Source organism: Arvicola amphibius, chromosome 6 (genome assembly GCF_903992535.2).
Source record: "Arvicola amphibius chromosome 6, mArvAmp1.2, whole genome shotgun sequence".
NCBI lineage: Eukaryota > Metazoa > Chordata > Mammalia > Rodentia > Cricetidae > Arvicola > Arvicola amphibius.
In genome coordinates this window covers 32179895-32305778 of record NC_052052.2, presented here as the reverse complement: position 1 = coordinate 32305778, position 125884 = coordinate 32179895, and the positions used below count along the sequence as shown (strand labels likewise).

General features: G+C 47.7%; 5 protein-coding genes and 1 long non-coding RNA gene across 13 annotated transcripts; 4 read left to right on the top strand and 2 right to left on the bottom strand.

Moving 5' to 3' along the window:
* The first annotated feature begins 25014 nt into the window (after positions 1-25014).
* LOC119817825 lies at positions 25015-26212 on the top strand. Its single transcript, XR_005285949.1, has 3 exons — positions 25015-25154; positions 25320-25482; positions 25929-26212. It is a non-coding gene; the product is annotated as an uncharacterized LOC119817825 (long non-coding RNA).
* A 19794-nt stretch (positions 26213-46006) lies between these two features.
* Positions 46007-48648, top strand: Hyi (hydroxypyruvate isomerase (putative)). Its single transcript, XM_038335577.2, has 8 exons — positions 46007-46259; positions 46331-46442; positions 47534-47648; positions 47778-47856; positions 47943-47992; positions 48085-48154; positions 48250-48384; positions 48492-48648. The coding sequence occupies exons 1-8, from the start codon at positions 46061-46063 to the stop codon at positions 48563-48565; spliced, it is 834 nt and encodes a 277-aa protein (XP_038191505.1). The 5' UTR covers positions 46007-46060; the 3' UTR covers positions 48566-48648.
* Szt2 (SZT2 subunit of KICSTOR complex) lies at positions 48644-95419 on the bottom strand. 4 transcript variants are annotated; one of them, XM_038335572.2, is made up of 72 exons: positions 95330-95419; positions 91773-91898; positions 90990-91163; positions 90550-90720; positions 85845-85976; positions 84883-85024; positions 84467-84573; positions 80631-80841; positions 80276-80446; positions 79652-79886; positions 79347-79476; positions 78467-78609; positions 78138-78290; positions 77888-78002; positions 77432-77649; positions 77130-77345; positions 76746-76824; positions 76491-76585; positions 76085-76253; positions 75837-75951; positions 75630-75743; positions 75290-75460; positions 75032-75126; positions 74687-74810; positions 74418-74582; positions 74127-74331; positions 73762-73877; positions 73397-73643; positions 72451-72592; positions 72242-72334; positions 72019-72097; positions 71620-71913; positions 71301-71442; positions 71083-71190; positions 70934-70997; positions 70575-70760; positions 70104-70271; positions 69940-70027; positions 69750-69821; positions 69374-69575; positions 68233-68332; positions 67067-67196; positions 63886-64038; positions 63690-63792; positions 63495-63600; positions 63295-63406; positions 62241-62359; positions 61980-62144; positions 61705-61789; positions 61390-61554; positions 61120-61287; positions 60656-60789; positions 60090-60256; positions 59475-59572; positions 59260-59392; positions 58943-59073; positions 58757-58857; positions 58506-58682; positions 58065-58332; positions 57886-57965; positions 57677-57802; positions 57374-57573; positions 55371-55461; positions 54711-54791; positions 54557-54631; positions 52211-52424; positions 51706-51859; positions 51432-51554; positions 50897-51302; positions 50658-50774; positions 49527-49595; positions 48644-49379 (listed from the first exon to the last, which is right to left on the bottom strand). In XM_038335572.2, exons 1-72 carry the CDS (start codon positions 95354-95356, stop codon positions 49236-49238), a joined length of 10299 nt encoding a protein of 3432 aa, XP_038191500.1. In that variant the 5' UTR covers positions 95357-95419; the 3' UTR covers positions 48644-49235. The 4 variants fall into 4 exon arrangements, with proteins under 4 accessions (XP_038191500.1, XP_038191501.1, XP_038191502.1 ...); XM_038335573.2 differs by having other exon boundaries at positions 84467-84555; XM_038335574.2 differs by lacking the exon at positions 95330-95419 and adding an exon at positions 94993-95141.
* A 79-nt stretch (positions 95420-95498) lies between these two features.
* Positions 95499-103231, top strand: Med8 (mediator complex subunit 8). 2 transcript variants are annotated; one of them, XM_038333052.1, is made up of 8 exons: positions 95499-95553; positions 97289-97407; positions 98082-98226; positions 98802-98942; positions 99123-99204; positions 99685-99933; positions 100861-100921; positions 103141-103231. In XM_038333052.1, the coding sequence occupies exons 1-8, from the start codon at positions 95548-95550 to the stop codon at positions 103214-103216; spliced, it is 879 nt and encodes a 292-aa protein (XP_038188980.1). In that variant the 5' UTR covers positions 95499-95547; the 3' UTR covers positions 103217-103231. The 2 variants fall into 2 exon arrangements, with proteins under 2 accessions (XP_038188980.1, XP_038188981.1); XM_038333053.1 differs by lacking the exon at positions 103141-103231 and having other exon boundaries at positions 100861-101929.
* Elovl1 (ELOVL fatty acid elongase 1) lies at positions 99866-118852 on the top strand. 2 transcript variants are annotated; one of them, XM_038333051.2, is made up of 9 exons: positions 99866-99933; positions 100861-100921; positions 116703-116762; positions 116940-117130; positions 117292-117372; positions 117513-117569; positions 117647-117752; positions 117837-117973; positions 118126-118852. In XM_038333051.2, exons 3-9 carry the CDS (start codon positions 116717-116719, stop codon positions 118363-118365), a joined length of 858 nt encoding a protein of 285 aa, XP_038188979.1. In that variant the 5' UTR covers positions 99866-99933; positions 100861-100921; positions 116703-116716; the 3' UTR covers positions 118366-118852. The 2 variants fall into 2 exon arrangements, with proteins under 2 accessions (XP_038188979.1, XP_038188978.1); XM_038333050.2 differs by lacking the exons at positions 99866-99933; positions 100861-100921 and adding an exon at positions 113846-114538.
* A 729-nt stretch (positions 118853-119581) lies between these two features.
* Cdc20 (cell division cycle 20) lies at positions 119582-123227 on the bottom strand. 3 transcript variants are annotated; one of them, XM_038334517.1, is made up of 11 exons: positions 123166-123227; positions 122863-123051; positions 122612-122760; positions 122427-122523; positions 122192-122320; positions 121894-122090; positions 121681-121775; positions 121331-121559; positions 121042-121167; positions 120069-120186; positions 119582-119763 (listed from the first exon to the last, which is right to left on the bottom strand). In XM_038334517.1, the coding sequence occupies exons 2-11, from the start codon at positions 123041-123043 to the stop codon at positions 119585-119587; spliced, it is 1500 nt and encodes a 499-aa protein (XP_038190445.1). In that variant the 5' UTR covers positions 123044-123051; positions 123166-123227; the 3' UTR covers positions 119582-119584. The 3 variants fall into 3 exon arrangements, with proteins under 3 accessions (XP_038190445.1, XP_038190446.1, XP_041911274.1); XM_038334518.1 differs by having other exon boundaries at positions 123180-123207; XM_042055340.1 differs by having other exon boundaries at positions 122863-123207.
* Positions 123228-125884: the final 2657 nt, after the last annotated feature.

Sequence of the window (125884 nt, the reverse complement as noted above, 5' to 3'; positions counted from 1 at the left end):
GACTCCTGGTCCAGATGGAGAGCTGCTGTCGGGAAACACACCGCGGCTTCCAGTGAGCAGAGTGCCGGGAGGGAAGGAAAAGTGTGGATTTCGGGGAAAACTGCGTCTTCTCTCAGGTACTGTGTTTGGGGAACAACAGCGGACTCAAGTTCCACTAAGAAAGCAACAGGCTGGGGGCTGGAGAGATGGCTCAGAGGTACAGAATGCTTCCTGCTCTTTCAGAGGACCCAGCTGGTTCTCAGCACCACAGGATGGCTCACAACGGCCTATAACTCCGGCTCTGGGGGACCCGAAGTCCTGCTAGAGTATCAGGCATGCATGTGGTGCATATACATATATGTAGGCAAAACACTCATACACATAAAGGTAAATAAGTCTCTATGCAGTATTTTGGCGGTCAGCTAATCCTTGGCAAAGACTAGCATTTCTAGGTTCTAGTTAATTGAGGGAATTTCTGACCGAACGTTAGCTGACCATTGAAATAACTGAAGAGCGACATCATGACAATGAATATAGATTTTTCACAATTAGTTCAGGGAACCCACTAAATAACTGACTGATAAGCAGTAGTAACTCCGACAGCAGCAGGAGGGAAGGAATCTAATTCCTAGGTTACCACAACCACATTATAATATAAAAAAGCCCATTTTTCACCCAAAAATTATGAGAGAAGCAGGGAAATAAGAAAGTATTTATCAACATAAAGGAATAAATAGAAATTGTCTCCGAGGAAGCCCAGATGATGGGTTTCCCAGGCAAAGACCTTAAATTGTCGATTTAAAGTATTATCCAAAGGAAGCCACGTCTGAAAACTGAAGGAAAGTGTGAAATGTTGCATTGCCTTCGGTAGAACATCAATAAAGGAGCAGACAGGTTTGTAAAGCCCCACTAAATTCTCAAGCTGAAAAACGCAACAATCAGAATAAAAATTCACTAGAGGACTGAAATGAGAAACTTGGCAGAAGAAGTACCTTGTGATACTGAAGACAGTTTCAAACTCAAACAGAAAAACGATTAGATGGAGAATCAGTCAGGAAATAGATTAGACAACACTCTAAACAAACTTGACCTCACAGATGTCTATAGAGCACTCCACCCAGCACAACCCATTTTTTTTAACGAGTGTACATGGAGTCAGGCTAGACCTCAGGCTAGACCATATGACAGCCCATAAAACACATCTTATTAAATTTGCAGTGACTGAGCTCCTGCCGTGGATGTTCTCTGACCACAGTGAGACGGAGCCAGAAATCATTAACAGAAGGGAAGTGGGTATTCACACACACGGAGCATGAAGGACACACTCAGAGCTAACCAAGGGACCACAGAAGAAATCAAGGGTGAAGCTGTAAATTGCTTTATGGGAAATGAAAAACAACTGTAACAACAACAACAAATCCGGACAATTTAGGGATTAGAAAGAAAACAGTCTTGCCCAGAGGTGGTTCCGTGGCTAAGAGCCCTGGCTGCTCTGCAGAGGACCCATACATAGAATAAAAACAAATAAACTTTAAAAAAAAAAAACAGGCATTTTGTATCAAGGAAGGAAAACAATCTCCATGTAGCTTTTCCCCTTTTTCTCTTCTTTTAATTTTTTTTTTTTGTTTGTCTGTTTTTGCTTTTCAAGACAGAGTTTCTCTGTGTAACCGCTCTGGCTGTCCTGGAACTTGCTCTGTAGACTAGGCTGGTCTCGAACTCATGAAGATCCCCCTGCCTCTGCCTTCCGAGTTCTGGGATTAAAGGTGTGTTCCAACACCACCCGGCTTAATTTTCTTTTTTATTGATATTTATTTTATATGGATTAGTGTTTTCCCTACATGTATGTCTGTGTGAGGGTGTCAGATTCCCTGGAACCGGAGTTACAGACAGCTCTGAGCTTCCATGTGGTTGCTGGGAGTTGAACCCAGGTCCTCTGTAAAAAACGGATAGTGATTTTAACTGCTGAACCATCTCTCCAGCCCCCTTTAAATTTTTTTAAAGAGTTATTTATTTGTATACAGTGTTCTGTCTGCATGTATCCCTGCCAGCCAGAAGAGGGCACCAGATCTCACTATAGATGGTTGTGAGCCACGATGTGATTGCCGGGAATTGAACTCAGGATCTCTGGAGGAGCAGACAGTGCTCTTAACCTCTGAGCTGCCATCTCTCTAGCCCTTAAACAATTTTTTGGGGGGGACAAGATTTCACTATGTATACCTGGCTGGTCTAGTGCTCCCTATGTAGACTGCGTATGCCTAGAGATCTGCTTGCCTCTGCCTCTTGAGTGCAAAATGTATCATTTAAAAGCCTACATTAAATAAGAAAGATAAAAAATTAATATCCTAAACTTCCACCTATAAAAAAATTGTAAAAAAAAGATAAAATTAAGCCAAAGCTAGAGAAAAAGAAAACCATAAAAATTAAAGCAGAAACATAATATAGAACAGAAAAACAATACACATGCTCTAAATACATACATACATACACACACACACACACACACACACACACACACACACACACACAACTTAGGGGCTAGAGAGGTGGCTCCACAGTTAAGAGCACTGAATGGTTTTGAAGAGGACTTTTCTAGTCCCAGCACTCATGTGGCAGCTCACAACTCTCTGTAATTCTAATTCTAGGAGACCTGATGCCCTCTTCTGACCCTCTTGAGCATCAGGCATACATATGGTATATAGGCATATATGTAGGTAAAACACTCATATACATAAAATAATCTAAATCCCCAATAAATAGATACAAAATTAAAGATAAAAAGATCAATAAAATTGAGCCCCCTCCCAAAGAAGAACAATTCAGATTACTAAAATTGTGTATGAAAGTGTAACGAACAAAAACGAAAAGATTATAATGGAATTCTATAAACAGTTGCATCTCCACAAATGTGGTATAGCCCCTGTTCCAGATCTGTAGTGCAGTGGTCAAGTGTGCTCCTTCACAGAGGGGGATAGGAAGGGAGGAAGAAGGAAAGCTCAGACCCAGGCAGCTTGACTAGTAAGTTCTGTCAGATACTGTTTCTTTTTTGAAATTTTGCCTCTTTTATGTTATGTGTATGAGTGCTTGCCTGAATGTACATCTGTGTGCCAGATGTGTCCTGTGCCTACTGAGGCCATTAGGTCGCTGGAACTGGAGTTACAGACGGTTGTGAACTGCCAGGTGGATGCTGGGAGCTCAGCCTGAGTTCTCTGTAAAGGCAGGAAGTGCTCTTAACTGCTGAGCCATCTCTCCAGGCCCTGAACCAACTCTTTCTACTAGCAATGAATTCTGAAAATTAAATTTCCAAAACAATTCTAGGGGTTGGAGAGATGGTTCAGTGGTTAAAAGCACTTGAGGACCTTGGTTTGACTCCCAGCACCCAAAAGGTGGCTCACAACCATTTGTAACTGCAGATCCAGGGAATCCAATATCCTCTTCTGGCCTCTGTGGGCACTAGGCATACATGTAGCGCATGTATACACAAGAAGGCGAAAAACTTACACACACATAAATATATCAAATATAAATATAATATAAACACATCTTTAAAGAAGCAAAACTTTCTATTTGCAGTAGCACCAGAGTGAATAAAATTCATACAATTTTTTTTGTTTGTTTTTCAAGACAGGGTTTCTCTGTAGCTTTGGAGCCTGTCCTTGAACTCGCTCTGTAGACCAGGCTGGCCTTGAACTCAGAGATCCACCTGCCTCTGCCTCCCAAATGTTGGGATTAAAGGAACACATCACCACCACCTGGAAAATTCATGTAAATCTAATAAAAGACATGCAAGACTTCCATATTGACAAAATATTGCTGAAAAACATTCAAATCTATGGGCAGATATCCAACTTTTATAATTGAAAATACCCAAGGTCCCCATGCTCCCAATTTACTCAGGAGATCTTGTCTTTTTCTACTTTCTACTTCCCATGTAGATTAGATCTATGTAAGTCTCTCTTAATGTCCTCATTGTTGTCTAAGTTCTCTGGGACTGTGGTTTGTAGGCGGGTTTTCTTTGCTTTATGTTTAAAGACCACCTATGAGTGAGTTCATGTGATAATTGTCTTTCTGTGTCTGGGTTACCTCAGTTAAAATAATGTTTTCTAGCTCCATCCATTTTCCTGCAAAATTCAAGCTGTCGTTATTTTTTTCTGCTGTGTAGTATTCCATTGTGTAAATGTACCACATTTTCCTTATCCATTCTTCAGTTGAGGGGCATTTAGGTTGTTTCCGGGTTCTGGCTATGACAAACAAAGCTGCCATGAACATAGTTGATGATTCAGGTGAGCATTGTTTAATTTCCATGTGTTTGTGGGTTTTCTGAAATTAGTATTGGTGTTGACTTCTAGTTTTAAACCATAGTGGTCTGATAAGGTACATTGGGTTATTCCAATTTTTTTGTATTTCTTGAGGTTTGTTTTGTTACCTCAAAACAAACTTTTTTTTTTTTCAAAAGTTTTTGAAAAGGTTCCATGAGGTGCTGAGTAGAAGGTATATTCTTTTCTGTTTGGATGGAATATTCTATAGATCTCTGTTAAGTACATTTGAGTCATATCATCTGTTAGTTCTCTTACTTCTCTGTGAAAATTTTGTTTGATTGACCTGTGCAATAGTGAGAATGGAGTGTTGGAGTCTCCCACTATTAATGTGTGAGGTTTAATGCATGATTTAAGCTTTAGAAGTGTTTCTTTTACATATGAAGGTGCCCTTGTATTTGGGGCATAGATGTTCAGTATTGAGATTTCCTCTTGATGGATTTTTCCTGTGACTAATATGAAATGACCTTCTTTGTCTCTTTTGATTGATTTTAGCTTGAAGTCTATTTTGTTAGATATTAGGATAGCCACACCCACTTGTTTCTTAGGTCCATTTGATTGGTATATTTTTTCCTAACCATTTACTCTGAGACAATATCTGTTTTTAAGGTTGAGATGTGTTTCTTGTATGCAAAAGAAGGATGGATTCTGTTTTCATATCCAATCTGTTAGCCTGTGTCTTTTTATAGGTGAGTTGAGTCCATTTACATTAAGGGATATTAATGACCAATGATTGCTATCTCCTGTTAATTTAGTTTTCATTGTTGGTGATGCTAATTTGTTCGTTTTTTCCCTTCTTTGGGATTTGCTGCTCTGAGATCATCAATTGTCTGTGTTTTTGTTGGTGTAGCCAACTTCCTTGGGTTGGAGTTTTCCTTCTAGTATTTTGTGTAGGGCTGGGTTTGTGGCTAGATTTGTCATGGAATATCTTGTTTTGTCCTTCTATGGTATTCGACAATTTTGCTGGGTATAGTAGTCTGGGCTGGCATCCGTGGTCTCTTAATGTCTGCATAACACTTGACCATGACCTTCTGGCTTTCATTGTCTCAAATGAGAAGTCAGGTGTAATTCTGATAGGTCTACCTTTACCTTTATATGTTACTTGGTCTTTTTCCTTTGCAGCTTTTAATATTCTTTCTTTACTCTGTATGTTTAGTGTTTTGATTATTATGTGGCGAGAGGACTTTTTATTTTGGTCCAGTCTATTTGGTATTCTGTAAGCTTCTTGTATCTTCATAGGTGTATCTTTCTTTAAGTTGGGAAAGTTTTATTTTATGATTTTGTTAAATATATTTTTTGTGCTTTTGAGTTGAACTTCTTCTATACCTATTATTCTTAGATTTGGCCTTTTCATGGTGTCCCATATTTCTCATATTTTGGGTTAAGCTTTTGTTAGATTTAATGTTTTCTTTAACTGATGAGTCTATTTCCTCTATTGATTTTTTTGAGACAAGATTTCTCTATAGCTTTGGTGCCTTTCCTGGGACTAGCTCTTGTAGACCAGGCTGGCCTCGAACTCACAGAGATCTGCCTGCCTCTGCCTCTCGTGTGCTGGGATTAAAGGTGTGCACTACTACCGCCTGGCCAAACAAACTTTCTTTTCTTTCTTTTTTTTAGATTTTTTATATGGTTTATTTTTTTATATTTAAAAATTTCCATCTTCTCCCCTCCTCCTCCCCCTTCCCTCCCCTCCCCTCCACCCATACCCCCCCTCCCTCTCCAAGCCAAGGAGCCATCAGGGTTCCCTACTCTATGTTAAGACCAAGGTCCTCCCAACTCCCCCCAGGTCCAGGAAGGTGATCAACCAAGCTGAGAAGGCTCCCACAGAGCCCGTCCATGCAGAAGAATCAAAGCCCAGCGCCATTGTCCTTGGCTTCTCAGTCAGCCTCCACTGTCGGCCACATTCAGAGAGTCCAGTTTGGTCTCATGTTCCATCAGTCCCAATCCAACTGGAGTTGGTGATCTCCCGTTAGTTCTGTCCCACTATCTCCATGGGTGAATGCACCCCTCACGGTCCTGACTTTCTTTCTCATGTTCTCCCTCCTTCTGCTCCTCATCAGGACCTTGGGAGCTCAGTCCAGTGCTCCAGTGTGGGGCTCAGTCATTTTCTTCATCTATCGCCAGGTGGAGGTTCTATGGTGATATGCAAGAAATTCATCAGTATGGCTATAGGAACTGGCCTTTTCAGGCTCCCTCTTTTTAATTTTTTTATTAAGTATACAGTGTTCTGCCAGAAGAGGACACCATATCCCATTATAGATGGTTATGAACTACCATGTGGTTGCTGGGAATTGGGCTCAGGACCTCTGGAAGAGCAGCCTGTGTTCTTAACCTCTGAGCCATCTCTCCAGCCTGTTTCCTCTATTGTATCTTCAGCGCTGGCGATTCTCTCTTCCATCTCCTGTATTCTGCTGTTCATGCTTGCGTTTGTGGTTCCTGATCACTTTCTCATGATTTCTGTTTCTATAATTCCCTCAGTTTGTGTTTTCTTTATTGTCTCTATTTCAGTTTTCAAGTCCTGAATAATTTCTTTCATATGTTTGATTTCTTTTTCTTGGTTTTCTTTAAGTGATTTGCTGATGTTTTCCAATTTTTTGTTTGTCTTTTCCTCTATTTCTTTAAGGGAATTTCTCATTTCCTCTTTAAGAGTTTCAAACATTCTCTTGAAGTTATTTTCTAGGTCATTTTTCTTCTGTTTCATCAATATTTAGTTGTTCAGGTCATGCTGTTGTAGGGCCTTTCCGTTTTACTGGTATTGTGTTGCTCTATGCAGTGTTGTGTGTGTTCTTACCTTTTCTATTTATCTTTTCCTCTAATAGGTGTGGTGGGGACTATCTGAGATTCTGTTGAATAATCTTCTAGGTGCCAGTGAATCCAAAGCTCAGATGGTTGTTCCTCGTGGTACAGTCAGTGTCACAGTTCTAGCTACCCTGTTGGTTATTCCTGTTTCTGGAGATAGCTCAGCGCTTCTGTGCTTTGCTCTGTTCCCTTAGAGTTTGCTGTCTCGGGCCTACTTTGGCCTAGATTGCCAGTTTTGCCCTGTTTCTGTAAATCCTGGTCTGGAACCCCTGCTGCAGAAGTCCCTGGCTTGGAGTTGGACCTGGAAAGGTTTCTGGCTCTGATCTACTGCCTCGGAGGTCACCTGGAATTGCAGAGAACCTGCTTACTCCCTCAGAGGTCCCAGACTTAAGCAAGGACCCGCAGAGGTTCCAGGTTCCTGCCTATTCCCTTTGATGTTCCAGAACAATGCCTGGACCCACAGAGTTCCTGGCTTAGGCCTATTCCCTCTGAGGACCCAGACTCATGCCTGGCCCTGTGGAGATCTCTGGGTCCTGCCTATTCTCTCGGAGGTCCCAGGTTCACTCGCCCAGACTGGCAGAGGTCCTGGCTCAGGCCTATTTCCTGGGAGGTCCTGTTTCCAGGACTGGATTTGCTCCTGGCTTCTGCTCCCTTTCAAAATTCTGAACATCTCTTCTGCAGAAATTGACACAATTATCCTAAAATTTATATGGAAATGCAACGGATCCCAGTAACCAATTGTATTGAAGAAGAACCAAGTTGGAGGGTTCCCACTTTCTGATTTCAGAATACTCAACAAATAAAAACTCTCTGTGGGCTTCCTGGCCACCCTGAAGTGGGCTGCTTTGCCACACGCATGTACACGTGTCCTCAGCATCCTGGTAGTCAGTCTTGCTTCAGGTCCAAAGCAATGGAGCCAGCAACTATGAAGAGAAGCATCAGAGACTAACAACTTCCCTCCTCGTCATCCACTCCTCTTCCCTCCCTTCCCCCAGCTTCTTCCCTTTCCCCACCTCCTCTCTCTTTCTCTTTCCCTTTTCCTCCTTCCCTTTCTCCCTCTTTTCCTCCCTCCCTTCCTTCTTTCTTCTTTGTTCCTCTGGCAATTAAACCCAGGGTCTCATACCTGCTGACCGAGTGCTCTACCACTGAGCTAGTACTCCAGCCCTTTCATTGATTTTCAGGATTGTTTTGCTACAAAGGTCTCTAAGAGGCCATATGCCGGGGCCTCTGGGAGTACTGCTCCATTATTTCACCCTGTTGATGGCTGTGTGTGTGTGTGTGTGTGTGTGTGTGTGTGTGTGTGTGTGCTACTTTTCCGGTTACTTTCAGAAGTGTATCACCAGCAGACAGGCAAACAGAGTCAATGGTCCGCTCCTCTTGCTTTGCTGTAGAAAGTTGAGTCCCTTAAGTCTGGAGTGGCCCAAGAGGAGCTTTTCCAGGAATGTTTCACACTTGACTACAACTTGGCCTCGTCTCTGTTGTGACGACCAGGAAGGACACGACATAAACAGGCACATTTGGGGGTCAGGATTCAGCCTTCTTGACTCACACCTTAGAAAGCTGGTGTCTGCTAGCAGAGGCCATGGAGGCAGTGTGTGGCCAGATGCCCTGGTCAAACCTCAGGATGAGCTTTTCTAACTATCTCTACAAGGGAGTCCTTATTGGTGCTGGGTCCTGGCTGCCTTCCCTGTGTGGTATAACGTTGTTGTGAGCTCAAACTATAGGACATTCAAGCTATTGCATTATTGAGGATTTCTAGAGATTTGGAAATAGTGAGGTACGTCCCTTGCCATAAAAGTCACTGAGTTGGGGCAAGCTGGATCACTCAGTCAGTGAAGGTATCCTGAAGTCCATTGACCTAAGTTCAGATGCCTGGAACTCGCAATGAAAGAATTCCTAAAAGCTGTCCTCTGATCTCCATGTGCATGCCACACGCTTGCCTGCCAGAACTACACCTCCCCAATACACACACACTGCACATAAATAATAAATAAAAAAAAATAAATACAAAGGGGCTCATTGTAGGTGTCTAGACCCAGCCTCTCCTTGGCCACATCTACAGCTCTGTGGTCTGGAAACAGTGCTTGGGTCACCTTGTTCCCACGATTGGACCTGCAAGACGGAAGCTCCTTTCGCGGTATATATCGAACACAGTTTATCTTTGCTCTGCTTCTTGAGCAGCTTGTCAGTCCCCATACCTTCCGGGAGAACCTTTCCAAGAATTCCAGTAGCCTTTAGGCTAAGAAGCAAGTGAGAGGTCTTGGGGTAAAACCAATCTGGGGCCAAGTAGGGCTCTTGGGCCGAGAACTACTGGAAATGTTACCTCTGATCTGTAAATGTGGCACGAGCATTTCCGTGCCCTGTTTCTCGGCCCAAGGGTTTTGTTGTGGTTAATACTGTGGCCTGTCTATTTTATGCTTCATCTTCCTGGAAACAGTGAAATGTTTAGCTGTCACACATTCCTGGCTCGCGCTTTGCCTTGGGCCAGCCATGTCACTTTGAGCAACACAGTGGAACTGTGGGACATTAGGTCAGAGAGAGCTGATTTGGTGAGGAAAAGAGAGACTGAACAACAGAAGAGCCAGGACAGCCCTTTTCAAGGACGTCTGTGTTCCTCTCTGCGGAGTCTGCCTTTCCGGTGTGTAGATTCCCCCTGGGCAAGTATTGTTATGGAACTATGTCGTTAGCATAGACAGACATATTTGTGTCCTATGATGGTGTCAGAATTGATTAGTCACGTCACAAACTAGGTTAAAAAAAAAAAAAAGAAGAAAACAAAATATACCAGAAAGCTATAGTAATTGGCACAGTATGGTACCAAGATAGTCATTTAGACTAAGTGATAGAATAAAATGGAGGGTCTCTGGTCAATTGATTTTCAGCAAAGACGTTAAGCCTGTTTTGTAAGGGGAAAGAAGAATTTTTTTGATGAACAACGATAAGTAATTCCTGCAAAGAAATGAGCTGAGACCTCCCTCCCATTGCACACCTTGAACAAAAATCAATTCAAAATGGACCATAGATTTTAATGTAAGAATTAAAACTATAGAATATTTAGAAGAGAATATGGAACTAAATCTTTATGACTTTGGATTAAACTAGAGCTTCTTAGGTATACCATCTAAAGCAAAAGCAACCAAGAAATTCTAAGATTTGGGATGGGGAGATTGCTCCTTGGGTAAAGCAAAGACGAAAGCCTGAGTTGGATCCCCAGAACCTATGTAGAAGGCAGATGGGTAGCATAGGACCTGTAATCCCAGCGCTGGTGGGTTTCAGGGTAACAGCAAAGACAGGCAGACCCCAGAGGCTTGCTGGCCAGCAGTCTAGCTGAGATGATAAGCCCAAGATTAGTGAGAGACCTTACCTCAAACTATGATAGAGGGGCTAGAGAGATGGCTCTGTGGTTAGAACACTGGTTGCTATTCCAGACGACCCAGGTTTGATTCCCAGGACTCAAATGGCGGCTCACAAATGTTTGTAAGTCCAGTCCCAGGGGTCTGATGGCCTGTGCTGGGCCCCTTGCTCATTTCATGGATGTGGTGCCCTAACATACATGCAAGCAAAACACCCATACACATAACATAAAAACCAAGGAAATAAAAAGTGGGGTCAACAGAAGGTTTTAACTTTAACATAGCAAAATTACATATAACAAAACAGTTATTAAGTAAGAATTATAGTTACACTATTTAGTCCATTTACATTTGGCAAATTAAAGAAAATACTCTATCATCTATCCTATCCTTGTGAGTCTAAAGTTTTATATCTAGTCTGTCTTTTATAATTATAAAACTGTCTTTCTTCAAATTCATAAAAATTCCACAAGGATATAATATTACCTCAGTAAACAGGAAGTACATTGTAAGCAACTTTTAAAATTCTAGAATTGACAGAGACATCTTGCTACTTGGACAGTCACCAAAGTTCTTTTGTAACATTGGAGCATCCATCTTCAGCCTACAGACCCATAGTATCCAGCAGACTTTTCCATGAAGCAGGAAATTTCAAAGACAGTTATGCCTATATTGGCAGTTTGTTGGTCATTTTCTTGTATATCCTTCAGAATGTCTGGCAGACCCTTTCATGAATCAGAAACCCTAAAAAAATCTATCTCACCTTCTTTTTTTTTTTTTTTGGTTTTTTGAGACAGGGTTTCCCTGTAGTTTCTAGAGCCTGTCCTGGAACTAGCTCTTGTAGACCAGGCTGGCCTCGAACTCAGAGATCCGCCTGCCTCTGCCTCCTGAGTGCTGGGATTAAAGGCGTGCGCCACCACCGCCCGGCCTATCTCACCTTCTTTAGGCAACTTCAGCAGTCATTTTTCTGTGGGTCCTACATGTCCAGTTCATACAGCATAACATCAAGCATTCCAAGCAAGAGCAGTTTCTTGCTCAAATGGCTAACAAACTCCATAAGGAGCCTCTTTGATGCCCATCATCTTCTTGAAGTAGATTGGTACTTCCAGGAGTACATGTGTCTCATTGTCATGAGAAGTCTTAAGTTCTTAAATTTTAAATGCCATATTCTGTTAGTCTTTGAAAGTTTGAAGAATACCTATCTAACTGAAATATATCTCTATATATCTAGAAAACCTAACTAACATGATTACAAGCTTGGCTATTATAGATTATTATCTATCAACCTGTATTTCTTAATTATACATGACATTTTTAAATGAGCTGCACAAACACAATACCTTAATCAAGAGCAGAAATATACATATTACTAAATTGACCTTAAATTTGTATCAACAAACCAAGATTCATACCAATGCAAAGTATTAATCTTTATAGCATATCCCCTTTAAAATGTAAATAAACATTTATAAACAATATTTGGGAATTTGGGCATAGTTCTCTCCAAACTGCTTCTTCCTTTTTGTTGGGTGAGGTATTTTCTTTTGGGGGGTTCACAGAGACCTTTCAAGGGGTCCAGCAAACCACATTAGTCTGGAAGACATTCACAGGTTTTCATCTTCCGTGGAAACAAAAGCAGAACCTCTTTTCCAAAGCAACATATTCTTAGACCCAAATTTTGAAGTCAAAATATCTTTACATTGGTTTAACTTAGAAGTCCCCAGAATCAAATGTCTCTGCAGTCAAAACTTCAAAGAAAACAATAGACATAATCCAGATTCTCTGTGTATATTCCATCTTTACATGGTTTATTTTCTCTACTCCTTTAATCTATGACTGTCTATACTCTGTTTCTTTAAAGGCTTTACTTTTTTAAAAAAAGATTTACTTCTTTTTATAACTCACTATACTTTCTTTCTTCTCTCTTTCAAGCCTATATACATTTTTCAAACACACTGTGACCTGTTCAGATGTTTATTTCTGTCTGAATCTGTCTTTATTGCATATCTGTAATTATTTTCTGACCAGGAGTGCTTTAAAATCATAAGCAATGTGGTTGTGGCAGCCCCGGATGCTGGCTCCACCTCTCTCAGACTTTCAATATGGTGGAGGTACCTTACCACCAGCTCTGGGATGGTTGGGTGGGAATCGAGCTCACCACCTCAATTCTGGTAAGCAGTTGGCCCATGGAGTTGTTTCTGTAAATGTCCCTGGTCTGGATCTGCTGCTGTGGTGGTTCCTGGCTTGGGGTTGGTTCTGCAAAGGTCTCTGGCTCTGATCTTCTCCCTCAGAGGTCCCAGACTCAGGTGTGCCCAGAGACCTGGCTCAGGCCTACTCCCTCGGAGGTCCCAGACTCTGCAACTTCTTTATTAATCAATGGTATTCACAGCATACATAGGGGAATCCCACATCAGAAGCAGAGATGGAGGTGGGTGGAAGGAAGAAAAAACGGGTAACAGTTCATTGATTACATGTGTGCTAGAATCAAGTGGTGACAACCATATAGCTGGAACCACATAGGAAAAGAGAAACAGAATGGGACAGAAGACATCTGAATCCTATTATAGAAGCTCTGCCTGAAAAACGTTCCAAATTTGATTTTAATTTTATAACAACCCCAGACCCATTTACCTCAGAAAATTTCACGATAGAGCAATATAAGGATAATTATGTCTGTGTATATGAAACTGGATGATGGTGTTCCATGCCTTTAATCCCAGAACTCAGAAGGCAGGGACAGGCAGATCTTTGTTCGTTTGAGGCTAGCCTGGTCTATATAGTGAATTCCAGTATAGTCAGAGCTACATACATGGTAAGACCCTATCTCAAAAACAAGCAAGCAAACAAATAAAAAGCTGTTGAACTTCCCACGTAAAGAAACATCTTAAAGGCAGTGAGAGAAGAAGGCACACTGTATGTATTTGGATAAGGTAAGAATTTTAGTCAGCTTATCACCAGAAACAATAGGATCCAGGGGATAATGCAATGACAGTTCAAAAAGCCCTGAAAAAGAAGCTGGGATCTGAACTCCTGTCCTCACACTTGTATGGCAGGCACTTTGCCATGGTACCATCTGCTCAGCCCCAGTGCCTGCTTCTGTATGGCACTGAGGCAAGTAGGAATGGTCAGTCCCAGCACGTGGCTTCGATATGATGGACGAGTCCTATATCCCTGAGCTATACCTTGTGTAGGCGGAGGCTGCTCGTTCGTTTCCTGGCTGTCCAGACCTGAAACGATCACACAGACACCATTAATTGTAACACTGCTTGGCCAATAGCTTAAGCATATTCTAGCTAGCTCTTACATCTTAAATTAACCCATTTTTATTATTTTATATTTTACCATGAGGCTCGTGTTTTACTGGTAAGGTTCCCAGGCATCTATCTCCTTTGTGGCTACATGGCATCTCTTTGACTCTGCATACTCTCTCCCAGCATTCAGTTTAGTTTTCCCCACCTAGCTCTATTCTGCCCTGCCACAGGCCAAAGCAGCTTTATTATTAACTGATGATAATAAAACATATTCACAGCATACAGAGGGGAATCCCACATCAACCTTGAACCTCAGATTAAGAAAAGAAAAAGAAAAAAGAAAAGAAAGAAATTGGAGAGATGACTCAGTGGCTAAAAGTGGTGATTGTTCTTCCAGAGGACCCAGGTTTGATTCCAGCACCCACATCACAGCTCACAAGTATTGTAACTCCAATATACAGTTGACTTTGTTCTTAAATTGTTTCTATGCTCTGGGCCAGTATGACTTTAGGTTTTAAGAATCCAAAGTTATTGGAGGCTGGGGCGATGTAAAGTCATTGCCGTACATGTCTACATGTCTGACAGCCTAAGCTGGGATCCCCATAAATATCTGGAAGTGGTGGTGCATGCCTATAACCCTAGATCTGGGGACGCTGAGAAAGAAGGGTCCCTGGAGATCATTGGCTGCAGGTCCCATTGAATCAGTGAGCGCCAAGTTCAATGGAAGACTCTGCCTCAAAAAATAAGACAGTGATAGGGAAGACAACTGATCCTGACCACTCTACCCCCCCACCACCACACTCATGGATCCAAAGTTGTGGATTCTTTCTTCTCCTAAAGTTATAAAATGTTTAATGCAAAATGCTGTTTCCTTTGTTTGCCCTCTGTTTAGATCTAGAGACACTTTGTTCCCTTCTGCCTCTGATCAAACACGATTGCTAGAAAAGGAACTTTGCTATACAGATTTTGAGTGTTTGTTAATTTAGTTATAAAGCAATACAAAAAAAGTGAAGAACCAAGAACTACCAAACTGGCCAAGAGTATTATTTTAGAAATATTTCATTTCCAAGCAGATTTTATTATTCTTTTAGATATCCAGCCAAAAAAAAGCGTAGAGGGATGCACTGACTGGTTTTGTGTGCCATCTTAATACAAGCTAGAGTCACCAGAGAGGAAGGAGCCTCAGCTGAGGAAATGCCTCCATGAGACCCAGCTATAAAGCATTTTCTCAATCAGTGATCAATGGGGAGGGCCCAACCAGTTGTGGGTAGTACCATCCCTGGGCAGGTGGGCCTGGGTTCTCTAAGAAAGCAAGCTGAGGAAGACATGTGAAGCAAGCCAGTGAGCAGCATCCTTCATGGCCTTTGCATCATTCTGCCTCCAGGATCCTGCCCTGTTTGAGTTCCTGTCCCGACTTCCTTTAGTGGTGAACAGCAATGTAGAAGTGTAAGCCAAATAAATCCTTTTCCTCTCCAACTTGCCTTTTGGCCCCAGTGTTTCATTGCAGCATTAGAAACCCAAACCATGACAGGAACAATATTTTAAAAACTGATTTAAAGTATCACTTCTGAGGAAAAGAAAGGAATAAAAACAGTAGCAGGTCTCTGAGATCTCTGCCTCACACATTAAAGACAAATTCCAGGGCCTGGGGAGAGGTGTCTGTGGTTAAGAGCCCATGCTGCTCTTACTAGAATGATGTGGGATGTCCTTTTGTATATGCATTGCTTTTACTGGTTAATGAATAAAGCTTCTTTGGCCCATGGCAGGGCAGAATATAGCCAGGCTGGAAGAGATAAATATAGAGAGTAGGCAGAGTCAAGGAGATGCCATGTAGCTGCCAAAGGAGAAAGATGCTGGTAGGCTATAGCCTTGTGGTGATACATATTTTGATGAGAAATGGGTTAATTTAGGATGTAAGAGCTGGTTAGAAATATGCCTGAGACATTGGTCAAACAGTTTTTTGTTTGTTTGTTTGTTTGTTTTTTGTTTTTTTGGTTTTTCTAGACAGGGTTTCTCTGCAGCTTTTTTTAGAGCCTGTCCTGGAACTAGCTCTTGTAGACCAGGCTGGCCTCGAACTCACAGAGATCCGCCTGCCTCTGCCTCCCGAGTGCTGGGATTAAAGGCATGCGCCACCACCGCCCCGGTCAAGCAGTTTTGTAATTAATAATTTCTGTGTGATTATTTGGGTCTGGGCATCCAGGGAATGAACAAGTAATCTCTACTTACAAAATGGCGCCTGAATGTTTGGCAATGTACATCCACATAAATCCTAAGAAAGTTTAAAAAGAGGACTCCTAGACACACAAAACAGGAGCCAAGCACAGCTTCTTGGTATCTACATTTTTTTTCCAGATAGGCTCTGTTTGCTGGAGGTGAGCAGAGGCATGGCTCCTTTAAGAAAAGGCTTCCTGACTCAGTATTAGTAGCAAAAACTCCATGACTTCTTAAAGATAGAGCTTCCTGGTTCTTGCTAGAAGCATGAATCTCTGGCTCTTTCTGGAGGTCCTGCACTTAAGTGGAGTCTGTGAGCAGACTGCTACTAGTTGCTTAATGGCAATATAGACCTGCTGCATCCCTGGAACTAGGGCAGTGAATATGGCTCAAAGAGCTAGCAGTAAATGTACCTCCACCATATTGAAAGGCAGAGAGAGAGAGAGAGAGAGAGAGAGAGAGAGAGAGAGAGAGAGAGAGAGAGCGCGCGCCTAGGACTGCTGTGACCACACTGCTTACCATTTTAAAATGTTCCTTGTCAGAAAAGGATTTCTGGGACAGATTCAGACATAAAAGACCTCTAAATGAGACACAGTATGTTTTTTTTAAAAAGTACGTAGGCTTTGGAGAGAAAGGAAAAAGAGTATAGACAGTTATAAAAAGAAGTAAATGGTTTTAAAAAATAAAACAAAGTCATTTAAAGAGACAGTAAAAGTAATATAAAAGAGTACAGTCATAGATTAAAGGAGTAGAGAAAAATAAGCCACATAAAGATGGATATACACAGAGAGTCTGGATTATGTCTAGTATTGTGTTTTCTTTGAAGTTTTTGACTGCAGAGAGAGATTCGATTCTGGGGACTGCTAAGTTAAACCAATATAAAGGTATTTTAATTTCAAAATTTGGGTCTAAGAATATGTTGCTTTGGATAAGAAGTTTTGCTTTTGTTTCCACAGAAGGTGAGAACCTATGGATTCCTTCCAGGCTAATATGGTTTGATAGAGCAAGACTCCCTGAAAGATCTCCATGAACCCTAAAAATATTAGCCCAACAAACAGCAGGAATCAGTTTGGAGAAAACTATGCCCAAATTCCCAAAATGATGGTTTATAAATGTTTTGTTTAAAGGGGGTTGATTGTAAGTGATTAATGGTCACAGTCAATTTAAAAAAAATAAGAGGGATATTATATAGAGATGAATACTTTGCATTGATATAGATCTTGGTTTATTGATACAAATTTAAGGTCAGTTTGTTACACTGTGTTTATGTATTTCTGCTCTTGTTTAAGGTATTACGTTTGTGCAGCTCATTTATATAATTAAAATTACAGATTAATAGATAGTCATCTATAATAGTCAAACTGTAGTCGTTAGTTGGGTTTTCTAGATGTACAGAGATATATTTCAGATGGATAGGTATTCTTCAGATCTTTCTGAGACTAACAGAATATGGCATTTAAAAATGTTTTAAGAACTTAGACTTTTCTCAACAGTGAGACTCATCTGTTCCTGGCAGCACCAATCTATTTCAAGAGGAAGATGGGCATTGAAGAGTCTCCTTATGGAGTTTGCTAGCCATTTGGGCAAGAAACTTCTCTTGCCTGGACTGCTTTATGGTTTGCTGTTTGAACTGGATATGCAGGACTCAAGAAAAGTGACTGCTGAACTTTCCAAAAGATGTGATGGTCCTTTAGGGTTCCTGTTTCACAGAAGAAACTGCCAGACATTCTGCAGGACACAGAAGAAAGCAATTGATAAACTTTACCATTACAAGGCAGAATATTCTTTCAAATTTCCTGTTTCATGGAAAAGTCTGCCAGATACTATGGACCTGTAGGCTGAAGATGGATGCCCCAACATTATAGAAGAACTTTGGGTGACTGTCAAGGCAGTATGATGTCTCTACCAATTCTAGAGTTTTAGAAGTTGCTTACAATGCACTTCCTGTTTACTTATGTAATAGTATATCCTTCTGGGGTCTTTGAAGAATTTAAGACAGATAGTTACAGTATAGTTTTCCACAGTTATGATAAAAGATAAATTAGATATGAAACTTTAGACTCAAAGAAATATTGTAAGTGTAATTCTTGCTCAATACCTGTTTTTTATATGTAATTTTACTATGTTAAAGTTAAAACCTTTCTATTTATTTAGACAGAAGGGGGAGATGATGTGGGATGTCCTTTTGTATATGTGTTGCTTTTATTGGTTAATGAATAAAGCTGCTTTGGACTATGGCAGGGCAGAATATAACCAGGCTGGAAGAAATATATATAGGAAGTAGGCAGAGCCAAGGAGATGCCATGTAGCTGCCGAAGGAGAAAGATGCCTATCAGTAGGCTACAACCTTGTGGTGATGCATAGATTGATAGAAATGGTTAATTTAAACTGTAACAGCTAGCTAGAAATACACCTGAGCTGCTGGTCAAACAATGTTGTAATTTATATAGTTTCTGAGTGATTATTCAGGTCTGGATGGCTGGGAAACGAACAAGTGGTCTCTGTCTACACTAAGGATCTGAATTCAGTTCCCAGTGTGCATGTTGGGTAACTTACAACAGCCTGTAGCTCCAGTTCCAGGGAACTCTCACCCTTTGGGGTTTCTCAGGTACCTGCACTCATGTGCACATACCTCCCCACAAATACTAATAATCTTAATAAATAGTAAATGTTGTGGTTTGAATGAAAATGGCCCCCATAGGCTCATAGTGAGTGGCACTATTCGGAGGTACGGCCTTGTTGGAGAGGTCTGGTCTTACTGGAGGAAGTATGTCACTGGGGGCAGGTTTTGATATTTCAGACGCTCCTTCTTCAACACCATGTCTGCCTGTGTACCACCTACTTCCTGTCATGATGACAATGAACTAAACCTCTGAACTGTAATCAGCCCCAAATTAAATGTTTTCTTTTGTAAAACTGCCATGGCCATTGTGTTTCTCACAGCAATAGAAACCCCAACTAAGACAGCAAGTAAATCAAACCAAATTCCAGGCCAGGTGGTAGTGGCACCGGCCTTTAATCCCAGCACTTGGGAGGCAGAGGCAGGTGGATCTCAATGAGTTTGAGGCCAGCATGGGCTACCAAGCAAGTTCCATGACAGTCAGGACTGTTACATAGAGAAACCCTGTCTCAAAAAAACAAAACAAAACAAAACAACAAATTCCGGGCTAGCAACATGTCTCAGTGGGTAAAAATGCTTTCCTGATGACCTGAGTTCTTAATCTGTGTAAAGAAGACGGATGTGGTGGCACACAACTGTAATCCCAGCACTCCTGTGGATGAGATGCGGGAGGAGGCAGCAGAATAGAAAGTTTGCTAGTCTGCTACCCTTAAGTACATAGAGTGGCAGAAACAACAAGAAAGCCTCGAAAAAAAACAAAAACAAACAACAAACAACAAAAAACCCTACAACAGGTCTGGAGAGATGGTTCAGTAGTTTAGAGTTCTTGTTGCTCTTGCAGAACACTGGGATTTGATTCCCAGCACCAACATGGTGACTCACAACCATCTGTAGCTCCAGTCCCAAGAGATCCAATGTCCTCTTCTGGCCTCCTCTGGCACCAGGCGCATAGGCAAAACACTTACACATGTAAAATTTAAAAATCTAAAATAAAACGAAACAAAGCCTCCCTCAAAAACAAAACAAACAAGAAAACAATATCAAAACAACAGAAAACAGGGTAGAAGCAGAAACCTCCTGAAAGTTGTCTTTTGCTCGCTCAACATGCACCAAGTGACTTGAATGCACCCATTCTGACAGACATGCCTGCACACGCGCACGCGCGCGCATGCACACACACACACACACACACACACACACTCATAAAGAAAATCCCAAGTAGGTTAAAGCAATAGCAACAACACATGAATACAGTTAGCTCTCCCAAACTGCATGTATGGATTCAAATAACCCTGGAACTGTCAATACTTGGGAAGGAAATATGCCTGCCCCAACCTCTCTTCTCATCTTTGCTCTCCAAACAGTATTCTATAACAACTATTCATGCAGCACTTACATTGTAATAGGCATTATAAGTAATTTGTAGATGAATTAAAGTGTGATGTGTAGGTTATATGCAAATATGATGCCATTTATATAAGGGGTTTGAGCATCGGTGGATTTTGGCATCCTTAGGTGGTCTCGGAGCCAATCCCTCTCGAAGGCTGACTGTAGTCTATTTCCAGCCATAGCTGTCTGTAGAACCCTCTCCCAGTATAGAGTACTTAAAATGCTGGATGAAATGCAAAAAGCATCTTTCTTTTTAAAGGCATGGCAATGTTGTCAGGAAAGGAAGGGAAATTATCAGAAACAAGGAGAGAGTTCTATACCAGGAAAATTCCAGCTGGAGCAAGTGCTGCCGAGTGACACCTGCCAGTCCCTGTGGCCAAGCAAAATGCAAAGAGCCGAGTTGAAATCTGAGTCCTGACGGGGTGGGGAGGTTGGGTTGGAACCCGTTTGAAGAAGTTGGTTGAGGATAAACTGGAGAAGTGAGGGGCTAGAGAAGTCCCAGCAGTAGGAAAGGCAGTGAGGCTCCTGCCTCCCAGCCACAGGCCTGCACTCGCTTGCAAATGATGTCTTAGTACTGTGCTTTTGTAACGTCTTAAGCCTAAAATTTCACTTGATTCTGAGTTTGTAGTGCCCCCAATTGCCAGCAGAATAAAACAGATTTTCCACAGAAGAACACGTTTATCATAGACCTCAGTTCGCACTGATAAACTTCCAAAGAATATGAGTTCATACACATTTAAAAAACATCTGTTTATTTTAAAGCCGTCAACATAGGCAACGACATTTGAAAACAACTTTGATTCGATTATGCTTCTGAACTGAACATCCTTTTTGCTGCTTTTGCACACATAGGCAGTGTACTATGATCCACCCTCTTCACCGCCCCGACTCGTACTGACCCCGTTCTTCCTAAGCAATCCCTTTTCCACACGCGTATCTTTCCTTTTTGGACCCATTACGTTTAATTAGAGTAGCTTATCTGAGCATGGTTAGGGGTTAGTTACTGGAGTATGGCCAGCTTAGCAATGGCTACAGCACCAAAGAAAATGGCCTCCCTTACCCTGAAAACCATCAACAGCTAAACTCCTCAGGGAGGGGTAGGGCCCCAAAACACCTCCTCCTCCCACCCCGATCTGTGAAGGAATGTTTGAGAGCCCAGTTTTGTTCAGGTCTTGTACAGGTGGGTAACCATAGTTACAGGATGCACATTTAAACATTTTTAATGTATTTATGTATTAAATATTTTTGTAAATTCTCTTTCCGTGATTAGGAATACTGGCTGCTTGTCTAAAGGCAGAGGACTGGGGCTCAGTTTGCAGAACCCAGACCAGCCAATGACAATGGCCTATGTCTCCAGCCCCAGGGGTTCCCATGCTTGCCCTCTTCTGAATCTGGGGGCACCTGCCCACATGTGGTACACACACCACACCAACACCAACACCCACCCACCCACTCCCCCACCACAAAATAAATAAATAAATATTTTTTTCATATAAATAAAAATAGAATCTTAGAAAAGAAAGAAAGAAAAGTGTCTTCCTAATGACTGAAGCAGGGAAGGGACAGGTGACTGTCACATGGAAGTGTCGAGGCTCACAACCAAGTCCTCAACAGAAAACTGTGGATGGCAGGGACAACTGAAAGCTGCCAGTCTCGAATCTAAATCCAGTGTGACCATGTTTCAGAAACTAAAGTAAAACAGAGGCATCTCCCAACAAACAAAAGCTGAGCCAGCTTGTCATCGGGAGCTCTCCCACAAAACTATTCCGGGAAGTTTCAATCTGGGCATGGCGGCACATGTCTGTCCTCCCTTGCTTCTCAGGGACTTAAGACAGGAGGATAACTTGAGCTCAGGAATTCAAGGCCTGTTTAGGCAACATACTGAAAATTAGAGAGAGGAGAAGGAAGGGGTTGGGGGGGGTGGGGGAGACAGAGAGAGGTACAGTGGCAGAGAAGGAGATAGAAAGACACACAGAGAGACCAAGGAGAGGGAGAGAGGGAGAGAGGGGGAGGAAAGAAGGGAGGCTTAAGGTAAAATAAAAAGAATTCTAGACTGAAGCATTCTGGTACAGGAGGAAGCATAAAGGACTAGGCAGGATGAGGAGAAATGCACACAGATATACAGATAGCTACTCTTACACTTATCATATAGACATTTATGCACTTATTAAGCACATGTGTGTGTTTATTAAACAGCCAGCTGTGACTGAGGATGTCACTCGGTTGACAGAGTACTTACCTGGTGTGTATAAGGCCATGAGTCTTATTCCCAGCAGGTCCTAAGATGGTTGTCATGGTGCATGACAATCCCAGGACGCAGGAGGTAGAGGCAAGGGAATCAGAAGTTCAAGGTCATCTTTGATACAAGTAAGTTCAAGGTCAGTTTGGGATACTTAAGACCCTGTCTTGAAAACTCAAAGCCACAAGGACCAGCTGGGTGTAGTGATGCCCACCTGTAACCCAGCACTCAGGAGGCAAAGGCAGGAGGATTGCAAGTTTGGAACTCCTCAATAGGAAGCTCCAGGCCAGCCAGGGCTACATCATGAGAATAATCTCAGAAAAATCTAATTCAGGGCTGGCAAAGGCACTCGGTTGATAAAGTGCTGCTGGGCATGCCTGGCAACCTGAGTTCAGTCCTTGGAACCCACTAAAGGAAGGAGAGAGCTGGTTTCAGAGTTGTCTCTTGACCTCCACATGCATACTTTCACCCACTATAGTAATAGTAATACACAAAAACAAAAAACAACAACAAATAAACCAATACAGAGTGCTTTGTGGAATTTAGAATAGAATAGACAGACATCAAACAGATGACAAGACGTACACAGAGAGCAGAAGAGAGAAATGGAAGTAAACGATTGCCAAGCCCTTTTATTGTCTGACACATAATGCAAAGGCTAATCTAAGGCAGTGAGTCCAGCAGTCATATATTTTTAGAAAATTTTTTTAAATTACAGAATAGCTTTGGAATTGCAGAGAAGCTGAGGGGACAGTATGGAGAGGCCCACAGGTCCCACATTGACTCTTCCTCCATCAATATATTGCATTTTACTGCATTTCTGTCATGGTTAGTGAGTCAACTTTGACACTTTTTATTTTGAGACAGGTTCTCACTATATAGTTCTGGCAAGTCTGGAACTTTCTATGCAGGACCAGGCTGACCTTGAACTCACAGAGATTCACCTGGCTCTGCCTTCTGAGTGCTGGGATTAAAGGTGTGCGTCACCATGACAAAAGCTTCAACATTAGCCTGGTCTACAAGAGCTAGTTCCAGGACAGGCTCTAGAAACTACAGGGAAACCCTGTCTCAAAAAACCAAAAAGCTTCAACATTGACATTTTGAAAAGATATTATTATTATTATTATTATATGTTTTTTGTTTGGTTTGATTTTTGAGGCAGGGTTTCTTTGTGTAACAGTCCTAGCTGTCCTGGAACTCACTCTGTAGACCAGGCTGGTCTCGAACTCACAGAAACCCACTTGCCTCTGTCTCCTGAGTTCTGGGATTGAAGGTGTGAGCCACCACCCACCCAGCTTAATTTTATTTATTTGTACACGTGTGAGTATGTGTACATGATTGTACACGTGTGAGTATGTGTGCATGATTGTACACGTGTGAGTATGTGTGCATGATTGCCTTGGAGGTCAGAACCATCAGATCCCCTGGCGCTGGAGCTACAGGTTGTTAAGAATCAGCTGACATAGATATTAGGAATTGAACCTGGGTCTTCTGCAAGATCAGAGCAGTGTTCCTAACCATCGAGCCATCTCTTTAGCCCCCTGTCTTTTACTTGTTTGTTTATGTGACAGGGCATTATGTTTCTCAGTCTGGTCATGTCGCTAAGAATGACTTTGAATTCCTGATCTTCCCGTCTCCTCCTCCCTAGTGTTGGGGTTGCAGGCACTAATATACTGTCAACTAAAGATGGCATTTTATATTTCTTTAATTCTTACATAACATCTTTTCCCATTGAGGACCTGATCTAAGATACTCTAGTACATTTGTTTGTGTCTCCTTGGGCTTCTCTTGGCTATGGCAGCTTTTTAAGCCTTCCTCATTTTTACATCCTTAGTAGCCCTAAGGAGCTCTGGTGGCTTGTCTTATAGGCTGTCCCTCAGTTCAGATTTGTCTGATATTTTTGTCAAGACTAGATTGGAATTATATGGATTTTTTTCCCTGCATGCACCAGAGCTGGATGATCTGTGTCTGAGAGGAAGAGCAGTGTTAAAGTCCAATTTCATCACGGAGCATCAAGGGGAACATTACCATACCGCCTGTCTCTGTTGACGCTCACCTTGGTCTGGGGTAGCACTGCTAGGTTGCTTCACTATGAAATTATTCCTTTTCCACTTTCCCTTATGGCATTCCTTTGAAAGAGTCACGATGGCCAGGCCATAGTTAAATGAGCAAGAATTATATTGTGGCTCCTTGGGGGCATAGCATCTACATCCATCATTCAGAGCTGGTGAGCAAGAGCGATGCCTCCTTTCCCACGCGACGGTTATACCTTGGTTTATAACCGTGCATCCCAGGCTGGCCAGGCTTTTACCACAGTGTCCCAAGGACTGAGATGATAGGCATGGAGAACTATGATCCGCCTGCCTCTGCCACCCGAGTGCTGGCATTAAAGGCATGTGCCACTATGCCTGGGTTCATCTTAAGGCATTTCTTTTCTGTGATGTACTCCAGAACCATAGTAGGCACCGTCACACCCAGCGTGGCTCTTCTTGTTTGTCTGCTGTGCTTTTGATTTTTGCAGACAGGGACCCTTGCTTTCTTTGAGAATTGCATTAGATGTGGACACTAACATTAATGGGTCATTTCTTCTAGACTTTTAGTTGACAGAATAAGAAAAAAGTGGTATGTAAGCCTATCCAAACACATATGAATTCATGTCAGGTATATATGCATCCACATATATTTCTATATATAATCATCTATGTCTATAGAAACCACTGAATAAGGAGAGAATGTCAAAATAACGGGTGTGATGGTGAATTTTGATTGGCAACTGGATTTGATTTAGAAATACCTAAGAGATTAAAGCACCCCTCTGGGTGTATCTGTGAGGGCAGACCTCGAGGACGTTTGCCAGGTTGGGCAGCAGCTGAGGGGGAATGATCAGTCCTGACTGTGGTCAGTACTGTTCAATAGCCTTGAGGACCAGGGCAGGACAAAGGTAAAAGACCCAGAAGCCCCCAGCACGGGCATGCTTCTCTGCTTCCTGCCCACCACCAGGTAAGCTGCTTGGCTTCATCACATTCTCCTTTCCATGATGTTCGGTCTCCTCCCGGGCCCGTAGTGTTGCCAACTGAGCAGCTACTGAAGCGCGCGAGCTCGTGAGATGAAGTAAACTTGCTCTTGTAAGCCATCTTCCCCCTCTGCTTTATTTTGTCACCACAGGAAATGGTGTGATCCGCACAACACGGGGAAGAAGGGAATAATGGGAAACAACTCGTCCCAATGAAGACAGGGCTAGTAGAACAGAAACCTAGCCAAACCAGGCAAGACGGATAGAAAACAAAGAGCAAGGCAGCGGCAGACCGAAACGGAAAGGGGATAAACGGTAAGTGTGTCAGGAAAAACTAGGACAGTCACCACTCCATTGCTCCCCTCTACCTTCTCCATTCTGTTCTCCCCTCTATGTTTTCCTGCTCTCTGCCTAGGGGTGCTGACCTGCGTGGGCTGGGCCAAAGCATTCCATTCCTGGCCTGGGGCTCCTCTCTTGGCTCAGCAGGTACAGATTCACACAGAGCCCACGTGGGCTGCCTGTGTCCTCTGACCAAAAGCACTGCTTCGCTCTCATTGGTTGGCTCTACAGATATTTCCATGTGGATTTTGAAAACTGTTCACTCGCTCAGCCCTTCAGGCCTAGGAGTATTAATAATGCTGTGGTTATTAGCTCTGTGATCCCTTGTGGGTCCCCTGGACCTAAACGGGCCCTTCATAAAACCTTCCGTTGTATTCATTTCTACGTTGTATCTTTTTTTTTCTTTTCCTGTTTGAACTCAGCCTGATGTAGTAATTGTGGAATCTTCACGATGGGATCCTGGCTGGTGTATGTAAGGAAGGCAGTCAGACCTACTGCTGGGGAACAATTAGGAAACGGGTCCTCTGCTTGTCCAGCATGTGTTAGCGCATCGTCGCACCTCGGCTCAGCTGCGGTGGGGGCACGAGACAAAATGCAGCCGAGGGAGGGGGCCCTCAGTCTGGTGAGCAGCATTAATCTGCTCTGGCAACCAGTGTGGGTACAGAACTGTAGAACCGAAAGACTTCTGCTTACCACCTATGAAGTTTACACAGGTAAAGTTGCTATGGAAAGGGGAAAAAAAAAGTGAAGACCAGAATGCTTTGTAGCAGCTTTAAGGGATGCCTTGATTTCTGGTGATTGCGGGATAGATACGAATGCCTGCAAACCAAGGGTCGGGGCTGATTATTGGGGTTGTAGATTTGCAGCATCTTGTAAATAAACAGTCCCACAAAGTCCCTTACATCTAGACACAGTCCTGGGTGGGAAGAGGGAAACTGAGATATGGGGAAGGAACGCAGGATGCACCCCACAAAAGATGTGGAAAGGTGATGGGGCTGAGGACGTTGAGCATCTTTGGATGGAACCAGCTCTCCTCTGGATAGAAGCCTCAGTTGGTTAATCGCCTGCACTCAAGCCTGAGGTCCTGAGTTCGACTCTCTGCCACCCATGCTAACTCAGTGTGTGTGTCACCCCAGGGCTTTGGGGACAGGCAGATCCCAGCCGCTTATTGGCCAGCTGATTGTCTGAACAGACACGCTTCAGGTTCAGTGAGGGACTTTGTTCCAAAATTAAGATGGAGAGGGTCAGCGAGCTGACTCAGCCGGTAAAGATGCTTTCATCACCTGAGTCTGATCTCTGGACCCCAAGGCGTGGAAGAAGAGATTCCCGTAAGCTTTCTTCCAGCCGTCATACACATACCAAGGCATGCACCCCCTCTACACTAAATAAGTAGGTAAATAAAAAATATGATAATGATAGTAAGAAATAATGTCAAGAGTGAGTGAGGAAGACACCCAATGTTGCCCTCTGTCCTTCACATGCATGTTCACACACCTGAATATGTGCCTGCACACAGGTGCACACACTCATGCATGTACATACATCACACGCACACACACACACACACACACACACACACGCGCGCGCACACACACACACACGTTACAAAGCTCCCCCAGGTGCATCACTAAGCACCTAGTGTAAAATGTATGTATGATGCTTGGCAGCTGGCTCTCCAGGTGTGGTCCCTGGACCATCAGCAGCAGCAGAGTCTCAGGCTCCCATCAGTTCTACGGCATCTGAAACTGATGGATTGCTGCCCAGAAATCTACATTTTAAAAAACCTTACAGGTGATTGGGTTCATACCAAAATTTGAGAACCACAGACCTGTCCGCTTCTGTTTTCTCGAGTCTTTAGACACCACATCTTTCCTGCCAAACTAAGCACAGTGGCCCCTGATCAGAAAGACTGACAGCATTAGAACTGTCTAGAAAATGCTGAATCTTGGGTCCAGCCCAGACTTGCTGTACAAATCCGCATTTAAAAATCTCCCCAGGCTATCCAAGCATGTACTGCAGTTAAAAAAAGCCCTGCCCTATAGCAGTGCCCTGCTAGCTTTAGCACGTTAGAGTTGGCACCCGTTGGAGACACTGTGCTGGCTAAATCTACTACTCTCTGTAAGCACAGCCCACAGGAAGGTGTGGGTGATCCCTTCCCAAAAGCAGCTGTTGAGTAGCCCATGAAGGTACTGTTTCAAATACAGATGGGAAAATCATAAGACTCAGTGCTGATCACCAGCTTGGGCCCTGTTACCAGCTACAGAATGGGGACGGTGTTATTTTGCTGCTTGCCTCCCGTATTCGTTTCCAATGCTGTCTAACAAATAATCATCCATTTAGCACCTTCAAGCAACAGGCACCTGTTATCTTATCCTTCTGCAGACCAGAACACCATAATATGGCGTGTATGTCTGGATTCTCTGCTCAGGGTCTTAGCAGACTGAATAATCAATCAATCAGTCAGTCAACCAGCCAACCAACCAACTGATCAAGCAAGCAAGCAAGCAAGCAAGCAAGCAAGCAAGCAAGCAAGCAAGCAAGCAAGCAAGCAAGCAAGCAAGCAACGAATCAAGGTTTTGGATGAGCTGCATTCCCTGCCAGTGCTCAGAGTCTTCTTCCAAGCTCAAATGCTGTAGCAGAATTCAATTCCCTGCGGCTAGGAGGCAGAGTTCCTCAAGTCTTTGCTGGTCATCAGACAGTTCTTTGACTCCGCCCACATTCTTATCTATGTGGCTCCTCCGTTTTCACAGCCACCAATGGAGATTGGTCGCATATATCCCTCTCCCCATCCCTCTTACCTGGAAGATTATGGTTGCTTTGGAGGATTTACATGCTTACCTTGGCCCTAGCCGGGTTCATCTTCATCTGATTGATTTGCGACTTTTCTTATTTGGGCAAAAGTCCCTTCCCTGAGGCTGCTTGGTTAATGCTTGTCTGAGAAACTGGGAGAAGATGCAGCCATTCTGGGGAAGAGATTTGGGGAAGCTCTCTCAGAGTCCTATGGGCCGCATCTCTCCTTGCTTCCTCATTTGAAGAACGAGTGTTTCTATGGAAGGTTTCAGGGGTGATTCTTGTAGGAGCCAGCCATGATAAGCTAGGAACAGACCATCCAAAGGAAGTTCTTCCACCCATTATCACCTGCCAGTGTAGGACTCAGCCATCAATAAGTTTAATGGAGGCCTGGGTCTCAGTAGTTTACCCTGAAGCAATACCTGGTTGCAGGAAGATCCACAAACTGAGATCACCTGAGCACCACCCAAGAACAAAGCATCCAAAGGAAATGCCTAACATTCCAACCGCTGTAGATAGGATCACCTGCCAGCACACACTCACCAGGACACCCCTAGACAAATGTCAGCCAATCAGGAGTCCTGAACCCTAGAAATCCCTCACCCCCACCTCCACAACTATAAAAACCCAACTCTGAGCTCAGGGCTCTCTGATTATGCCAATAGAGAGACTGAGTTTGTAAACTTGTATAAAATAAAGGCTCTTTGCTTTTACATTCGGGACTCAGTCTCCTTGTTGGTTTTTGGGTGACTTCACAGATCTGGGCATAACAGTTCTGTCAGACTGAGGGCAGAGCTCTGTCAGATACATTCTGTCTAGGCGTCCAGACCTCCCCCAGCCCTCTCTGCCCAAAGAGACGGTTCTGAATTGGAGATGTTTCAACGACTTTTCTTTCTTAAAAAAGTTTTTAAAAATTCTGTGTGTATGTGTGTTTCTCTGTGTGTATATGAACACGTGTGAATGCAGGTGCCCACAGAATCTAAGAAGGAGGCCTGATCCCCTGGAGCTGCAGTTGTAGGTGATTGTGAGGGACCCACTGTTATAATCTGCTGGCCTGGTCTGTCACCTGGGTACCCTGTCTCTTTAAGAGACAAGCCCCACCCACTCCCAAACACCTGCACGCGACCCCCCCTTTGGCTGAGGCAAGCCGACCCCCCCCTTCTACCTCTTTTCTCCCCTTCCTCCCTTCCCCCTTTCCTAACCCCTCCATAACCCACTAAATAAGCTTTATACCCCAGCTCTCTCTGCTTGGCATATCTGTCTGTCTCCCACAGGGCCTCAGGCCACCCACCAGGGAACCCACAGAGGCCTTGGGTCACCAGCCCCACTCCTTGTGGGGCCAGCCTCGGTCACCAGCGTTATGAATGATAACACTCACCATGAGTGCTAAAAACTCAGGTCCTAGACAAAACCAGAGAGTGCTCTCCTGACCCCCATCGAGGGGTTTCCTTAACCCTTGTTCTATTGGGTTTATCTAACTGGGAGCCAACAGGAATTAGGATGACGGAGAAAGTGGGGTAACCCAAAGATTCATGCTTGAAGAATCTGAGGCTTGGTGGTCTTGATTTATTTGGGCTGACAGTTTCTCATTCTTAAACACGCTCCTCCTTGGCCCCTCTTGTGCAGCAGCAACAGAATTTCCCCTTCACTGGCAGGAACCATCCTTCTCTTTCCTTTCCCAGGATTCCTCTCGGTAGGCTTGCCTCCAGCCACCGGTGTCCTTAGCCTGAGGGTCTCTTGTCCTCTCAGCTATTGATCTCCAGGACTTTGTCTCTTGGATTTTAACACTGCCTTTGGCACATTCTGGGGCGGGGGAGGGGGGGCAGCTTCCTACAGTGGCTCACGCTTTGCAAACTCCTCTGCCTCCTGCTCACACCTTCACAAATAGCCCCCATTATGAAACCTCGAGAATGATCCTAATTTGAATATGCCATCTGTTTTCTGTTTGGGCTCTGACTGCTACAAGAACCTATTAGGAGACAGACACAGGGCCACGGCAGACGGAGGTACAAATATTACTTATATTACCATTAAAACTGATATGGGACAATATGGCTTAGGTCTGGTGGTAAGCGTGTTTGCTAACATTCACTCCGAGGTCATCCCTGAGAGGCCTTTGTCCCTGTGGCACCTGCAGTGTGGAGAAATGACATATGTTCACATTTCTCACTGAGGGAAAGGCCCAACTGAGTGGAACAACTCAGCTCTTTGAAAAGGTATGTGAAAAGATGTATTTTATGTGGTCTGTCTGTCTTTCTGTCTGTCTGTCTGTTGGTATGTATGTACATTCCATTTGTGTCTTGTGCCCATGGAGGTCAGAAGAGGACATTGGATCAGGATAGTTATAAGCCACCATGTGGGTGCCGGGGATGAACCTGGCTCTTCTGCTAGAACAATCAAGTACTCTTAACCCCCAAGCCACAGCTCCAGCCTTTGCAACTCTATGCTAAAGTAACTGGCAGCCAGTTCGGTCAGTCTCAGCCCAGAACAAGATGGGGGGGGAGGGGGGAGGAGGTCAATGGACCAAAGACATTCTAGAAGGACTCTGTGCTGAATAGTTTTATGCCAACTTGACACAAGCTAGAGTCACTGGGAAGGAAGGACCCTCATTTAAGAAAATGCCTCTATAAGATCAGACTGTAGGCAACATATAGGGCATTTTCCTAATTAGTGATTGATGGGGAGGACCCAGTCCACTGTGGGTGGGGCCATCCCTGTGCTGGTGGTCTTGGGTTCTATAAGAAAGCAGGCTGAGCAAGCCATGATGAGCAAGCCAGTAAGCAGCACCCCTCCACCGCCTCTGCATCAGCTCCTGCCTCCTTCAGTGAGGGACGGTGATGTGGAAGTGTAAGCCAAAATAAACCCTTTCCTCCCCAAGTTGCTTGTGGTCATGGTGTACAGCACCAGCGTCTTGAACAGTAAACGACTTTTTTTTTTTTTTTTTTGGTTTTTTTTAGACAGGGTTTCTCTGCAGCTTTAGAGCCTGTCCTGGAACTAGCTCTTGTAGACCAGGCTGGTCTCGAACTCACAGAGATCCGCCTGCCTCTGCCTCCCGAGTGCTGGGATTAAAGGCGTGCGCCACCACCGCCTGGCTAGTAAACGACATTTTAAAAAGTGTCAGGAGCCTACCACGGTGGTGTTCAACTGTAGTTCCAGCAGGTGGGAAACTGAACTAGGAGGTCACTTGAGCCTAAGAGTTCAAGACCAGCTTGGGTAACATAACAAGACTCTGCATCAGGAAACAAAGGGGGGTGCGTTAGAGAAAGCGAAAACAAGCAAAGACTCGTAAATATTCAGATTCTTCATCGTTTAGAGCCGCACTAAGAATCCCACTAAAGAGGAGACAAAAACTACAAAGGAATAGTTCCCACAAAAGGAATCCAGGTTTTTGTTTTGAAAGGCTGGAAGTCAAACCCGGGGTCTTACACGTGCCAGGCAAACACTCTCCACCCCAGCCATGAAAATAAAATGTGGAGTGGTGCAGTTAGTTATCCGACTCCAGCAATAACCAAAGACCTGACTTAAAAGGAAGTGTCTGGGGGTGGGAGGAGCTGGCTCAGTCAGTAAAGTGAGCTTGAATCCCCAGCATCCATATAAAGTCAGAGTGTCTATAGTCCCGGGCTTGGGGGATGGACACCCCTGGGGCCTGCTAGTCAGTTAGTCCAGCAGAATCTATGAGATACAGGTTTATTGAGAGACTGTCTCAGAATGTAAGATAGAGAGCTGGAGAGGTGGCTCAGTGGCTAAGAGCACTGGCTGTTCTTCCAGGGGATCAGGTTTGACGACTCATGTGATGCTGCTCACAGCCATCTGTGGGCTAGTTACAGGGGCATGGCAGCTCACAACCGGCTGTTGTCTAGTTACAGGGGTGTGGCAGCCCACAACCGGCTGTAGTCTGGTTACAGGGAATCTAGTCAGGCATGCAAGTGGTGCACAGTCATACCAGCAGGCAAAACATCCATACACATAAAATTAAAATAATTTAATAGAAGACTAACAAGCCAGGCATGTTGGCGCAAGCCCCTTTAATCCCGGCACTCAGGAGGCAGAGGCAGAAGATCTCTGAGTTCAAGGCAAGGCTGGTCTACTGAGGGAATTCCAGCACAGTCTGGGCTACACAGAGAAACCCTGTCTCAAAAACACTCAGCAAACACAAAACTAAACTGACTTCAAAACATTATACCTGTATCCTTTTTAAAACACACATGCATGGGAGGTACTGCTGAGTTTAGAGTTTGCAAGATGACATACAATTAGTTAGCATTCCATTAGGCTGCCAAGAGCCTTTGTTTGTTATTAAGTATGCATATGCAAGAGAGGGAAAGAAGGGTTCCTGGATGCGATCCAGCCACCCAGTAACAGGTTAGAAAGAAAGGGTAAAAAGGACCAGTTACAGGAACCCCCTTTGAAAGGAGAACACGTGTAACGTGGAATAGCAAATACTGTAATATTCTTCCGAGAATATGATAATTGCTTATGCAAGTGCAAATTTTGTAAAGTGATTCAGTTCTGTTTTGTATAATGATGCTATTATTCAATGTATGGTGCATGCGAGATTATTCTGTTTAAATGTGCTGACATTTTAGCTACAGAGTCCCGAATGTAGCTGTAGCATGGATATTCCTGTATAAGTGCTTGGGGACAATAGGAGGCTAGGCAAGAAAAAAATGTTACCCAAGATTTTCACTCCTTTTCGACGCTGTTACAAGCTGTCATGTATCTGTGTGATATGGACTATTACTGGGAAAATTGAGTATAGTCAGAAAGTTAAATTCCGAAGAGTTAGAAATGTGAGGCTCAATGGTTCAAAAAAAAAAAAAATAATAATAGCAGAGCAACCCTTGAATGGGGACATTCTTAAACGGAGGCAGCTCTAACGGAATACACGGCCGGCTGTGGAAATCTGCAGCAGGATGGATTGGCTCTGACTTCAGCATATTGTATAAAATGATAGGAAACTAACAGCTCAGAAGAAGAAAGTTGAAGAGGAAGGAGAATGTTCTTGCACGGGGCACGACAATAGAGTGCTTAATGAGGAGAGTGGACTACAAACACAGGCACAGTCTGTGACTTTGAAAGACAAAGATCTCCTGTGAGACACTCACTCTTGGGTCGCCCAGCCTTCCGCGGCTAGTTATGGGAGTTACACAGATTCGTGCAAAGACGTAGCTGTGACACTCCAGTATACCAAGGTTGAAGCTTTACATTGTCTAGCTTATTTTTTATTGCTGTCATAAGACACCATGACCAGGCAGCATAGAGAAGAAAGCGTTCATTTGGGGCTTACAGTTTCAGAGGGTGAGTCTATAACCGCCATGGTGAGGAGCGCGGCAGCAGGCAGCAGGCGGCAGGCGGCAGGCGGCAGGCACTGGAACAGTAGTTGAGAGCTCACAGCTTGACCCACAAGGAGAGAGTGGAGAGAAGGATACTGGGAATGATCGAATCTTTTGAAGCCTCAAAGCCAGTCCCCAGCGATACACCTCCAACAAGGCTTCACTTCCCCATCCGTTCCAAACTCTTTCACCAACTGGGGACCAAGTATTCAGATATGTGACCCTTTGAGGGCCATTCTCATTCAAACCATGACAATGTTGCTTTTTACCAAAAGACTCAAATATTTATTGAAGTGTGCACAGGGCTGGAGGCTGGGAGGGGAAACATCAAGTGAGCTCTGGGAAATGATTTTTTTTTTTTTTTTTTTTTTTTTTTGGTAAGAGTTAATAGAAAACAATATAGGTAGCCTGGTTGACTCCCTAGCAGAGGCTTTGAATGACAGACGGTACTTCTCTCTGCTTTGCTTTGCCTCTGCTCTCTGACATTAGTGTTAGTCTCCTGGGCTGACTGTCTCCACAAGTGTGGTTTTTCTAAGAAAGAAAAAGGAGGGAGCAGATTTTGGATGGGCAACCTACATCTATAACAGATACTACACTGGTCCAGCCTGGGTCAGGAGACTACTCACGGGGCAACTATTCAAGTCTTCAGCTGTAAAGAAGATGAAAGTGACAGACAGCAGTCCCCCAGAAAAAGGGACTAGTCCCAGAACAAGTTCCTCCATTAGTTAGCAATTGCTGCTAACAAGTTATTTCCAAACTCAGAGCCAAAGATGTTCTCAGGGTCAGGAAACCAGGTGTGGTTTAGTGGCTGTCTCCCACCAGTGTCTCTTACAGGGTTCTACTCCAGCTGTCAGCCCCTGGGGAGGAACTGCTTCTCTGCTCATCTGTATGGCTCTTGGTCAGCGTTAGACCCTGGCCAGCTTTGGGCCAGTGTATCACTTTGGACTGTACCTAGAATTTGCGTTTTATGTCTCCCAAAGGCCCATGCGGCACACACTCAGTACCAGGTTGGCTGTTAGAAGGCAGGGGAGTCTTTCAGAGGTGGGGCCTTGTGAGAGGTCTTCAGACATTGGGGAGTTTAGGACCCCAACTCCTCCTCTCTCTCTTCTGTTTGCTGGCTGTGCAGTTCCATTCTGTCATGAGCGCTCACCACAAGCCCTAACTATCAGGCACAGTCAATCATGGACCAAAGCCTCTGAAACGGTGAGCCAAAATAAGTCGTGTGTGTGTGTGTGTGTGTGTGTGTGTGTGTGTGTGTGTGTGTTATTTTTTGAGACAGGGTCTCACTGTGTAGTTCTGATTGGCCTGGAAGTCTCTGTGTAGACCAGGCTAGCTTCAACCCCACAGAGATCCGCCTGCCTCCACCTCCCCAGTGCTGAGATTAAAGGTGTGCGCTACCACAGTGACATCCTTTTTCTCTGTAAATTGATTAGCTCAGGCAAGGAAAGCTAACACAGACTGATGAACTAAATTAGCATAGCTTTGTGGCTTTGACAACAGGTATTTATTTCTTACAGTTCCTCAGTCTGGCAAGTCAGAGACTCTCTTTGCCTTGCAGACGGCTGCCTCACTTGGTGCAAAGAGAAAACCACTCTGGTCTCTCGGCACCTCTTCTTATAAGGACACTGACCCAGTCACAGAATCGGAATCTTGCTTTCACAATCTTATCTACATCTAATTATCTCCCAAGGGCCCCAGTTCTCAATACTGTCGCGTAGGAAGCACGAGCTTGTAATAGTTAATGTTAGTTATCAGCTTCATCATACTGAGAGATACAGAGGTCAGTAGGAAAACACGCACCTGGCGTGTCTTCCAGAGAATTTCCAGAGATGATTAGGTCATGAGGTTTAATCCAAAAATGGATTCTAAACTCGAGTATAAACTGTGAGAGGTGGGACCTCACTAAAGGAAGCAGGCTGTTGGGCTGTGGGTTTGAATGATACATGAAGCCTGACTCCTTCACGTATTTGTTTTGAGACAGGGTTTCTCTGTGGTTCTGGCTGTCCTGGAACTCACTTTGTAGACCAGGCTGGCCTCGAATCCAGAGATCCATCTGTCTCTGTCTCCCAAGTGCTGGGATTAAGGGTGTGCGTTGCACACACACCTTTCCCTTCCTCTTCTGCCTTCTGTGAGGTGAGCAGTCTTTGTTCTGCGCTGTGCTCCGGCTGGTAGGCTGTGCTGTGCTCCTGCTGGTAGGCTAGCCTACCTTGTCGTCTCTAGTCCAAAGCCCAAAGCCCAAAGCAACGAGTTCGGTTAATTTTGCATTGAAACTTTTGAAGCCATAAGACTAAATAAATTTTATCCCCTTTCTATTGTTTTTCTCAGAGGTTTGTCACAATGATAAAATGTCTGCCTGACACAGAACTTCAATATGTGAAGGGGTAAGAGTGACACATTGTGTTACACTAACCACAGACCTCAGAGTTTCTACCACGCAGGTTTTTCTGCAGGGCACTTCACAACAGGGTATATTCCCAAGAGTAGGTGAGCACGATACCCAAGAAAGAAGCCAGATTTTTTTTTATAAGTCATTCTCTGAGGTGTCTTTCACTGTCTAATTTTTTGCAAGTGAGTCACATATTCAAGGGAAAAGGGGTATCCAGACATCTGGACACCAGCAGGCATAGATCACCAGGGCCATGCTGTAGGATGCTTACTACAGCATCCGAGCAGATAGTACCCATGAAAGGCCACCATACTGAGCAGTGACAATCTCAAAAATCACAATCACAGCCCAAACCACAAATGATGCAAGGAAGCCGAGATTGTAGCAAAACCTTGAGATTCTGATGATTCCACAATGAAAATGTTAACACAGAACGTGCTAGCAGGTGGTAGGCACGCATGCAGAAGGTTTGAAAGTTCTGTTTTTATTAAACATGAACCTGATACACAAAATGAGTGCCTATAAAACATATGTAAATGATAAAGAAGCATGATATAATTAGCACACATGGTCCCAGTCTTAGGGAAGGAATGATAAGGACTGCCCCGGTCTCCAATAGCTTCTGTTTCCCTTCCCTCCCAGCACAATCATGCTGCTTTTGTACCTCAGAAATGTTTGTATCTCTTCATGTGATACAGTTTCCCCTTGCCTTGTATAAATGGAAGTAGGGCTGGTGAGACAGCTTAGTGGGGAAGGTGCTGCTGCACTAACCCGGTGACCAAAGTTCAACCCCACCATAGAAGAAGGGACTCAAGTTTGGTTCCCACCACTCATGTCCTGTTCCAGGGAATCAGACAATACAGGCACCCACACTTACATGTACACACCTACACTTACAGGCACACACTCACATGCACATATCCACACTCACACACCCACACTCACATGCACATACCCACACTCACATGCACACCCTCACACTTACATGCACACACCCATCTCACACACCTACATTCACATGAACACACTCACACCTACATGCACACACACCCACACTCACATGCACACCCACACACCCACACACATATACACATCCATACTCATGCACACCCCCCACATGCACACATCCACACTCATGCACACTCCCCCACATGCACACATCCACACTTACATGCACACACCCACACTCACATGCACACACCCACACTCACATGCACACACCCACACTCATATCATGCACACACCCACACACTGACACAGACACATAAATCAAATGTTTAAAGAATAAAACTGGAAGTGTACTGTGCATATTTCTCTTAAAAATTAAGTTTCTGAGTTCCCCCTCCCCTGGAGACAGGGTTTCTCTGTAGCTTTGGAGCCTGTCCTGGAACTTGCTTTGTGGACCAGTCTGGCCTCGAACTCACAGAGATCCGCCTGTCTCTGCCTCCTGAGTGTTGGGATTAAAGGCATGCGCCACCACCACCCCCCGACTTGTTTCTGAGACTTTTATACCATCACGTTGATGTTTTCAGTTTGAGTCAGCTTCAGCTTCAGCTCCACCAAACTTCACGTTGCTCCAGTACAAGAGCAAACTCAGTATTTCATCAGAACCGCCAGTTTTGTCTTTCCCTCTCTGTGCAACCCTGTGGGACCGTGCTACAAATCCTCTGCATGTGTCTCCATGGACGTTTGGCTCGTTTCATCCTTTTGCTGTGTAAACTGTGCTGCTATGAACATCACGGGGCTCGCTCCTGCCACACTGGGGCAAACGCTTCTTCGGAGAACACACCTGGAAGAGGGACTGTTGGAGCAAGGGCGTCTCGGCCGTAAGAGTCCGCGCCAAATTGTTTTCCAAAGTAGTTAGAATGATTCACATTCCCACCAACAGCTCGGAAGCGCTCCGGCTGTCTGCCTTTCATTCTCATTCTCGCCAGTCTGGACGGTAGTGAGTGGAACTTCACTGTGGGTTTGATCTGCATGGTACACAGGCTTGTGACTGTCTCAAGTCCACACCGGTGGGCTCTATCATTTGACCAGATGAGACCCTGAACTCTGAACTCTACTCTCAAGTGTTAGTTGTCAATCATTAATATTTACTGGTTGCTGATACTGCAATAACACCACTCCCATGCAGCTTCTCTGGGTAAAAGTTAAACACAGTTGTGACTTGAACTAATAATTTAGTCCGATCCCCATGTCGCAGAGTGCTAAAAACTATAGATGGTCGAGTTATGAGTGAAGAAAATAATTTATAGGCTGGGGTACAGTTTCAGTGAAACAGCATGTGCTCCATGTACTGTCGGCTGGGTTCAATCCCTAGCACAGAATAAAAGGGAAGATGCTTTTCACAGTCATGGTGCTCCTTATGTATTTATTTCCGTGAAAGCCATAAGGGAACTGGGAGGAAAAGGGAGTTATGTCCACCTAACTCAGTCTCTCGGCCACCATAAAGTAATATGAAAGCGGCTGCGGATCACTGTGGGTCCGAGAATTTTGTCCCTGATTTGGAACTTGGGATGGAGTGGTGTTATTAGGATTCAAATAGAATTACCTTGGTACAGGTGAGAAGGGATCTACAGTGAAGCGTTCATAAAGGAATTTCTTTCCTTCGATGTCACTCTGGATTGTAAACCCGCTGATTGACTGAAAAGCTAAACTTAGTTAAGAGGCCACATCCTTATCGGACTCTAGCCAAGAAACACATTCCAGAACAAGCCAAAGGTCCAAGAGAAAATTCAGTGGCAAATGGGCAAAGTCAGGTGAGCTGGTGGATCTGTCCTTGAGACAGAGCTGTAGGAGTGGAACCTCCAAGCACGTGGCTCAAGGGTGGGATGAGATTGGACCGGTGTCTGTGTGGGCTGGACTTGCGATGAGGCTGAGCAGAACAGTGGGAGCTAGCTGGGTGCACTTGGAACTCTCAGAAAGGAGGCTAAGATGAGTTCTACTAATGGGGGTGTGTGGTATAAATTTAGGTTTTAAAACTCCTTCCTTTCTCTCAGACAAGGTTTTGCTATGTTGTTCAGGTTGGCTTTGAACTTACAGTGTCCCCTGTGCCAGTCTCACACAGCTATCAAGATTTTGGGTGGGGGACTGGAGAGATGGTTCAGGGGTTAAGAGCACTGCCTGCTCTTCCAGAGGTCCTGAGTTTAATTCCCAGCAACCACATGGTGGCTCACAACCATCTGTAATGAGATCTGGCGCCCTCTTCTGGCCGACAGGGACATATGCAGGCAGAACACTGTATACATAATAAACATGAAGGTGTAAGTCACAAAACAATCCCACACCAGTTTGGAATTATGATTAATAAAAGAGTTATTTATTTAAAGGGAAAACTTAGACAACAGCCCTCTGTACGACCAGGAACAGAGTGTAGTAGCCTGAAGCAGAGCTGGAAGAGAGATAGAGAAAGAGAGGGAGGGAGGGAGGGAGGGAGGGAGGGAGGGAGGGAGGGAGGGAGGGAGGAAGAGAGAGAGAGAGAGAGAGAGAGAGAGAGAGAGAGAGAGAGAGAGAGAGAGAGAGAGCAGAGCTACGGCTGCTTTTTAAAGCAGCAGAAACCATGCCCAAGTGGGCTGGTATCTTAAAAGCTATTGGCTGAAGGAGCAGAAGGAGCTCCCGCAGCACCTCCCCCTTTTGTTTAAGTAAGAGACTTCCAAACCGGATACAAAACAATATACATGAGGAACAGATATCAAGTAAAAGATTAGAATTACAATCAGCATAAACAATACTAAGCAAGGAACATATGCTAAATGTTTTAATAAACATTCTATTCTAAGGAATCTAAGTCTTGTATTGGAAATGGCTTGGCTAGATAATAAGAGGACAGTAACTACGACTATCTAATCTTCAACCCTATTGAAGGCCTGAGAAGGGAGATAATATTACTTGAGCAGGCAGGAAGTACAAACAAGTAGCTTCCAAAGCTAGCAATATGTGACAGAGACAACTGGCTACCTAGGCAATCACCCAAAGTCTCATTTGCAACATTGAAGCAACCAACTTTGGCTAAGGCCCAGAATAACTGACAGACCATTTTCAAAGGCGAGAAAATTTTTCAAAACTGTCTTACCCTGTCTTGGCAAGATTTGACAGTCCTGTTTATCCATTTTAAGATACTATATCTTGTCAGTGGTTGAGGCATGGGCATTTCTTTGCCCAAAGGCCAGTTTTTGCCAAGAAGAAAACAGGCTCCAAGTGAAGTGTCTTCAGTGCTCAACATTCTCTCAGGAATAGATCAGTGCTGCCAGGAGCAATCATGTCTCATGTCAACAAAACCCTAAGTTATTTAAATGCCATGTTCCACAGATCCTTGAAGTGGTTGAAGATTACCTATTTAGACAGAATACAATCTCTATGGATCTAAAGAACCTAATTGATCTGACTGTATGTACAACAAATATGAACAACTATCGACCTGTAATATTTAATACCTGTATAACTTAAAGACTAAAACTTCAGGTCAGAATATTAAATAACCTGTAAATAAATGTGCAAAAAATGAGGACAATGACCTCAAAATGTAAACAATATATAAGTATCTTGATCAGAGGTAGGAGTAATATATAATGTAATATGAAAATATATCCTAGTTGGGTGGTGGTGGCATACGCCTTTAATCCCAGCACTCAGGAGGCAGAGGCAGGAGGATCTCTGTGAGTTCAAGGTCAGCCTGGGCTACAAGAGCTAGTTTCAGGACAGGCTCCAAAGCTACAGAGAAATCCTGTCTCAAAAAAAAAAGAAAATATATCCTAAAAGTTGTATCAATATACAAAATGTCTTAAACAGAGATAATAACATACCTATACACACAATCTGACAAAATAACTTTGTATAGGTGTACAAATAAACAAAAGTAACAAATAAAATTTGAACTTGTATCAATATACAAAAACTATACCAATGTAAATTATCCATAAATAATAGCTCACAAGTATTCACTCTGTTACCCACTATTACTATTCCCCCCCTTTTTTAAACAAACATAGTTTCACCCCAACCCTCTATCTAATACAAATAATAATCAATAACCTCTAAACAGTGTTCCCAACCCTATGGACAAACTTTTGGGGGATGGGGGCGTCATCTTCTAGAATCATTTCCCGCTGTCATGGGGCAATATTCTCTTGATGGGATCCTGCAAAATTAAAGTGATGGTTAAGTTTCAAACTTACTGTCTAGTATAGTTGCAAACAATTTCCGAGCAGTTGATAGGTTTTTTTTTTTTTTCAAAGTTCTTATTTGGAGTTCTGGCCAGAATGTCATGAGAAGGTGCACCATTTCAGCAGCTGTTGCTCAAATAAAGAAGCGGTCTTATAGTAGCGCTGTCTGCATCACGACGTCATCTCAACAAGGAAGAGTGGTTGCTGTGGGGCTCCACCTTCTTCCTGGAAACTTCAAAGATTACTGCAGGAAAAGGATCTTTTTTACTATAGGAAAATCTATTGTTCATCTTGAAAAACTTAAACATCATTCATATATACAAACATTCAATGAAGAATGCGATACAGACAAAAAAGGCATGGAGAACGTAAAAATTTTTCCTAAAGTCTTTCTTCTGTCCCATACCAGATGGCTCCCAATATAAGACAGAAACTCTGATTGTTCCTTTTAACAACACGCTTGGATTTAGAGAAGTACAGAGCCATTGTCCAACTCCAAAACCAGCTGAATATATTAATGTGTGTGTGTGTGTGTGTGTGTGTGTGTGTGTGTGTGAAAATGTAAGTGCAACCCATACCTGGATTCATAAACCATATTCTGTTTTCTAGATGCTCCTTAGTGGATAGTTATTTTTTTCTTCTGTCAGCATGCAAACATCCAGGGTCTCTTGAATTTTTGATGATGTGTATTTTCCTGCAAAGATAAGAGCAGAACCCTGCCCTAACCCTTATGATCTTTACTTACCACCTGTATGATTGTCACTGTTGTGGATGTGGTATCATTTCTCTTTTTCAAGAGGTTTCTCCTTTTTTTTTTAAAGCGAATCTTTATTAATTTTGATGGTATCCATAATTTTTCTTCTCTTGTGGAAACAAGAACAAAACCCCTTCCCCAACAGAGTACATCTCCTTGTTTCCATTGTGAGGCCAACATATTCTTGAAATATACTGTTTGATTCAACTCAGAAGTTTTTTTCCATTATCTGCTGCTGTAGTCCCTTTCTCATTAGCATTAAGAAAATTCAAGGTTAATAAAGCATTATGCAACATATTCTGGGGGTATTTTCCATCCCTTTCTGTTTGTTCAGCATATCCTTTATGGTACGATTTGATCTTTCTATAGCTGCCTGACCTGTAGGATTATTTGGTATACCTGAAATGTGCTTTATATTATAATATGCAAAAAAGCATTTCATTTTCTTAGATACATATGCTGGACCATTGTCTGTCTTTATTTGCACAGGTATACCCATGATGGCCATAACTTCTAATAAATGTGTGATTACTGAATCAGCCTTTTCTGAGTTCAAGGCAGTTGCCCATTGAAAACCTGAATATGTGTCTATGGTGAGGTGTACATATTTTAATTTACCAAATTCTGTAAAGTGGAACACATCCATCTGCCAGATTTCATTCCTTTGAGTACCCTTTGGGTTACTTCCTGCAGCAATGGTGTTTGATTATAGAAAGAGCAAGTAGGGCATCTCTTTATAATCTCCTTAGCTTGTTGCCATGTAATAGAAAACTTTCTTTAAACCTTTGCTATTGATGTGATGTTTTTTATGAAATTCTGAGGCCTGCAACATGTTTCCAATCAATAATTGATGGATTTCTGCATTACCTTGTGCTAGAGGACCTGGCAGACCCTTTTGGGATTAGATGTGTCTTATGTATATAGGACAAAGCCTATTCCTGATTATGTCTTGTACCTAGATAAACAATGAAGTCAATTCTGTATCATCTGGAATAAATTCAGCAGTTTCAATTTGTAAGATAACTCTTTCTGCCTATTGTGAACCAGTCACTATATTAAGAGGTTCTTTAAAATCCCTTAGTACCATAAGAATAGCATATAATTCTGCCTTCTGGACAGAACTATAAGGGCTTTGTTCCACCTTACTCAATTCTTCTGATTTGTAACCTGCCTTCTCTGATTTATTTGCATCAGTATAAAAAGTATGGGCTCTAGTTATTGGTGCATCACGTACAATTCGAGGAAGAATCCAAGAAGTTCTCTTTATAAGGATAAGTCTATCACTTTTGGGATAGTTGCTATTAATTTCTCCCAAAAAATTAGCACAAGCTCTTTGCCATGGTTCATTGTCTTCCCATAACTTTTTTATTTCATCAGTGGTAAAAGGCACTGTAATTTCTGTTGGGTCTATACCTGCTAGTTGACGAAGTCTCAGTTTACCTTTTATAATTAATTCAGAGACTTTTTCCACATAAGTTTTTAATTTTTAACTTGGTTAATGTGGTATAAAGATCCATTCTAAAATAATATCTTCCCTCTGCATTAAAATTCCTGTAGGAGAAATTCTGGAAGGCAATATGACTAGGATACAACTAAGATTTGGGTTCACCCTATCCACATGTGCCTCCTGTAATTTTTCCTCAACCATTGTCAGTTCCTTTTCTGCTTCTACTGTTAATTCTCTGGGACTATTCAAACCTTTATCACCATCTAAGGTTTTATTTAAATAAACTATTAGATCAGTTGTTAGCCCAACAGTTGGTCATAGACTGGAAATGTCTCCTAACAATCTTTGAAAGTCATTAAGAGTCTGAAACCAGTCTCTCCTAATTTGTGCCTTTTGTGTTCTAATTCTTTGTAAACCCATTCTGTAACCTAGGTAATTAACAGAATCTCCTCTTTGAATCTTTTCAGGAGCAACTTGTAATCCCCATTTAGGCAAGATTTTCTTTACTTCTTCAAACATCCTTTCTAAAGTATCTGTATTTGAATCAGATAACAAAATTTAATCCATGTAATGGTAAATTATAGACTTAGGAAATTGCTTACGAATTATTTCCAATGGCTGACTTACAAAATATTGGCACAGTGTGGGACTACTGAGCATCCCCTGTGGGAGGATAGTCCATTGATATCTCCGAGTAGGCTGAGAATTACTATAAGTAGGCACTGTGAAGGCAAATTTTTCTCTATCCTTCTCTTGTAAAGGTATAGTGAAAAAAAATCTTTCAAATCAATAACTATAAGAGGCCATCCTTTTGGTAATAAAGAAGGCAAAGGAATTCCAGATTGTAGCGGACCCATAGGTTGAATTACCTTGTTGACAGCTCTTAGATCTGTCACCATTCTCCATTTACCAGATTTCTTTTTTTTTTTAACAACAAACACAGGAGAATTCCAAGGGCTGGTTGATTCTTCAATATGGTGAGCATCTAGTTGCTCTTGTACCAGCTGTTCCAAAGCCTGCAATTTATCTTCAGCTAGAGGCCACTGTTTAACCCATATTGGTTTCTCAGTTAACCATTTTAAAGGGAGGGCTGTTGGTACCACTAAAGGTTTGCTAGTTACTGTATGTTCTTGTACAGCTAAATGGTTGGTGACGTTTTTCCATAATACAAAAACAAAACAAGAATTTAAGGGTCGTTGCAGAAGATGTGCAGTTCCATGGGACCCAAGTCTAGTTCCCAGCACCTACTTAGCAGCTAATTCCAGGAGATCCGATGCCCTCTTCTGGCTTCTGTTGGTACTGCATGAATGTACTGCACAGACATATAAGTAGGCAAAACAACCATGCACATAAAATAAAATTTAAAAAAGATTGCAGGGCAGTGGTTGCACATGCCTTCAATCCCAGCACTCGGGAGGCAGAGACAGGTGGATCTCTGTGAGTTTGAGGCCAGCCTGGTTTACAGAGCGAGTTCCAGAACAGGCTCCAAAGCTACAGAGAAACCGTCTTGAAAAAAACAAAATAAACAAACAAAAGCCTGTTTCCACTTATGAACTATATAATTCTATGTGGCAAGTAAGTCGGGTTTCTGTGGATGAAAGGAAATTTGTTCAAATTGTTTCAAGAAACACAGGAGGCTTTGCAGGTACAGTAGCATCCCAGCCAGGGAAAGCGCCCAGCTGTGGAGCAGCCACACCGGGACAGCAGGTTTTCCCGATGCTTTTACGTAAGGACTCGGTTTTGTTCTTCTGAGCTCTACCTTTGTTCCACTTAAAAAAAAAAAAAATTTAAGGTTTTATTTTAAGTTTCCACATACCCAGTCATCTGGCAAACCCAAATCCAGATAAGGGAATCTTGATTGGCCCAGGTTGGCTGCCCTTGGATATCCTCCCGTGACCCAATCAGCGGAGGCGGAGACTGCCTCACTCCCAGTTGCTTACCACCCTTACCCTGGTATAGCTGTTTCTCTTATGGACAGACACCTAGGACTGGCAAGCTCTGTGGTGGACATCGTTATAAAGGGAATCTTAAAAATAAGATGAGGACCCAGAGGCACTTTAGCGCTCCTACAGTGCACACACACACACACACACACACACACACACACGCACCATCCACAACGACATGAAGATAATTATGGGTTGTCTAAGTGTGCAGTGCAACAACAAGCAGCGATTGGCACAACTTTGAAGAGTATGGAAAAACACGGGAATGTTAATAGACTGTCGTTTGGAAAAAGATAGGCTATAAAACTATATACAACATGATCCGAATTTTCTCAGAAAAAGAAATTGCTCACTGAGTGTTTAGTCTATAAGGGAAAACCAAAGGGTTGGCGGTGTGAGGACTGCTGGTATAAAGATCCGAGTGTGGTGGAGGTAGGCCTGTAATCCCATAGAAGGAGGCTGAGGCAGGAGGATGACGGTGGGAGACCTGGGCCAGCATATGTGACATAGTGAGACTCTGACTCAAATAAAGCTATTTGCTCACAACTTTCGAGCGTTATTTAGCGAAAAGCTACATTCTTTTCTTCAACCAGGCGATTTGTTCAGACGTCCACCTCCCTTTGTTTGAACTGGACTGGGACTTTGGCTTCCAGTGCGGTCGCCGCTAGGGCGGCCTGGCTCCGCCCTTCGCCGGTTACCCCAGCTTCCTGACCCGAGGCCGCCGCCTTCCGCCCTCATGGCTCCGCTGCGCTTCTCGGCCAACGTTTCATGGCTGTTCCCGGAGTTCCCCGGGCTCCCCGAGCGGCTGCAGGCCGCGGGCCGTGCGGGCTTCGAGGCGGCCGAGGTGGCCTGGCCGTACGCCGAGCCGCCCCAGGCGCTGGCGAGTGCTGCACGGGCCGCGGGGCTAAGGCTGGTGCTCATCAACACGCCGCGGGGTGCGCACGGGGGCGGGGAGTGGCCGGGCTGCAAGGAGCAAAGCCCGTACTAACGCTGGTTCTCTCTGCAGGAGACCAAGACAAGGGGGAGATGGGGCTGGGGGCCGTCCCCGGGAGACAGGCGGCCTTCCGAGAGGGGCTGGAGCAGGCTGTGCTGTATGCCAAGGCTCTGGGCTGCCCCAGGTACCCTGCCCTGCTCTCCCTTAACCTCGGGGCCTGGTCGGGAGAAGCCCCGCGTCTGTGGGCTAGGGCCTTTGCAGACTGCTTTTTGTATTTCACGTGTGTCACCCTATATACCAGGCTTTCGGGCTCACCTCACACCAGGACCCCATGCTGGGTGCTGGGGTCTGATGAGGGAGCTTAACAAGGATGAGAAAGCTGGAGTCTGGGGGTGAGGATAGGGGGCAGCGTGGTTTGCAGATAGCGATGCAGGTAATGAAACTAGCAGGCCCACACATCCGCTTTATAGGGAGAGGTCCACTCTACCGGCAAGGAGGCTGTCCCTGCCAGAGGACAGTTGTGCCCAGTTCAGTTAATGAGACTGGAGGTGGTGAACACTAAGTTCCAAGGGCCTGAACGCCTGCAGGGCCTGTGAGAATTTGGATGTTGTTGAGATGAGGAGCCCCAAATGTCAAACCCCAGAGGTCAAGAGGTGCTGGGAAGCAAATGGTGGCAAGAGGCTCATTATCAGTCAACAGTAGGGACAGAAAGCATTTGGGAGGAGGCTACGATGTGAAGCAGGGTTAAGCAACAAGGACTGTCTAAAAGGGGCAAGAGTTAAAATCCTCTTTAAAAGGTAAGCCTCCGGGCTGAAGAGATGGCTCAGCAGTTAAGAGCACTTGTTCTCTTGCAGAGGACCTGGGCTGGGTTGCCAGTACCCACATGGCAGCTCACAATCAAGTGGCGGTGTAGCCAACACCTTCTGATCCCCAAGAGCACCAGGCACACACATGGTACACACAGATACATGCAAGCAAGACACTCGTACACAGATAACTTTTAAAAATGTGGAAAAAAAAAAAGTGAGAAGTGAGCCTTAGGCATGTTATGAGCTGCGCAGAACAATGAAAGACGAGGTTAAGACTCCAGGAGGGAACTAGAGATTGGCAGAGGCCCCATGGCCTGACTGGAAGAGGACGTGGGCTGACACGCAGCTGTGGAGGCTGTGGATGTCTGAAGACCTGGGTGATGGGGGAGGCTGGTACACTCGGAGAGCACCCAGAAGATACACAGGGACTTGAGGGCATGAGCCCTCCCCACAACCTTCTCTACAGGATCCACCTGATGGCTGGCCGAGTCCCCCCCGGGGCTGACCGCGCGGCAGTCAAGGCGGAGATGGAGACAGTGTTTCTGGAGAACCTGAGGCATGCGGCCGGGGTTTTGGCTCAGGTGAGAGAGTAAGGGGGTACACGGTAGGGACTGGGCACAGTGGGGGAGGTACAAAGCTGAGCAAGAGCACAGGTCAGAGGAACAGACGAGGTTACCAGTGATCCTTGACAGTCTCCAACATGGTTCTAGGAGAACCTCGTGGGACTGCTGGAGCCCATCAACACCCGAATTACGGACCCCCAGTACTTCCTGGATACACCCCAGCAGGGTAGGACTCTAGTCCTGTGCCACCCCCTATTCTTTAATTCACACGTTCCAAAGCCTCATGGCTTTCTTCCTGGCTTTCCCCCACAGCGGCAGCCATCTTGCAGAAGGTTGGGAGACCCAATCTTCAGTTGCAAATGGTGAGTGGAAGACATGTGCTTCCCCAGGCCCCATCTTCCAGTCTGGGGAGAGCTGTGGCAGACGCCTGAGGGTTTGACATCCTCTTCCCCAGGACGTGTTCCACTGGCAGATCATGGATGGGAATCTGACAGGAAATATCAGGAAGTTCCTGCCCATTGTTGGTGAGGGCTCCCCCTACCAAGCTCCCTCCTGGCCTGATGCTGTTTCTTATGATTGCTTCCTTTCTCATCCCTTGTCCCTCGTCATCTGTTCCCAGGGCATGTGCAGGTGGCACAGGTCCCAGACCGAGGGGAGCCAGGCAGCTCAGGAGAGCTGGACTTTTCTTACCTGTTCCAGCTGCTAGAAGATGAAGGTTACCAAGGATTTGTGGGCTGCGAGTATCGGCCTCAAGGTGAGGCTCCTGGTAGCTTGGGGAAGGGGTCATTGGAGGGATGGATGTTGGACGGGGGCTGTCCTTTCCTTATGGGTCGAGATGGCATTACCTCTCTTTCATTGCAGGAGACACGGTGGAGGGTCTGAGCTGGCTACGCTCATACTGGGACAGACGGGGCCACCCACGGAGCGGCCAGTAGGATTTGACAGGCACCTGCATGCTGCCCTGGGGCAGCAGGTGAGGGTCCTGAGGCTCCTCTGAATTAAAGACGCACTGGTCATTTTCATGTGTATATTATAGGGGCGGGAGACACACAGTGTCGAATGCTTCAATGTCTCTGGGTTAATTCCCTCCTACTGAGAAGGGACACATAGCTCAAGCTCAAATCCTCCAGTCGGTGCCAGGGTTGCTGTGTATACACAGAGCTTCTCGGCCCTCCTTATCTACAGACAAGGAACCAAAGGTCCAGTGGGGGTGGGAGGTAAACTCTGGTCACAGGTGCCTGAGAGGCAGGGCCAAGATTAGAGCCAGTGTCTTATCGCAAGAGTAATGTTCAACAGTGATGGCCAAGTGAGAGCAAAGACCAGAGGGCCAAGGATGCAGGTTGCACACAGTGACAAACTCTGAGTAAGGAGCTCTAAGAGGTGAGTGCTTGCCAGTTCACGTGAAGCTCCCTGGGGCCCCACCAGCTGGGCAGGAAGGAGGGTGGTCCCTGTTGCCAGACTATAGCAGCAGTGCCCCAGACACAGTCACATTCCTTGCTGTCACTGTGTCTGAGGACTCAGGGTTCATAAATGCTGGTCTGTCGTGCCTCAAATGGCACACTTATAGATCCACAGTTCAACCAATGAAGTCAGTAGTCCACTTTCTCAGAGGAGGCGGGTCCAGAGGGTGAAACAGGCTGTGTTGATGACAGATTCCAAGTGGTGATAGGTAGAGACCAGCTGGGCTGGGGGGCTCTCACTGTCCTGGGGCTGCACCGGGAAGGGTTCTCGGAAAACCACCGTCAGAGACTGTGGGTAACAAGACAGAGGCACAGTGGTGAGAGGCGCGTGGGGAGGACAGAGAGCTAGCTGCAGAAGGCGGGAGCCTACTCTTAGAGGGCTGACTCGAGTACTTGGGGTACAGCTTCCGTGACGTCCCTTGCCCTTTGTTCTTACCGTCTTTCCCAAGTGTGAATCCAGAAACACTAACACAAAACAGTCGGTGAACTTCTGATTCAGCACAACCTGAAGCAACACACAGAAAAGAAGAGGGGGCGAGGCTTGTCTCTCCAGTGGGTGTGAACCCTCTGCAGGGCTTCTTGCAGAGGCAGGAGGGTGAGGTTCCTTTTGTCACAGGCCTGAGCCTATCTGTGAGCCTGGGTCACTCAGGATGGTATTGCCACACTGGGCCTCAACCCTGCCTGTCAGAGCCCTGTCAGGATCTTCTAGAGGACATGGCAGGGAAGCCATCAGGGAAGGGCAGTTCTAGACACCCGGCACAACCCTCCAGCAGTTCCAGGTCTCCTGCTGCGTCTTGACGTCGGCTGTTCCTAGCGCTCAGCTCTAGGTGATTTTTCTTTGGGGCTTCTGTACCACCTACTAATGTGGCTGTGGCCTCTCTCTCTCTCTCTCTCTCTCTCTCTCTCTTCCCCCCCCCTCCGCCCTCTCTCCCCGTGTCCACACACCTCCTGGATGACAGATTCAACTTGCCCCAAGAACTCACCACCCTCCCTCTGTCCCACTCCAGCTTCAGCGCTCCCATCATTGGTGCCCCAGACGCCCTTCTGCCTGCCCCACTGCAGCCCTGGCTTCTCTGGATGACCTGTGGTATAGCAGAGCCAAATCTTGCTCCAGGCCCGCCCTCCTCCTCTCATTCGCGGTCTTCCTGACCACAGCCGCCATCTTCTCATCTCTTGGTTCCCATGCACACACTCGTCACTGTCACTTTCTCACTTCCTGTGCTTCACAGCTGTGCCTTCACACCAGCGTGCACACACCTTCTGGGATACTGCTGAGACGCATATCCCGAGATAGTGGTGGAGGGTGAGCACCTGTGTTTCAGTGGGCCGAGTGCCACACTTGGTGTCTGGGACCTCAAGCCAAGGCATGTCACTTGCCAGTGATTATGCACTCAGGCTCACTACCCACTGCTCAGAGGTTTTAAAGGTTATCAGTGTGGTCCAACTCCAGCAAGACAACAACACAAGGCAGAGCTTGTTTGCTAAGCCTGGGCTCCCTGAATGATCTGTAATGTCAGACGAGGTTTTCTGCAGCTTTTCTCTATAGAGTGAGGACAACAGGACTCACCAGGTACTGGGTTCCCATGTCCGGGCTCTGAAAATGGCGGCAGCTTTGGGGGAATCGACTCAGGAGAACCTTGATGAGGCTCTGGTACCAGGAGACCGTCATGGACAGGAAGCAGTCCTAGGGAGGGGTCACAGCCCTGAGCCTACCACTCCAGAGTCACCCAAGATTCCTTCCCTCCCACCGAGTCACCTATGGGATGCTGAAAGTGACGCTGGCCCTTGTGGAGACAGGTCTCTTACCAGCTGGGGGTCAATGTCCGCAATGGACTTGGCGTGGACTGCCTCCAGGAGCTCCTCCAGCTCTGCCAGGGCCAGGCGCCCCCCTAGTCTTAGCCGGTCAGGCCCTGCTGGCTCCAGCAAGAATAGGCGCTTCCAGAGGGTATCCCGCCGGCAATGCCCACCAGCCAACCTAACCAGCTGAGCCAGACGTGCCCGGGCCATACCCACTTCTGTGGCCAGTGGCGGGAACAGAGGAGCTGGCCCTGGGGTCAGCATAATCCCTGATGCCTCCCCAGGGCTACCAACCAAGCTCCCAGGAGCCTCTGGCTCAGGGGGAAGCCTGGATGGTTTCCGGAATCTGCGCATGTCAGCAGTGAGTCTTGGGAAGAGTTCTCGTTGGCTGGTGAGCACCACGAAGAACTGAAGCCTAGGGAAGGGAAGGGAAGGGAAGGGAAGGGAAGGGGCAGGAGAGTGGGAAAGCGTCACAGCCACAGACTTCTGGATAGGAGCAGACGGCAATCTGAGAAATGGGTACATTTGAAATAAGAGATCTGACCTCAGAACATGTCGCTCAGCTTCTCCTTGTTCCTCAAAGGGTGCAGCAGAGTGACAGACAAGCAGAGACACATCAAAGTCATCCTGATGGCGAAGTCCCTCAGAGTCCAGATAGGAGCCAGAGCTTCGTAGTTGGGGTGGGGAGATGTCAATTCCGAGGCTCTAATGAAACCAGTCCCAACCCTTGTACTCAAGAAAACATATCTTCCTACTCCAACTGTGGCCCCAACCTCAGCCCTACCAGATATGTGCTGAAAGCTGCCTCCTAGCTTTACCTGTGCCATGCTGACACCAGGGCATATTCGTTATGTTCTGGGCCACCGGGTCGGGCCATTCGCAGCGGCTTCATGTGGTAAGAGCTGGCATGGTCGGCCACATAGTTGTACAGCTGGTGGGCAGCAATGAGTGGGGTGGGGAGCTCCAATGTCCCTATGGGGCAAGTTACAGGAAAAAGAGACACTAAGTCTGGAATAAGCAAGCTGGGCAGGTGGGGGAGGAGGCCAGAGGATGGGAATACTAAGGTTTTGCTTCCTTGGGGAGCTCCCAAGGTCCTGTGGAATGTTGTTGAGATGGAATAAAATGCCCAGAAGAGAGGGCAGGGTAACTCCGGACACAGGGCCTTCATTCTGGAGTGAAACCAGCTGTGAAAAACTTAAAAAAGACAAGGCCGAAAGAATGGACATGGTACAAAGTAAATGAGCAATTCATGGTCTTACCAGGCCAGGCCTGACCATGTGGTTGCCCAATTTTAGCCTCACTGGCTTGCCCTTGGGCACTGACCTTGGTAAATGTGATTGCGGCCGAAGTGGGGCCCATCAGGGTGGTGGGCCAGGAAATGCTGCAGGAAGGTGGTGAGGTGGTAGCCATGGCGCAGCACCAGGTGGGCACCGAGCACATGCTGGTGCACGAGGCGCAGGTGGAAGTCATAGCTGAAGGAGTGCACGTGCATCAGATCACGGACCTTGTCACACTCCTCTGTGAAGAGCATGGACAGCTGGGAGCGACAGGAGGAGGAGCTGGGGTTAGGGTGTGGGAGCATACGCTGTCCAATCCATTCTTCCCTCCTGGGCAGACAGGAAGTCTGGCAGCGCTTCCTGTTGCTATGGACCCAGAACTCCCTCCGCCAGAACAGCTTCTACGGGGAACCTTCCCCTTAACACTCTGTGTTGTTCCTCCCTGGTTATATGGATCCGGGGCCACTCAGGTAACTAATTCAAGTCTGACACAGATTCAGCAATGCAGCAAAGGCTGACTGATGGTCTCCATGTATTTGCCAGTGACCATTCTAAATGTAGGGAAACAGACACAGACCCTTGCCTTCGAGAAGCTTACAGTTAGCTGGATGGGGACAATAGACAATATGTGGAATAAATAATTACAAAGCACTAGAAGATACAGAACATCAGGTGGAAATCAAGGAAAGCCAGATGTTCATCTATCAGAAAATCTTCACCTGCCTTTCCCAAGGACAGTATGCTCTCTCCTCTGCACTCCGTACCTACGAGCCCTTGGCCTGGAACGCTCATCTGCCTGACACCCGACACTACTGTTCACTAAAAAGTTTCCCCTGGGATACGCAGGGCCAGGCCAGGGTAGGCCTCCTCTGCCTCTGAGACTACCTGGCTGAATGAACTGATGGTAGACGGAAGAGAGAGAGGGAACGAGGCAGAGATAAGGCAAAGCCCTTTCTTCATGGACTGCTCCACCAACGGCATTAACAACAGGGTGTGTGCTGCTGGAATGGCAGACTTCATCTGGACACCCGTGGGAGCATTAGTTGATAGAAAAGCAAACAAACACTAGAAGGGGGCAGACTAGCTGTGTGGCCCTGGCAAACCAGTCTCTAGGTGTCAGCTTCCTGACCTACCTTGGAGATAAAGCACAGATCTCAGTCAGGGGCCGTGTGATGAGCCGAAATAGGTAAGGCTGAAATCAGTGTACGGAAACCTAGATTTCAACCAAGTCTGCCATTGATGAGTTGTGTATCCCAGAACAAAAGTACTTAATTTCTGTGACCTTCAGGCTCAGCACCTGCCTAGGATAAACTATTTCTTTTTTCTCATACATGGAGATAGTATTTAACAAACAATGGCATCCTAAAGCAATTTAGACACTTGCACAAGATCAGCTCTTCCCTCCTCATGGCCTGTGAATCCTAGCAGTTGGGAGGTGGAGAGAGGAGGCTAAGGAATACAGAGTCATCTTTGGCTACATAGTGAGCCCAGGACAGCTTGGGCTATACAAGACCCTTCTCAAAAAACCCAAACTCAGAAGCCTGAGCAGGGGTTAGAGATTAGAGAGAGCCTAGGCATCTCTGGAAATAGGGAACAGGCAGCCAGAGGCAATAGGAGGAAGACCTCCAACCCTCAGAAAAGTGTGAGTTGAGGGCCCACTAACCAAAGCTTCCATTTGAGCACTCTGGTCCAGGAAGGTTCCTGCACTGTGCTTTTCTAGGTTGTATTACCCTGTGACCTACTGTGACTACGTATCTATGCTCAATGTTCAAAGCAAAAGCAACCATCTGGGGTTTGGTGTGCATCATCCAGGCATGGGGTTCCCACAATAGAGAGGAGGCAGTCTTGACTGCACTGGGTCCCACTAGATCCTACTCTTAAAGGTACATGTGAACTTATGACAAGGTATGGGCCCTGTCATGACATTTTTGGCAACCTAAACAGTCAAACCAAGCAAGCCAGGGCTTCAGGTTGCTGACCTTGCTTGCTCCTGGACTAATTGCACACTCCTGACTGCTTCCCTCCAGGGTATCAAGGGCCTGCCTTGAGGCAGACTGATAGGACATAACAATGATCAAGTGCCAGTGTTGGTGACTACACTGGCAATGTCAACTGTCCCCAGTTTGCAGCAGACCAGGTCTTGCATGGCACTGACCTGATGTGTCACATTACATACATGTGCTGGCACAGGGCAGGACCATCTCTGTAGCCTTTGTGCTACAGTTGAATGAATGTAGCTTTGCATTTCCCAGGGTCAGACAGGAGAATGGTGCGGTCAGCACTACGTCCACTACAAGGGTCATGAAACCATAGGGCCCACCATACAATGGTGTGGCAATGAGTGTACCTGAGTTCTGTGTCCACTCCATATTACTCTGTCCCCATCACATACCTGAGAGTTGACAGCCTGTCCCATTGGAATTCGGGAACATTCCAGAGCAAACTGTTTGACACAGAAGTAACAGCCCTGAAGAGAGGGTGAGATGAGATGAGGGGGGGTATGAGAGGAAGGAGGAGCTCTCCCACTCAGTGCTCCCCATTCTCACCTGGAATGTCAGCTCCATGAGGATGATGCCCCCAGGCAGTGCCCGCTGCAGGTGGTAGGTAGTGGCTGGGGTGCCAGTGCTCTGAAGAAAGAAAAAGGGGACATGTGCTGAGGACTTACCAGCCTCGAGCCAACACAGCGGAGTCCTAGTCTAGGATCAGCCAATCAGTATAGGTTTAGTACTGGTAGTCTAGGATCAGCCAATCAGTACAGGCTTTAGTACTAGTAGTCTAGGATCAGCCAATCAGTACGGGCTTTAGTACTAGTAGTCTAGGAATCAGCCAATCAGTACAGGCTTTAGTACTGGTAGTCTAGGAATCAGCCAATCAGTATAGGTTTTAGTACTGGTAGTCTAGGAATCAGCCAATCAGTACAGGCTTTAGTACTGGTAGTCTAGGAATCAGCCAATCAGTACAGGTTTTAGTACTGGTAGTCTAGGAATCAGCCAATCAGTAGAGGCTTTAGTACTGATAGTCTAGGAATCAACCAATCAGTATAGGTTTTAGTGCTGGTAGTCTAGGAATCAGCCAGTCAGTACAGGCTTTAGTACTGGTAGTCTAGGATCAGCCAATCGGTAAGCTAATCAGTCATCAACTTTGGGTATGGATGGGAACATAACTTAGGCCATTGCTGACTTTACCATCATGTGACAATGAGTTACCTTAGGGCTCCCCTCAGTCTTGGCTTTAGGAAAGGAGAAGGAGCCGCGGCCCTCTGTTCCAAGGACAGCCATAGCCCGTAGCCGGCTGGTGCTGCAGAGAAGGAGGAGAGACAGGCTGAGTGAGGCAGGCCAGGGACTGAAAGTTCTGGCGCCAGGCCATCTCACATGGACCTGTGGAAGGAGTCAGGCTTGAGGAAGGATGACTTGCTCTGAGTGCCTCAGTAAGTATGGCTGGGGCTAGAGTCCACGTCCAGACTGCAGGGCAGCTGCTGCTGTCTGGCAAGTAAGCTACGGTCAGGGTGGGTGCAGGGCTGGGAGGAGACCAGGCATCTTTCTTCATTACCTGGGAGAGAGCTCTGCGGAGGGGAGAAGATGAGGCATGTCTGAAACCTTACTAGGAGAAACTGGATGGGTCCTCTAAGAGGGACAGGGCAGTTTTCTTTTAATTGGGGAATGGCAGCCCCACTGTTCTTGATCTTTTTTTAAAAAATTCATATGTTTTGTGTATGTGTGTGAGTACATGAAGAGGGCAACAGAGTCCCTAGAACTGGAGTTGTTGTAAGTTGTCTAATGTGGTACTGAGAACTGAACCTGGGCCTTGTGGAAGGCAGCAAAAACTCCTTACTACTGAGCCATCTCTCCAGTTCCTTCTCGTTCTTAACTCAGAGCCAAGGAGAATGAGAAGCAGGGAAGGACTCTGAAAAGTCTGAAGGAGATGGTGGGTCCCATCTGTGGCTTCAAGGAGCAGGAATGCCAACCCGTGTTGGTAGGTGGTAATGGAGTGCCAATGCTTGAAGAAAGGGAAGCGGGGGACAAGGTAGGGGCTTACCAGCCTTGAACCAGTGTGTGGAGGATTCCCTCAGGGTCAGTAACCTCAGTACCCAACTCAGAACACTGGCAATTCAGTCACTATCTACCATCTGCAGTGGGTGCTGCTCGGGGCATCTTTGCCATGGAAGTGCCTTTCTGGTAGAAATGTTCCGCTTAATCCTCAAGGAAGTACTATTAGACTGAGCCATCACTAAAAATGCTTGACTTTAAACATGTTCTAGAAACATTTTTTAAAAAATCAGTGTCAAGGCCAGGAGGTGGTAGTACACGCCTTTAATCCCAGCACTTTGGGGGCAGAGACTGGTGGATCTCTGTGAGTTTGAGGTCAGCCAGGATGGGCTCAAAAAAAAAAGCATAATTTTTTTTCCTCATTGGCCACCTGAGAACAAGACAGGTTACCTACAGATGTACTGAAGTCACTCATGTAAGTTCTATCAGGATCTTCACTCTTGCTGCGTCTGCTCAAACTGCATGGTCTGATCTGAAAATACCAGCTGAATTTGAGCTGTCAGTGTTTCTGTCAGCACTCAAGGACACCGGGGTTCATTAAGTTGGACTAAGTGCCCTTGAATAGATTATCAAGGTCTACACCATGAAAAGAGGTCATGCTAGTCTTTGTGTACACACACACACACACAATTAAAACCAAAAGTACAGGCTCTGAATCTGGCAAAAGACAAGAAAGGTTGTTACAGAATTGCTAGGCTTAGGGTTGATGCTATGTAGTGAATGAGAGACACTGGCTTCTTCCAGGACTCAGGCTGTTAGTACTAACCAGAGCTGAGCATGACTAAGAACAGGCCATAGTCAGGGGTACAAGTAGGACCAGTGCAGAGTGCCTTGGTGAAAATGGACCAAGGTGAAGAGGTGAACACGAAGACCAAGACAGGAATCAGTAAGACTCAGATTCAAAAGCTTAGGCGTGAATGTGAGAACTGCATGTATGGATATATGTAGACATGTAAAAGAATGAGGTATGGGTGGGCAAGCTTGGTGAGAACATGCAGTCTGTGCATGTATTTGTGAGTTTTACAAACTGCATGAGGTTTATAGGACATGCAGTAGCACATGAAACGTGTCTAAGGTCGTCATACATGTGTACCAGTGTGGTGAGCTAAGGTAAACATGTACTATGTCAAGGCAGGAGCCATATGAAGAAGGACCAGATTCACCTGCGGGTAGGTGATGGGGGCCGAAGCGGGACCAGCACAAAGCCGATGCTCTGTAGATACTGCACATATTGCTGCAGGAAGGCCAAGCTCAGCTCCTTCAGCCATGGCTCCTCTCGGGCTACTGGGGGAGGCACATCCAAGGATTCGCAGCTTGTGGGACCCTCTCGACTCCCAGATCCTGACTCAGGGCGATGTCGCCGCTGCAGGAATGGAAATTAAGGCTCTTATCTACTGACCACACTGTAGGGATGAGGTGCAGGTCACTGCTGGGCATGGGTCTCTGAGGAGAAAGCTAGGGCTCACCTGCCCCTCTGCAGGCGCAGAAGTGTCTGGGGGTCCATGCAGCCAGGCAGCTGGGTCAAAGAGCAGAGCTGTCGCACAGTAATGCACCAAGCGGGATGACTGCTTCAGGGTCTCCAGCTCCCCAGCCTGGGACACAGGGCAGTAGCAGTGGGACAGTGGCCAAGGAAGGGTCAGAGGTGTTGATGGAGAACGCAGAGGGGGCTACTCACACTAATGGGCATGCTGGCTGGCGCAGATCGCTGTTGCCATGTTACAAACAGGTTCTCCATCTTCATCTGGCGCTCCAGCTCTGAGGGTGGGAGGCATCAGTAGAAGCCCTGGCAGCCGACCTCTTCTCCCTTCCCGTCTCCACAGGATCCTTCCCCACAGCCTGGTCCACATTCCTCACCTTTTCGCTCTGTCATCTTGATTTCTAAGAACTGCTGCCCATGGTAGGTGACAGGGTCTGGAGGTCTGGGCACAGGACCAACCGTGGAGCTAGGGCGAGCAGCTGCGATGTCCCTCAGGGCTTCATCAAAGGGAAATGTATCCAGGGGAAGGGGACCTCCACCACGAGAAGACCCACTGAGCCGGCCCTGTTCGCGACTCAGTGGAGGGCTTGCGTTGCGGATGAGGGTCTCCACGTCCATGGTCGGCAGCAAGAATGGGTTTGGCTCCTGAGAGGGACGGAGGATCACATCCGGCTCAAGCCCTTTTGACCTTGAACCCTTCCTCCCACAACAGGGTTTCCTCTGGTACCACCTCCGTCCCCAGTCTGTCTCCCTTTCCCTGCTTCTTTTAACTGCTACTCAGCGGCCAGAACCAGCCGTGGGAGCTAGGCAGTAGGTACCTTTCCATCTCGCACAGGAAAATCCAACTGGCCACAGTGATGGAAGAGCCCGAGCTTCTGGCTGAGCAGACAGAAGATGAGATGGGCTCGTGCGTTCTGCCACTGCACGAGGCGGATCAGAGCTCGACCTAATGCCGCACCCAGGTCTGGAGCCCAGTTGTAAGTCAGCAGCTGTAGCTAGAGATAGGGGCCAGGATTAGTGAGGTTACAGAACTCCTCTTCCCTACCCCAGCCCTTGACCACACACTTACCTTCTTGTCTATGACCTCTAGCAGTAAAAGCCTTTGCCGGGGAGCACCTCGCCCTGGGCTTCCATCTCCTCCTGACTCGAAGCGCTGCACAGCTTTGGCAGCTACAGGGAGGGGAGGGGACGATGGGGGCTGAGGGCTGAGCCCTCCTCCTACCCTCCCCCTGCAGGGCCTCACTCCCACCCTCACCCTGCTGGGTTGGTCTCCTCCACTGTGCGAAGTTCCTTCCCAGAAGAAGCAGGTGCCGCTCCACTGCTGGGCGGGGGGCTGGGCCCAGCTGCCCTGGGGAACAAGGGCTGAAGGTATCCGGCTCGGAACCTCTGTTAAGAGGAAGGAATGGGTAAGAGGGAAACTATTCCTGGCCCCATTCTCTGGTCCAGCCTGTACTTCCTGAGGCCTTGTGCCCACCTCTCCTAGCCCAGTGCCTAATGGTTTGGCTCACTCCAGTTGCCAGCCTTTGGGGCTCTGGGGAAGGCCATTTCAATCCTACCAGGTCTCAAACTCACAAATGCTGCTCAAAGACACGGACACTGGTGTCTCCAGCCATTGAGATGGCTAGAGTGGTGAACTCTGACAGGATGGATGGGAGGAGGAACCGGGGCACCATGTGTGTGGAGCTCCTGGACACCGAGGCACACCCTGGAAGACAGACGTCACTGCTGGGCTGCGGGATGGAAAGCAGGCCAAGGACTGAGGAATGGGAGAGGGACCAGGGTCTCACCAATCTGAACCATAAATCCCATCCAACGCTGAATGACGCGAGCAAACACAGGGTGCAGAGTCCCCACCTCGCCCTCCTCTAGCTGTGTTGTCCGGCGTCTAAAGGCAGAGTAGGGGTTAGAATGCTACACTCATGGGGCACATGGGTACCAGTACCATTCAGGGACTTCACACCTGGACACACCCTGACACCACACCATACCACACACACACACACACACACACACACACACACACACCACACTGTACCATACACACCACACACATACCACACACCACATCACACCACACACACACCACACTGTACCATACACACCACACACATACCACACACCACATCACACCACACACACACCACACTGTACCACACACACCACACTGTACCACACACACTACAACAAACACCATACCACACTATACCACACACTCACCATACACCACACATACCATACCAACCACACCACACTATACCACACACTCACCATACACCACACATACCATACCAACCACACCACACACACCACACACCACAACATACCACACAATACCATACCACACCACACCACACCACACCACACCACACCACACACCACACCACACCACACCACACACATACCTTTGTCTCTGGGCTCCGGAATCTGGGCCTGGTGCCCGCTCAGATCCACCTGGGGTTCGAACGTTCTCCGTCTTATGACGTCTCCGACCCCGAGTATCTTCTGGCCGATCCAGGACAATATCATCAGTTGTTTTGGGGGAGCCCAAATCTCCACCTTCTGTTTTACTCTAGCAACAATGCAGGGAGAGAGGACCAGCCATTAGGAAGAAGAAAGGGGAGATGCGGGCACTGTGGAGCGGAAATGAGCCTAGAGGGGTTAGAGGACTGACGCTCAGTCCTGGGGTCAACAGTTAACTAAGGTCTGGGAGGGTTACTTAACTTTCCTGACTCATCTTCCTTGTGGGTAAAAGTGCTATTGCTTGGAGGGCTCCCATTTGAAACATAAAGGCAGTTGGTAAGCTGGGACTCTCCAGCAAGGGGAAACTCATACGTTTTGCAAACTCCTATCCAAAGGACAGAGCAGTTTTATCTCAAAAGACAAGTAAGTGACAGGGTTGTGGGGGAGATGGTTGGAGCAGCCAGGAGGCAGGCAGTTAGAAGCCAGCTTCACCATTTCCTTCCATTACCAGCATATCCCAGAAGCTTCGGCGGCCGGCTCTGCTGGGTGGAGTCACAGGCTCCCCGGACACAGCGGTAGAGGGAAAGGTGCTGGCACGGCAGGCAGGGCTCTTAGTTTCCAATGGCCCGCTCCTGAGACTTCCTGTGGGCACCAAACACTGCAGGCTCCCATCACTGACTCTCTTTATAGAAAAGCTCACCTCCAGCCTGGTAAAACTGACGGTGGGTAGCTGCACATGCTTGAGAGACGAGCTCCTGAGGGTATATTCCCCCTCAGGTGTGTGCTGGGGGCAGAGCAGCTGAGTGTATACACTTCTGCCACTGCCTCACCTTGAGAATGCACAGACAAGGTGATGGGCTTCTGTTTCTTTCTCTGAACCTCATGTCTGCACCCTTGTCCACCGCATGGTTCTGCTCTGATTTCTGACTTTCTCTGGATTCAGCATAGGAGTTGGGCTCTTGATCTGCATACCTGGAGGTATGTCTTCTGTACACAGTGAAGCTGGCAGCAGTCTCAGCTCCATGATGGCGTCAGCAAGGGCCTGGCGAGCTGCAGCCCGGAGCTTCTCCTCCAGCTGCACGATGCTAATGTTCCCCTTTTCCCACACATCCAGTCGAAGCCGTGGGGATCCATCCTGAGCTGGAGGGGGAAAGCTGGAGGTCACTTGTGGTGGATTCCACCCTGGCCCCACTCCTGCCTCACAGCACTGAGGGAACACTCCACCTCAGCAGGCTGTCTTACCTGAAGAACCGTCTAACATGTTTGGGCAGCGTATGACCTGAGTCAGATGCTCAAATTCTTCCTCTCGTAGGGGGTCTGGAGGCCCCGGAGAGGAGGGGGGCCACAATGCTAGTGAGATGGGGGCTCCTCCTTCCTCCACAAAGGCTAGAGTGATGCAGGCAACTCCTGTAGAGAAATCCGTAGGCAGGCTCAGATCTGGCGCAGGCACACAGCCCCTCCCAGGCCCCTCCTCAGCAGCAAGGCTCCTTGGCCTGAAGGTGTAAAAACCCTTGCTCACACCTGCCTGTAGTCAGAGGCCTAAGCCCAGCAATTTACCTTTGCCACCAGTGCCCTGTCCACCAGGTTTGTTATACAAGTAGATGTCCAAGTCGGGGAGGCCGCCCTGTGGTGGGAGTGGATGCTGGGGAGAGAACAGCCATGAGCGCTAAGTGGGGAAGAGGATACAGGCATGCACGGGAGCTCAGGGAGACATAGGCAGGCGGATGTACACAGGCCATGGGCAAAACCAGAGATGGAAGTATCTGTAGAAAAGTTACAGTCTGGTGTGCAGGGAACAGAGTACCGAAAGTGGACGGGTAGGGCAATCTCACCTGGAAGTGGTTCCGGCTATTGCTGTCTGTGTACTTGGGTGAGTGCAGGAAAGTGAGTAAGTTCTGACGGAGGTACCAGGCCAGGGCAGGAAGCCAGGGTCTGCAGGATGGGGGCAGGGCCAGATGCAGCACCTCTGAGGGGAGGCTCCCAGGAGGTTGGATGAACTGCGAAGAGACAGAGCTGAAGGCATGGATTCTTAACTACTCATCCCCGGCACACCCGTGGCTGGATCTACAAAGGATGTCAGAGAAGCAGCTGACCTCTACATCAGCTGGGGTCAGCTTGCAGTTCCGAACCAGCATGACTGTGATGACATCCAGTGTGGCCTCATCCAGACGCCGACGCAGAACCCTCACCAATTCATCTGTGATTTCAGGACCTTGACAGAGCCATGTTAGAAAGGTCGGGAGATATTGTTAGAGGATTCAGCCATCCTGAGTCCAGGCCTTAAGCCCCTGACCACAACAATGGGACTGGATATAACCATACATGGCAGCAAACAGAACCAGCAAAATTCTCGTTTTGTCAGCCTGCCCAACATGATTCTGGACACATACATTTTACCTAAGATCCTCAAAGTCCTTACCCAAAGAATGGTAATTTTAATACCATCAATCCCAGAGCTGCGTAAAACTACCCAAAGAGAAGTGTCCTAGCTAACTAGCTCTAACTGCCAACTCGACACAGCCTAGAGTCATTTGAGAATGAAGTCTCAGTTGGGGGACTGCCCAGGTCAGACTGGTTTGTGGGCATATCTGTGGGAGACTGTCGTGGTTAGTAATTACTGTAGGAGGACCCAGGACACTATGGGCAACACCATCCTCTGGACAGGGAGTCATGGAGGAAAAAAACAGATTGCTAGTTAAGCATGAGCCGGTAAATGAGCCGGCACCAGTGCTCTCCGTGGATTCAGCGTTAAGTTACTGTTGGGCTTCTGCTCTGATTTCCGCTGATGATGTGACCTGTAAGCTGACAAGAGCTCCTGAGTTGCTTTAGTTAGTGTTTTTTCACAGCAACAGAGTGAAACTAGGACAGTACGGAGGTTTTAGCCTGTGATCTGGTCCACATTACCTGTAGCCCCAACTGATCCCAATCCCATCATCTTCACCCAGTCCATCTCTGGTCTCATGCCAGTGGACCCAGCAGCTATCCTGCGACCGTCTGGCTCGTCCTCCTACACTATACCTCAGTTTGGGCTGTGTTGTCTCACCCGGCTCCTACTTGAGCCAAGCCCAGAGCATAGCAAGCACTGGAGAATAGAGCCCAGGGCAGACTAGATGGCAGCAAGAGAGAGATACTTCTCAGAATCCTTACCTGCCTGCCCTACGCCATGCACCAGCAGCTGGATATGCCTGTCTACTTGGCCCACAGGGCGAACAGCATCAGGACTGCGGCTGGAAGCCATGTCCAGGGGAGAACGAGGACCCTACAGGGACAACAACGGTCAGGGTCTGGCTCCAAAAAGCAAAGTGTGAGGGGTGCATGGGGGCAATAGATGGTGGAAAGACACATACCAAGGAATCCTCAGAGGAGATGGGTTCTTGGCTTCGGGACAAAGCTAGGGATGGGGGCAGAGAATCCCCTTCCCATGGTCGGTCACTGCAAGATGTCTCCAGAAGCCTAGAAGAGAAAGGCAAGGTGTCTGGGTATGTCTCCTCCTACGCCATCCCTGACTCAAGCTGTAACCTATGTTCTCAGGGTTCACGTACCGAAGATAGTACACGGCCTTTGTTGCTCGTTCTTGATAAACAAACATATTTTTCCGGTTCACTACAGAGAAGGCATTGAGCACAGAGCGCAGGGCCTGAATAGCTGGAATAATAACATGGGGTGAAGAAACTTCTTTCTCTAGATCTCCTACACTTCCCCCCCCCCCCCGCCCGCCCTCTCATGCCAATCACATACCCCGAGAAACCCCCATGCTGGGTCCCATCTTGAGGCGTGAATGGACTCGGATCACAGTTCCCCATACAACGTCACAGGAGAAATGGCCTGGGACAAATTGCATTGTGGCTGCTAGGTATCCTCGGGGAGCACAGCTCTCATCGGCAGCGTAATCTGCAGAGACGGGCAGTATGGGTGACAAACAGGATGCCCAGGCCTCAGCCTCCTTACCCTGGACTTCTTCCTCCTGATCCTTCACCCCTGACATTCTCCTAAGGAAAGGTGAACGTGGGGAGCAAGGAAGAGCCAGGCACACGCACATTCTGAGAAGGCCAGACTATGGTGCCGAGGCTTCTGGGACTGTCTTCAGGAGACTGGAAGGCGTTAAGGAGGGACATCAAGAAAGGCAATCCTAAAGGCGACGACAAATGATTCTGGCTTATGATAACACATGACAGTAGCCCCTGGCGTCACCAAAAGCTGCAGCAGTACCTCACTGAGAAACAAGCACGGGTGCTGTGCACATTAGCTGCAGAGTGGGGGTAGTCCTCCTGTGCTTTGAAGGAAAGACCCCAAAGGCACAGCTCAGTGCCCTGTTTGATCTTGTCATGTTTCCAGGTGAACGAGGAGCTTTCTTAAGGGTGAAGGAGCAGTTCGATTTCCCAGAAACACCACTGTCTGAGGACAGCAACATGCAGGCTATGCAGAAACTGGACATTCTGGCCTGCGGGCTTCAGAGAGTATGTGGACATTAAAACAAGGAAGATCTGTGCCTCGGTTCTGACTGGCCTTCCATCCAGGCTGCTGTGAGTCCTGGTGTGGCACTGCTTAGTTGTCTAGGCTCAGTCTCATGTGCAGAAAACTACCAGAAAAACCACAGCAGTCTGCTAATTATGGGATTTCTACGTCTATACAGGAAACATTCAGGATATGCTGAGAGAAATCCTTCTCTAACAATGGTAAAAAACGGTTGAGAATATTAAAGATGAGGCCTCTCAAACCAGAAGGAAAAATTGCAGAGGACATGATAGGGCTTCTCTTCTGTGGGCTGGCATGTGTGCTTATGGGGTGCAAGAAAAGGGAGCCCAACTGCTGAGGCTTTAATTACTATCCCCATTAGATTAGTGTGTTTCCTTCCCATGACCAGAAACCCCAGGAATCCTAAAGAAGCCCTATGTCTGCCTGTCAGGAGGGACAGCCAATCAGAAGACCAACTTTTTAAAAAGTGTCTCAGACTCCCCTCTCTGTCCCCTCCCTGCAGAACTGGCCGCCAACTTCTCACCCCATCACACTCCTCACCTGTCTATTCCCCTACTGGGTTAATATTGTGGAATATTAGTTTAAGATGTGTTACATTTGTTTATGTTGTGGAAAATTTGCTTAATGATGCAAAGATGTGTTGCATTCTTTTATGTTACATTTGTTTTACTCTGTGAAGCTGTGTTACTTGCCTGCCTAAAACACCTGATTGGTCTAATAAAGAGCTGAATGGCCAATAGCTAAGCCGGAGAAAGAAATAACCAGGGCTGGTGGGCAGAGAATAAATAGGAGAAATCTAGGGAAGGGGGAGTGTGAGAAAAGGAGGAGGATGCCAGAGGCCAGCCTCCTGGTCCCCCAGCCAGCCGCAGAGTAAGAAGGAAAGAAAGACATACAGACTAAAGAAAGGTTAAAAAGCCCAGAGGCAAAATATAGTTAAAGAGAAACAAGATGATTTAAGTTAGAAAAGCAGGCTAGAAACAAGTCAAGCTTAGGTCGGGCATTTATAAGTAAGAATAAGTCTCCATGTATTTACTTGGGAGCTGGGTGGTGGGCCCCCAGAGAGTAAGAGTAAAAAAAAAAAAAAAAACAAACAGCTACACGTTCAGATGAATATTTTGGGTATTAAGGCAAGAACAGGCAAAGGCGTGCCATTATGAAGCTGGGTCACAGTCTGGAGCTAACCATCTCTCTTATCTAATAGTCTTCAACATTCTTCAAGTACGGCTTTCTCCCTACTGAACCCAAGCAAGCTCAATTCTGTACCTCATTTGAAGGTCTTCCCTTGCCCCTACCTTCCTTCAGTCATATATCCATTTTCTCTGTCGACCTACTTGAAAGAGCAGTTGCTCTCTGCTCCAGCTATCCACCTTCACTCAGCCCTTTCATCTGCTTCTATCCCATCTCTCACTGAACTGCTTTCTTTAAAGTCAGTGACAACCTAGCAGCAATCAAATGCAGGGATCCCATCTTTTTAGCCTTGCTCCTCACATGAGGCACGGGTAAATGGACAGGCAGTGACACTGCTTTGTGAGGGAGGCTCCTGGCTGTGTCTGCACCAAACTGGGCAGGGGTGCCCGCATCACACCACCACTGGGCAGGGGTGCCCGCATCATACATCACTGGGCAGGGGTGCCCGCATCATACATCACTGGGCAGGGGTGCCCGCATCACACCACCACTGGGCAGGGGTGCCCGCATCACACCACCACTGGGCAGGGGTGCCCGCATCACACCACCACTGGGCAGGGGTGCCCGCATCATACATCACTGGGCAGGGGTGCCCGCATCAAACATCACTGGGCAGGGGTGCCCGCATCAAACATCACTGGGCAGGGGTGCCCACATCACACCATCACTGGGCAGGGATGCCTGCATCACACATCACTGGGCAGGGGTGCCCGCATCAAACATCACTGGGCAGGGGTGCCCACATCACACCACCACTGGGCAGGGGTGCCCGCATCATACATCACTGGGCAGGGGTGCCCGCATCATACATCACTGGGCAGGGGTGCCCGCATCACACCACCACTGGGCAGGGGTGCCCGCATCACACCACCACTGGGCAGGGGTGCCCGCATCATACATCACTGGGCAGGGGTGCCCGCATCACACCATCACGGGGCAGGGGTGCCCGCATCACACCACCACTGGGCAGGGGTGCCCGCATCACACCATCACTGGGCAGGGGTGCCCGCATCATACATCACTGGGCAGGGGTGCCCGCATCACACCATCACGGGGCAGGGGTGCCCGCATCATACATCACTGGGCAGGGGTGCCCGCATCATACCATCACTGGACAGGGGTGCCCGCATCACACCATCACTGGGCAGGGGTGCCCGCATCATACCATCACTGGGCAGGGGTGCCCGCATCATACCATCACTGGGCAGGGGTGCCCGCATCATACCATCACTGGGCAGGGGTGCCCGCATCATACCATCACTGGGCAGGGGTGCCCGCTGACGGGAATGGAAAGGCGTCTCGCTGCGCCAGAGATCTTCTTCACTCTCGGCCACCAGGAGGGAGTTACAAACGTGACTGTCATGAAGGTCCTGAAGGAGCAGTCGCTAGGAGAAGGAGCAAGGTGTCAGAAAACTGAAATACGTCCTACTAAGTGGGCGAGGAAAGGCCACAGAGAATGACCACTATTGCTGAGGTCCAAGGTCAAAAGGAACACCAGGAGCCCAGCCTGGACTACCTATAACACACTGTATCAAAAACAAAAGTCCATGGACGTACTGAGGACTAGGAGGCCGCCAAGGACAGTCTGCTTTAGTACTGAGTCAGCCTTGTGTGCCGCCACCTGGACAACAGCCTATGTTGGTAACTATGGAAAGGTTACTTCTAGGCATTGAGAAGTGAAAGCCAAGAACAGGTTTCTCATCAAGGAGACACAGAGCCCATCGTTTCAGACACTGTTCAGTCTACATGGAGAAAAAGGTGATATGGGGGTTTGGACTGGAGAGGAGCAGACATAGAGAACAACGGTCCATGGGGGTGGGGGCACAGGTAGCTTGGGGAGTCAGAAACACAATTTTGAATTTCTAAAAGTGAACAAATAATTAAAGAACCTCTCAATAAAGGGTTCCAGTAATGAGGGTGCCACCAATGAGGGTACCAGTAATGGACGGTACCAGTAGAGAATCTGGTCACCATCTTTCAGTTCTCAATTAAAACTGCTTTATCCAGGAAGTTTTCCCAGATATTCCAGGGTCAGAGCCCTGTCACGTGCTCTCCCAGCAGCCTCTGCTTTTCTCCACAGAATAATTCTCCACAGCTGACACTGAAATCATCCATGTATTTTAGTTGTTCAATGTCTACATGGCCTCTTCTACACAAGCACTATAGAGTCAGGGTCCCTGTGTCTGGTTCTCAGTGATTTCTTGATGCTAGCACAGCGGAAGGACAGGAAACATCTCAGGAGTCACCGGCACGAAAAGAGAACCTTCCAGCTTGTAGGGAATGAGGGAGTAACAGTTTTCTAGAACTTGGGGTACAAAGAAAAGGTCTCTGTCATTGTTAAGTCTGACACAGACCACCAGGTTCTAAAAGTTTGGTTCCTAGAAACTCCTCCCTCTTCTGCCCTGTCCCTGGCTGACTTACCTGGTTGACCTCTCTGCAGATCTCCCCAACACGCCTCACCAGGAGCTGCTGCAGGTGGCGACACTCAGTGCCAGGCCCGCCATCCTCCCGAATCAGACTCCTAGGCAGGGAGGATGGATATGACAGAGAACTGCAGTGGGAGGGAGGTTTAGGTGTCCCAAGTGGGAGGGAAGGTCATGGTGCTGGGCCAAAGGAAACCATAATAAAGGAGGTAAAAATGGACAAAGGAAGCAAGCTTCACTGGAAAGGGAAAACACGGACATCTCCAGCAGTTTTGAGACCTAAGCTCTATGCTTGCCTTGCCAACTCCTAATGGAGCTACACTGAGGCTCCCAGCATCCAGCACGCCCCTTATTTATTCTTAAAGCTTGGTTAAAATGTGGCCTTCTCTTATGCCACCTCTAAGAATAGATATTTAGACAGATGACTGTATTTAAGTGAGTCCTGGCTGTCACTTCCTGTGACCTGGGCAAGTATTTAATTCTCTGTACTGAGTTTCCTCACCCACACTGTTAGGGCAATACTACTGTAGATTATGTAGTTGTTATGTAGATCCCTGCACAGGCTAGATTGGCACTTACATGTTACATACACTTGTTAACTATCAGCCATCACTCTTATTTTTTTAAGTATCAACCTCTGAAACTTTTGTGAACTGTAGATGCTCTGAAGACTCAGGTAGATGACACAATCCCCATCAGCTTTTCAACCCCACTGAGACAGTCAGGAGTGTCGGGCATGGTGGCACACACCTCTGTTCCCAGCATTCAGGAGACAGAGGCAGGTGGGACTCTATGAATTTGAAGCCAGCATGGTCTATAAAAGTTCCAGGCCAGTTCTATCTCAAAAACAAATGAATAAATAAATAATATAAATTTAAGTGATGTGCTTTTCCTAGAAGATGTGGGAAAGATCAGCAGTGGGTCTCAGAAGATCCTACCAAAGCTCTCAGGCTCCCCCCGCCCCCAACACAGGCGTTCACTGTAGCCCTGGTGACCTGAAACAGACAATGAAGATCAAGTTGACCTCTTCTAACTCTGTCTTTCAAGTGCTGGGGTTAAAGGCGTGTGCCGCCACCGCCTGGCGTGAATAGGCACAAGAAGCTGAAATCATCAGGGTGCAGGCCACAGCTTCTACATACCGTGCATGCGCATACACTTCCACACGATCCTGCAGTATCCTGACGATGAGCCAGAAGTCAGGCAGGGAGGGCCCAGGAAGGCCTGAGAATGAAGGCTGTGGAGGTACTGGTCCAGGTGGAGTCCGAAGTGTGAAGGGGGCTTTCTCACCAAGGGTCTCACTGGGACCCTCACTGTCTGAGCCACTGCTGCCACCATCGTAACCTGTGTCAAATGTGCTCACATTCATCCCATCCTTAGCTGAGCCTGAGTCTTCTGATTCTCAAGAGCATCAGGCTTGACAGTCTCTTTTAAGTAAGTCCCCTGATACTTTCTCCTGTGTGGTCCTAAGCCCACACACCATCAACCTGGGGTGCTCCAGCCCCACTCTGACCTTACCTAGGTGGTCGGAGTCCACACTGCCTTGACTGGACATAAGGCTTAGTCCCCGGGTAGGCCCAGGCTGACTGCCTGTACAGAGAAAGAGAAATGCCTGGTGTGTCTCTGGATCCTGTGGCGGATCTGCCAGTAGAAATGGAAGCTAGGAGAGACAGCTATGGCCCCCAGACTATGCTGCCTATCTTCTTACCTCCCTGTGACAAGCGAGGCAGGCTGATGAGAGGGGTGCCTTCAGAATCCTCCAGGGAGCCAGGGACTTGGGGGCTGGCTATCAAGACCTGAAGAGTAGACATCAGAACTGAGATTTAGCTCCATGCCAACTGCCACACCTCTTGGTCCTCAAGTCAGACTTACCTCCCCTTCAGCATCTTCAGCCTTGTCTTCATGGCTGTGCCAAGCCCAGGCCGCTGAAGGGGGCTCCCCATGGAGTTCACCTGGTTGTTGGCCAGCTGCCACAAAGAAGAAGCCACTGTCAGGATCCTCAAGGAGAACGTGGCCAGGGAGGTGAAGGCGTCGGAACTCCTAGGGAAGGAGCCAAGATCATAGTTTAGGCAGGATTTCTCATTTGACGCTTTGACTACCACATCATCACTGCTGAGGTAAGAAAAGGTTAGGTGACTTGGCCAAGCTCAGCAGGCCCAATAACAAGGTGGAAAGTTAGGTCTACTGTCCATGAAACTGGGCTATCAGGCAAGTGGGGGAGGAGTAGATGATATGGCAAAGAATCAAATTCTGGGGATTCAAATAGAGATGGGGTCTTTCTTTCTGGGATTCAAGGAGGGACGGGCCCCCAGGAAAGCAGTAAGTGTTCTGAGAGCAGCTTACCTCCTTGAACTGTGTGAGGGAGCGTTCTGGCCCAAACACAAAACTCAGAGGGGGAGCTTGGCGAAGACAGGTAGAGCGTCCTGAAGAGCTATGGATGTGGGCAGCTGCTCGGTGTAGGACAGCGCTCTGGGGCATGCCCCCTCTTCGGAGTGCCCCTACCATCTCATCTTCTAACAACCAGCGGATCTATAGTCAGAATGCAGGTGCAAGTCCTTATTGGGACATCCTCAACCCCAAACCAAAAAGATACCGGAAGATAGACTGCCTTACAGATCAAGAGAGCTCTGCCTCAGCCCTAGGATAACGTTAGGTACGGCGCTGGAAGGCTACTGCTTACACTGAAGGGAGAAGGCTCTCACCTCATTCATTGTGTTCTCAATAGCCAGTCTGTGGGGTGTGGCCAGATTGGACAGTCCTGGGTGCCTAAGTGAAAGAAAGGTTTATAAACTAGTTTCCCAAGAATGAAACTGAGGGGGAGTAAGATACTGAGAGGGAGATAAGGATGTACCTCTCTTCTTCTGGGGGTGGTAGTGGGGGCCCTAGGCCATCATCTGACCTTAAAGATGATGGCTGCCCCGGGGACCGTGGGAATGAAGTGCTGCTCTCAGATGTCGACCTAAGCAGGGTGGGAGCAGAATCAAAGATCAGGAGCTACTATCCTCCTAGGGTTTCCCAAGGTCTCCTTATTCCCCGAAGCCCCAGAGCCTGCCAAGCTTGCCGCCGTACCGGTGGTGCTGAGGGTCTGTGGCTGGGGGGAGTTCCACTTCCAGGGGCAAGGTCAACACAAAGACATCCAGAGTGATACTGAGGTCCCTCAAGGGGACTCGGCCTCCAACTGGGGGTCCCTCTAGACTGGAGAGTACCTGGCCTGTGAGCGAAGTAAAATCAGGGGTTCCTGTGTGTTCTGGACAAAGTATGGCTTCCCGAGTTCCAAGTGACACTAAGTCATTCTCCCAGGCTCTCCCCTGCCCTCTCAAGGGCAGGCAGGCAGGCAAACCAGCCATATGGGGACCTTAGGCCTTCCTCCTGGCTCCTCAAAACTCACCCAGGCAAGTGGGCAGGCTGGAGACAGGCACTGAGCTGTGCTGTCCACGCAACCGCACAGAGCATGTGAGATGTAGAAAGAGGGGTGGCAGGTCATGCATGAGGCTGTCAGGCCCAGTGGGTGAGTCACCCCCTAAGATACTGAAGGAGTCTTCATCGGGGTTCACAGTGTCTGCATCTGACAGAGACGCGGAGTCTAGCCCAGCAGGCCCCGGGTCTGGTTCCCGGCTCTCACGGTATTCCACCTCCAGCTCTGGATCACTTTCAGTGACCACACAGCAGGCAGACATGTCCCCTAGCAGCACAAGACATGTGGTCAACAGCAGAGAAAGCAGTGGGACCACTCAAGCCTGGCGTGAAACAGCCATTCTACTTTGACCCGCTTGTTCACATCACACACCTTCCTCTCCCACGAGCTCAGCCTCTGAAAACTCCAGGTCACTGACTTTTCTGTCTACAGTGTCTCGAGGTCCCTCATCCTTGCGAGAGGAAAAGGCAGGTAATCAAAGCAAGACATCCAGGTGTCAGAGGACCAAGATTCAAAAGGACTCAGATGGGCTGGGGCGTTCCTCTGGGGCTCTGGGTTGGGGCGCGAAGAAGGAAAAGAAGAGAGGGACTCTCACCTCTCGCCGACTGGATGGAGGGCAATAGAAGAAGTAGTGGGGACTGGAGGGTACTGTGCGGAAGTGGAGGCGACTGATCTCCAGGAACTTCTCCTGTTGTGGGTTTAGAAGGAGGCTATGAGGTCCGCTACCCTTAAAGGACACTAGTCCATCCTCAACCCAGGGAAGACGCTGAGGGTTACAGAAGCAGGACTCTACCAAGTTCCCACCTGGATGAGGCCATGAAGGGCATCATGTGCCTCTCCTCTAAGCTGGCAGACATCTGTCAGAGAAATCTCCGGACCAGGGTCTAGATTCCCAAGGACCCGGGTGCTCTGGAACTCGGGCTCACTGAGATCCTCAGTCTCTATACTGGGTCGGAAGAAGCAGATCACTGTCAAGAACCACCAAGTGCTAGAACAGCAAACATCTGTCTCTCTCTAGAGCGTGCTAGAACAATGGCTTGGGAGGTGATGAGGGGACTCAACCCTCTCTCTCCCTCTGGGCTCTAACTTCTACCTTTCTTAGAGACAGGGTGCCCCCTTCTGACTCCCATCACTGAATGGAGGGTGGTATCGTTCAGTATAAGCGGAGACCAGGAGAAGCAAAGCTTTTTGGAAGAGAGTGTTCACTTAGAAGGGGTCATGGAAATGGGGAGTTGGTGGCTCCAGAGCCCTGGGGTGGAGTCCTTGATACCCTCAGTATTCTAGATGCTCTTTTCTCAACAGCAACACACTGTAGAAGCTAACAGCATCAACCATCCTGCCTTGTCCTTCCCTCTAGCCTCCCTTCGGCAAGGAGCTGTGGAGCTGTGGAGGCCCACTGTAGGGACTTGGGAATCAACACGTACTTTTGTGCTGAGCTGATACATTCCTGTTAGTTGGGGGAATCTTGACGATTATGGAAGACATCAGAAAAATTTCTGTTTTCACTTCTGGGAATGGGTTAGCTAACTCAGCTAATCAGAACACCATAAGCTAGAAGAGATGGGGCATGCCTGAGAGGGAGACTGCTGCCAAAGCCAAGTGGGACAAAGCAGATGCTCTGAAAATGAAGCCAGTGACCAGGCACCTGCTTCTCAGGTGTACTTCTCTGGACTGGAAGGTCTTGCTTGTAGGGACTTGGTCAATGTGTCTCCTACAACCCTGCTTAACAACCTTCAAGAACAATCCTAACCTGGACTCAGAAACTAGGATAGCTCGTTCCCGGGGCTCTGGTCCTTCTTCGATGCTACTGCTGAAGGGTCCTGGACTGAGAGGACCAGGGCTTGGGGGTGCATGAGGCAAACCCCAAGTATGGCCACACAGTGCCAGCAGGAAAGAGGTGATGTCTACTTCCTGTAGTAACTCCTCGCAGGCATCTACAGCTGTCAGCAAATCTTGGCAGGCCACTTTCTGTGATTGTTGTAAGCTTCGGAACAGCCCTAGCAGAAATAGAATGGACCGCAGCGGTCAGCTGTCATTGTCCTTCCAGTCCCAACCCTGCAACCCTTTTCTTCCACCCTCAGGTACACTCCTTCCCTGCATGATATTCCTGCTCACCGCGGACATAGCACCGCTGTGCGTGCTCCTGCAGCAAGGCGCAGTGGGTGGCTGCTTCTTTATATCTGGGCTCCATCCAGGCTGAGGATGAGGAGGGGTGGTCCAGGTACTGAGTCCTAGGAATGGGAGGGAAAACAGAGCCTGGCAGATTCCCCTAAATGATGCCTTGGCCTCATCAGCCATTCAAACTCCAGAGGAATGTAGAGAGCCTTAGCAAATGTATTCGTGATTAGGGGTGTCTGATGATCTGTTGGGGGATACAGCTAAGAAGCTGAGTTCCTGAATGACCAACAGTCTGTCTACACCTGAGTGTGTACCCAGGCCTTGGCTGGAGGAGGCCAAGAATCAAAATGGAGTACACTCACCGGAATATGAGATCTCGTGGTGCTTGAGGAGGCTGCAAGCCAACCATTTGCTCCCTCAGTGCTTCCAGAGAACAGCTATAGATGTAGACAGGACACCGGGTCCGGGGCCCATCTGCACCCTCTGTCTGAGGAGCCTGGCGCCCACTGTAAGCCGGTAAGTCTTGGCAGGAGGCCGGGCTTGGCTCTCCTGGGTCCTGGGAACTATCTGTGAGGAGAGGCATCCATGATCTTCAGACCCGCTCTGGGCTTCCCAACCCCATCTACCTCAACAACTCCAAGCGGCAGCCTTACCACTAGCAAGTGTTACACTGAGGATGGGAACTTGGGACTTTGTAGCCTTAGCCCCAGTCCCGCCCAGGTCTTTCAGGCTGGGAACTGCATTCCAATCCCCAAACTTAGGTTTTGTTTCTTCTTGAAAGGAACCCTCCAGGCCATAGGCTGCCAGATGTTGGACATCTGAAGAGGAAAAGAGCGGCAGCTATCAGTGCTCTCTGGTGGGCTGGGGAGGAGCTCAAGGGTTTGTATCAGTGGGATTGGTGAGGAAGGTCAGCCATCAGTACCTGTGAAGGTAGCTGGGAGAAAAGTCAGAAACACGTGCTGAGGGCTCAGAAGCCTTGCATAGCAGTGCCACTGAGGGGTCTGGGCAGACGGGGAAGGCCTGAGAACTCCAGGAATGCCTACACTCTGTAAGAGACAAACAGAAAACAAGAGCAGTTTACAAGGGAACATTCTAAGTCCCATTCCCTTCTTCCACCCTGACCCGGTTCCTCATAGGTATAGCATGAAAGGTCCAGAGAGAAGGGGATGCCAGAACTCTGTCGAGGCAAAGGGAACCTGAGCAAAGGTGTGTGGTGATGGAGGGATGTAAGCATGGTAAGCGCTCAGGGAAAAGCAGTAGTGCTGACCGGGGTAGGAAGGGCGGAGTCTCCAGTGGCCTGGCGGCTGTTGCCTGCTGGATCCTTTGGGACCGTGTGGCCCCCCACTAGAGGACCTTCTGAACCTATAATGGGGTAGAGATGGTGGAAAAGGGCAGGACCAGCACAGAGGCAGGGCTCTGAGGTGAAAGGGTGGGGAAGGAGGCTAGAACTCAAAGACGGAAACCACCCTGGGGTAGAGAAGGGCAGGGCTGAAGAGTGGCATTAGGAAAGAAGTGGAGAGCTCACCTGAATCACGGCAGCTCCGCCGCAGGATCTCATTCAAGAAGGCGGCCTGGTCGGCGGGAGTCAGTGGGATCTCTCGGTCACTTAGCTCCTGCCCCAGGCAGCTGTGCAGCAGGCACAGCACCATGTCGTTGGTGGGACAGGGCCCCTCGGTGAGAGGCACACCCTCTGGCTCTGCCCGACACACACTCTGCTCAGCAATGCTGCCAATGTCCCCGGCTCCACCCTGACCAGCAAAGCCCTTCCTTCAGCCTCAGCCACCCTGTCACTCACTCACTGTGCTGGCTGCCCCGCTTTCTACCTTCTGAGGGGCCCAGTTCTGCTGGCTCCCAAGTGTACCCACCTCTGGAGAGCAGTAGGAGAAACATCTGCAGCTGCTGGCACTGCGGCAACAACCCTAGCAGGTCAAACTGGAAAGGGATCTCATGGACACAGGAGTCTCTTCCTTGGTCCAGTCCTACTGGGAGAGAATAGGGCACAGTGAGACCCAGGGGACCTATCTGAGGCTGCCTTCTCCCATCTTACTACCCTGCAAACCCTCTCCACTGACCATCTGAGACCCGTGGCTCTGGGGGCACAGGACCCCACTCCTTGCTCTGGCATAGCTGTATCAGGTATTCAAAGGTCAGCAGGGAACCTATGCAGGCAGCATCCCGTGGGTGGAGCTAGGAGAGAAACACCAGATGATAATGTCATTCTATCCAATTTCCCACCTCTGGTCCCAAGAAGTGCATAGCTACAGTCTCCAAGCACAGTATAATCCGGTAGGAGGTAGAGGACAGTCCTGGGGTCACTCACAGCTTGAGGGATCTCAGAGTAGGTCAAATCTTGCAGGTGTTTCCAGCTTTCAGGGCCTGGTCCAATTCGTCCATACTGAGGCTCCACCCACACCTCGGTGACCAGATTGAGCTCTGAATCCCCCTCTAGGGCCTCCACCTCCACATCATTGTCATCATCTGTTGAGAAGCTAGAAGAGGAGGAGGTTTAAGCCTGGAAGAAGTCCAGTGGCAGCTGGGGGCAGGGGGATGAGGCCAGCCACATGGCCTACGCAGACAAGCATGTACCCAGCATGGATCATCTAAAACCAGCAGCTCTCTGCTCTGGTTTGGGATAGAGGTCATATTAGAGTATGGTAGCCAGACATCCAGGTGACCTGGGGGAGGGGACTCTGCAGAGGTGGTTCAGAGGTCAGAGCCTCACCTACCTGTCTTTAGTGGAGGTAGAGTGTGGGGGGAAGAGGATGTACTGGACAACACATGTGTGCTTCTCTTCAGCTGCAGCCTGCCCCAGTGGTTCATTCTGTGGATAAACGGAAGATCCTGTGCGAAACCCAGGCAGCGGAGTGGCCTAGGTCCCTTAATCTGGTGAGGCGGTTTCTAGCAGTCACCACCCAACTGAAGGCAAGTGTCCCAAGGTTCTGATGGTCTTTGGGGTTAGTTTCAGGAGGGATGGCTCACACCTGAACTGGAAGCTCCAAAACCATGTTGATGATTCCTTCTCCGCTACAGGCAAAGTGGAATCCTTCAGAAAGCCGGACCCTGAAGCCCCAAAAAGACAGGACAGAGCAGAAAGATGAGGAAAGAGGAATTCAGTTCAGTGCTCCAACTTCCCACCTCCCAGGAGCTGTCATGTGACCTAGTCCGCTGGAGGCCTGCAGAGATTAGCAGTTCCTTAGAGTGTACAGGACCAGAGGCCAAAATTAGCCGAGCTGGGGAGTACAGAGCGGGAAGGCAACAGCAGGAACTCTGGATCGATAGCGGTGCTTGGAGATGGGAAGTGTCCGGCTTAGGCCTACACTTATTTCTCTCCTTGCCCTAGCTGCCCTGCTGGCTTGCAGACGTACTCGGTGAGAACAGAGAGGAGCTGGGCGATAGCGCTGAGCGGCAGGGTTGGGGCCAGGCCTGATGGGACACTCCACAGCCAGCGATGATGGTAGAGGTAGCGCGACAGCGACGCGAGGCTGGATGAGGCTGAGCGGCCTGACACCAGGGGTAATGGTCCTGGTGGCTCCAGTGTCAGCAAGAAGGGTGCTCTGTAGTCCAGGGGTAGCTTCTCATACCTGAGAAACAGGGCGGCTCTCCAGTGGATTTCTGCTCACAGTCTTCTCTCGTGCCCCGAGGCTTCTTCCCTGTCCTCTATACTGACCTGATAAGGAGCTTGTCTAGTGGTTTATGAAGGACTACAAGGCACGGCCGATCAGACAGGGCCTGCTGTGGCCCCAGTGTGGGGGGTGACTTGGAGGGAGAGTTGCCACCACCAATGCCCCCTAGTCCTTTTCGCTTCACCTTGGGTGTTGGCTCCTTACTTTGCACCCGGTGAGGGAAACGAAGGCGCAGGATCTCTTCCTGCAGGCCTGACACAATCTGTGGGGAAATGTGATCAGACTCCCTGATTCCCAAGCCCTTCAGGTCTGGGAGAAGGGAGCCACAGTCAGAGAGAGAACCTGCCCTGTCATGGTCCTCAAGCCTCAATGGGTCTGGGGACACCTCTCCTTACTGAGCTAGGACTAAGCCAGGAGGACTGAGGAAACAGGTCATCCACCAACAGCCAGAAAGAACTCCTTAGTCAGATGTCAATCAGGGCACTCAGAGGCTAGCTTACCTTATGCCGGGCCTGGGCTGGTGTGCCAATTGGAAACCCCAGACGAAGAACCATGCATGGGGTCTTGGAAATGATGCGGACCATGTAGAAGGAGGAAGGGGGCTGGTCTGGGCCACTGGGGAGAAATGGGACTAAGTGAGAAGTTCTGAGCTACAGTAAATGGTCTTCAGGAGTATGGATGAGCTCTGAGGTTGGAGGGAGAGACTGGGAAGAGGTGTGGAGAAGGGTAAGGAAATACCACTTTGCCCACCTGGAGAGCAGCTTGACGTAGGAATAGCCCTCAACCAGCACAAAGCTGCTCCAGTCTCGCAGCAGAGAGGTCAGTGAGGAGTGTGAGATTCTGCACTGGATAGTGCTATAGCGGCCATTGCTGCCCGGGGTGTGCAAGTGCTTAGGGAGTGGTCTAGGGACAGGGTGGGAGAGTGAGGTCAGATCTGCTAGCCCCAATCTCTTCTAGACCCTGAGGTCATGGAAGCTGATGAGCAGGAAGGCTTGGCCACAGTTGGCACTCTTCCCGTCAGCCCTCTTCCCCAGTGTGTTCCTCTATCAGAGCCAAGACCCAGGCCTGAGAGTACCCACGTGTCATGCTCCAGGATTAGCACCAGGCGATGCATGTGCAGCCATCTCTGACAGGAATTAGCATCCATGGAAAGCACTGGCTTCCAGTAGGCGGCAAACTGGGCATGGGATGAGTCGGAGCCACTATGCTGAAGGGAAAGCACCTGGAAACAGAAAGATCAGCCCTTGGGAAACAGTTGTAGAGAAGCAGAATACAACCTCGGAGTAGCAAAGAGTTATGCTAAACTCAGTTCAGGGGGGTCAGAATTGGGTTGTGGTTAAGGCACTCAGGCCAGTCTGGGACAAAGGCAAAAACTGGTTTTCAGCGTGAAGGCTATGTCAGGATGACTGACCAGGGAACGGACTGGACAGCCCTGCTGATCCAGCAGGAGGACGGAACCTGCCTATCTTATATTGCTGACTTCAGAGGAAACTGCTCAGAGTTGGCAAGGCCTAGTGACGAGGCCACTGCACACTCCCATGGTCTCTGTGCTCACTGTACCAGGCTACCAGCTGCAGGCCGAGTAAGAGAGTCCAGAACTGAAGTTATGGTCTTCAAGAAGTACTCAGTTCACATGGCTGGTGGTGGTTGAAAACAGGTAATGAGTAGGTAAGGGAGGCCCAAGGTGGCTGCATGGAGATGCGCAAGGGCAATGGTAGCCTGCTAGGACACCATCACCTAAACATCCTGCAGAATGGCCATCTGCTAGGATGCCTGTCTGTTCAGGCCCTCTTTTTCTAGTACAGTTTTCCTAGGGCATTAGGATGCAGGAAGAGGAGAGATGCTTTCAAAGCTAAAACTGGTTTGGGTGCCTCAGACTTGAGAGAGAAGGAACAGTGGTGGTTCTGACCTCGAGTCTAAACCGCATGAATGGGGCTACGGAGTTTCAGGACCTCTTACCGGGGTGGTGGAGCCAGGAGGAATGTAGAAGAGGGGCACTCCACTCTTGGTGCTGTCGGGAAGTGTGAAGTGTTCCGGCACTGAGGAGAAGGACTGAAGGTGGGCCAGCATCTGGTCTGTCTGGTTAATGCTGCAGAACAAGGACCAAGCCTGAGCTACAGCACACTGCTGGGGGCAGATGAAGGGAACCTCGGGGCTTCAAAGAACTCTGGACATGAACCTGGTACACTGAGTCTCTCCCCCCAGCTGCCAGATGTGTCCTTCTACAAGTGGGGTACTCTTCATGAAGAGGTGGTCTTATTTACCTCTGCAGTGTGTTCCAGAACCGGCGGATAACATGAGTACGATACAGTGAGCGAATAGGTTGTCTCAGTGCACAGGACACATCATGTAAAATGTCATAGCCGCCTTCCATTGTCACTTCTACCCGTGTAACTCGAGGGCCCTCAGGCTCTAGGGGCCAGGGTGCCACAGCCACATACTCAATGCGCATATTGTGTTTCCACAGCAGCACAAGCTTCACCTCCAGCTGGGAGCCTCCTGCAGGGGGCAGGAGGGCAAGCGGGGGTTAGAAGAAGCAGGACTTCAGGCCTGAGTCCTACTCAAAGCCTCACATACCTAATGGAACTCAAGCCTGGCCAGAGTTCCAAACACAGTTCCATACATTTCCAGACCATAGCCTGCCATCCAATGTAGACACCACACCCCCTCGGCTCTTTACCTTGGGCAGGAGATGGAACTGGGAACTACGTGCAAAGAGAACTCAGCCCTGAAAGCACCTCAAAGCCCACTTGTCTTAAATGACAAGCAGAGTCTCTCATGGGTTCACTTAGATGAGTGGTAGTGGGTATCTCCTTTATCTGGCAGGTCCACACACATATAAGTTACCAGAAACCTGTGAACCTGTAGAAGGGTCTAGTGACCCTTACCTTTGGCTAGCGTGACCTCTCGGACACTGTAGCCCTCTCGTAGGCGTACAGACACAGTGCTGACCAAGTCAGCTGGCACCTCTTTCTCAGTGTGCTTCTTTCTGCGCAAGGCCAGGGCAGGGTTGCTGCTTGCGGAGACCAGGTGCTCATTAAACAAGCGGTGCTGAGAACCTGGAGGACCCATGAGGATGGAGAAGGGAAAAATGGTGATCTGTCAGCTGATGGATGGGCAGGGAGGGGCTACACTGAAATCCCTATGAGAGAAAGTACCAGAGAAGCCAACCCCAGCTGGACTAGCAGTCCTCCCAGAGCCAAGGCCACACCATTCTATAGCCACCCTCCCCCACCCACTTACCACAGTAGTACTCAGGGTTCAGGGCTTCCCCACTGCGCAAAAAGGAGTAGAGCAGAAATGCCCGGTGGTAGACAGTCAGACCCAGGTTGCCTGGCTCAGGTTCAGGACAAGTGGACAGGTAGGAGCCAAATGTCGCCATTGCAATGAACTTCATCAATTCCACATTGGGCACATGGCCAAAGCTACAATCGTAAGAGTAAACTCCTCCCACCTGGAGAGAGTAAGCAAGTGGAGACCCTGTTCCACCAGAGGACCGGGAAAGGGAAAGCAGGAGAGGGAAACTCCTGCTTCTGTTTCCCAGACGCTGAGGGGCAGTGGGCCACAGTGCTCCCAGGACAGACCAGCACCCTGCACCCGTCCTCCTATCGAAAGCCCATGCCAGCTGGCTATACCATCCTATGCCCTCCTTCTTCCAGGCCAAATGCTCCTCTCCTTCTCTATAGATTTTGGCAACCGCTCCACTGGCTTCCTGTCAATACACTTCTTGCAAAGTGCTTCTTAAACTTTAAGGTTGCATACAAAACCCTTTGGGATGTTGTTAAAGCACATGTCTGGTGTGGGGCCTGAGAGCCTGCACTGAAAATAAGATTTGGTAATACCAGCACCATGGCTGGAGATCAAACCACTTCTAATCCATAGGCCAAACCCACCTACTTTTTGTCAATGAGGGCTTGTGAGCAGCCACACCTACTCATCTTGCACTTTGTCTGTGGCTGCTTTCACGCCGCTACAGCAAAGCCAAGCAGCTACGAAACAGAAGGCCCACAAAGCTTAAATACTCACTGCCTGACCTCTGCAGAAAATGTCTGCAGACCTGCTCTACATGACTCATTTAATTTCCTGGCCATTCAGTTCCTAACCTTCATCTCTATTCCACACACCTGCAGCTGTCTCCACACTGGCCCTTGGCTTCACTTGGAAAGAATTCATCTTTGCAATTCCAAATTGCCACATCCCACGGTACAATACCCCTTTAGCTTCTTTCCACCCTCTTCCTGCTGTGCTTTGACCTCATTGAGATTGTCTGCCAGGTCTTTGGCCTCTGTTATCTCTGAGTCTATCCGGACCATCCTGAGCCACATTACCCAACCCAGCCTTGACCCTACGATCAAGCCACTCTGAAATCATCACTGCCAAGTATCTGCCCCCTTATTTTCTTCTTACCCCCAAACCCCAACCAGTGTCTCCACTGATACCTTAGTGAAGAAGCTGTGTAGGCTGCTCTATGTCAAACACAATACCCCACCCAACTACATGGTCAGGACTGTCCTCCAATCATTCCCATCTTCCCTCCTCAAGGATCTATTGTCTACTTCTGAGAGGAAGCAGACACCCTTGACAGAATTGATCTGCATTTTAACTTCTAAGTCAGTCTCAGAGAGAGAGAGAGAGAGAGAGAGAGAGAGAGAGAGAGAGAGAGAGACTTGTTCATAAAGAATTGTTCCATCTGTTTCTAGAGATGTTTTCCTGTCAGTTTAGAGATTTTACACTACCAGATCCTTTTTCTGTTTTCCCCCCTAATTTTTAAACCACTCTCAGAAAGCATGATCCCTTAGAACTATGAACAAGCAAACAAAAAAGGAAATTAAAATACACAGAGATTCTCTCTCCCAGTCCAAATGGCTACTGTTAAGAAAACCTCAAATGCCAGTACGGATGCCGAGAGAAGGGGACCCTTACATACTGCTGGCAGGAATGTAAATTGTTTCAGCCACTATGGAAATCAGCATGAAGGGTCTTCAAAAAACTAAAAGTATAACTCCCATATGGCCCAGCCTGACAACTCCAGGATGTGCCCCAAGAACTCTAAATAGGTCAGCACACCGCAGAGATACCTGCGTATCTATGGTTACTGCAGCCATAGTCACAATAGCCAAGTTAAATGATCAGCCTAGGTGTCCAATGAAAGAGGAATAAAAAAATGTGATCTATATACACAATGGAATTTTTTAATTTATTTAATGTGCATTTTAATGTGCATTGGTGTTTTGCCTGTATGTATGCCTATGTGAGGGTATCAGATCCCCTGGAACTGGAGTTATAGACAATTGTGAGCTGCCATGTGGGTGCTGGGAATTGAACCTGGGTCCTCTTAACCACTCAGCCATCTCTCCAGTCCCCACAATGGAGCTTTACTTAGTGATAAAGAACTACATCATGCTGCTTGTGGGAGGAACACGGATCACTAGAAGGCAATCACATTAAGTGACTCAGAAAGCATATATTTCATTTCTGTCATTTGTAGATCCTAGATTTTTTTTTTTTTTTTTTTTTTTTTTTTTTCCTTTTTTCTTTTTTTGGTTTTTCAAGACAGGGTTTCTCTGCAGCTTTTTTGGAGCCTGTCCTGGAACTAGCTCTTGTAGACCAGGCTGGCCTCGAACTCACAGAGTAGATCCTAGATTTTATGCAGATAAAATGATTTGCCTATGACAGCATCAAGGAGAGATGACACTGAGGGAACAAAGGATGAGCAAGAGGTGGGAGAAAGTAAGGGTACAGGAGTAAGTACGGCCACAGCAGATGAAATACCTACTTGTATGACAATGTCTACAAAACCTATTACTATGCAATGAATATGTCAGTTAGAACCATGCTGAGTGTCCACCTTAAAAAGCAAAGTAAACCAAACAGAAAACAAAACAAAACAAAATGCCCTTTATTTCTTTTTGGCTACTAGTCTCTCCTGTTCCTCACTTCAGGCAAATTTCTCACGTCAACATTTATCTTCACCTGTTCCTCTTCTGTCCACTGCAATCCACACTTCCTGTATCACCTCTTCACTGAAATGGCTCGAAAACTTTCCGTGTGACTTCCTGATCAACAAGTCCGAGGGGCACTTTTCATTCCTTGCTCTACTTGATCTTTCTGCTGTTTCTCACTAAGTGAACCACCCCTTCCTTCCAAACCTCCGACTTCTGACATCACACTGCCTCTCGTTCCTTGCTGGTGTTCCCTGGAGCTCTCCTGAGACCTCTCAAGCCCTGCTGTTTCCTCAGCATCAGGATCTGTGTATCCAGCTGCCACGAAGAGCCGCCCTTTATTACCCACATATGCGCACCCTATGCACTTTAAGTGCATCATCTCGCCCATCAGGTAGGCACTCTTACAATCTCCTTTGACAGATGAATCCCACCTAGAGAGAAAGCCATGTACCCAATGTCACAGAGCTAATAAACAATGCCACGGTTCAACCTGGCAGGCTTAATTCTAAAGGCAATGCACCTCACTGCTATGCGGTGAACTACACGGACATCTGACACACGCACAGGTTTGAGTCTGCCATCTTGTCTTTATCATTAGTAAACTGTCCTTGTAAAACACAAGCCCAACTTTCCCTCCACATACCTTCATCACTCAGTGGATTATACTCAAACCTTCTTTACAAAGCAGAATATGTTATTCATGCCCTGGTTACATCTATCCTCAGGCGCCTTGCTTCCCATCGCTCTTGCTCCCTGCCCTGCGAGATCATCCATCCAAATGAGTGGTAGTGTCCTGAATAAGCCTCCCCTTCCTACTTTGGTTAAGCTAGTCTGAGCTGGGTTTTCTGACCCGTGTAACTAAAGCAGATGGGATTAGAACAGACTTGGATTTCAAAGTTTCTATTTATTCCCCCCACAACATTAAGAAAAGGGGACAAATCCTGAGGAAAGCCACCAATAATGAGAGTCCTCTTCCCCCACTGTCACCTACCCTGCTCTAGACCTGGTACCTTCTCCCCAGGAAACCATGTCATCATCTTCACTTGGGAAACCTCGCCTGTAAAACAGCAACCGGCCATTCCTGACTTTGTGAGATATCCCACTTCCCACTCCTCCTTCCTAGAAAACCCTCACCTGCACGAAGGAACAAGCCACAGTGCCGCTGCGGAGCTGGTTCAGTAGTGTCTCACACACGGCAACATCAGGGACACTGGTGACCCCATCTGTGATCACGATGATACCTGAGACAGGTAGTAGACAGCCCTGGAGACCTCAGTATCTGCCCACCAGCAGTTTACCCACTCCCAGCACCTTTCTTCTTCCCCTTTCCTCCTGCCCTCCCGCAGGTGCTCCTACACCACAGGTTTCCTAGATGGTGTCCTTCCCATCAGGTCTCTGTTAGTGCTGAGAGTCCTGGGAGTATGCTCGGAGTTGGCAAACAAGGAAACAAAGCCTGGGGTTCATTAGTTCTGGGAAACCTCAGTCGTTGCCAACAACCTTTACCCTTTCTGAACCCATCTCCCACTTACACCAATAGGTCTTTTACTGACCTGCACTGGAGTTTGAGGGCAGTAGCTGCAGCGCCAAGATGCCCTGACGAATCATACTGACCAGCCCAAGATCAGCTGTCACCATGGAGACGCCTACCTTCCGGCCCAAGGACTCCCCTGATTCTGGGGACTGGTCTTCTGCCTGGCCCAAAATTATAGGAAAAGGAGGAATGGGATCGATAGCACTGCTGCCCCACCTACAGCAGAATCAGAGTTCCCTCCATCTCTCTTGTTTGGTACACGAGACTGAACCTAGGACTTCACATGTGTCAGGCACAGGTCTACCATTGAGTTTACACCCAGCCCTCAAACTGGGACTCAGAACCCAATACTACCCAGGTCAGACAGGTGCAATCCTAAGTACCCCAAGTTCTATTCTCTGCTCTGCTGTGTGCCCATGCCCAGCATATGTGAAGATGTTGAACCACAGACAGGAAGAGAGCAAAGTGCCAGATCAAGAGTCAGACTCTACTGAGGCAGTCTCTCCACCTTCCACCAAGAAAGGCTCCTTTCCATATTTCCCCATCAATGGTCCCAAGTATTCACAGCCAGGCAAATACACAGCAGTCGTCAAACACTATTTGCACAGCCACTTCTAAGGTCTCCAAAGTAACGAGGCAGAACACACTAGCAAGTCAAACAGATTTATCCTGATTGTGCAAAATGCTAAATAGAGATCAAAGCTGCCCATGGTCACTTCCAGATCCAGGACAGGAGAAGAAGAAAAAAGAAAAAAAAGGTAAAACAAACAAACATCTTTTCTCCCAGCAAGAGTCCGTGAGCTGCCTGTGTCTAGCAGGGAGCCTGTCCTGCCTGTTCACTAGCGCTCCAGCAGTGGCTCACTCTGCCCTTTGCTTAGCCCTTGTCTGTGCTCTCCCTTCTCTAGTGGGCCATGGTTCCTCTTTACCCTCTGTTCTTAGGGATTCTCTGAAGGGCTTCTGCCCGCTTTCTTTCCCACTTACCTGGCTCTGGGGCTCATACTGCTGTTGCAGCATAGTGGCCACCTTATCCTCAAAGAGGCAGAGCTGCTCATACACCTGCTGCAGGAATGCCTCCCGTTGCGAAGGGTCTAAAAGGCAACCCTGCACCAGAACCTGAGAAGCACAAGGGACAAGCTGAGATGGGGTGGGCAGAGCGCTGGACATCACACATCTATTCTTCTGCACATCTCCCTTTGGGGAGTTCTGACTTCTCACCCACAGGCACCCGGAGCCTAACTTCACATCGAGTTCCACTTCCTCAGTCTACTCCAGCACCCTCAACCCAGAAACACTGCAATCTTGCTCAGGAGCTCGGGTCACTATCCACCTTAATCTAGGGTCACAATGTCGCTAAGTCTCCAGGCCTATATTCTGGGCTTCTCATCCCCTACACCTTCAAGGCAATCCTAGGATCTTCTAGTACCTTCCAAGTTAGGCTACGATGTTGTCTGTAAACTTCTACTTCCCTGCCTGGCAAAGTCTTTCTTATTCTAATTTATGTCCTTTCATTCCTCTCTTCTTAAATACATTTCACATTCAAGACTCTTTCTCTGATTAAAGTTCAAAATCCATATTCCCCCTCAATAAAAATCCTTTCCTTCCTTTTACCTGGAGTAGATAATTCCCACTCTTCTTCAAGGAGAAAGTTAAGTCAGCCACTAGGAACTCATCGCTGACCCAGAGGATGCACTACTCCCCAAGCCACTGACATCACCTTTGAAGACTGCTAGAGGTGAACACCTGCCCAAGCTTGCTCTTTCTTCCTCAAGGCTCTGAAGAGAGGGTTCCTCTTCCTCCTCTTTTTCCCAAAGCCAATCCCCCCACTTTTAAATTTATGTATTTATTATTTATATACCAATCCCAGTTCCCTCTCTCTCCCTTCACCCCACTGCACCTCCCATCTGCTCCTCAGGGAGGTTAAGGCCTTCCCTGGGAACTCAACAAAGACTGTCCCGTCCCCTTGTTGAGGCAGGACCAAGGTTCCCCCCATGCCGCCCGGTGCTTAGGCTGAGCTAGGTATCACTACATAAAGAATGGGCTCTACAAAGTCAGGTCATGCACTAAAGTTAGATCCTGGTCCCACTGCCAGTGCATCCTTATACTGTCCAAGCCGCACCATTCCCAAAGCTTGAACCTTTTATGTCTCACTCATTCTCTGCGGGCTCTTCTAGTTCAACCATGAGTAAGTGTCTCCTGAGATGGACCTGCAGATGGTCCCTATGGTGGCCCTCAGGATCATCCTTCTCGGCCCTCCTGCCAAATAATGACTCCTGCTTCTTTGTCCCCTGTTGTTGACTGGGTAAGGGACTCGGGACCCATCCAGGTCTGTAGGATGGTGGGCAGAAAGAAATGCCAGGAACCGGAACCACAAAAATAGGAGAATGTGCTCCTACCAATTAGGACAGTAGGAGACTGAAATACATCTGGATAGAATAATAAGTTTTCACAGCTGGAAGAAGCAGAATACACCTATAATCCCAACAGGAAGACAAGGCAAGTTGATCACGAGTTTGAAGACAGCCTGGGCTACATGTTGAGCACTGGACCACTTTGGACTGAGATCTTGCTCAAAAGATACCCCCACAAAAAATAAAGTCACTAAAAATCCTATTTTTTGCATGGAATAATGTTCTATTTATAAAACCATAGGACATGAGCCATCTATTTTGGAAGGTACACCATGGTTTATCCTCCTCTTTTGGATGAAGAGATGCGGTGAGGGAGGATTAACACACTTAGACTACGAAGTCCATAAAACATTAACAACAGCACCTTTTGAGTATTACATTATGGACAGGGTTTGGTATTTCTCTTAAGGCAGCTTTAAAATCTCCTTCAGGGGACATATTAGTAACATGATTTAACTTCTTCTTCTTCTTCTTTTTTTTTTTTTTTTTTTTTTAGACAGGGTTTCTCTGTGTAACAGCCCTAGCTGTCCTGGAACTACTAGCTCTTGTAGACCAGGCTGGCCTTGAACTCACAGAGCTCTGCCTACCTCTGCCTCCTGAGTGTTGGGATTAATGGCATGTGCCACCACATCCTGGCCTTTAACTTCTTTTTAAAAGCTTCTTCTTTTTTTTTTTTTTTTTTTTTTAAAAAAAATGTATTTAACCTTTTGGGGGGGCTGGAGGGCTGCAGAAGCTGGTTCTCTCCTAGCCTGTTGGTCTTGGGATCAAAGTAAGGTTTTCAGGCATGGTGGCAAGCATCATTTAACCGAAGACCCCTCACTGACCCTTAATGTTTGGTTTGTTTGTTTGTTTCTTTTGGAATAGCAGGATACTATTTGTAGCAACTACAGAGAGAAACAACCTCTCTTTGCCTACATTGCTGTCTTTGTTCAGGCCTCACCCTCTCTCCCATATTTCAATTGTCTTCACAGCCTGTTCTCCCCTCTTTAAGGCTCTCCCCCAATCTACCTTCTATACTGGCCACACACAAGTGACTTTTCCCTTTGTAGAAATCAAAACTTTTGTGGTTCCCTTCTCCCTATGGCTAACTATCTTAACTACGGGTCTCTCTGACTGAAAAGCCCATTTCCCCGTCTTGAATCATTCATTAACCTTTATTTTTCCCTCACGCCTCAGTTCATGCTCCATGACTCGTGGTGCAGGCTTACAGTCCCAGCCATTGGAAGACTGAGGCAGAAGGATCAAACATAACGTCAAAGGTATACGGTGACTTCAAACCATGGATAATCTGGTCAGACGCTATCTCCAAATACAAAGTATAAAAAGAAAGCTGGAGACAACTCCAGGGCAGGGCATTAGTTAGGCATGCATGGGGCCCTAGGTTCAATCCTTAGTACCATCCATATATCCATACATCCATACATGAGCCAGGGATGATGGCACATGTCTGTAATCTTAGTATCTGAAAAGCTGAGACAGAAAATAAGAGTGCCAGGCCAGTCAGGTCTATTTAACAAGATCCTGTCTCAAAAAGAGACTCAGTTTAAACACAGCTTTGTCTAAAAGACTGGGTTTTAGTGGATGCTCCCTATTGGCATTCTCACCGTACCTATGTTAAAACCTATCAGTGCTTTTACCATACTCAGCTGAAACTATCTCCTGTAATCTCCGTCTCCCTCCTAAACTCTTAACCACGCCATCAGGACAGAGAGAATATCTGGTTAATCTGTGCCCCCAGGACTTAGCCTGGACATGGCGTAGCTCAGGCTCTAGTCAGCATTTCCCAAGAGGAATAGCATTTGAATGATTACCTAACAGCTATGCTATTCTTGACTTGGCTATGGGTGTCTGCAAAGCCAGGCCTCTGTTTGGAGACACAACATACAACCACCAGTTAATGCCTGTGTTAGGAGACACCTAAAACTCGGGCAAAGGGCTAGCAGTCCTGCCTTGAGACCTGGCAAGTACCAACTGTCCTGCTAATGCTTCAGACCTTTAACTCTCAAAGAAAATCTGACTGCTGAGCGTGACACTATAGCCATAAGGGGCAGTCTCAGTGCGCTGAGGGTGGCTAAGAGTAGATGAGGGAAAACTGGGCCAGTGTTTATCTAAGTCAAAAAGAGTATTTCAGTAATAGGCTTGGACATTTTCCAAAAGGAGTGCTTTGTGATAGGCTGCACTGCTGGCAGAGAAACCTTTACATTACTTATGCAGTCAGCATTACACCTGACAGTGCACTGGGCCCTCAGAAAATAACCCTTCTCTGCTCTTAAATTACGTTCCTGGGGGCTGTAATAGCTCAGAAGTCACAAAAGGTAGCTGGGTAGTGGTGGCGCACGCCTTTAATCCCAGCACTCGGGAGGCAGAGGCAGGCGGATCTCTCTGAGTACGAGGACAGCCTGGTCTACAAGAGCTAGATCCAGGACAGGCTCTAAAGCTACAGAGAAACCCTGTCTCAAAAAATCAAAAAAAAAAAAAAAAAAAAAAAAAAAAGTCAGAAAAGGATCCTAAAAGACTGTATCCTGGGCTGCTGACAGGAGTCAGAACAGCAGCCACTTCACAGAACTAAAGGAGTTGCTGAGGGGAGGGGGGAACTGGGGTCTTTACCAGGTGTGGGGCGGGGAGAGCAAATAATACAGTCAAGGGCCAGGCAGCAAAGACATTTACAGGATGGGTAGAGAAGCATGTGTCTAACCAATGCCAACTCACCAGAGGAAACTCTTCTAAGACCTGAGCAACAAATCAAGGGGAGAGACTTGCAGGAGTAAATACGATGTAGGCTCAAGAAGCCAGCAGAGGCCAGGGCTGTGGCTCGATGGTAGAGTACCTTCGAGCACGTGTGAAGCCCTGGGTGTTTCACACCTGTAATCTCAGCCTTTGAGAAGTAGTAGGATCAGAAGTTCAAGGTCATCTTTGGCTACACAGAAAACTCAAGGTCAGCCTGAGTGCCTGGGACTCTGCCAAGGGGGAGTGGAGTGGGAGGAGACAGACAGCGAGATGGCAGGTAGATGCTTGCTACCAAGTCTGAAGACCTGAATTCCATCCCTGGAACCCATATGGTAGAAGGAGAGAGCTGATTCCCACACACTGTCTTCTGACTTCCACCAACAAGGTGTAGTCACACAGACACACTAAATGTAATGAGAGGAAGAGAGAGGAGGAGACAGAAAAACTGAGGACCTGGTGCCTGGGTACAAACAGCGGAGACAGGATAAGGGATTTGTCTCAACAGGCTATCAGAAATTCAGTCTGTAAGTACGAGCTGGGAGAAAAGATACCTGGTGAGACTGCAGGCCAATAATGGAGGAATAGGCCTGGATTGTTACATAGATCTCAGGCTGGAAGTCGATACAGGATCCAGGCACTCGGAAGGGCCGAAGCAGCCCGCCCAGACAACGGGACAGAGCATGGAAAACTTCATCAAACAAGATCTCCCCCGTGGAGTCATCCTGAGGGCAATGAAGAGAGAGATCTTACAAGGGAGTCCAAAGCGGTTCTAAGCAGAGTGCAGAAATAAGCAGGTTTCCAGGGCTAGCAGGACCCTTTTCTTATGGCCAACTGTGCCCGTGGACACAGAACAGGCTCCATTCTGAATACCCATCATCCGTTCATAAGCTAGTCTTTTCTCATAAAGTTGAGGTTGTTTTCACTTTTCCCAGCTCTCTCTCTCCTTCTCATCCCCATCCCGTCTTGTTACTATTTCCCTCAAACCACTTACCACGATGCCAGTAGATGGGCTGAGGTCCAGTTCAATAACAAAACGATACTGCCAAGCCAGGAAGGTGACCCGGGTGGAAGGGACAAGAAGGAAGGGCCTTGGGACCACTGGTTCATCTGGCTGCCATCCAGGGGGCAAAACACTGAGGACTTCCAATTCCTGCTCAGACTGAAGCTGACAAGATGGAAGAGGAAGAAAGGGTCGTGGGCAGGAGGGATGACTGCACACTGGTCAGGAAAGCACCCCGTGTCAGGGGGCCCACAACCACCTGTAACTCCAGCTCCAGTATCTCATGCCCTCTTCTGGTTTCTACAGGCACCTACGCACATGTGACATACAGTCACACACAGACAAATTACAAAAAGTTAAAAGAAGAAGGCTGAGAAGAGTTCCCTCTCTTCTTTGGACCCCAATTCGGTCCAGCTACAGCTATGAGGCTGCAGACAAAGTTCACAACCTCTTTAGCATCACTGTCCTCATCTGCAAAACACCAACCAAAAGTGCTGTTGTGCTGTCCAAGGGAATCCTGCCTCCTATGTCCAAAATGACCCTCCACTGGCTCCACTTTTTCACATCCTTTGCTGCACTAGCTAGAAAATGTATGAACAAATTTCCCGTAAGGAAGCACTTCACAGGAAAAGCCACTGCCCCTCCCAGCCTTAGAGCTCTAAGGGAGAGAGAGAGAGAGAGAGAGAGAGAGAGAGAGAGAGAGAGAGAGAGAGAGAGAGAGAGATCCTTCTGGGCCATGCCCTCACCTCCCACCTGTCAGTCACTAGGACATACCAGGAACTCTTGGGGTGTGGCCTGAACAGTTTGATGCAGATGATTAAGGAACCAAGCCAGGCGAACATTTCGGGAGATTCGATAATCTTTTTTCATTAACAGAAACACCTGCCCAGCTTCTTCTACCTAATGAGAGAGGTAAAGGAAAAGAAAAGAGAACATTGAGTGCCCAGTATATACACATCCCGTGCAAGCACTTGTCCAAGGAGCCTACACAGCAAGAGGAGAGGCAGCAGAGCTGATGGTCATCCCTGTCATCATGAAAAGTGCTCCCGACACAGACCCACATCGATGAAAGGAACTTACCTTCTACGGTGTGTTTTCACAAACGTTTACATGAGTTTCTCTTATAAACCATAAGCTCCTAAAGGTAGGAGAGGTGCTTTGTCCTACTTGTATGCCCCTGGGCTTGGCAAACTGATTTACATGAGACCCAGTAAGTATCCGATCTGCTACATGAACACTTGCCAGTAACCGCCTCAGTCTTATCCACAGCAGACACTGAAGAAGCCTTCATTGAATAGTTCAAGATTCCTGAGCAAATGAAGCCTCCTAGGTTGTAGCTCACTCATGTCAAGGTCCTGTGGGTCACATTCTCCACTCACATGCCTATCAACTGCCGATGCTTTAGTTTCTTTCCCCTGAGCCTTCAGAGGTGGCCAGTCCAACAGCATCCTTATTTTTCTCCTATACAGACCCCTGCCAAAAATGACTCTGGACATCTCATCCTCTGTCCACACATACACTATGGCAGCTGTACTCTCACAGGAAGAAACCGATCATTTTGCCAAAATGGTAAATTTTAAGAAACTTGACTTCTTGGCCAGCAGCCTTTCTAACCCCTCCACCCCTGGTTTTTTCACAACCACCCCAAACCTGTACTCCCAGCAGAATGACTTACCTATCATTCACAAAAACTGAATAATCACCTTAGTTATTATATCATTAAAAACTGAATAAGCCTGTTAATGGATAAACAATGTGGTTTTATGACAGCAAGAAACAAAGCAGCCTAATCCTGTGTAGGATCCTAGGAGGATGGGATGGTGAAGGTCCAGCTGAGTTCACTACGTGAGATGCTCCAGATGGAGGGCAGCGACCAGTCCCTGCACTACTGAAGGCACATTGGAGCACTCAGCTTTACAGTTCTTAACCTTTCTCTTGCTCTCAATGCTGTTCTGAATGACTGATGTCTCCAATGCTTAACTGAAGTCTGGTTCACCTGTCAGTTCTTACAGAATTCATCTTGAAACCAGGAATGCCTGCCTAGCTTTCTGGGAAAACTCCCCTTTATCTGTGATTCTTTGATTCAAACATCTCCAAAACCTCCTAAGGTGTCATACATTCAATATGTACTTTATCAGCACCAGAAGGCTAGCTTAATTTAAGCAGCTGGAATGTTTTTCAGAGTGGGCTTCAAACACCAGCTGCGTCAGAATCACTTGAGCTAGTTATTAAAATGCACACTTGATTCCTGGGTACCACCAGAGAGCAACTGAATTAAGAGCTGAAGGAGATCAAGAATCTACATTTTAACTTGTTCCCCTGGGCATTTTTCCATAACACTGTTTGAGAAGTGCTTTAATTAGTTATGTTTCATAGCACTCACAGTCATACGGAGCTTCAAGACCTCAATGCTAACCTCCCGGAGTTTGATGCGCATAACTTTTGAAATAGGCTGATAAACAAGACAAAGCAGGCGTTTGGCGTCAGAGCCCCAGATTCTAATGTGTTCTATAATGTTATGTATGTGACCTTGCAGGTTACTGAAATTTTTTCCAGGCTTCAATCTCTTTAATAGCTAGATAAGATAAGGATATCTTTGTAGGGATACTGCAAAAGGGGGTGGGAGGTAAGTACAATGGCAGAGGGAGGCTATCATTGTTCAGAATATTCATTGAACCCTACATACCATTTACGCCAACCCAAATAAAGTGCTGCAGGCTCTGTGCTTCCTTTTTCCTGGGTTTTGTTCTAGTATCTTTGAGATAAAGGGCCAAATCATCCTCTAACCCCTTTCTAAAACATGCACTATCTTCCTACAACATAATGTAGATCCTTCCCTCCTATCCTGAAGCCTCTCACCATTATAAACCTGAACTTCTAGCATGATCTCCACATGAACTTCTCTCTCTCCAGTCTCCCCTTACCCACCACTACAGTAAAAGCAGGCAGCAAAGTGTTAAGAGCACCTTGGACCAAATGCTGGCTCTGTCAGTCTCTGTGAACAGGGATAACAAGACTATATCATAAGGATTGTACCTGTACTAGATACTTAGAGAACTTAAACTGCATAAGTTCCACCTTACTGCTTACAGAAGGAGGTCAAATGTGCCATTAAACCTGAAACATCCTCATTTGCTCCTCTGACGCACCCACTGCGATCCAACATTCACTTATTCCTCAAAGCTTAGGAGGGTATCAGTCTTACACACTGCATCCACCTAACACGCTGCACAACTTTGGATCCAGAGCAGCACTCCTCTTTCTCTCTTGGGAACCTAACAACTCCAAACATCGCTTTGTCTTCTTGGCATTCTGTTTCTAGACTGCTCATTTTTTTTCACACACGTAGCTTCTTCATCACATTCATGCAGCCATAAACATGTGCGTACTCCTACATATGTATACAGACATACGTATTCTGTGTACACAAAGAAAAGCACACGTATCATAGTGCACACATGGAGGTCAGAGGACAACTGGTAGGTCTAGAGTTAGATCATCTATTTGGAAGTTCTAGCCCTAATACTAGCTGTGCAACTGTGTTCTTTTTTAATAGCTGTACCTCAGTTTCCTGAAAGGGGGGTGATAATGGTGTTTCCCTTATAGGGAGGAAAGAGCCGGTAACAGTAAAGTGCTCAGAATGGTGGCTGACGCGGAGTGAGGATTATACAAGCAGCCATTACTCTTTGCATCATTATACACATCCGTCACTCCTCCCTCCTAAATATTCTGCTGTGGTTCTGGACATTCGAGTCAGTATTTTGTTTCCTTCTCAGATCCTCTAATCCGGCGAGGATGAGTAATCCTAAAGAATCTTAGCATGATAAGGCACCTTGCCTGCTGATTTTCGGTTTTCTGCTCTGGTATAAGAGAATAAAAAATGCCAGATTCCTTACACGAGTTCCTCGCATCTAAGGGGTGCCTCATGTGACTTAACTTATGCTCCCCAAGACACATCACAGAACAAAGATTTTTATAACGAAGGAAACAGGACCTGGGGAGTTAAGGCTGCTACGATGGTTGCAGGGCTTTTCCAAAAGCATGGACGCTAAAGAGGAATCAACTCATGCTGTTGATTACATTCCAGCTGATGAGATGCAAAAATCCGCAAAGTCGGTCAGCTTCGGTGTGACCCAATGAAAAGAAACCTCAACTATTAACCCAACCACGAGTTTTGTCAGCACCACTCTCTCTAGGTCTGTGGGTGGGAGACGCGGCCCACGATGACATTTGAGTAAACAAAACAGCTACGGCCTCCTCGAGGCTCCGGAGGGTGGAGGCTGCTACACGCCTGCCCTCGGGCCTCGGCCCCGCGCCCGCCCGCCCCTCACCTCCGGCTCCGGGCGCTCCGAGGCCATCACACTGCCCTCCCGCGCCGGCCCGGGCCAGGGAGGCTGCTCCACTCCTGACCTCTGACCCAGCTAGCTCGGAACCGGGCAGGAACCGGAAGTCGTTGGGCGGGCCGCGTTCTGAGTTTTCTGATTGGTGGGCACAGCCGGCAGCGCGAGAAACCGGAAAAGGAAGTGGTTGCGCCAGCCCGACCGTGGCAATGCAGGTGAGAAGCGGGTTGGGCCTCCCAGCCCCTAGCCACAGGTCGGGAGGGTGGACAGGCTGACTTTGGGAAGTTGGGGATGTGAGGAGAGAGAGGGCAGAGGCCTCGGCTGTTTGGGGAAAGACGGCGAAGCAGGAAGGGACGAGGACAGCTGCGGGGATTGAGCCTGCTAACGCGAGAGGGTCCGAGACTTGGGGGAGGCAAGGCCGAGTTGCTTGACTGTGTGAAAGGGTCGAGAAAGTAGTAGACTGGCCCCAGGCCTCGACCCAGGCGTAACAAGGCTTAAGGAGTGCTGAAGAGATTGCGGGCTGCCAAGGACGAAAATTAAGCTGTTTGCAATTCGAGGCTGTGGGTGGATCTAACCCCATCAGTCACATTGTCGGGTTTGCAAATCAGCTTTCTGTCATTCTTCCCGGCTTGTACCCAGTTGCTAAGGGTGGAGAAATGGAGTAAATAGACCACAGGTGGTCAAACGGAAACCCTCCGCCAACTCAGCATTTGAAATTGTCTAACGTTCAGAAACAATGTGTTGGTTACCTCGCCTTTGTCTTTGATTACTCATTTAGTTCGTTGCACCTGGTAGTCCTACAGTGCGGGTTTATGGGTCACCCGAGTTTAGGAAAGAGACACTGGAATACTGGCACAGCGATCGATGAGCACACATTGACTCAGCAAATGCAAAGGATAGACAACCTGTTGGGGAGGGGACTGCAGAGCTGGTATTCAGAGAAAGCCTCACACATACAGGCAAAATGTGAGATTCTCCAGATTGTGGCATTGACAGTTCGCAAGGCAGAGAATAATGGTGTATGTACCTGTACTACAGAGGCACCCATGAGACAATGAAGGTCAGGAATTCCTTCTGACCTTAAGTACCAATAGCGCCCCTGCTATCATGCCTAACCTTTCTAAAATGTACTGAACTTTCTGAAAGAAATGTGGCAAGCCAGGCGGTGGTGGTACACGCCTTTAATCCCAGCACTCTGGAGGCAGAGACAGGTGGATCTCTGTGAGTTTAAGGCCAGCCTGGTCTACAAGAGCTAGTTCCAGGACAGCCTCATAAGCTACAGAGAAACCCTGTCTCGAAACACTCCCCCCCCCCCGAAAAAAAAAAGGAAAGAAAGAAAAAGAAAGAAAGAAATGTGACAGTACCAACCCCACAAAGTGACACAATACAAGGATTCTCCATATGCCCCAGGAAAGCAGTGTTAATGACAGCAAGCAGGAGTGTGGTAGGCAGACTATGTCTATTTTCCAGAAAAGGGCTAGGCTTAGAAGATTGGGCTTGGGCTTGAGCATGTCCTACTGCAGATCCAAGAGAAGATTGGCTTTTAAGAGTGGCAAACCTTCTGAGCTGGGAGAAGAGAATGGAAATGAAAAGATAAAGGGTAAGGGATACAGTGCTAAGCCAATTTTATTTTGAAGACAAAAGAACGAAAGGAAGGAAGGAAGAAAGGAAGAAAGAAAGAAAGAAAGAAAGAAAGAAAGACAGACAGACAGACCCATGAGGTCATAAGCGGAAGGGAATTAGGCCTGGTGCAATGTTCTTATTGAAGGACCATAGTGTAGGAGGATAGTAGAAGGGACCAGTTGGCAGGAGGACTTCAGGCCAGGTGAACAGGTTGAAAGGTCTGAGGGTTGATGCTGTCTGTAACCCAAATACCAAGATAGAAAACAATTTAGCCTCTCTCTGTGTGTCACTCTGGTATCTGAGTAACCAAATGTCCTACTGATGCAGAGGGAGGAGAAGCAGCTTGAGGCATCATTGGATGCACTGCTGAATCAAGTGGCTGATCTGAAGAATTCACTGGGGAGTTTCATTTACAAGTTGGAAAACGAGTATGACCGGCTCACCTGGTAAGGATTGCCAGGACAGGCTGGGGAGGGAACCATGGGTGGTGGGGCCAAGCCCCCTGGCTGACAGGACATCTCCAGTGATGTAACTATTTATCAGTTTGCAAATATCCTTTTTGATTTGGAAAGAACTAGGTTGCCCAACGTTGACAAGTATAGTTTGGTTTTAAGGCCTCCATAGCCAGGAAGTAGAGAAATGCCCAGTGTCCCAACCCAAGTTGTTTCTAGGTTTTAATTCTTATGCTTTGACTTCTTTGATGAGGAGGTAGTCCCCCAGTGGAGGACCATTATAGCTATATTCATGCTGTATCTCCTTCCACAGATGTGGCTGAATCTGAGATCTAACCTACTCTGCAATGGTGGATTCTGTTAGGAGACTACAAAGGAGGCTTTTATTCACCTTAAGAATTTTTAGTTACCACAGTGTAACCAGTTTCTGTTGACTCCCACTCCCAATCCCATTCAGACAAGTTACCTTTTTCAACATCTGTGTCAGAAATTGAAAGTGTGTTCCTCTTTCCTAATTCCATCCTTTCTGCTAGCAAGTCTGTTCCTTGTCTAGGCCAATCCTAGGACTGGGAGTCTTCTAGGGGTGAGTCTGGGTGTTCCCGCATTGGGAACTTTTAGAGATTACTTTATAGGGAAAAGTAGTTCTGATGACTTCTTACCGTCCCCAGGCCCTCTGTCCTGGATAGCTTTGCACTGCTCTCTGGACAGTTGAACACTCTGAACAAGGTCTTAAAGCATGAGAAGACACCCCTGTTTCGTAACCAGGTCATCATTCCTCTGGTGCTGTCCCCAGATCGAGATGAAGACCTCATGGTAAGAAGAAAGGATTAAACTTGGGAAATCGAGTTAAATGAAAGTCTAGAGCACAGTTGTTGATTAGATCTTCTGTATAGCAATGGAAAGTAAGGGCTGCCATCTGGAAGACTTGTTTTTTATTCTTCTGGAGGTAAGAGTCACTCTTAAACAATGCTGTGAAAACCAAGGCCCATGTCACTAAGTCCATGACTTTTTTCCCAACATCTATATCAGGCAAAAAGAAAAAAAAGGTGGGGGGGCTGTTCTGCCTGCCTGTGACTTTGTCCAATCAGTCTTTAAAATGTGGGGTTGGGAATTTAGCACAGTGGTAGAACAAAAGTCCTGGTTTTGGTCCCAGAATGGGGGTCAGGGTGGGGAATCACAAAAAAACAAAACAACAACAAGAAAATTACAGTGTGGAATTTAATTTGCCCGAGTTCTGATAGAGTGTGTGTGAAAAGACAGTGCCGTGGAAGCCACATTTGTGCCTCAGGTGGTGCTGTCTCTGAAAACGCCGCTTCTTGTGGAAGGGAAACTAGGTTAGAGTCAACTTACTTGGATAGCAAATAGAATTAATACAATCTGTGTTACAGCGTCAGACTGAAGGACGAGTGCCTGTTTTCAGCCATGAGGTCGTCCCTGACCATTTGAGAACCAAGCCTGACCCTGAAGTTGAAGAGCAGGAGAAGCAGCTGACAACAGATGCTGCCAGAATTGGTGCTGATGCAGCGCAGGTTAGACTGAGTCACTGCCCTGCTGCCCCATCCCCATCCCTTCCTAAGAAACAAGGCTTTACCAAGCCTGTGTAATAGGGGTATGTGTTTGGTTACAGCTAGGCTGCCTCTGGAAGGGCACAAGGAAGATGCTTCCCCAGAATCATTACTAATCTCTGTATCAATTCATATGTGTTACAGAAGCAGATCCAGAGCTTGAATAAAATGTGCTCAAACCTTTTAGAGAAAATCAGCAAAGAGGAACGAGAATCAGAGAGTGGAGGTAAGGAGGGATGGTTGGCAGAACAGAGGGGGAGCTGTACAAGATCACTAGAATAGTAATAATAATCTGCCTAGTAGTGACGTGAGGATAGAAGAATAAACTGCTGGGCCTGGCAAGATGGCTCAGTAGGCAAAGGCACCTGTTGCCAGGTCTGATCTAAATTTGATCCCTGGGACCAATATGGTGGAGGAAAGAAGCAACCTCTGACCACCACATACAAAATAAATAAATGTGATTTTTAAAAAGAAGAATAAACGGGCAAGGAAAGTATCTGTATCCTGTTAGTGTTTTGTGTCTGAGACTAGCCTTAAAGCAAATGGAAGAAGCGGACAAAGTGAAAATTAAAGATAGCTCTTTGGGGTTGGAGGAATTATTGTTGTCTCTGTAGTCAGAACTGGTGGTCATCACGACCCTCCAGCTGCTGGGTTTAGTCCAGAGTTGAACATACACATACTTCAGGGTTCTTGGCTTTTTCTTCAGGTCTCCGGCCAAACAAGCAGACTTTCAACCCTGCAGACACCAGTGCCTTAGTGGCAGCTGTTGCCTTTGGGAAGGGTCTATCTAATTGGAGACCTTCAGGTGGCAGTGGTCCTGGACAACCCGGCCAGCCAGGAGCTGGTCCAATCCTTGCAGGAGCCTCAGGATTACAGCAAGTTCAAATGGCAGGTGCTCCAAACCAGCAGCAGACAATGCTCAGTGGAGTCCAGATGGCTCAAGCAGGTCAACCAGGTAAGGTGACATGGGCTAACTATCCAGGAGTGTGGGAATGGGCTAGAGGTAAGCCTTCTTTAACCCCAGACCTAGAGATTTTCCTCCTTTGCATTGCTACTTAGAAGACAGTTGGAAGCTTTGCAACAGGTACCAGAGAGTGAAGAGAAGGACTTGAATAGCAAAAACTGGTGTTGCCTTTTACTTCCATTTCAGACTTTTGTCTCAGTTGTCCTATTTATTCTGGAGTTAGTGTGTATCTCTTAGGTAAAGAAATAAATGACCAGACCTTGATCAAGACCATTTGGTAGATAATCAAGAATCAATGCCGGGTGGTGGTGGTACACGCCTTTAATCCCAGAACTCAGGAGGCAGAGGCAGGAGGATGTCTGTGAGTTTGAGGACAGCCTGGTTTACAAGAGCTAGTTCTAGGACAGGCTCCAAAGCTACAGAGAAACCCTGTCTTGAAAAAAGAAATCGTCAACAAGCTGGCAGTTTTCTGGGTCTGCATGGATTCTTTCCTTGCCCCGTCCCTTGGTCTTGGTTTCCTGCCATCTCTCATGCTCATTTTTACTTACTGTGAGAGCAGTCTGGAGGGGTTCACAGGAACAACTGCCTAGGGAAAAGGACAACTAAAATGGCAGAGAACACAGTGCTCTACTTGTAACATTACATGGGGACCACCTGGGCCACATACCTGTCTTTTCCAGACGTAGATGGTGGATGAGCAGTCCACAGGGGGGAGGGGGATGACTGTTCAGACCCTCCTCTCCTTTCAGATCACCCCTTTCCTCCTGATACCTTCAGTGAGGGAACTGGCTGAAGAGCCACAACCTGTAATCTCTGCCATCCAGAGTCAGAAGTCACAGAGGAGATGACAGGACTCTGAGAAGCTGCATTTCTGATTGATTTATTGTGAAAGTTTACCTTTCTTTGTGTTACTTTTAGGGAAAATGCCAAGTGGGATAAAAACCAACATCAAGTCGGCTTCAATGCATCCCTACCAGCGGTGAGTGTGGACAGCAGCCTCCACTCTCAGGTGATCCGTGCCGAGTTGGGCAATGAAATTATCTTTTACTCAAGGCTTACGTAGATGGGTACAATGAAAAGAACACAGGCTTTCCGCAGCAGACAGATCTCAGCTCCTCTGTGAAGAGCTGCGCGACCTTGGCAAAGTGACCCAATTTCTCTGAGCCTGGTTCTTGTTTGTAAATGGTCACAATACCTACCTCATAGGGTTGTTGTGAGGACTAAAATGAGAAAATGGCTGTAAAACACTTAGCATGGTATATGAAATACTGGGTCTTGAATAAATAATAGTTATTTTTTACTTTTCCACCCTGCTGTTTACTGTCCTTTACCCAGAGTGCACTGTGGTTGATAGAGCTCCATGACAGTGGTGCACTAATGGAGACAGGATCAAGTAATCCAAAGACCATGGCAGCCTGCATGTCTTGGAGGTACATTTTTGCTGTAGGCTCTCCTGCCCAGGTTCCATCCTGTTGGCTCCATCCAGGGTGCAGGCAAAGAGGTTTCTGGGCTGGGACACTGTCCACCAGGTCTGGTGAAACTAGTTCTGCTTTTACCTGGAAAATAGGGAAAAGTACCCATCTTTTACCCTACTCTGCCTGTGAAGGTGTCTAGGGACCAGTAGGTGGGAGATTTTTTAAGAAGGGGCCCTGTCAGGCTATAGCACAGATGAAATACTATCTTCCTCCTTTGAGACAAATTGTACTTCACACTGTCGTTTGTCAGGGTTGCTTTGGCCTCACAGTCAGTACTCGCTGCTTCTGTCCTCTTCCATGACACTAAATGTGTGGCTCAGATAAAATCCGGATTGAAAATGGGAAGGGTGCAGCCCCATCCACCTTGCCTGCTTTTGGAGAGTTGAAGAACTGTCCAAAAGGACGGGCAGCCATGTTGCCTTTCTCAGCATTCTTTCATGGGCAAGGGCAGGGATTGAGTCAGCAGAAGTGGGCCAAAGGGTTTCTTTGTTCAATAAAGTTATTTAAATTGATGTTCACTGACTCAGGGTTGTCTGATTCAAATTTATGAACAATCTACCAGGTAATTCTAATTCACCTTAAAGTAGTCCCTTATCTTTAATTTTTCTTTTATTTAAAAATCCAAAGAGTTTCTTCCAGCTGCACTGTTGGTGTTCTCTCCTGCCGCACACTAATGCTTTGGTCTTTGGTCTTTGTTAAACAGCATTCTACCAGGCTGTGGCAGCAAAGGCCTGGAAAAGTGGTCCTCTGTTGCTGGTCACTGGAAACATGAGTGGTGTTGACAAAGCTAATTGACCACAGCACACTGTACCAGGGGAGTCCTGTCATCTGCTCTGAGGCAATGGCAAACCTTTCTCCCACTTAAACTGGCCGGGCCATTAGCCATCCAGGTGTTGCTATCTTCTCATCTTTTCTCTTCCCACTAAATGTCAACGCATTGAATAGAACTCTGGCTGGTCTTTTCCAGACTCTCAGAGTATCTTCCAGTGCCTGCTGTCCTTTGCTCCGCCTGTAACCAACCCTGAGAGTCTTTGTTGTCCCAGCTAAACTGACTTCATTCCCCCCATACTATTGAAATGGCTTCCTTGTCCTCCAAGAACAGGAATATCTTCCTGCTGCAAGAGGAGCATTCAGGGCCTCACCTACATCTCATGCCCTTAAGCAAACACTTTGGTGGTGGAGGCACCCACACCTCTCTTAGTTGCTCTGGTAGCACATACTGTCATTTCCACCACCTCCTCCCTCCCTCCAGAGCCCCAGACATCTCAGCATACAAATCTGCTGCTCTCCCACTTTGGGGCTCATATACCAGTTCACCCCACAATGGAAAGAATGTCTGGAACCCCTACTATTTGCTCTCTCAGGAGGAATGTATATGGAGTTGCCTATGGAAAAGAACACTGTTTACTTGCTCAGATTTGGGTTGAGTGACTTGTACTGCTCTAGCATTCCTGTTTCTGACCATCGTCTGCTGCACTTGGGGCCCTTGGCCAGAGGTCTGCTCCATTGTCTCCCAGGTTCGCTCTGGGATGGAGAAAGCAGCAGCAGGTGTGAAACTTCATGTCTTCCCACAGCAGTTCATCCCACTGAAGGTGGAAGCTTTGGAATCCACGTCAGCCCGACAAGGTTACCTAAGACCTTTCTCACTAGCTCTGCCCTAAGGCTGGGATTCAGCCATTGCTGATTGCCCTGGTCACCTATTCTTTCTCTTTTTCCATTGTAGAATTGCTGTCCTACTTAGCTGGCTCACCACACTCAACTGCTTTTTGGGGACAATAGCTAAGATAGGTAGGTTATAGCCAAATGTTCCTTGTAGCTTTGTAGAGTGCCAGCACTAGGTACAGGCTAGAGAGGATGAACCACCTCTTAGCCTGCTGCTGAAAGGAAAAAGCTAAACTCGGCAGGAATGCCCCCAATGTGAGGCCGAGCCCTTTTCCACCCCCTCCACACCTCCCCCAAGCAGCTGGAAACAACCTCTCCCTTTGTCTGAGTTTCTTGTACAGAATAATCCTCCTTATGGACAATGTATTCTCTGTGTCTTGTGGACACAGGAGCCGTGTGCGCTGATCCCAGCACTAGGCAGGACAGAGGCTTAAGCCTTCCAAACGCCCACCCTGCTCAGCTCCTGACCGATGTCCAGTGGAACTAAGAGTTGGACATTTTTCCCTGTGTGTTCCCGATTGGAGTGGCAGCAGAGCCTTTTGTGGCTTGTCGATGACCAGTAGTATGACCAGGAGTTGCGCTCCCTTTTCTGGTCTGCCCTGAGTGTTAAGCACCAACTTGTAGAGGTTTGATGTGATTGCTTCCTCAAAGTCAGGAATGTGCAGGGGCTAGCACTTGGAAAATGATAGGGACAGGAAGTGACTTTTCTGGCAGGCCATGGTGCTCCATCATGTCACTTGGACATCAACATGTACTCTAGTCCACAGGACAAACTTCTTTCTTTAGCAGGCTCTATCTGTCCTGTGCCTGACTCTCATGTGTCACCGAGGCAGAGCCTGGGTCCCTCTAATGTGGTCTTTTATTAAGAGCCACATGCCCTCAGAATGTGAGCTACTACTTGAACACTTCCCACGCATGGCAGAGACCAAGGCTGTTACGTTCCTTGAGCCTCCCTTACCTCACCCGAAAGACCCAGTGATCTTTCTAGCCAGGCAGTTGTTGTTGACTCCAAAGGCCACTTGTGTGTGCTTTCTTTTTTGTTTTATTTTTCTTACTGCATAGCTGTATCACACGAATAGGGCAGATTTCCTAAATTCCTCAAACCCCTAACAGCTCCTTCTAACATTCTTTGTCATGAGCCTTCTTCTAGAGCAGTGGTTCTCAACCTTCCTAACGCTGCAGCCCTTTAATACAGTCCCTCATGTTATGATGACCTTCCAACCATAAAATTATTTTCGTTGCTACTTCATAACTGTAATTTTGCTACTGTTAAGAATCATGTAAACATCTGTTTTCCAGTGGGATTGTTCAACCCCCAAAGGGGACTTGACGCACAGGTTAAGACCTGCTGCTCTAGCCCATGTCCCTGGCACTCTTCTCTAGCTTTCGTGTCTTTTTCATGAAGATGACTCAAAGAGGTGGTGAGGTAGCCGGGTGTGGTGGCGCACGCCTTGAATCTCAGCACTTGGGAGGCAGACGCAGGCAGATCTCCGACTTTGAGTCTAGCCTGGTCTACTTAATGAGTTCTAGAATAGCCAGAGCTACATCGTGAGACCCTGTTTCAAAACAAACAAAAAAGAGGTGGGGAGGTGGCTGTGGATTCGAAGTTAACTTCCCACTCTCAAAGGTCTTGGACAAGATAAATATATGGAAGGATTTTTTTTTCAGTCCAGATTATATTTGGTGTAACCTTGATAACCCTACCTACTTGGCCTATAGTTAACACAGGTTCTGTATGTCTAAACTCAGTCATCCCTCCCCTCATGCCTGTTTCCCAATTTTCCTGGAAATAAATCAGGAATATGGGAGCACCATGAACTATTTTTCTTACACGTTCCCAGCTACCTCCGCCATATGATAGTAACTTCACCTCCTGAACCAAATACAGAGTGGCCTGAGTGGCTTCCCTTGCTCTCACCTGACTTCCCTAGTGTGTGGTCCTTTGGATTGCTGTGTTTTCTCACAATCTACCTGGAGATCATCTTTTATTCTTTATGCTAATTTCTCTGGAGTCCACCTGTTTTCACGGCCTGGTTAATGATGTTTCTTTTAAGAGTCTTCCATAGTAGAAATCTTTCTCTGACTCTGTTCTTATGTTACTTAACCTTTCCGTAGCACTCGGCAACGCTGACCATTTCCTTTAAGTCTCTTTCCCTGCACTGGCTTTCATCTCAGCGTCTTGTTCTCTCACCTCACTGGATAGCCCTCCTCAGCAGCTTCAGGACTTCTGAACTTCTGCCTTCTTGATTGCTGCTCTTCTCAACTTGCCCTTAACCCCTTCTTAAGCTACCTACCTTCCATATGACCACCATCCTTTTGTGCACAACTCAGACAAGTGTCATTTTCAGTTCAGATCTCTGCTGAATTGCAGGTTGCTATTTTGATATCCCTGGTCCATTTGACCCACAGTTACCACAGGTTCCAGGTGTCCAAATCCAGTCACCCTTCTTTCTCCACGCTTGTTTTTCTTCTAGTTTCCTTGGGTATTATCTAAGCTAGGGACAAGGGAGCACCCTAAACTATTTCTCCCACGTGTTCCCAGCTACCTCCCCTATGTCCACTACCAAGCTCTGTCAGTTTGTCTCCACAACACCTAACCCATTCGCACTCAGCTGAGCCTCTGAGCCACTCCCAGTGAGAATATTATTCAGACAGTCTCCCTACATCTGGAAACTACAGCTTCTCTTCCCAGAAGCTGCCAGGTCTTTCTAGATTACAGATCTGATCCTTTATTCCCTTGCTTGAAATCTTTTTAACTGTTTATCCCTGGTATTTCTCAAACTGGGGTTCACACATCTAGCAAGTTGGTAAAAAGGCCATAGAATAAAACTATCATGGAATTTATTTATTTATTTGTTGTTATTATTATTATTACTGGGTTTCTCTATAGCTTTGGAGCTCCATTCCCAGTTCTCTTTTTACTTTTGTTTTGGTACAGGGTTTCACTAAGTTACCTAGGCTGGCCTTGAACTCACTGTAGCCCAGGCTGGCCTTGAATTTGGGATCCTCCTGCCTCAACCTCTCAAGCAGCTGGGATTACCAACCTGTACTTACAGGCCCAGCCAGGCAGTCAGATTTATTAAGAGAAAATAAGATTTCAAGGAAATCTGGACTAAAGGGCTTCAGACTATGTGGCAGATTTCCTGGAGCTATTTAAAAGTGCTCACATTTTGTGGAAAGGCAAGTAAGTCTCTTTGACCTAGTTGCCTGCCTTCTGGTTTATTTTGTTGATTTGCCAGCTGCTTAATTCCAAAAGCCATACAAATGGCCTGGTATTGCCAGTTCTTCGAGCCTTCATTTTTCCCCTACTACTTTGCTTTATCATCCTGTCTGATAAATAGTCAGCCATGTTTCTTTTGGGGGAAAGGGTTATTAAACTGGGTTTCATCCAACTGAGGCTGGCCTAAAACTCTTGGCAATCCTACCTTAGCCTCCTAATCACCATGCTAAACTCCCAATCAGTTTTTAAAACTGGGCTCCAATGTCACCTCTCTAGGAGGCCTGTAGCACCCCAACCTATCCCCAATCCAGTGCCACTCCCACCAAGAAAGGTCACTTACCTCCTCTTATGCGCCATGCTCCATGTTTGTACCTTGTACAGACTTCTTCTAGTTCTGCCTGCCCTTCAAGGTCAAGCACCCTGAAGTCAACTTAACCTGTCAGAGTTGAGTCACAGTTTTTCCACCTGAGAACTGCATGGTCTTTAGGAAGATAATGTATTTCTGGTATCGCATAGCATGTGGCTACCTATGGAAGTATTGCTTTTATTTCTATTATGATTCAGTTTTGGAGTGGTAATACGAAATAACTTTGATGAGCATGGTGGTACATGCCAATAATTATGGCACTCGGGAGACAGAGGCAGGAGGATTGCTGTAAGTTCTAGACAAGCCATAGCTACAGAGCAATAGTGTTTAAACAAACAAATAAGAAGTACAGATATATACATATGTATGTTTGTGCATATAACTATATTTGTGCATGTGTATATATTTGTGGTGTCATGTTGCTTGAATTTAAATCCTAGTCTAGCTGCTTACTAGCTGTATAGTGCTGGGACTTCAAAATATGTGTTCCCTTTCCTTATTCCAGTAGATATTCTAGAGGATTGTTTAAAATGGTGCCTGACAACAGGAGAGCCTTGATACATCTTAGCTATTCCTAACTAGAAAATCAGCTCCCTGAAGTTACTTGAATTAATGATTGACCAATTCCTTTAAGAGGCCATAAACTCTTCCTCCTGCCACTCCTCTATGCTTATGCCTGGAGAGCTGCCCTCAGAGACACCCTTGTATGAGTTTCATTCCCAGGGTCTCCTTAGCAACTGTACAGAGCTAGCAATGGAACATTTTTGCACTGAGTTGCCTGATACTGTGAATCTATTTTGTATCTAGTTTTGTGACTTATCTCTCCCACTTAGCTATTGCTTATGCTCCTCTCTGAAGCCCCAGTGTGGTCCTGAATTGTATCCTTGAAGAAGCTCCCTCACCTAAGATGTTCTTTTTCAGAGTCTTTGAATAATGTCTCATCCCTGTCTGAACAGCTAACAGCTCAGTTCAGTCTTCTGCCCCTGAAGGGTGCTCCTCATCACTCAGGTTTCTCTCCTTGCAGCTATGATAAGCCCATGCTTCAATTGTCTATGGTTCCAAAGCACACGCTGGGCTGAAGGGAATTACTGGGTATCAGAGCCAGAGCTCCATGGTCCCAGGTCTGCCCCTCCCGTCACACTGGCCACTGTTCTTCAGACATTGGTCCATGGCATCCTCTGCCATTCTCACCACTTTGCTGTAAATGCTCTCAGCTGTAGCCATCAGGACATTGGGGGTGGATACTGCCCCCATGGCTTAACATGCTCTGCCCACTCAGAATGTCATCCTCCTTCCTGCCTCCACTCCTTGTTCATTCAGTGAGCAACTCATCCTTGCAGTTCAAATGTCACCATTCCTGAAAGCTTTTAGTGTGTCCCCCCTGAACATTTGACTACCCTTAAGCAACCTTTCCTATATGCTCTACACAATTCCATTAGAGCAGTTTTTATTTTATTGCAACTATTCTTGTAAGTTCAAATCCTAGCCTAGACACTCACCCCTTGTATACTCTTAAGACAAACTGTTTCACTTTGAAGAACTTCAGTTGCCACCTCTGTAAAAAGGAACTTATTTCGAAGGATACTTTCAGCCAAGTATACTTAAGTTTAACCCTTTAAGTAGCTATACTTTTCAACAGGATACAGTCCAACCTTCTTTCAGCTGCATACAAGTCCTTAAGGAAAATAGCAATCAAATGCTATTATTCTCTTATTCTCTCTCCTAAGTAGTCAATTTTACCTAATTAGACAGTTTGATTACAACATTGCAATTAGACTATTTTAACTTGAGAGAGAGAGTCAAAACTTAAAAAAAATAGACAGCCATAGCAGAAGACACCAGACATTGATCTCTTCTCTCCACATGTGCACCCATAGGACCATGCATCCACATACGTAAATACATGTAATTACACAAGCTCAAAAACCAGGAAGAAAGAAAGAAAGAAAGAAAGAAAGAAAGAAAGAAAGAAAGAAAGAAAGAAAGAAGAGAAAAGAAATCCATCTGTACTTGGGCTGTGTATGGTTTTTAGATGGGTCTCCAAGTTTGTTCCCTGCCTCTGCATCTCTCCATTCTTCTTCATTGGGATCCCTCTCATGGAAAAACTCTAGATTTGCCGGATTAAGTGCTATGAGGAGCTTGGATCTGGGGGTATGTTGCGGAAGACATAGAGGTAGGTGAGGAATGCCTTAGAGAAGTGAAAGCAGGGACAGCCCCAAACTGGAGCTGCCATTGTATGCATCCTGCCGTGCCACCTCTAGAGAGATCCTTGGCCCTCATTTTCCTGATTCACAGTACTGGGCTTCAGATTGCGTGTGATGTGTGTCTCCTCACCACAGCTCGGAATGTCCCGGACTGCATTCATGTTTCATCCACTCCACCCATGTTATAGGGTTTGCATCAGGCCTGGGTTCTCTCTGTTCTCTCCACCACTGATGTAGGTCAGACATGTGCCGCATCTGTGCCTCTGAATGGGTCCCCCGTTGGTCTCACTCCCTTCTTCTGCTTTCTTTCTGATACACACTTACTGCGGCAGATTTGTCCATCAGAGTACTAGAGGACCATGCCAGTCTTCTGCTCGGAAATCTTTAAGGGCATCTCTACACAAACAGCTCCTCATTTTACTTTTTAAATCCCGAACACTCCATGACTTTAGGCCAGTCCCCATTTTTACCTATGTCACTCACCGTATCTTTTAGACAGAGTGTCCCTTGCAGCTCCCTATGCCTGTCCTATGCTTTCCTTTGTCTGTATCTTTTAGACAGAGGGTCCCTTGCAGCTCCCTATGCCTGTCCTATGCTTTCCTTTGTCTGTATGTTTTCCTCAGCAGTGCTCACTACACAACCTTGAGCTATGCCTTCAACCTCTCTAACTCCCCATTTCCATCCAAGACCTGATGGCAGTGCTGACATTACAGGACTCAACTGTAAGAGCACAGCGAAAGCACCTGGCCTCAGGCTGTCCAGAGGAAGGACTGAATAGAATGGAAATCTCTCTTTGTCGTTCTTGATCCTTCTCACAGGTCTTGCTAATTTTTCTCTTCCTCCCTAATAGCCTGCTCTGGTTTGCTCCCTAATAAAAAAAAAAAAAAAAAAAACCTCTCCTTCCTCAGTGTTCTTTTCCTCCCCAGTCTCTTCAGTTCCATGCACACTGATTGGAACCCATAGTGCATGGCACTGGCTGCGCTCCTATCAGACCTCATCTCTTGCCATTCAGGGCCTCGAGCACACTTTCAGATTAGAGATGAAGATGAGTGTTTGCATGCTGTCTCTCCCTTTTGTCATCAGATGCATTTCTAGTCCTGGCCACCTTAGCCGGGAACCAGAAATATGGCTGGGGCCTAGGGGCCCTGCAGAATGATTAACTGGAACACTCTTCACCCACGTATTTGTTCCCATACCTTACAGGTGTAACCCCTCTCTGCTTCTGTCTGGTGCTGTATTATAGAAGTGCCCTTTGTCTTTCACAAGATGGGGTAGGTAGGAGCTTGACAGTTCTCAAGAGGCTGCCTTAGAGAGCCCTGAGTCTCCACTGTTACACTCACTCATAAACATCTGGTATACCTTTTCCCACTCGGCACTGCCATTCCTGCTTCTCTGATCCTTCTTGTACTTTTTTTTCTTTTGTGCCCAAACAGCTTCAATCATGTACTAGAGTTGGTAGAATTCATGCAGTTGGTGGCTTTCAGGCTGAACCACAGGGAAAATGTCATTGCTTCTTTTTCCCCTAGAGCAGTGGTTCTCAACCTTCCTAATGCCACCGCCCTTTAATACAGTTCCTCATGCTGTAGTGACCCCCAAACATACAACTATTTTGTTGCTATTTCATAACTATAATTTTGCTGTTGTTATGAATTATAGTGTAAATATTCGATATGCAACCCCCAAAAGGGTCCTGACCCACAGGTTGGGAACTGCTGCTTTAGGGAAGGAGGACAGAGAACATTCCCTTCAAGAGCAGTGAGTAAAGAGTGAGTCTGTCAGGGTGGGACTGAGAATGAAACTGCATTTCATTTCTCAGGTGTCAGAAAGGCTCCTTTAAGGGAAGGGATTGTAGCTATTGGACCGGGCAGTCTTCCCCACTTCTCTGGGATTTCATTCTCATCTATCTTGTGGACTCAGATCCTCCAGTGTGTCAGCCTGCTCTGGTTTGGTTTGCCTTCCCTCTCACCTCCAAGGCCTTCCATGTAGCTTCCCTGCAGATCCCAACCTGTCCCATAGATGTCCACTCTCCTAACCTAAGTTCACTGGAGCTCGTAAATACCTGTAGTCTCAGCACTCGGAAGCTGAGGCAGGAAAATAGAGAATTCCAGGCTAGCCTGTAAAGTAAGGGCCTACCTTTAAAGGGCAGCGGGACAGCACTAGGAAGATGCCCCAGACAGTAAAGTGCTTGCCACCCAAACAGGACTTGAGTTTAATTCCTAGCACCAATGCAAAAGATTGATGTTACTCTACACACACTCACACACACCTTTATAAAAGAAACAAAGTAAAACAAAACCCCTAAACCTGAATCTCTGATGAAGAAGGCCACCATGGCCGGGCGGTGGTGGCGCACGCCTTTAATCCCAGCACTTGGGAGGCAGAGGCAGGCGGATCTCTGAGTTCGAGGCCAGCCTGGTCTACAAGAGCTAGTTCCAGGACAGGCTCTAGAAACTACAGGGAAACCCTGTCTCGAAAAACCAAAAAAAAAAAAAAAAAAAAAAAAAAAAAAAAAAAAAGAAGGCCACCATGCACAGGGTGGGGTCCTCTGTGCCCAGGAAACCTGCCCAATGCCTGCCATCAGTACCGTTTCCTATTACTGACACTCATGCTCACTGAATGCCTCCCTCACCTTCTGTTGAAGAGAAAATAGTTCTCCTTTATGAAACTCTCTCAATTCCATCCCAACCTAACTGACAGACTTCATGTCTACACATTCAGTCTGTGAGGTGTTTTTCTTAGCCAAAGGCCAGTCTATGTGTGTGTGTGTTCCTGGTGGGTCCCATTGTTTCTTTCCATACAGCCTATAAACAAATTCCAGCCCTTTCCTATTAAAAACAACCATTAGCATCAATTTAGAAGTGAGACGCAGGCACTGATTCTGAAAGCTCCCCCAGGTGATTCCTGTGTGCTTCCAGAGCCAAACATTATAAATAGAGGCTGGGGATGGCCACACGTGCCTGTAATTGTAGCACTGAGGACAGACTGGGGCAGGAGGACCTGGCATCTGAGAGCCTGTCTCAAAATGTGTGTGCACACACACACGGAGGAGGGGGGTTAGGGAGGCAGGTGGTACTCTCTGAGCTGGAGCTCTACCAAGCCACTAAGAGTTTCCAACACCTGCCACATCGTTTGCTTCTAGATCATTGCATGCTTCTCTGTGTCTCAAAGGCCCTCCCTGGCCGCGAGAAACTGTTCCTTAGTGCTCAACTCAGGTGTCATTCCCGAGAAACCTCTAAGAACTAACCCCCACCTTTGATGGAGGTCCCCACTTCCCAGAGCTTTCATAAGCCACTGGGTCTCTCTTTGGGAAGGTTCACATGCTGCTCTGTGTTGTTCACTTGTACGTATGTCTGCTCTCCTAGGCTGGGGCTTTGCAAGAGTTTGTTATGAGCAGTTTCCAGTGTGCTTTCATAATGGAGATATAGCCCCAGATCTCTTAGTAGGGCTTTCAGAGAAGCACATTGTTTAGAAAAGATTCGTTAAAGGAGTACTCGTTACTTCATATGCAAACATGTCGGTGAAGCAGAATGTTAAGCACTGTACACGGGTTCATCTCCCTTAACCTTTGCAGTGATTCCAAAAGCTAGGTTCTATTTGTTCCCATTTTAAAGAGATTCCACAGTATATACACAATCTCACACATATTAACTGGACATTTAAACTCAGAACTTCAGAGACAGGTGTGGCCTCAAAGCTGTTCGAGTGCACATGAAAGACTTCAGGACCTCAATAAGCGTTGGTTAGGTCAATACCGCTCTCAAGGGAAATATAAAAATGTGAGTTCTTACTGTGCTCCCACTTGTCTCTGGGTTTCTTACTTTTTCCTTCTTCCTTCCATTGTCCTCTTCATTCTAGCATCTAATCAATGCACTTTGTGTAGGGGCAACTGAGTGCCAGGCAGTGGGCCCAGTTATGGAGGTAGAGATATGACTAAAAGATGAGCTTCTCCCGCTGGAGAAGGGAGTTGGGAGAGATGCAGAAAATCGCATGAAAGTAAGCCGGACGCAGGATCTGCCTGGAGATCTGACTGCATCTTGTGCTGAGCCAAGGGAAAGGCTTGAGAGTTGGAGGCAGTCCCATAGATCAATATATGTTTGTCTGTGAATTTGTGACCATTCATTTAACAAGTCTTTCCTAAACACACATGCAGAGCATCATTCTGAATGCTCTACTGGGAGGTTTTGGGTAAGTAGCCATCATGGATGCCCATTGGAAAGATGCGGCCATTAGTGATGGCTGAAGCACAAGCTTTGGCTTGAGAGTGACATAGATAGAACGAGAAGACCAGAGAGGCCAGGGGTCTGGGGGACAGTGCTAAGGAGACTGGATTTAGAATTCTTTGCTGTTTCTTGTCAAGAGTAGGTAATCTACAGTGTGCTCAGAACTGTACCCTGGCTTTCACCTCTTACCAAGCTCTAAGATGCCCAGGCCTGGGTAGCTACAGCCGCCAGTTATCAATGTAGTATCCCTCTCAGCCACTGCCTCTTCTGGATTCCCCAGCTCGCTACTTATACACAGCATCCAGGTCTCCAGGCTGTAATTGGATCATTCTAGGCCAAAGAGAAGGCGATTTCATATGACTGAAACCTGGTCTAATAGTTTGGGCTACCGGGGGCGGGGGGGGGGGGGGGGGACGCACATAGTGTTGAACTGACAACTGAGTAGAAACCCCCACGCCTGTCCTTCCCAGTCTCATCATCAGTTTCCTCTTCAGGTCCAGGTTTTCTCTCACCTTGTCTCTCTCTAGTACCTTGTACCTGGACTGTAAATTATGTAAGTGACAGGACCAGAACTTAATGTGGTTTTGCATTGTAGATGGCTGGTAAATGTCTGATGAATGAGATGAGCTGCCTCAAAATCTTATTTTCTTTTACTTTAGAATAAGTCAGCCTCATTTGGCCTCTGAGATCTACTACACTGAACCATAGCCAATTTCACTTGCCTCCCCCCCCCCCACCCACCCACTACCTTGAAGGCTAGTTTAGACAATGATTCACAGTTTTTGCCTGGGGCCACTTGTATTCTCCCATCTCCATTACAGGAAATCCTCTCCGTGGCTCCTTAAGCTAGGACTCATCCAAGTTTATAGGTTCTGAGAGGCATGGTGGTAGCAAGCTGCTGCCTCCCGTTAAGGCCTCCCGCCACCCCAATCAGCCCTTAGCAGGCACAGCTGGCCCTTCTCTGCCCCTGCTGGAGAACACTTGAGGGAATGGTGGAACCCTGGAATTTCCCAGGAGTCTTAAGGCGTGCCTGTCGCAGACAGCAGATGAGTGGTCCTCATGCTGGACTGGACAGAGGTCCGCGAATGAGACCATGCAGGCTGCACGTCAAGAAGGAGCTGGGTGCAGGCCAAGCCACAGTCATCAGCGGGGCAGGCTGAGAGATGCGAAGGAAGGGGTGGAGAGCTGGGGCTGGGTGTGCTTCCTGCCCGGGGATCTGGCGACCCGCCCCTACTCCCGCCCTGGCGACCAGGCGGGTGCTGGACGGCCCCTCCTGCCTCGGCCAGCCGCCCAATCAGCAGGCGCCCCCCGCCCGGCCCGCCCCCTCCCCCTCTGGTGACAGAAAGTCGGCCCAGCCGATGAGGAAGTGGCCGGCAGGCGGCCCTTGGGACTACTCTCCGGCCCTGATCCCTCCGAACCCTCCACTGCTTCCCGCCTGGTTCCCACTGGTGAGTGTGGACCTTCCGTGGCTCCCCACGTGCCAGCGCCCCCTGCCTGGCTGGCCAGGCTAGCCCTGCCCTGCCCGCCCGCCCTGCCCAGGCTGTGGGCGAGGCTGTTCTTGGGGCGAGTGGGTGGGAGGTCCCAGCTACTGGGGCTGGACCAGCCCAGTATGCTCCCTCCCCCGACACCTTAGCCCCTGACCCCCATTTGCTCACACCTAGTTCTTTTCCAGCACCTCCTAGCCTTGCCCACTCTGTCTCCTCATCTCCCTTCCCCTTCCTTCCCTTCGCCGGTGCCCTTTTCCACTTCCATCCATCTTAAAGGAACTGACCGTGTTCCCCCGCTGGGTACACACCCGGGTTTCCCTCAAGCTTAGGGAGAGATCCTTCCCAGAAGTCTGACCCCCTCCTGTCCGCTACCGGTGTATGTGGTGTTGAGGGGGGAGTGAATCGAAGGAGGTGGTTGAGGGAGATAAGGAGCTGGGAAGCTCACATGTGTCAGAGAGGAACCGTGTGTGAGAGCACATGGGCTAGGCCCCACTCTAACATAAGCCACCAACCAAAGTGTGACTGTGTGTGAAGAAATGATCAGTGTCGCTCACCAAGAGCTCTGTGTGGAGGAGGAAGGTGGGAGTGAGGCCATGTTCCCTCACCTCTCCATGTGTCCATACCTGGTTAAGTGTGAGGGCCACTCTGTGAATGCAGCCCCTGCCAGGTGTAAGATTTAGGAGTCCAATGGGGATGCCTGTTTTGGTGGTGTGGTCAGCAAGATTTGCATGGCTGTATGTGGATGGGTGCTAGCCCCTGGTAGAGGGTGTATGTCTCGGGGTCTGAGGCAAGTGTGTATAAGTGTGAGCACGCAGATGGGAACGGTAGAGTTGAGCCCTGAGAAAGGACAGTGATGGAGGGCACCTGGAACACTTAAGTGATTCCTGTGGGACAGAGTCCTGGGCTTTCCTGGGTCTAGGCTAGTAGGTTTTGAAGCCCTGTAAGCCTTCTTCTGACATTCCTTCCAACTTTGAGGAGGAGGGGCCTAGCCCATGAGGAACCCTCCCAGAGGAGGGAAGATTCCTGAGATCTCCCCCACTCTCCCACCTCCTCACATACCACTGGTGTCCTTGCCCCTCCCTGGAAGGGAAGGGTGATGCCCATTCTGAAGTAGAACAAACTGAGAATTGGTGCTGGTTTGGGAGAGAGTGCTGGGTGTGTATTTTTAGCAATCTTCTGACCAGAGCTTATCTGGCTGGTCTAAGGTGGCAAGTCTGGAGCCTTGGTTTTCTCAATGCTGGTGGGTCCTGCTCCTCTAGGCATTGACCTGTGGCCTGGACCCACCCTCCACCCCATGCCCAATGTAGCGGGGGCGGGCAGAGGGCGGGGCTGCTGCAAGATCTAGTCAGACAGGTGGAGCCGCCAGGGCAGGAGTCTCAAAGAGCCGGGCTCCAGGAGTGAAAGAGAGAGAGGAGAGCTTGCGGGTGAGAAGAGGGAGGAGAGAGACTGAAGGTGAGCACCGGGAAGCAGCCGGAGGCCGGAGGTGAGGGGCCCCTGAAGACAGAGGCTTGTTCAGATACTGGGGTAGAAAGACCATGGAGGTGGGAGTCCTGGCAAGGGACATACGGGAGATGGGAGTCTTGGGAAGGAACCAGAAGGACTTTACTTGGGAGAAAGGGGAGTAAACGAGGAGAGGCTGGGGGTGGGGGTGTAGCTGGAGGGAAAGATGATAGAGGTCTCACCTCACTGCTGGGGGATGAGACTGGAGGGTGTGGAGGGAAGATGAGCTGTGCTGTGAGGATGAAGACTCCAGGAGAGACGGGCCTCAGAGGAAGGGAGGGAGACCAGGAAGGAAACCTCAGGAGTAGAGAGAGAGAGAGAGAGAGAGAGAGAGAGAGAGAGAGAGAGAGAGAGAGAGAGAGAGAGAGAGAGAGAGAGAGGCGGGGAAGGGTGGGACAGCTCTCTGCAGGCAGGCAGGATGCTTGGGGAGCAGACTCGCCTTTTCTCCCAGTATATCCCCGCTCGCCATGGCTGGGATTAAACTCGGGGCCATGGCATGATAGGAAAGTGCTGTACCACTGAGCTCTAGTCGCAGCGAAGCAGGCTGTCTTCTCTCTGTGGACCAAGTGTGGGACGGGGGCATGCAGTGATCCCTATCTGATGCCCACTCTCCATCCCTCCTCAGAGTCCTTAGCCAGGATGGAGGCTGTTGTGAACTGGTATCAGGACTACATGAAGCTTGCAGGTAAGCTGCTGTCCATAACCACACCTTCCCGCCTTCCCTGGGACCCTAGGATTTAGGTTGATATCCTAATCAAGTCCTTATGAACTATTTCATCCTTTTGTGACCTGATCTCATGACTAGACCTAGAAAGGTGTCTTGAACCCTGTGACCCTAACTCCTTTGACCTCCTATTCACAGATCCCCGGATCCAGAAATACCCCCTGATGGGGTCCCCCTTGCTAATAACATCCATCCTTCTGATCTATGTATACTTCATCCTCTCACTTGGGCCTCGAATCATGGCTAATCGGAAGCCCTTCCAACTTCGTGGCTTCATGATTGTCTACAATTTCTCACTGGTGATATTCTCCCTCTACATTGTCTATGAGGTAGGCTGGAATGCCTGGGCTGTAGTTCTGTCTGCAGGGTAAGGGTTAGGGCATAGGGCATGGGCCAGTACATGGCATGTCTACCTTCCAGAGGTTCATTTGGTGAAGGGGAGGAGTTACAGGGAGAGAGGAACTCTGGTCTAATTCTTATTCTTTCCTAGTTCCTAATGTCTGGTTGGCTAACTACATATACCTGGCGCTGTGACCCTGTAGACTTTTCCAATAGCCCTGAGGCACTTCGGGTAAGTAGAGCCTTAGGTAGGAAATCATAAGCAACCTATATAAAGGAGCAGTCAGAGAAGTCCTGTGTGTGGCTGGCCAGTAAGCAGAGGCTGTTTAGGTACTGTGTAAAAAGCATTAAGACTGATCTAACTTCTTACAGATGGTTCGAGTGGCCTGGCTCTTCATGCTTTCCAAGGTCATTGAGCTGATTGACACAGTGAGTAGCTATGGATATTAGAACTGGGGAAGAAAGGAAGGCGCTGGCACTCAGCCTTTCCTCCACTCTTCTCGCAGGTGATATTTGTTCTCCGGAAGAAAGATGGGCAGGTGACCTTCCTCCATGTCTTCCATCACTCCGTGCTTCCCTGGAGCTGGTGGTGGGGGATAAAAGTTGCTCCAGGTGAGCAGTTGAGGCCACTGGAGAGGAGGGTGGCCACTGGGAGCAGAGGCTCATCTTCTGACTCTTGCTTTCTTTCCATCTTAGGAGGAATGGGCTCTTTCCATGCCATGATAAACTCGTCTGTACATGTTGTCATGTACCTATACTATGGATTGTCTGCCCTTGGTCCTGTGGCTCAACCCTACCTTTGGTGGAAAAAACATATGACAGCCATTCAGCTGGTGAGGGGCCTGATGGGCCTAAAACTAAACTCCCAATATTCCTTAGTTCCTTCTTTTACCCAGCCAGTCTCATACCATCCTTCCCTAAAGCCTTTATTTCTATTCTCCTCCCTCCCAAACCTGTTTTTGACCCTTGTCTTTTTCTATCCCAGATCCAGTTTGTCCTGGTCTCACTGCACATCAGCCAATACTACTTCATACCCAGCTGCAACTACCAGTACCCTCTCATCATCCACCTCATCTGGATATATGGTACCTTCTTCTTCGTGCTCTTCTCCAATTTCTGGTACCACTCTTACACTAAGGGAAAGCGGCTGCCCCGTGCAGGTGCAGGTGCAGGTGCGGTCCAGCAAAATGGAACTCCGGCTATCACCAAGGTCAAGGCCAACTGAGAAGCGTGGCCTAGCTATTGCCCACCTAAGTGCCTCAGGACTGCACCTTGGGCAGCATCCACCAGTGTCCTCTCCACCTACACCTATGACCAGGGCTCATGTGGTCAGGACTGAGTAGGAGGACTGGTTCTCCCCTCCCCACAGCTGGTCTACAGGGACTACTGTTCCCATCCCTTCTCCCAGCCAGCTCCAGGGATGTGGTCTCACTGCTGTCTGCCACCAGAACTGGAGGCTGAAAGGGCTGGACACTTCCCCCTCCCTGCCTTAAACTTGGGAGAGGAACACTCAGGGCTGGCCCCCACCAGGGTCTTGTGGCCTTTCTCCTCACACTGAAGAGGTCAGCAATAATCTGTCACAATGGACTCAGGCTCCTTTTCACTACACATTGAAGCACGAGCTTCTGGGCCAAAGGTCAGGATGGGCAGCAAGCCTGGCAATACAGGCGGTGTACTCATTTGTGTCTTAATTAAAGTGACAGAGGAAACCACTGAGATTGTGTGAATGTATAAATGGAGGTGGAGCATACAGTGCACAGACGGATGGTAGTCTAGCAGTAATTCTGAGGAGGGTTGCTGAAGCAGGAAGCTCAGAGGCTCAAGGTTAGCCTAGACCCTGTCTCAAAATAAAAATGAAGCTCAGTCGTAAGGTGCTGGGTTCCATCCCCAGTACCACCACCACAACAAAATGTGGCTGAAAGTTCCCACAAGATTTCTTCTTTTTTAAAAAAATATTTATTTATTATGTATACAATATTCTATGTGTATGCCTGCATGCCAGAAGAGGGCACCAAACCTCATTACAGATGGTTGTGAAGCCGGGCGGTGGTGGCGCACGCCTTTAATCCCAGCACTCGGGAGGCAGAGGCAGGCGGATCTCTGTGAGTTCGAGACCAGCCTGGTCTACAAGAGCTAGTTCCAGGACAGGCTCCGAAGCCACAGAGAAACCCTGTCTCGAAAAAACCAAAAAAAAAAAAAAAAAAAAAAAAAGATGGTTGTGAGCCACCATGTGGTTGCTGGGAATTGAACTCAGGACCTTTGGAAGAGCAGGCAATGCTAATGCTCTTAACCTCTGAGCCATCTCTCCAGCCCCCTCCCACAAGATTTCTAGCTCTGATTAGAGTAGGGGCAGCCCCTAGGAAGGATGCTTGGGACACAAGAAAGGAAGATACAACTTTATTAAAAAGTAAAACAAACAAAAAAAATCAAGAGGGGGTCTGTTTTCAACGGATGCCTTGGTGGATAAGGCTACTTTTGGCTACGCTGGCTTTCTCCCTCTCCCGCCGCAGGGCGGGGTCCAACTCAAAGCAGCGCCACAGCCGCAGAGTCTCATCGGCTGCTGCTGATGCCACTGTGGCCCCATCTGGACTCATGGTGAGACTCAGGACCCGGGCTGTGTGACCTAGGGTAAGAGCAGTACATTTGAGTATAGACACACAGCCCTCTAATTGTTAGTACCCTTGAAATAAAGCTTGAATACCGTCATCTCACCCTCTTAAATAATTCAGTGGTTTTACTGTATTTACAAGTCTGTGCAATGTTCCAACTGGTACCACAGCAATCTAAATCATACTTCCCATCTTCTCCAAAGCCACTGACAAACCATTACTCCCTTTACTCTTTCCACATTTATCTATTCTCAACATTTCATACAAATGAAATCATACACTATGTAGCCTCTCTGCCTGGCTTCCCTTTGCCACCTACCTTTGAGCTCAGCCACCTTGGCCATGGTTGGGTACTTCCAAATAACCAGCTGGTTCTGGGCAAAGCCATGCCCTGAGATAAGCTCCTTATAGTGGGGAGACCAGAGGATGGAACACACCTGTGGAAAGAGTTTGTTATGGGCATGACATACAGCCTGGGCTACTCAGAATTGAGTCCACCCTAGTATTAGGAATTCTATAATGTGCTACAGATTCAACCGTAATGGTTCTCAGTCCTTACTGTAGTTCTGTAAGACAAAAATCTATTTTATGGAAGATAAATCCACCAGTAGGAAGTTCCATAAATTGTCCCAAAGTAAGTCCAAGTATATGACTTCAGAGCCAATGCCTGCAGTGAAGGCTGAGTGTGAGGAAAATGAATGGGGTTGGCTGGAGTGTTTACAGCAAGGCACACATCAACAGCAAGAGCCTCGAATGTTCTCATGTATTTGGATCATGTTGTAGGTTGTGGGAGTCATAGGCTTAAGGACAGTAAGATACCACTCAGACTAGAGGAAAGACTGGAAGAGAAGGAGCCTGGGCATGGTGATGCACACTTGGAATGCTGAAACAGGAGAATCACTGTAAATATGAGGCTAGGCAGGGCAAAACTCTGTCTCAAAAAAATGATAGTGAGACCCAGTGACGAGGGGACAGATGTGAATGATATTCCAAGATAAAACAATTCTCTTGAAAGATTCTAGGAGACTCAGATCTCTAAGCAGATCTGCCATTCTGAAGCAGTACAAGAGGAACAATACAGCAGGAAGGCAAGGTGAAGTGACAAACTTAATTCAGGACATATGGAGGAGGTGATACTTAGAGGACCTAGGGTTGGAGATAAGCCAAACTTGGAAATGGTGACTCAAGAATGAACCGAGTTAGTTCAGAAATTATCAGGTATAGAGTCGGAGTGGAATTGGCTGGAATAGGTTACAACATGAATCACCACTATTGATCCCCAACATAACTACCTGGGAATGGGCATCCACAGCACTCAAACAGGCCCCAGAGCAGACATTCCAAATGCGGATGTGTCGGTCACTGGTGCCTCCTCCAGTCGCCAGAATATTGGACTGCCAGGGACACCACGCAACAGCCTAAGAGGGATGGACAAAGGTTGGGTCAGGTCAATGTAGAGGCAGTTGAGCTAGTCAAGAAGCTCTAAGTGTCCCAGTCTAACCCCACCATGTCATCTCTCTTTAGGAGTCTCTAGTTGTTAGCTGAGGGTCCACAGAGACCTCAGCTCAAATGCTTCCTCACCTTGACAGCACCTTGATGTTGAGTGAAGGTCTGCAGCGGGGCCCAGCCACTTTCTCCAGGACCACTCGGCCACACGTTCACCACGTTATCATTGCCACCACTTGCCAGATGTCGTCCATCCGGGGCCCAGCGCAGCCCACATACTTCCTGGCTATGGCCACTCAATGTGGCCACATGGTGTTCTGCTACCCGAACATCATGGTGGTGTATGTGGCCAGAGCGTGAACCACTGAGAAGAAAAGAGATTTAGTTCTGAGGCAGCAGAGAATCGAGTCAGAGCCACTTCAGTTCTGGCATGAAGTAGGCAGAAATCAGACTTCTGCTACAGACGAGCAAAAAACCCCACTGACCTGGACAGAATATAGCTGTTCCAACTTAGAGAGCTTACTCGAGCCGAGTGGCTAGTCATATTCCGAAGCCGTTTCTGCTGTTGCACATCCCATAGCTGTAGAGGCGAGACCACAGGATCAGAGACTGGAGCTGGGCATCAGCATCTTGGCAGCTGAGCTAGCTCTTCCCTAGGGCTGATGACAACAGAGCCACAATACAGGCACCAGTCTCACCTGCACTTCAGCGTTACTGGTGCCCACGGCCAAGTAGTTGCCCTCTTTGATCCAGGCCACGGAGGAAATGTAGTCCCCAGGCTGTTCCATTTGCAACAGCTGCAGGATGTCACCGGTGCCAGCGTTCCATAAGTACACACTGTTGTCCAGGGCCACAGCCAGTACATTTCCAGAGCTCCAATCCACAAGGTTCAGGTCTGCCAGAGGCAGAAAGAATGGACCATGAGGTCCTTTGTTGGACTGGTCCATTCCTAGGCCATCTTTCTCCATCCACAGACAAAAACAAAGATGCACTTACAGTAGTCATTTCGGATTTCAGGGGCATCAAGTATCCTGTCTGGTAGGGAAGGAATGTATCGGCAAGTCTTCCGGCTGGAGCCAGGCGTGGCTTTTTGGCTATAGAGGACTTTCAGTCTGTTCTGGTAGCCTGTGGCAACAGAGTGAGTCTAGCTAGACTTTCAAACTGATATCACCCTTGCCTGCGTGGAAAAGCAGGCACATGCATGACTCCCTTAGGAGGGACTGGGACCAACCTTCCGGGGCATTCTGAGGTTTTCCACTCAGTCTGAGGATCTTGGCTTCCTCCACATCAAAACCGTTCAGGTTCAGGGCCCAGGCTTTCTGATGCTCCTGGCAGAGATAGGTGGTAGTGAGGCATACCACTGTCATCCAAGGGACACATAAGGTCACATGCTTCACGACCCCTGTGCAACCATACCTTCTTGGTGGGCGTCTCCCCGTCTTCCGGCTGGTTCTCCTTGCTCAAGAGGAAGCTGGCCACCTCCATTTGGGAAGCACTGCGATGGGGGATATAGCGGTCACCTCCAGGCTTGCTAGGGGTGGTCTGAACCTTGGAATTCGATTTGCCTGGGACAGGGAGAGAGAAGACAGTCTGTCGAGGCCCCTGAGGGGAGTTCGAAGGCCGATTCTCAGCCACTGCATCTCTCCCTCCCCCGGCCCCCAACTCACCAGGAGTCCGGCCAGGGGTCCGGCCGGCGCTGTGAGATCTGTTGGCGGCCCGCATGGGCGAGGGCGCTGGGCCTTTGGTTTCCTTCGCTTTGCGCTGCCAGCGCGCAACAGGAGCATTGGGGATAGGCGCGTCCAGTTGAAGCAGAGAGTGCAAGTCGCTCTCGAACACGAACTGCGCCATGGCAGCGTCTACGGGGGCGAGAGGCGACCAAGCTCGGGACCGTGACGGGGTTTCTGGGCTCCGCCGGCCACAGCTCCCACCAGACCGGCACCTCCCCGTACGCTGCCTTCCCAGGCACTAACCCCCAGCTCCTCACAGTCAGTCCGTGCGTCTACCGAACGCGTTCTTTCCCGACCAGCTAAAGGCACGCCGGGCAGTTGTGCTTAAACTCTCCGCTGCGAGCACTCATTGGCTCCTTCAAAACCCAACCGTCTTAACCGTCGCCCTTGCCCATTGGTCGCTGCCCCGGAAAGGGGCGAGTCTTCCGGGAACGATTCTCAGATCTCACGAGAGTGTGGCTGCTCAGCTTGCGGGCGAAATCCCGAACCCGCAGCGGAGTGCTGCGGGCGGGGCTTGCGCTGCCTGTCGGTCCTCAGCAGCCGCCCACCGCTAGACGTCTCTCCGGGTGGGACCGAGCATTTGGGATCTGAGAGCCTGATAACGGTCACACCAAAGCCTGGGTGTGGGTGGTAGAGGTTATATGCACCAGGGTAAAGGCGACCCCGAGGAGCCGAGTGGCTAGAGACCTTGGGCAGGTGGCAGCCTGTTTGGGGAGGGCAGGAGCTTGTTGGCATGCAGCCGGCTAGCCAAAAACCCTACTAGGAAGGAGATAAGCGTGCGTGTGTGGTGCTTAACAAAGTGAGACAGAGGGAGGGGGTCAAAAAAAAAAAAAAAAGATTGGGATTCCGGCCTTTTCCGTCGTGAAGATTAGGTTTTAGGTTAGGCGGCCCTTGACTGTCTTTCGTGGGGGTTGGCTTTCGTGGGGCTTTGAAGTCTTGAGAATTTTAGAAATTCTGTCTTAACTTGGGTTGCATGCAACCTGCCAGTGAGCAATAAGCATTTTGGTGTTTTGTTTTGTTTGGATTTTTGTTTGTTTGTTTTTTGTTTTTCGAGACAGGGTTTCTCTGTAGTTTTGGAGCTTGCCCTGGAACTAGCTAGCTCTTGTAGACCAGGCTGGCCTCGAACACACAGAGATCCGCCTGCCTCTGCCTCCCGAGTGCTGGAATTAAAGGCATTCTCCACCACCGCCCAGCTCCATTTTGTTTATTTGAGGGTCTCGCTAAGCAGTTTAGGCTGGTCTAGAACTCAGATCCGCTGTATGTATTTAAAGGTGTGTGCCGCCACACCCGACCATGAACCAGGTTGTGTAGGCAGAAAAACTAAGGCCCAAAGCAGGGGATTTGCCCAAGGTCATAAAAAGAAGTTGGTAAAAATCCAGGTCTGGGAACTGGAGAGGTAGCTCCGTGGTACTTGCCACGCTTCCAAGGACTGGAATTTGGTTTGTTAGCACACAACTATATCTAACTCCAGCATCCGACTGGCTCTTCTGGGTTCCACCGGAACCTAGCACACAGGTAGCATACACTCATACAGACAGACACACTCACACACATGCATAAAAATCAAATCTTTTAAGCGGGGGTGGGGGGTGGGGGGGAAGGCTAGAGAGATGGCTTAGCTGATAAGAACACTGGATACTCTTCCAGAGGACCCAGGGTTCGGTCCCCAGCACCCATACAGCGGTCCACAACTATAATTCTAGTCCCAGGGGATCCAATGCCCTCTTCTGACCTCCACCAGCACCAGGCATGCATGAGATGCATAGACATACATTGCAGGCAAAACACACATGCACGTTTAAAAAAAAAGTGTCCTCTGATCTCCACACCTATGCCATAGTGCACCTCTTCCCTCCAGTAATAATCTTAAAAATATTGTTTGAAAACATCCAGAATCCAAGTCTGACGCCTTTGGTTCAGGGTTCTAATGAGTTGGATGGATTCTCAGAGGTAAACAGCATTGATACAAATACTAATGGATGCCACTAATGGGACAGCTAACTATTGCATTAAAACAGTTTGCATAATTTTTTTTTGGAAACATATTCTCATGTAGCCCAGGCTGGCCTTGAACTCCATGTAGCTAAGGATGACCCTGAATCCTCCCACCCTCACCCCAGACAAGGTTCCTGTGTATCCCTGGGCTGTCCTGACTCAGTCTGTACACGAGGCTGCTCTAGATGCCCCTTCCTTGGGAGTACTGGGATTAAAGGCGTGCTCCCGCATCTGGCAAATTCCCTGAACTCTTAAGGCAGATAAATCAACTGTCTTCGTTTTACATAAAAAAGAAATTAGGTCAGAGAGCCAAGCATGGTGGCACACACCTTTTACACATTTATCTCAACACTTAGAAGCAGAGGCAGGTGATTGTGAGTTCCAGGACAGGTAGAGCTACTTAACAGAGAGACCCTGTCTACAAAAATCAAAACAAATAAGAAAAATTCGGTTAGAATGAGGTAATAATGTTAACAAAGGCACCCTTAGCAATCCCAGCAACATACTGCCTAAGGAAGAAGTCAGAAAAGGGTGCATTTGGTCTTTAGCCTAAGGTCACCCCATGATGGTAGGAGACTCTCCAGCTGTCCGTCTAAACTCACTGTTGTCTCTAGCTCTGAAACACTTGTTTTTTTGTTTTCTGTTTCTAGTTACCATGGAAAGCTAGAGTGTTAATAATGCCCTAGAGTTCCTGAAACTAAAAAAGGCTAAAAACAAACAACAAAAAATGTAGACAAGGGTAGCCTGGTGTCAGGCTTCCATGTTAAGCTAAGGAGTTTGACTTTATCTGCCAGTGGAGGATCAGTGGAGGTTCCTGTGCAGAAAGACTCAACATGGAAGCAAGACAAGCACTTTGCTTTGTCTGTGCCTGGCTAAGGTGACAGAGAGGGAAGACGGGCACAGCTGCAGCGAACGTGCGCTTAGGAAAGTGAGCCCCAGCACCCTGAGGCAGAGGCTTACAGTGACT

What these genes read in the sequence shown, in the direction of transcription:
- Hyi (XM_038335577.2), top strand. Translation starts at nt 46,061, where the DNA reads ATGGCTCCGCTGCGCTTCTCGGCCAACGTTTCATGGCTGTTCCCGGAG. An exon ending in CGGCCGGGGTTTTGGCTCAG is followed by an intron (nt 47,649 to 47,777) that starts GTGAGAGAGTAA and finishes ACATGGTTCTAG; the next exon opens with GAGAACCTCGTGGGACTGCT. An exon ending in CCAATCTTCAGTTGCAAATG is followed by an intron (nt 47,993 to 48,084) that starts GTGAGTGGAAGA and finishes CCTCTTCCCCAG; the next exon opens with GACGTGTTCCACTGGCAGAT.
- Szt2 (XM_038335572.2), bottom strand. Translation starts at nt 95,356, where the DNA reads ATGGCCTCGGAGCGCCCGGAGCCGGAG. An exon ending in AGAGCCACGGGTCTCAGATG is followed by an intron (nt 75,744 to 75,836) that starts GTCAGTGGAGAG and finishes CTCTCCCAGTAG; the next exon opens with GACTGGACCAAGGAAGAGAC. An exon ending in CTGCGCCTGCAGAGGGGCAG is followed by an intron (nt 57,574 to 57,676) that starts GTGAGCCCTAGC and finishes CCATTCCTGCAG; the next exon opens with CGGCGACATCGCCCTGAGTC.
- Med8 (XM_038333052.1), top strand. An exon ending in ATCGAGATGAAGACCTCATG is followed by an intron (nt 98,227 to 98,801) that starts GTAAGAAGAAAG and finishes TCTGTGTTACAG; the next exon opens with CGTCAGACTGAAGGACGAGT. An exon ending in TTGGTGCTGATGCAGCGCAG is followed by an intron (nt 98,943 to 99,122) that starts GTTAGACTGAGT and finishes TATGTGTTACAG; the next exon opens with AAGCAGATCCAGAGCTTGAA.
- Elovl1 (XM_038333051.2), top strand. Translation starts at nt 116,717, where the DNA reads ATGGAGGCTGTTGTGAACTGGTATCAGGACTACATGAAGCTTGCAG. An exon ending in CCCTCTACATTGTCTATGAG is followed by an intron (nt 117,131 to 117,291) that starts GTAGGCTGGAAT and finishes ATTCTTTCCTAG; the next exon opens with TTCCTAATGTCTGGTTGGCT. An exon ending in ATAGCCCTGAGGCACTTCGG is followed by an intron (nt 117,373 to 117,512) that starts GTAAGTAGAGCC and finishes AACTTCTTACAG; the next exon opens with ATGGTTCGAGTGGCCTGGCT.
- Cdc20 (XM_038334517.1), bottom strand. Translation starts at nt 123,043, where the DNA reads ATGGCGCAGTTCGTGTTCGAGAGCGACTTGCACTCTCTGCTTCAACTG. An exon ending in GGGAGACGCCCACCAAGAAG is followed by an intron (nt 122,524 to 122,611) that starts GTATGGTTGCAC and finishes TATCTCTGCCAG; the next exon opens with GAGCATCAGAAAGCCTGGGC. An exon ending in ACCTCAGAATGCCCCGGAAG is followed by an intron (nt 122,321 to 122,426) that starts GTTGGTCCCAGT and finishes CTGTTGCCACAG; the next exon opens with GCTACCAGAACAGACTGAAA.